Source organism: Chiloscyllium plagiosum, unplaced genomic scaffold (assembly GCF_037043375.1).
Source record: "Chiloscyllium plagiosum isolate Xiang-an unplaced genomic scaffold, Cpla_swu_hap1 HiC_scaffold_1, whole genome shotgun sequence".
Classification (NCBI taxonomy): domain Eukaryota; kingdom Metazoa; phylum Chordata; class Chondrichthyes; order Orectolobiformes; family Hemiscylliidae; genus Chiloscyllium; species Chiloscyllium plagiosum.
In genome coordinates, this window is record NW_028270139.1 from 167,599,231 (window position 1) to 167,743,409 (window position 144,179).

Sequence of the window (144,179 nt, forward strand, 5' to 3'; positions counted from 1 at the left end):
CCACTGCGGCGAACAGCTGGAACTGACAACTGGAAGCGACAGATTCAAACCACTACAAATGCCGGAGGAAACATTACAGAAGCGCTTCACAGGAGGCTCCCAAGCAATGAGGATGTCACCTAGACAGGGGACAAAACGTCTGCAACACAAATTCCAGCTCGGTGAACAGACCACAACAATGAGCACCCGAGCTACAAATCTTCTCATAAGCTTTGTACTTACCCCCTCTACCTCTCTCTGGTCTGGGGTATTTACCCTCTATCTCCTTCTCTCTCTCTCCCTGGGGTATTTACCCCTCTCTCTGTCTGGGGTATTTACCCCCCCATCTCTCTCTGGGGTATTTACACTCTCTCTCCTGGGGTATTTACCCCCTCTCTCTCCCTGAGGTATTTACCCCCCCCTCTCTCTCTCTCTCTTGGGGTATTTACACTCTCTCTCTCTGGGTATTTACTCTCTCTCTCTCTGGGGTATTTACCCCCCTCTCTCTGGGGTATATACCCCCTCTATCTCTCTGGGGTATTTACCCCCTCTCTCTGGGGTATATATCCCCTCTCTCTCTCTCTCTCTGGATATATACCCCCTCTATCTCTCTGGGGTATTTACCCCTCTCTCTGGGGTATATATCCCCTCTCTCTCTCTTCTCTGGGGGGAGTGTGGGAGAGGGGGGAGTGTGGGGAGTGGGGGGAGTGGGGGGAGTGGGGGGAGTGGGGGAGGATGGGAGATGGGGAGGTGGGGAGTGGGGAGTGGGGAGTGGGGAGTGGGGAGAGGGGAGTGGGGAGTGGGGAGTGGGGAGAGGGGAGAGGGGAGTGGGGAGTGGGGATAGGGGAGTGGGAGTGGGAGAGGGGAGAGGGGAGAGGGAGTGGGGGAGTGGGGAGAGGGGAGTGGGGAGAGGGGAGTGGGGAGTGGGGAGAGGGGAGAGGGGGAGAGGGGAGAGGGGAGAGGGGAGTGGGGAGTGGGGAGAGGGGAGTGGGGAGAGGGGAGTGGGGAGAGGGGGAGAGGGGTGTGGGGAGTGGGGAGGAGGAGGGGGAGGGAGGAGTAGTGTGAGTGAGTGAGTGAGTGAGTGAGTGAGTGAGTGAGTGAGTGAGTGAGTGAGTGAGTGAGTGACCGACCCTCGCCGGAAAACCTCAGACGCTGGAGAGAAATCAGAATTAAACGTTTTTGGGTGGAGCGACCCTTCCTCAGACCCCCCGCGGGAGCAACTTCAGTTTGTCTCTGATTTACAGCATCCACAGCCCTTTCTGTCTTTCTGAGATAGACCCACCCCCACCCAGACACAGGGAGAGAGACTGACCCCTTTCTAGAGAGAGAGACCGACTCACACTCACCCCCATCCCACCCCCTGACACAGAGTGAGAGACAGAGACTGACCCCCTTCTAGAGAGAGAGAGAGAGAGAGAGAGGCAGACCCACCCCACCCCCACCCCACCCAGACACAGGGGAGAGAGACTGACCCTTTCTAGAGAGAGAGAGCCTTTCTAGAGAGAGAGAGAGACCGTCTCACACTCACCCCCATCCCACCCCCTGACACAGAGTGAGAGACAGAGACTGACCCCCTTCTAGAGAGAGAGAGAGAGAGAGAGGCAGACCCACCCCCACCCCCCCAGACACAGGGAGAGAGAGACAGAGAGACTGACCCCATTTAGAGACAGAGAGAGAGAGAGACTGATTCCCCCCCCCCACTCCCCCAGACACAGAGAGAGTGAGAAAGAGAGAGAGAGAGACTGACCCCCATCCCAGAGAGAGAGACTGATTTCCTCCCCAGAGACAATAAAGAGAGAGATTGATTCCCCCCAGAGAGAGAGAGACTGACCCCCTCCCAGAGAGAGAGAGAGAGACTGACCCCCTCCCAGAGAGAGAGAGAGAGACCAACCCCCTCCCAGAGAGAGAGAGAGAGACTGACCCCCTCCCAGAGAGGGAGAGAGACTGAACCCCCCCCCAGAGAGAGAGAGAGACTGACCCCCCTCCCAGAGGGAGAGACTGATTTCCTCCCCAGAGACAATAAAGAGAGAGATTGATTCCCCCGAGAGAGAGAGAGAGACTGACCCCCTCCCAGAGAGAGAGAGAGAGACTGACCCCCTCCCAGAGAGAGAGAGAGAGAGACCGACCCCCTCCCAGAGAGAGAGAGAGAGACTGACCCCCTCCCAGAGAGGGAGAGAGACTGAACCCCCCCCAGAGAGAGAGAGAGACTGAACCCCCCCCAGAGAGAGAGAGAGACTGAACCCCCGAGAGACAGAGAGAGCTTGACATCCTCCCAGAGAGAGAGAGAGAGAGACAGACAGACAGACAGAGAGACTGACCCCCTCCCAGAGAGAGAGACTGACCCCCCGAGAGACAGAGAGAGACACTGACACTCACCTAGAATGTGTGTGAGAGAGAGAGAGAGAGACTGACACCCATCCCAGAGAGAGAGACTGATTTCCTCCCCAGAGACAATAAAGAGAGAGATTGATTCCCCCCAGAGAGAGAGAGACTGACCCCCTCCCAGAGAGAGAGAGAGAGAGAGAGAGAGACTGACCCCCATCCCAGAGAGAGAGACTGATTTCCTCCCCAGAGACAATAAAGAGAGAGATTGATTCCCCCCAGAGAGAGAGAGAGAGAGACTGACCCCCTCCCAGAGAGAGAGAGAGAGAGAGACTGACCCCCTCCCAGAGAGAGAGAGAGACTGACCCCCTGCCAGAGAGAGAGAGAGAGACTGAACCCCCGAGAGACAGAGAGAGCTTGACATCCTCCCAGAGAGACTGACCCCCTGAGAGACAGAGAGAGACATTGACACTCACCTAGAATGTGTGAGAAAGAGAGAGAGAGAGCGAGGGAGAGACTGACCCCCCTCCTGGAGAGAGCGAGGGAGAGACTGACCCTCCTCCCAGAGTCGGGGGGAGAGAGAGAGAGAGAGAGAGACTGGAGAAGTCCAGAACTAGGTGTCACAGTCTAAGAATAAGGGTGTAAGCCATCCAGGACTGAGATGAGGAAGAATTTCTTTACTCAGAGTTGTGAACCTGTGGAATTCTCTCCCACAGAAAGGTGTTGGGGCCAGTTCTTTAGATATATTTAAGCTGGATGTGGTTCTTTCGGCAAAAGGGGTCAAGGAATGTGAAGAGAAAGCAGGAATGGGATATTGAGATTGCATGATCATATTGAATGGTGGTGCAGTCTTGAAGGGCCCAAATTGCCTACTCCTGTGCCAATTTTCTCTGTCTATGCCTAACTGAAAATCAGAACTTCTCCACTCAGTTTGGACTGAGTCTATGTATTTGTTTGTTAAGGAAGTATCTAAATCTTTAATTTGTAGGAACCTGATTTAGCCTGAACAAAAATAACTAAAGAACTGCAGATGCTGGTAATCAGAAACAAAAATAGAATTGCTGGAGAAACTCAGCAGGTCTGTCAGTATCTGTGGAGAGAAGTAGAGTTAATGTTTTGGTCCAGTGACCAGTCTTCGGAACTGATTCCTATTCCTAATTCAGTTCACGTTTGGCATTGAAGTGAAATCCAAAGTTTAGATTCTGTAGCTGCAAGATTTGAGCAGGTTTATGGAGAAAGAGAAAAGGCAGGAGCAGGAGTAGCCATTTGACCACCCGAGCCTGCTCCACCATTCCGTACGATCATGGCTGATTATTGCGTTTAATGCACTAATTCCCCCCCCCCCTCACCCCCGATATCCTACGATCCCTTTCACTACAAGAACTATATGAGCACTAATGGATACAAGGAGATGGGAACTGATGGGATTATGCATGTTATACATAGCTCTGTGTTTAGGGTTTATTTAAAAGGGGCTCTGTGTTGCGGTTTAATTACGGGGGCTCTTGGGGTTTAATTACAGGGGGCTCTATCGGCATTTAATTACAGGGGGGCTGCTCTGTGTCGGGATTTAATTAAGGGGTGCTCTATCAGGATTTAATTATGCCGGGGAGGGACTCTGTGTCGGGGTTCAATTACAGGGATCTCTTTGTTTTTGGGTTTATTTATAGAGGGGGCCTGTATTGTGTTGAAAAGTGTGGCACAGTGGGATAGTGATTAGCACTGCTGCCTCTCAGCATCAGGGATTCTGGTTCATTTCCAGCATTGGGTGACTAACTGTGTGGAGTTTACACAGTCCCATTGTGTCTGCACAGGTTTCCACTGGGTGCTCCCATTTCGTCCCTTTATGTTGAATGCAGCAAGCAGTCACTAACTGTGTGTGACTTAGCACCTGATACTGTAAGTAGGATAGAATCCTGGAGGTTGGCATTTCAAGGGATTCAGTAGAAGGAGGAGAGAGGTTACTTTTGCCTAAATAAAGCAGCTGGTTTGTGAGTGTGACTGGTAACTATTTCTAGTTATAGTCATTTAGTCATAGAGATGTACAGCACAGAAACAGACCCTTCGGTCCCACGTGTCCATACCGACCAGATACCCAACCCAAACTAGTCCCACCTGCCAGCACCCAGCCCATATCCCTCCAAACCCTTCCTATTCATGTACCCATCCAGATGCCTTTTAAATGTTGCAATTGTACCAGCCTCCACCACATCCTCTGGCAGCTCATTCCACACACACACCACCCTCTGCGTGAAAAAGTTGCCCCATTGGTCTCTTTTATACCTTTCTCCTCTCCCCCTAAACCTATGCCCTCTAGTTTTGGTTTGCCCGAAACATCGATTTTCCTGCTCCTCGGATGCTGCCTGTCCTGCTGTGCTTTTCCAGCACCACTCTAATCTTGACTCTACTTCTACTCCTCTACTTTGTGCTCTTAGTGTAATCTTGTATGGCAAGACAGTTTTGAGGGGTGGAAGGGTTTACTGATGTTTTGATGAAAGAATAAACTAAAAGGTTTCCTGTTCATCTTGAATTCTTTGAAATTATATTATCCTAAGGAAGATTTTATCGATTGTTATTGCAGGATGTACAAGAGGGAGAAGAGCATTCAGATTAAGAGCAGTGCTTCTGCTCTCTACAACAATCTCAGTATTCTGCCTATCACTGCTAAGAACCTCACTTACTTTGCGGTCATCCATGGCAGTGTGGTGAACATGGTTAGTGCTTCCACTGATGGTCTGAACCTCTCGCACAGGCAGTTGCAGTCAAAGGAGGGAGGCATGGTACATGGTACTTCCTTAATCATACAGGTATGGACAGACTGCTTACATCACTTGAATTCCTTTCAATTTCCAAAATTAGGTACAGCTGAAGGCGCTCGGTCTGCACAGAAGCCACTGGATGACCTGAGCTTGTTCCTTTCACGTGTCCCAGCCCATGATGTGCAATTTTGCACGTCACCTTTAGTCTTGACACTTCATATCAGCATGCCAGAGCTCGTAGTATTATACCTTCAGGTTATAAAATGACAGATTGTCAGTGGTTTTTACTATATGCAAGAAGAACACCAGATCCAACAGGTTTATTTGGAAGTACAAGCTTTCGGAGAGCTGCTCTTTCATCAGGTAGCTAGTGGAGCAGGTTCATAGGACACAGAATTTATAGCAAAAGATCATAGTGTCGGACAACTGATGTGATATAGAGTCATAGAGATGTACAGCTTGGAAACAGACTCTTCGGTCCAACCCGTCCATGCAACCAGATATCCCAACCCAATCTAGTCTCACTGGCCAGCACCCGGCCCATATCCTTCCAAACCCTTCCTATTCATATACCCATCCAGGTGCCTTTTAAATGCTGTAATTGTAACAGCCTCCACCACTTCCTCTGGCAGCTCATTCCATACACGCACCCCCCTCTGTGTGAAAACGTTGCCCCTTGGGTCTCTTTCATATCTTTCCCCCCCCCCCCTCACCCTAAATCTATGCCCTGTAGTTCTGAACTCCTCCACCCCAGGGAAAAGACTTTGTCTATTTATTCTACTGAACAAACCTAGATTGCTGTTAAGCCTTTCACCTTTTAGAATAGGTTACATGTTTCAATTCATTAAATGTAATTCCCATAACTTCTTTCAAATCACATTCCCGAGATAAGGTTTTATGAAAAAGGGCGACATCTTAGCTCAGACAATGCATTAAAGGTGTGAGGTTAGAGTCTCTATTCCGTCCAAAAGATGAAAGACTTAACAGCAATTTAGGTTTGTTCAATATATCGTTTCAGTTGTTTGACACTATGATCTTTTGCTATAAATTCTGTGTCCTATGACCCTGCTCCACTAGCTACCTGACGAAAGAGCAGCACTCTGAAAGCTTGTACTTCCAAATAAACCTGTTGGACTATAACCTGGTTTGAGATTTTTAACTTTGTCCACCCCAGCCCACCACCGGCACCTCCACATCATATATGTTAAAAAGCCATTTAGTGAACGATAGGACTTAAACCATCATTACATGCTTGCATGAACATTCATTTACAGAGGTACACACTATGTAGCATACAGGAGTATTGGGATGTGGTGGATAAAAGATATTGAAGTGTTGAATGGCAGAGCAGGCTGTATTGGCAGGATGGCCTTCCCCTGTTCCTATGTTCCAATAAGCAACCACCACTTAATCAATATTCTTTCCAATATGCAAAGCTGCTCTGAGGGACCTTGCATGGTGATTAGCCTGCTAGCCCTGTTTGCAACTTTCACTACTGATTCCCAGGGGTCTGCACAAAAGCCGCTTCTAACCCAGCAACCATGTTTTCACTCTGTTTGCAATGGTTGCATGGTGAATCCCTGGCTAGTGAAACACAACTAAGTTGTTCAGATCAAGACTGCAGACCTACACAGCTCAACTGCAGGGTCATAACTGCAGATTCTTTTCCCCTCAACAATGGAGTGAAAAAAACAAAAAGGGAACTGATTTTGATTAGGTCTTTGGACAGGAGGCAATGTTTTGGAAGCTGATGGACTTGGTTTTGGTTTTGCTCTCTCTAGTTATTCACAAGTTATTAACTTATTCAAAGTCCTGAGAAAAGGAAAAGTCTCAGTCTATAATAAGTAAGGAAAAGTCTCTGGAGGTCCACAGAAGCTGTTTACGTTGACAGGTGACTTTGGAATTCATGCAAGATGTGTACAATCCAAATACTTGTAATACAGTCCATTAGTATTCAATGTTGAAACAGTTATCAAACTGGCAATTTACCTGGATTTGAATCTCACCCTGGCAGATGGTGGAATTTGAATTCAATGAAAAGAATCTGGAATTAAGAATCTACTGACGACAATGAAACCATTTTTGATTGTCGGAAAAACTCATCATCAATACCCACTAATGATCCACAATCTGAGCTACAAATCTTCTCCAAAATCTCAAATCCACTAATGTTCTTCAGGGAAGGAAATCTGCCATCCTCACCTGGCGTGGTCTACATGTGACTCCAAACCCGTAGCAGTTGACTCTCGATTGCCCTCTGAAATAGCCTAGCTATCACTACAAGATCTCAAAGAACTGAAACCAGGTAGATCACCTGGCATTGACCTTGGCACCAGCCCTGCTGAGCTAGCAAACTCTTCCTTACAGATATCTGGGGGCTAGTGCCAAAATTGGGAGAGCTGTCTCACAGACTTGTCAAGTAACAGCCTGACATAGTCACACTCATGGAGAAAGTGAGGACTGCAGATGCTGGAGATCAGAGCTGAAAATGTGTTGCTGGAAAAGCGCAGCAGGAGAAGGGCTCATGCCCGAAACGTCGATTCTCCTGTTCCTTGGATGCTGCCTGACCTGCTGCGCTTTTCCAGCAACACATTTTCAGCATAGTCACACTCATGGAATCATACCTTAGATGCAATGTTCCAGACACCACCTCCATTTAGGGATGTTTAAGCGACTCTTGGATAGGCACATGGATAGTAGTAAAATGTAGGGTATGTAGGTTAGTTTGATCTTGTTAGTTTGAAAGGTCAGCACACTATCAAAGCTGAAGGGCCTGTACTGTTCTGTCACCATCCCTAGATATGCCCTGTCCCACTGGCAGGACAGACCCAGCAGAGGTAGGTTGGAGTTGCTGTGGGAGTCCTCAACATTGACTCCAGATCCCATGAAGCCTCATAGGCATAATCGTGGGCAAGGAAACCACCTGCTGATTGCTACATACTGTCCTCCCTCTGCTGATGTTTCAGTATTCCTTCATGTTGAACAGCTCTTGGGGGAAGCACTGAGTGACATGGGCACAAAATGTATTCTGGGTGGGGGATTTCATTATTCACGACCAAGGATGGCTTGACAGCAGCACTGCTGATTAAGTTGATCAGGTTCTAAAGGACATTGCTACTAAACTTGAGTCTGCAACAGGTTGTGAGGGAACCAACAGGAGGCAAGAACATGTTTGACGTCATCCTTACCAATCTCCAAATTACTACCCGAGCAAATTAGCATAGGGATAAGAAAATTAAGGAAGTAAACACATGGCTAAAGGAGTGGTGTGGGAAAGAGGGGTTCCATTTCATAAGGCATTGGCATCACTTTTGGAACAGGAGGGATCTGTATCGATGGGACAGTCTCCACCTGAACTTATCTGGAACCAGTGTTCTTGCAAAAAGGACAAATAGATTAGTCACGAGTGAATTGGGGGGAAAGGAAAGGGAAAAAAAATGACAGCAAGTGTAAAGGTAAATAGAAAGGAAAGCAGCAGGTTAGGATGTGTGCAGGAGAGTTTAACTGCATGGCAGACGTATGAAATAAAGTGGAGCCGCAGGTACATAGGATAGTGGTGCAATTCTGGTCTCCTTCCTATGGGAAGGATGCTGTGAAACTTATCCTAGGAAACTTGAAAGGATTCAGAAAAGAACCTTTATTGGCCAGAGCATTGTGTGTAGGAGTTGGGATGCCATGTTGCAGCTGTCCAGGGCATTAGTGAGGCCACGTTTGGAATGTTGTATGCAATTCTGGTCTCCCTTCTCTAGGTAGGGTATTATGAAATTTGAAAGGGTTTGAGCTATAGGGAGAGGCTGAATAGGCTGGGGCTGTTTTTCCTGGATTGTCAGAGCCTGATGGGTGACCTTGGTGGGCGGCACGGTGGCACAGTGGTTAGCACTGCTGCCTCACAGCGCCAGAGACCCGGGTTCAATTCCCGCCTCAGGCGACTGACTGTGTGGAGTTTGCACATTCTCCCCGTGTCTGCGTGGGTTTCCTCCGGGTGCTCCGGTTTCCTCCCACAGTCCAAAGATGTGCAGGTCAGGTGAATTGGCCATGCTAAATTGTCCGTAGTGTTAGGTAAGGGGTAAATGTAGGGGTATGGGTAGTTTGCGCTTCGGCGGGTCGGTGTGGACTTGTTGGGCCGAAGGACCTGTTTCCACACTGTAAAGTAATCTAATCTAAAGTAATATAATCTCATCTAATCTAATCTTACAAAGGTTTATAAAATCATGAGGTCTTTTCCCTGGGGTGGGAGAGTCCAGAACTAGATGGCATAGGTTTAGAGTGAGAGGGGTAAGATTTAAAAAGGACTTAAGCGGCAACTTTTTCACATGGAAGGTGGTGCATGTATGGAATGGGCTGCCGGGGGGAGTGGTGGAGGCTGTTACAATTACAACATTTAAAAGGCATCTGGATGGGTCCATGAATAGGAGGGGTTTAGAGGGATACGAGCCGAATGCTGGCAAATGGGCCTAGATTAATTTAGGATATCTGGTCAGCATGGATGAGTTAGAGTGAAGAGTCTGTTTCTATGCTGTACATCTCTATGACTCTAAGATTAAAAGGAAAAATAACTCAGGAGATATTATTAATCGAGATGTTAGAATGCAAAAGAGGGTACAAATGCTAACATGAAGGCACTTTACCTGAATGCTTGTAGCATTTGAAACCAGCTAGGTGAGTTCACAGTGCAAATGAGTATGACTTAGTAGCCAATACAGAGACATGGTTGCAGGATGGTCATGACTAGGAGTTAAATATCCAGAGGTATCAGACTATTTGGAAGGACAGACAGGAGGATAGGGAGTTGGTATATCTCTGATATTTAAGGTTGGCATCAGCGCGGTGGTGAGAGATGATATAGGTTCGATGGAGAAAAAGGTTGAATCCATTTGGATAGAAATTAGAAATTCTAAGAAGAAAATGTCACTGATAAGCGTAGTCTATAGGCTGCCAAATAATAACATCATATTGGGGCAGGCAATGAATAAAGAAATAACTAAAGGAAAATAACTGCAGATGCTGGAATCCAAAGTAGACAAGCAGGAGGCTGGAAGAACACAGCAAGCCAGGCTGCTCGTCTGAGCCGTCTGTTGATTTTGGAGTCTAGAGAGAGACTGTCCGTGATGGTAGAGCCAAGGTATGAAAGCTTGTGGACCACCTCCAGCTCTTAGTTCGTTGATGGTAATGGCAGGGGGGTGCTCAATGCCTTGACCCAGCACATTGGTTGACTTCAGGTTGATGGTCAAGCCGAAGTCCTGGCAGGCTCTTGAGAAGCTGTCCATGAGGCAATGCAGATGTGTGTTACCAGTGCCGCGTTGTCTGCAAACAACATGCCCTTGACGAGTACTTCACGAACCTTGGTTTTCGTCCTCAGCCGGGACAGACTGAACATCCTCACATCCGATCTGGTGTGGAGGTAGACACTATCAGTTGATGTTCCAAAGACCTGCCTCAGAATGACTGCAAAGAAGATGCCGAACAGGGTGGGGGCAAGCACACAGCCGTGCTCCACATGCTGTGAATGTTGAAGGCCTCCAAAGAAGAGCGATCAAACTGAACAATGCCCTTCATGCCTGTGTGGAATGACTGAGCTATCCTGAGGAGCCTTGGGGGACAACCCATCCTGGCGAGAATTTTGAACAGGCTGTCTCTGCTCAGAAGGCCTTTGTCGAGTGGTTGTCTTTGCTCTTTGCATTTCTCTTAGAGTCATAGCGATGTACAGCGTGGAATCAGACCCTTCTGTTCAACTCGTCCATGCCGACCAAATATCCCAACCGATCCCACCTGCCAGTAGCCGGCCCATATCCCTCTCAACCCTTCCTGTTCATATACCCATCTATACACCTTTTAAATGTTCAATTGTACTAGCCTCCACCACTTCCTCTGGCAGCCCATTCTGTACATGCACCACCCTCTGCTTGAAAAAGTTGCCCCTTAGGTCTCTTTTACATCTTTCCCCTCTCACCTGAGCCTATGCCCTCTAGTTCTGGTCTCCCCCAACCCAGGGAAAAAAACCTTGTATCTTTACCCTATCCATGCCACTCATAATTTTGTAAACCTCTATAAGGTCACCCCTCAGCCTCCGACACTCCAGGGAAAACAGCCCTAGCCTATTCAACCTTTCCCTATAACTCAAATCCTCCAACAATGGCAACATCCTTGTAAATCTTTCCTGAATCCTTTCAAGTTTCACAGCATCCTTCCCATAGGGAGGAGACCAGAATTGCACGTAATATTCCAACAGTGGCTGAACCAAATCCTGTACAGCCGCAACATGACCTCCCAAATCCTGTACTCAGTAATCTGACCAATAAAGGAAAGCATACCAAATGCCTTCTGCACTGCCCTATCTCCCATTAAGTGTATAAGTCCTGCTAAGATTTGCTTTCCCAAAATGCAGTACCTCATATTTATCTAAATTAAACTCAATTTGCCACTTCTGATTTCATTGGTCCATCTGATCAAGATCCCTTTGTACTCTGAGGTACCCTTCTTCACTGTCCACTGCACCTCCAATTTTGATGTCATCTGCAAACTTATTAATTATACCACTTATGCTCACATCCAAATCATTTATATAAATGGCGAAAAGTAGTGGACCTAGCACCGATCCTTGTGGCACTCCGTTGGTCACAGATCTCCAGTCTGAAAAACAACCCTCCACCGCCACCCTCTGTCTTGTTCAAGAAGGAAAATAGGGACAATCCAGGAAAATATAGACCAGTGAGCCTCACGTCGGTGGTTGGGAAGCTATTGGAAAGAATTCTTAGGGATAAGGCTTATACACATTTGGAAAAGCATGGCTTAATTTGGGACAGTCAGCACACCTCCTCCCTCACCTCCATCCAAGGCCCTAAAGGAGCCTTCCACATCCATCAAAGTTTTACCTGCACATCCACTAATATCATCTATTGTATCCGTTGCTCCCGATGCGGTCTCCTCTACATTGGGGAGACTGGGCGCCTCCTAGCAGAGCGCTTTAGGGAACATCTCCGAGACACCCGCACCAATCAACCAAATCGCCCCGTGGCTCAACATTTCAACTCCCCCTCCCACTCTGCCGAGGATATGGAGGTGCTGGGCCTCCTCCACCGCCGCTCCCTCACCACCAGACGCCTGGAGGAAGAACGCCTCATTTTCCGCCTCGGAACACTTCAACCCCAGGGCATCAATGTGGATTTCAACAGTTTCCTCATTTCCCCTTCCCCCACCTCACCCTAGTTTCTAACCTCCAGCAACTCGATCCCCTGACTTGTCCGGACTTGTCCGACCTGCCCAGCTCCTTTTCCACCTATCCACTCCACCCTCTCCTCCCTGACCTATCACCTTCATCTCCTTCCCCACTGACCTATTGTACTCTATGCTACTCTCTCCCCACCCCCACCCTCCTCCAGCTTATCTCTCCATGCTTGAGGCTCTCTGCCTTTATTCCTGATGAAGGGCTTTTGCCCGAAACGTCGACTTTGCCTGTCCTTGGATGCTGCCTGAATTGCTGTGCCCTTCCAGCACCACTGATCCAGAATCTGGTTTCCAGCATCTGCAGTCATTGTTTTTACCTCATGACTTTCTGCAGGGCAAATCATATCTTACTAACGATTGTATTTTTCGAGGAGGTGACAAAGTTTCTCAATAAAGATGGAGCAATGGATGTTGTTTACATGGATTCTTTAATTAAGGCTTTCAACAAGGTCCCTCATGGTAGGCTCATGCAGAAGATTAAGATGCTTGAGATCCATGGTGACATATCCATGTGAATTCAGAATTGGTTTGCCCATAATTGGGAGAGGGTAATGGTGGAAGGGTATTTTTCTGGCTGGAAGTCCGTGACTAGTGATGTTCTGCTGACTTGGATGAAAATGTTGATAGTAAGTTTGCAGACAATAAAAGATCAGTGGAGTTGTGGCTAGTGTAAAACTTTGTCAAAGGACACAGCGGGATATCGATCAGTTGCATGTCTGGGTGGAGAAATGGCAGATGGAGATTAATCCGGGTAAGCGGGAGGTGCTGCACCTTGGGAGATCAAATGTTAAAGAAAATTATACAGTTAATGGCAGGACTCTGAATAGCATTGATGTTCAGAGGGGTTCAAGTCCATAGCTCCCTGAAAATGACCACTCAAGTAGATATGGCGGAAAAAAAGATATATGGTATGCATGCCTCTATTGGTCTGGGAATTGACTACAAGAGTCAGGATGCCATATTGCAGCTTTATAAGGTTTTGGTTAGGACACACTTAGAGTATTGCATTCAATTCTGTCGCCACATTACAAGAAGGATGTGGAGGCTTTGGAGAGGGTGCAGCGGAGTTTTACCAGAATGCTGACGGGATTAGACGGTTCGAGCTTTAAGGAGAAGCTAGACAAACTCTGGTTGTTTTCCATGAAGTGGCACAGGAAGGGAAACTTGATAGAATATAAAATTATGAGATGCATCGATAGGGTTGATGGACAGAATCTCTCTTTCTAGTTGAAATGTCTTAAGTCTTGGGGCATGCATTTACAGTGGGAGGGGAGGAAGTTATCAGGAGATGTGAGGGGCAAGTCTATTTTTACGCTGTGAGTGGTCGGAGTCTGGAACAAGTTGCCAGGGGTGGTGGTGGGGACAAATATAATAGGGGTGTTTAAGCAGCTTTTAGATAAGAACACGAAGATGCAAGGAATGCAGGGATATGGATCAAGGGTAGCCAGAAGGGATTGGTTTAATTGTCCATAGGGGATGGCTGAAGAGCCTGTCCCTGTGCTGCACGGTTCTACGCTCTGTGCTGTAATGTCCTGTACGACTGCAACATGACATCCCAACTCCTGTACTGAATACACTGACCATTGAAGGCAAGCACATCAAACGCCTCTTCACCACCTGCCTACCTATGACACCACCTTCAAAGAATTATCTGAACCCCTAGGTCTCTCTGCTTGACAGAACATCCCAATGCACTCCTGCTCGGATTTGCCTTTCCAAAATGCAACACCTCACATTTATCTAGAATCATAGAGCTCTACAGCATGGAAACAGATCCTTCCGTCCAACTCGTCCATGCCGACCAGATATCCTAAATTAATCTATTATTTGGAAACACCAGTGTTGAACTGGGGTGGACAAAGTTAAAAGTTTGTGAGAAGATTTGTAGCTCGGGTGCTCGTTGTTGTGGTTCTGTTCGCCGAGCTGGGAATTTGTGTTGCAGACGTTTCGTCCCCTGTCTAGGTGACATCCTGGGTGCTTGGGAGCCTCCTGTGAAGCGTTTCTATGATGTTTCCTCCGGCATTTGTAGTGGTTTGAATCTGCCGCTTCCGGTTGTCAGTTCCAGCTGTCTGTTGCAGTGGTTGGAGAGAACAGAGAACAGCGTAGAGGCATGGCACTCATCCACAGATTCAGTCAATAAGCACATCGACCTGGACCCAATATACCGACCACTGCAACGGATAGCTGGAACTGACAACCGGAAGCGGCAGAGACAAACCACTATAAATGCCGGAGGAAACATCACAGAAGTGCTTCACAGGAGGCTCCCAAGCACTGAGGATGCCACCTAGACAGGGGACGAAACGTCTGCAACACAAGTTCCCAGCTGGATAAAGTTAAAAATCACACAAAACCAGGTTATAGTCCAACAGGTTTATTTGGAAGCACTAGCTTTTTGAGCACAGCTCCTTTATCAGGTGATTGTGGAGAATAAGATTGTAAGACACAGAATTTATAGCAAAAGTTTACAGTGTGATGTCACTGAAATTATATATTTAAAAAGGATTACTGCAAGGAAGTGTACCAAGAACTGAACAACCAGGAACACTACAGGCAACTACCGGCCGATCCAATCAAACAGCACACTCGTGAACCAAACACATTGATCAGGACTTTGGACCCAGTTCCCCACATGCACTCATCCCACATACTTCTCGTGTAGGCAACTTCTACTGCCTTCCAACAATACACAAAGCCAATACACCAGGATGTCCCATCGTATCAGGCAATGGGACTCTGTGTGACAATCTCTCTGGCTATGTCAAAGGCATTTTGAATCCCGTTGTACAGGGGATCCAGCTTCTGTCCCGACAGTACAGATTTCTTACAGAATCTCAGCACCAACGGACCAGTCGAATCCAGAACATTCCTCGTCACAATGGAAGTTTCAGCACTCTACACCAGCATCTCCCACAATGACGGCATCACGGCAACACCCTCAGTACTCAACACCAACAACTGCCAATCTCCAAACACCATCCTACAATTCATCCGTTTTATCCTCGATCATAATGTCTACCAGTTCTTCATTCAGACACATGGAACAGCCATTGGGACCAAATTTGCATCCCAATATGCCAACATTTTCATGCACAGATTTGAACAAGACTTCTTCTCCACACAGGACCTCCAACCAACACTATACACCAGGTACATTGACAACATTTTCTTCCTCTAGACCTATGGCGAGGAGTCACTGATAAAACTACACAGTGATATCAACAAGTTTCAACCCACCATCAAACTCTCCATGGACTACTCTCTACTATCTGTCTCATTCTTGGACACATGCATCTCCGTCAAGGATGGACACCTCAGCACCACACTCTACCACAAACTCACGGATAACTTCACAGTGCTACACTTCTCCAGCTTCCACCTGAAACATATTAAAATAGCCATCCCCTATGGACAAGCCCTACGCATACACTGGATCTGTTCGCATGAGGAGGAACGTGATGGGCACTTGGAAGTACTCAGAGATGCCCTCATAAGAACGGAGTGTGATGCTTAACTCATCGACTGCCAGTTCCAATGTGCCACAGTGAGGAACCATAATTACCTCCTCAGGAGACAGACACGAGCTGCAACTGACAGGGTACCCTTCGTTATCCAGTACTTCCCAGGAGCCGAAAAATTACGCCATGTTCTTCGCAGCCTGCAACACGTTATCAATGAGGATGAGCACTTCGCCAAGACCTTCCCCACATCTCCACATCTTGCCTTTGAACAGCCATCAAACCTTAAACAGATCATTGTTCACAGCAAACTGCCCGTCTTTTAGGACAATACCATACAACCTTGTCATGGTAAACGCTGCAAGACCTGTCTGAATGTCGACACAGATACCACCATTACGCGTGGGGACACTTCCCACCATGTACGTGGCAGGTACTCATGCGACTCAGCCAATGTTGTCTATCTAATACGCTGCAGGCAAAGATGTCCTGAGGCATGGTACATTGGCGAGACCAAACAGAGGCTATGGCAACAGATGAATGGACACCGCAGAACAATTGACAGACAGGAGTTTTCTTCCCAGTCGGAGAACACTTCAGCGGTCCGGGACATTCGACCTCGGACCTTCAGGTGACCGTCCTCCAAGGTGGACTTCGGGACAGGCAACAACAAAAAGTGGCTGAGCAGAAGCTGATAGCCAAGTTCATTACCCATGAGGATGGCCTCAACCAGGACCTTGGGTTCATGTCACACTACAGGTGACCCCATTGCAATAGACATACACACACACACTTCCAGAATTACATTTTACTTTGCTCAAAAACTGCATGAATCCATGTAAAATTCTGTCAATCCATTTTTTAGATTAGAATCAGTCTGACCATTGTGGCACAGACAGCCTCACGGGGTTAATACCTTTCAATACCTTATGTGGGCCAACATGACACCAGTTGTTAAAGTGCACTTGAGGATGTAACTTTTAAAAAAGATTTTGCGATTTACAAATGGAAGAACTGAAACCAACATGGTCATTCTAAAAGATGAGAGACTTAACAAACGATCTGGGTCTTTTTCAATATATAATTTCAGTTACATCTCAGTGTAAACTTTTGCTATAAATTCTGTGTCTTACTATCTTATTCTCCACAGTCACTTGATGAAGGAGCAGCACTCTGAAAGCTAGTGCTTCCAAATAAGCCTGTTGGACTATAACATGGTGTTGTGTGATTTTTAAGTAAATTAATCTAGTCCTATTTGCCAGCATTTGGCCCATATCCCTCTGAACCCTTCTTATTCATGTACCCATCCAGATGCCTTTTAAGTGCTGCAATTGTACCAGCCTCCACCACTTCCTCTGCCAGCACATTCCATACATGCACCACCCTCTGCACCTAAACATTGTCCCTTAGGTCCCTTTTATATCTTACCCCTCTCATCCGAAACCTATGCACTCTAGTTCTGGACTCCCACATCCCAGGGAAAAGACTTGTCTATTTATCCTATTCATGCCCCTCATGATTTTATAAACCTCTATAGGGTCACCCCTCAGCTTCTGACACTCCAGGGAAAACAGCCCCAACCTACTCAACCTCTCCCAATAGTTCAAACCCTCCAAACTTGGCAACATCTTTGTAAATATTTTCTGAATCCTTTCAAGTTTCACAACATCTTTCCAATAGGAAGCAGACCAGAATTGCACGCAGTATTCCAAAAGTGGCCTCACCAGTGTCCGCAACATGACCTTCCAACCCCTGTACTCCATACTAAATTAATCTCCATCTACCGTTCCTCAGCCCAAGATTCTGTATGTCTCAGCTCATCATGAAATTACCATTAGTTGTTATTAAAAGCTATCTAGTTCAGTTCTATGGCTCCAGATCTGTAACATGTGGTTAAGTCTTAATTGCCATCTGAAATTGTTGAGCAAATCATTCAATTTGAGGGCAGTTAAGGATGGACAGCAAATGCTGATCTTGCCAGTGACACACGCAAACTGTGAAAGATTAAAAGCCATCACTGTTGTGGCTGCAACAACCTGTCACACCGCAAATTCTAAAAGACACAAGTCAGCAGTATAATGGGTACTCTGCAGTTGCTTCGATGAGTGCAGGGCTAACAACAAGGAGAAAGTGAGGACTGCAGTTGCTGGAGATCAGAGTCGAAAAGTGTGGTGCTGGAAATGCACAGCCAGTCAGGCAGCGTCCGAGGAGCAAGAGAGTCAACGTTTCAAGCCTGATAAAGAGCTTATGCTTGAAACATTGATTCTCCTGGTCCTTGGATGCTGCCTAACCGCCTGTGCTTTTCCAGCACCACACTTTTCGATGCAGGGCTAACAACACTCAAGAGGCTCAACATCATCCTGCCCACTTGATTAGCATCCATCCACAACCTTTGATTTTCTCTTCCTTCACCACAATGCCAGCAGTGAAACTATTAATTCAGTACCCAGGTAAAGTTCTGGGGATCCAAGTTCAAGTCCTGACAGGACAGAGAGTGGAATTTGAATTCGGAATTAAGAGTCTAATGATGACCATGAAACCATTGTCAATTGTGGGAAAAGCAGATTTATTGATGTCCTTTAGGGAAGGAAATCTGCCATCCTTCCCACGTCTGACTGCAGACCCACAGCAATGTGGTTGACTCTTCACCACTCTCTGGGCAATTAGGACTGGACAATAAGTGCTGGCAATGTTAATAATGCCACATTAAATAAAACTACAACGCACCACAGCAACACAGCCAGGCTCCTTCAACACCAAATTCCAAACCAGTGACTTCTACATCTAGAAGGACAAGGGCAGGAAACACGAGGATAAACCATCATCTGCAAGTTCCACTCCAACCTGCACACCATCCTGACTTGGATATATATCACCATTCCTTCATTGGTCTTGAGTCAAAATCATGAGTCCCTCCCTTTATATCACTGTACCATATGAACTGCAGCAGTTCACCACTACCCTCACCAGGGTACCTAAGAATGGGGAATAAACACTGGCCCAACCAGCAACACCCACATTTATGAATGAATAAACAGAAATATTAACCCTTAGCTTACAATGATTTCTTCCACATTGTCAGAATATAAAAGTAGATGCATTGTTGCTGAACATTTATCCTCTGTCTTTTTCCAGGCTTCATGGTGTGTGTTACCTTCCCGCATTCTCCTCGTACTGGCGTCACAGAAAGGCATTCAGGTAGGGGAGAGTCTATAAATTCATTCAATATGAATTTATACATCTGCAGTTTAATCTCATTTGATGATTCAAATCTTTTTGTAATCTCTTCCATTCCCATGATGATGTACATAGTTATTGTTCTGATCTCAATTTAAGAGTTTGTGCATCCCTAATTTTAATTGTTCTACCAGTAGTGGCTGTGCCTTCAACTGCCTTCAGTTCCACATTTGGAATTCCCTCCTGCACCTCTCTACCTTGCTGTCTTTGTTTTAGACACTCTTTAAAACCTACCCCTTTGCCCAGTTTTGGATCATCTAATCTAATAAATCTTTGGAGCTCCCTGTTTTTTTTATTATGTTTCTGTGAAGTGCTTCGAGCTGTTTGCTGTATAAATAGTTGTTGTTGTAATCACCTCATGAGGTGCTAGCAAATGAAGCCATCAGTCAAAGTGAATGAAATTTCTTTGTTTTCGGAGTTGGAATTGTGGAGTGAAACTGTGATGTATGTGAATTAATATTGATATTCTTCAACAGTTAACTATTCATCTCTTCTCCAACCATTTGACAGAAGGTGGTGAGTATTAAGTGGGACAAGATTAGATGAGGAAATTGAGGGATTGTAATGTGAATTGTGGGACAGTGAGATAGGGTGTGATCAGGAGAGTGATTTGATGAGGAGGGACTGAGTAACCTTTTCAAACATAGAAAATAGGAGCAGGAGTAGTCCACCTAAGCCTGCTGATCCATTCAGTTTTAGCTATGCTGTACGCCTGGGATGTTCTCTGTTGAACAGAGAAGACTGAGATAGGACCTGATTGAGGGACATGGACGGGGTGGATAAAAAGCAGCTGTTCCTTTTATTTGAAAGATCAATAACAGAAGGCATGATTTTAAGGTGAAGGTCAAGAGGTTTAGAGGGGATTTGAGAATTCAAATTTTCACTGAGGGTGTTGAGTGCCTAGGGTGTTGGGAGGGTAATTGAGGTGGGAGACCTCACATTATTTGAATAGTACTTGGATGAGCATTGCAAATGTCATAATGATTTAGTGACTTGAGCCAAGTGCTGGAAAGTGGGACTAGTGTAGATTTACAGTAGTTTTGTCAGTGCAAACTTGTTGGGCTGAAGGGCCTTTCCTGTATGGTATGATTCTATAATAAGCTCGTGGCTGATTATTGTACGTAGTATCCTCTTCTGGCTTTCTGTCTATACCCTTTGATCCCTTTAGCCCTAAGAATTATATCTAATTCTTCATTTGAAACTTTCAATATTTTTGACATCAGCTGCTTTCTGTCGTAGAGAATTTTATAGGTTGTTTTGGTTACCAAGCTTCTTGTACATTAAATTTAGCTTTGAAACTTTTGTTCTCTCTTTCTTGTCAATGTGTCTCTCTGACTGCCATCCCATATAACAGGCTTCATGATTCTGATCATTGCTATTGTGTGATTGTGCAGTTTTTATGTGTTGGATTGATCCATTGCAATGTAATATTTAATGCAATGGATGTGTAAATGTTTCCAGCAAACTCACTGCACATATCTTTACAGATGTATGAGTCAGATGGCTCCATCATGGTGTATTGGCATGCAGTGGATACCCCAGAAGCACCAACAGGTACCAGTAAAAGCTTTATGCTGTTGTGGACTAGGCCAGACTCCCGCAAAACATTTTAAGAAGGTAGTCCAGACCTTAACCTTTTTTGTTCTTTTAGGCAGATGTAAGGTGGATATTCCAGGAATGATGCAGATGATCAAACTACTTGGCTTGAAGCAAAACAATTTATTTAAACACTACAGATGAAACACAAACAAAAGTAAACCGAATTTAGAATAACAACTTAGTTGAAAACCCAAACGACACTATCGCAACTTAACAAAGCTGTTCCAAACTTTGCAACATCCCATAAACACACCTCTTGGCAAAAGGTAAATTCAAACATAGTTCTTACAGACAGTAAGATTTCAGAGAAAAGTCAGTCAGGGATCATTTTGCTGAAGCATAGAACCTCTTTTCACAGTAGCTGCTTCACTAGGTCCCCAGATAATACTAAACCAAACTAGAAGAAAATCTGAACTGGGAGAACTGGCCACAACCCTGCCACTGTTTTCAAGTAGGTATTTCCAGACATATTGGAACCTCTGTCTTTACAACCCCTCTTGAAACAAAAACCAAGGACAACATCCTTGTTAAAGGGGCAGCATCATCACAATGCCGAGCACTATGCAAGGTTTTATTGACAATATTTTCAGTTGTTGGATACATTTCTCACGGAAGGGCTGAATGAAGCTCTTGGCTACAGCACTTATTATATTGGAACAGTTGAGCATTGGTTCCAAGTTCTGCAGCATTCGGGCATAAGCTTCTTCTGTTTTTCTGAATTGCCCGAGTCGTCTTCAAATAATCCCCTGGAATCTTTTATGTGCTGTTGACAGACTCCACCTTCAAGAGTGCAGTATTGCCTCAAAAGCAGTAGTGTGACCTAGCTACAAGATGTACTGCAGCAATTCACCAAAGATCTTTAAACAGTACCTTCCATCTAGGGCGACAAGGACAGTAAGTACATTGGAATGCCACCATCTGCATCTCCCTGCCCCCAGCCATTCCCCATCCTGACTTGGAAATATGTCTCCATTCTTCCACTGTTGCTGGGTCAAATTCCTAGAATTCCCTCCCTAAGGACATTGCAGGTCAACCTACAACATGTGGAGTGCAGCAGTTCAAGGGCAAATAGATTTGTGAATAACACACAATGCTTGCTCTGCCAGTCTAACCTACATCCCCTAAATGACATTTTAAAAAAAAATACTGTCTCTCAACCAGAGCAATGTTTCCTCGGTACTCCCCTCTGAAATGTCACTTCTCCATCGTACAACGTGGGATGTTTTGAGGTAATGTACGATACTACAACAATACAATTGAATCTTCCTTTCTTATCACAGATTCCCTACAGTGTTGAAGCAAGCCATTCAGCCCAAAAAATCAACACTGATTCTCCGAAGAGCATCCCACCCAGACTTACAACCCCCCCCCCTTACCATATCTCTGTAACCCTGCATTTTCCATGGCTAATCCGCCTAACCTACACATTCCTGGATACTATTGGGCAATTTAGCATGGCCAATCCACCTAATCTGTACATTTTTAGACTGTGTGAGGAAACCAGAGCACCCAGAGGAAACCAATGCAAATATGAGGAGAATGTACAAACTCCACAGACACTCACCTGAGGCTATAATTGAACTTAGATCCCTGGCACTGTGAGGCAACAGTGCTCACCACTGAGCTATCATGCCACCTCTGGTTTTACTAGTTCCTAGTATCCTAATGATTGGATATAAAAGGTTTTGAACTAACGGAAGGATTGACAGTCACTGGATGGATTTGAAATGTAATGTAATGTACTGCAATTGTTTGCAGTAGGTCGTTCCTGTCCCAAGAAACTGTGATGGAGGAAAATTCAATTTTTTGCCTTTTTCCTTTTCCCAGCAGAGGCTGTGTTTGCACGAGGAATTGCAGCTACAAGGAGCAACTATATCTGTGTGGGTGAGTACTGAGCTGGAATCGCAAGTAAGGTATGACAGAGGGATCCGCTCCTATGGTTCAGTTAGTGAGTGTTGTTTGCGATGAATGTTCATGTTATGCTATTAATATTTGATAACTTGGGTACCTTAGTGAAGTGATGTGTGGCTTCAACTTTGATTTATTTTTATATTGTTATGAAAGGAAGGTCTTAGATTTAGTATAATATTTGAGTTTTGAGACGGTATAGGGTTGTCTGAAGTTTTGTTAATGTGCATTCAGAATATGTCTTTAAAATCTTTAGACATGAACAGCTTGGTATATTTGAAACAAGAATAAAGGAGGAACAGAGCTCCTTTTTGCCTAGCAATCTGTGTTTCAGGAGGCGGTCAGACCCTACAAACTTGATTGAGTTTTTGGAAGAAGTAACAAGAAGATTGACGAGGGCAGAGCAGCAGATGTGATCTATATGAACTTCAGTAAGGCATTCGACAAGGTTCCCCATGGGAGACTGATTAGCAAGGTTAGATCTCACGGAATACAGGGAGAACTAGCCATTTGGATACAGAACTGGCTCAAAGATAGAAGACAGAGGGTGGTAGTGGAGGGTGGTTTTTCAGATTGGAGGCCTGTGACCAGTGGAGTGCTACAATAATCAGTGCTGGACCCTCTACTTTTTGTCATTTACATAAATGATTTGGATGCAAGCATAAGAGCTACAGTTAGTAAGTTTGCAGATGATACCAAAATTGGAGGTGTAGTGGTCAGCGAAGAGGGATACCTCAGATTACAACAGGATCTGGACCAGATGGGCCAATGGGCTGAGAAGTGGCAGATGGAGTTTAATTCAGATAAATGCGAGGTGCTGCATTTTGGGAACGCAAATTTTAGCAGGACTTGTATGCTTAATGGTAAGGTTCTAGGGAGTGTTGCTGAACAAAGTGACCTTGGAGTACAGGTTCATAGCTCCTTGAAAGTGGAGTCGCAGGTAGATAGGATAGTGAAGAAGGCGTTTCCTTTATTGGTCAGAGTATTGAGTGTAGGAATTAGTAGGTCATGTTGCGGCTGTACAGGACATTGGTTAGGCGTGCAATTCTGGTCTCCTTCCTATTGGAAAGATGTTATGAAACTTGAAAGGGTTCAGAAAAGATTTACAAAGATGTTGCCAGGGTTGGAGGATCTGAGCTACAGGGAGAGGCTGAACAGGCTGGGGCTGTTTTCCCTGGAGCATCGGAAGCCGAGCAGCGACCTTATAGAGGTTTACAAAATTAGGTGGGGCATGGATAGGGTAAATAGGCAAAGTCTTTTCCCTGGAATCGGGGAGTCCAGAACTAGAGGGCATAGGTTTAGGGTGAGAGGGGAAAGATATAAAAGAGACCTAAGGGGCAACTTTTTCACGCAGAGGGTAGTACGTGTATGGAATGAGCTGCCAGAGGATGTGGTGGAGGCTGGTACAATTGCAACATTTAAGAAGCATTTGGATGGGTATATGAATAGGAAGGGTTTGGAGGGATATGGGCCAGGTGCTGGCTAGTGGGACTAGATTGGGTTGCGATATCTGGTCAGCAAGGACGGGTTGGACTGAAGGGTCTGTTTCTATGCTGTACATCTCTATGACTCTAAGTCCTTCAAATTTGACTAGTGTTCTGGGACAGGAGTGTGTGACTACACATCAGGTAGGTAAAGGGATCCTGAACTTAGCATTAGAGGAGCCTCAGTGTCAGATATGTGGTATTTGCTGCCTGTGACGATGAGAAAAATGACTATAAGGAGAATAGGCAAACTGACCACTGCACATGGTACGGAATGATCACAATTGAGAGCGGGGAGCAAACAAAGAAGTGGTAGTAATGGGAGACTCTATAATTAGGGATGTAGATAGCATCCTTTGTAAGCAGGATCAGAAATGTTGTCTGCTTAGTACCGAAGCAGAATCCCTTGTTAAATGGAAGAGGGCGGCCTATGTAAAGATGAGGTGTGAAGGTTCAATTGGGGCGATTGAGAGTTATAAGGTAGCCAGGAAGGACCTGAAGAGAGAGCTAAGAGCAGCAAGGAGGGGACATGAAAGGTCCTTCGTTGGTAGGATTAGGGAAAACCCTAAGGCTTTCTATAGGTATGTCAGGAATAAAAGAATGACTAGGGTAGGAATAGGTCCAGTCAAGGATAGTAGTGGGAAGTTGCGTGTGGAGGCTGAAGAGATTGGGGAGAGATTGAATGAATACTTTTCGTCAGTATTCAATCAGTAACAGGACATTGTTGTCAATGTGAGTACTGAGTCACAATTAAGTAGAATGGATGGCTTTGAGGTATGTAGCGAAGAGGTGTTGGAAATTCTGGAAAGGGTGAAAATAGATAAGTCCCCTGGGCTGATGGCATTTATCCTAGGATTCTCTGGGAAGCAAGGGAGGAGATTGCAGAGCCATTGGCCTTGATTTTTATGTCCTCGTTGTCTATAGGAGTAGTGCCAGAAGATTGGAGGCTAGCAAATGTGGTTCCCTTGTTCAAGAGGGGGAGTAGGGATAACCCTAGTAACTATAGGCCGGTGAGTCTCACTTCTGTTGTGGGCAAAATCTTAGAGAGAATTGTAAGGGATAGGATTTATGAACATCTGGATAGGAATAATGTGATCAAGGATAGTCAGCATGGTTTTGTGAAGGGCAGGTCGTGCCTCACAAACCTTATTGAATTCTTTGAGAAGGTGACTAAGGAGGTGGACGAGGGGAAAGCGGTAGATGTGGTGTATATGGATTTTAGTAAGGCGTTTGATAAGGTTCCCCATGGTAGACTACTGCAAAAAATACGGAGGTATGGCATTGAGGGTGAGTTGGAGGTTTGGATTAGGAGTTGGCTGGCTGGAAGAAAACAGAGGGTAGTAGTTGATGGCAAAGGTTCATCTTGGAGTGCCGTCACTAGCGGTGTTCCGCAAGGATCTGTTTTGGGACCATTGCTGTTTGTCATTTTTATAAATGACCTGGAGGAGGGGTTAGAAGGTTGGGTGAGCAAGTTTGCGGATGATACGAAAGTCGGAGGAGTTGTAGACAGTGAGAAAGGATGTGGCAGGTTACAGCGGGATATAGATAAGCTGCAGAACTGGGCAGAAAGGTGGCAAATGGAGTTCAATGTAGCTAAGTGTGAGGTGATTCACTTTGGTAAGAGTAACAAAAAGATGGGGTACTGGGCTAATGGACGGATACTTGGTAGTGTGGATGAGCAGAGGGATCTTGGTGTCCATGTACACAGATCTTTGAAAGTTGCCACCCAGGTAAATAGTGCGGTGAAGAAGGCATATGGCGTCCTGGCTTTTATTGGTAGAGGAATTGAGTTCCGGAGTACTGAGGTCATGTTGCAGTTGTATAAGACTCTGGTGCGGCCGCATCTGGAGTATTGTGTGCAGTTTCGGTCGCCATACTATAGGAAGGATGTGGAGGCACTGGAACGGGTGCAGAGGAGGTTTACCAGGATGTTGCCTGGTATGGTAGAAAGATCGTATGAGGAAAGGCTGAGGCACTTGGGGTTGTTTTCATTGGAGAAAAGAAGGTTTAGGGGTGACTTGATCGAGGTGTACAAGATGATTAGGGGTTTAGATATGGTCGACAGTGAGAATCTTTTTCCACGTATGGAGTCAGCTATTACGAGGGGGCATAGCTTTAAATTAAGGGGGGGTAGGTATAGGACAGATGTTAGGGGTAGGTTCTTTACTCAGCGAGTCGTGAGTTCATGGAATGCCCTGCCAGTAGCGGTGGTGGACTCTCCCTCATTATGGGCATTTAAGCAGGCATTGGATAGGCATATGGAGGATAGTGGGCTAGTGTAGGTTAGGTGGGCTTGGATCGGCACAACATCGAGGGCCGAAGGGCCTGTACTGCGCTGTATTCTTCTATGTTCTATGTTCTATGAAGTAAGGGGCATCGGGAATAGGCTTGAAAGGATTATTGGAGCAAGGGTGTGGATCCAGCTGTTGTAGTCCATGTTGAGACCAAGTAAGCAAGAGAACAAAACGAAAGAACAGGACATCAAGGTTTATCATTTCTGGATCAGAATCACATTCAAATTGGCATAGAGATAAGATAATTAAGGAAGTAAACACATGACTAAAGGAATGGTGCAGGAAAGATAGGTTCCATTTTGTGGGATACTGATGTCAGTATTGGGACAGGGAGAACTAAAATGTTGGGAATGGCTCCACCTGAACTGACCTGGGTCAAGGATCCTAGTGGAAAGGCTAAATGGGGTGGTCACCAAGGACCTTAAATTAGTTAAAGGCTGGAAGGCTCAGGAGAGGTTATGAAAGTTTCCAGAACAAATAATAATGATGAACATATGGAAAGGGTCAGGAATCTAATTTCAGGGATAGCTATGAGAAGGGGTGGCGAGTGTTGTACTTAAATGAGCGCAGTTGATGGAACAAGGTACATAAACTTGTAGCGCAGATTGAAATTAGTAGGTAAAAAATGTTATGGGCATCAAAGAGATGTGGCGACAAGGGGATCAAAGCTGAAAATTAAATATCCAAGGATACGGGGGCACAGTTCGCTTGTCAGTAAGAAACTAAATTAAATCAATGGCAAAAAGGAATTTAGGGTCAGAAAGTATAGAAACTGTGTGGGTACAGTTGAGGAACTGCAAAGACAAAAAGACCCTAATAGGAGTTAGGTACAAGCCTCCAAACAGTAGTCAGGATATGGGGCAGAAAATAAATGAGGAGATAGAAAAGAAAGGCACTGTTACAATAATCATAGGGGACTTCAGTTTGCAGGTGGACAGGGAAAATCAGAGTGGTCGCAGATCCTGAAAAAAGGAAACGTCTACGAGCTGATATTTGTGGAGCAGCTTGTGGTACAACCCATGAGGGAACAGGCAATTCTGGATGTAGTGATTTATAATCAAGCAGACTTGATTAGGGAATTTAAGGTGAAAGAATCCCTCGGTGGCAGTGACTACAATAGGGTTCACCTTGCAGTTTGAGAGGGAGAAGTTGAAATCGGATATAACGGTATTAGAATAGAGTGAAGGTAACTGCAAAGAAATAAGGGAGGAACTGGCCAGAGTTGATTGGAAGAGGATCCTAACACGGAAAATGGTGGAGCAGCAATGGCAGGAGTTTCTGGAGCAATTTGGGAGGCACAGCAGAAAAGGAAGATGAAACATACTAAGGGGAGGGCAAGGTAATCATGGCTGACAAGGGAGGTCAGGGACAGTAAAATCAAAAGTAAAATAATGTGGTGAAGATTAACGGGAAGCTTTTAAAAACCAGCAGAGGACAACTGAAAAAGCAACAAGGGGGAGAAGATGAATTATGACAGTAAGCTAGCTAGTCATAGTGTCATGGGATCATACAGCACGGAAACAGACCCTTCAGTCCAACCAGTCCATGCCTAACAATCCCAAATTAAACTAATCCTACCTGCTTGCTCCTGGCCCATATCCCTCCAAATCTTTCCTCTTCATATACTTATCCAAATATCTTTTAAATATTGTAATTGTACCCATATACACCACTTCCTCAGGAAGTTCATTCCATACGTGAATGACCCTCTGTGTAAAACAAGTTGCCCCTCATGTCTTTTTTAAATCTCTCTCCTCTCACCTTAAAAATGTGTCCCCTACTCTTGAAATCCCCATTCTCTTAAAAAGACAACTACTATTAACTCTATCTATACCCCTCATTGTTTTATAAACTTCTATTAGGTCGCTTCTCAACCTCCTACACTCTAGTGAAAAAATTCCCAGCCTATTCAGCCTTTCTTTATAACTCAAACCTGTCATACCTGGCAACATTCTGGTAAATCTCTTCTGAACCCTCTCCAGCTTAATATCCACCCTATAACTGGATGACCAGAACTGGACACAGAGGAGGGTTCACAAAGAAGATTCCAAAAGTTTCTTTAGATATCTAAAAGGTAAGAGAGAAGCAAATGTAAACACTGGACTGCTCGAAAGTGAGACTGGACAACTAGTAAAGTGGAGCAAGGAAATACTAAAGGAACTTTGCATCGTTTTTCATGATGGAAGACACCAGTAACAGCAGAACTTCAAGAGAGTAGGGGCAGAAGTGAGTGTAGTGGCCATCACGAAGGAAGTGCTGGGGATGTTGTAAGGTCAGAAGGTGGATAAATCACATGCACTAGATGGACTGCATTCCAGAGTTCTGAAGGAGATGGTAGAGCATTGGTGGTGATCTTTCAGGAATTGCTGGAGTCAGGAAGGGTCCCAGAGGACTGGAAAATGGCAAATGTCACACTCTCCACCCAGACGAGAGGGAGGCAGAAGACAGGGAAATTATACTCTGATTAGCCTGACCTCGGTAATTGGTAAGATTTTAGAGTCCAGTATTAAAGAGGAGATTGTGGAATATTTGCAAATGGACAGTAAAATGGGGCTGAGTCATCATGGTTTCATCAAGGAGAGGTCAGATCTGATAAATTTCTTAGAGAAGGTAATAAGCAAGTTAGACAAATGAGAGCCAGTGGTCATGATTTAATTGGATTTCTAAAAGGCCTTTAACAAGGTGCAGTGTTGGAGGCTGTTGAATAAGATGAGGGGCAAGGAACTGGCATGGATAGAAGATCGGTTGATTGGCAGAAGGCATAGAATGATGACGAATGGATGTTTTTCAGGATGGGAGCCGGTCACCAGTGGATTTCTGCAATGGTCAATATTGGGACCACAGCTGTACATTATACATGATACATTAGCGATCTGAAAGAAGGAACTGAGGACGTTATTGCTAAGTTTGCAGATGACACAAAGATAGATGGAGGGACAGGTAATGATGAGGAAGTAGGGAGGCTGCAGAAGGACTTGGGCAGTAGAGTGGGAAAAGAAATGGCAACTGGAATCTTCTTCTGGTTCCCAAACTGCTCTTGATGATGGATTTTGAAGTTCCTCACCCAAAGTACATTGTGTGCCCATGCCACCCTCCGTATTTCTTCTGAGTTGTTCCACGTACTATGTTCCACTCAATAATATGATGGAAAGATAATGTTGGGAATATATAGCAGATCAGACAACATTTATCAACAGCAAAGAAGTGAATACTTTGAATTAGTTAATGTCTCTTCAGATACTGTGTTAACTGCAGGCATTCCCCTTATTCTTCAATGTTGGCTCAATTTGCAACCTGCGGCATTTTACACTTTGTTCTCTAATTACTGCATTCCTGAGACATCCTGAGTGTGTGTTCCTGTCATTACAGGCACCTCAACGGGATCAGTCCTGGTCTTCAATATTCCCCCAAAAGGAACGAACATCACTGTGTCTGAAGTACTTGAGCAGCACAGAGACCCCATCACTGACATCGCATGTGATTGCTCTGAAAATAAGGTGACAGCGCAGTCATAGATGTGAAACGTTTAGGAATGATTTGATGCTGTGTAAAGTAAGGGCAACATACATCGTACATTACACACATTGCAATTTACATTAATAAATTGGAGGATGTGAATGTAGCCAGATTTGCAGATGACACAAAAATAGATGGCAAGGCAGATTGTGAGAGGAATGCAAACAGTTCGGAGATTTGGATGGGCTGGTGTTGGATTGGGGTTAACAAGTTAAAAATCCCACAAAACCAGTTTATAATCCAACAGGTTTATTTGGAAGCACTAACTTTGGAAGCGCTGCTTCTTCTTCAGGTGGTTGTGGAACAGGACCACAAGACACAGAATTTATAGCAAAAGGTTACAGTGTTATGCGACTGAAATACATTAAACAAACTTAGATGAAGTCTTTCATCTTTTAGAATGGTTTTGCTAGTTTTGGTTCATTAATATGTAAATCCCAGACCTCCTCTTAAGTCACATTCTCAAGGTAACTTCAGGTTTTCCAACAAAATGTGTCATCTCAGCTCAGACAATGTATTAAAAGTGTGAGGTTAAAGTCTGTCGATGTACCAATCTTGAGTCAGAGTGGTTCTATTTCTAAAGTGGGATTTAGAGAGTCATACATGGATTGACAGTAGGTTATGCATTTTTTGAGCAAATTAAAATATAATTCTGCAAATACAGATTCACCCCATAAACATGTGTGTACAGGAGAGACAGTGAGTATGTATGAGTGTGTGCGCGTGTACAAAATAAGGAGTTTCGGGATTTGAGGTGATTTAGCGGTCTGCATCAGAAATTGGCGAGGTGAAAGAAGACAGAGGGAGGTGGTTGATAGGAAATATTCATCCTGGAGCTCAGTTACCAGTGATGTGCTGCAAGGATCTGTTTTGAGGCCACTGCTGTTTGTCGTTTTTATAAATGACCTGGAGGTGGGCATAGAAGGATGGGTTAGTAAATTTGCATATGACACTAAGGTAGGCAGAGTTGTGGACAGTGCCAAAGGATGTTGTGGTTACAGAGGGGCATAGGTAAGATGCAGAGCTGGACTGAAAAGTGGCCAACAGAGTTTAATGCGGAAAAGTGTGATGTAATTCATTTTGGAAGAAGTAACAGGAATGCAAAGTACTGGGCTAATGGTAAAATTCTTGGCAGTGTAGATGAATAGAGAGATCTTGGTGTCCAGGTCCTGACAGTTGCCACCCAGGTTAATAGCTGGAAATGTGTTGCTGGAAAAGCGCAGCAGGTCAGGCAGCATCCAGGGAACAGGAGAATCGACGTTTCGGGCATAAGCCCTTCTTCAGGAATAAGCCCTTCTCCAGCATCTGCAGACCTCACTTCCACCCAGGTTAATAGGGTTATTAAGAAGATATATGGTGTGTTGGCATTTATTGGTATGGGGATTGCATTTCAGAGCCACGAGGTCATGTTTCAGCTGCACAAGACACTGGTAAAACCACTCCTGGAGTATTGTGTGCAGTTCTGGTCATCGCATTATAGGAAGGATGTGGAAGCTTTGGAAAGGATTCAGAGGAGATTTAGTAGGATGTTGCCTGGTGTGGAAGGAAGATCTCCCAAGGAAAGGCTGAGGGAACTAGGGCTGTTTTCGTTAGAGAGAAGGTTGAGAGGTGGCTTAATCGAGACATATAAGATAATCAGAGGGTGAGATAGAGTGGACAGTGAGAGCTGTTTTCCTTGGATGGTGAAGTAACATGAGGGGACAGCTTTAAATTGAGGAGTGATAGATTTAGAACAGATATTAGGAGTAGTTTCTTTACTTGGAGAATAGTAGGGGTGAGGAATGGCCTGCCTGCAACAGTAGTAGACTTGCCAATGTTAAGGGCATTCAAATTGGACAAACATATGAATAATAATGGGACAGAGAAGGTTAGATGGGCATCAGATTAATTGCTCAGGTTGGCGCAACATAGAAGGCCGAAGTGCCTGTACTGTACTGTAAAGTCATATGTTCTGGTCGTGTGTGTGTGTGTAAGCTTCACTAAGTATGTATGTGAAGGATGGATTGCACCTAAATTGGAAGGGGACTAATATACTGGCAGGGAAATTTGCTGGAACTGCTTGGGAGGATTTAAACTAGTAAGGTGGGGGGATGGGACCCAGGGAGATAGTGAGGAAAGAGGTCGATCTGAGACGGGTACAGCTGAGAACAGAAGTGAGTCAAACAGTCAGGGCAGGCAGGGACAACGTAGGACTAATAAATTAAACTGCATTTATTTCAATACAAGGGGCCTAACAGGGAAGGCAGATGAACTCAGGGCTTGGCTAGGAACATGGGACTGGGATATCATAGCAATTACGGAAACATGGCTCAGGGATGGGCAGGACTGGCAGCTTAATGTTCCAGGATACAAATGCTACAGGAAGGATAGAAAGGGAGGCAAGAGAGGAGGGAGAATGGCATTTTTGATAAGGCATAGCATTACAGCTGTACTGAGGGAGGATATTTCCGAAATACATCCAGGGAAGTTGTTTGGGTGGAACTGAGAAATAAGAAAGGGATGATCACCTTTTTGGGATTGTATTATAGACCCCCTAATAGTCAGAGGGAAATTGAGAAACAAACTTATAAGGAGATCTCAGCTATCTATAAGAATAATAGGGTAGTTATGGTAGGGGATTTTAACTTTCCAAACATCAACTGGGACTGCCATAGTGTTAAAGGTTTAGATGGAGAGGAATTCCTTAAGTGTGTACAAGACAATTTTCTGATTCAGTATGTGGATGTAGCTAGTAGAGAAGGTATAAAACTTGACCTACTCTTGGGAAATAAGACAGGGCAGGTGACTGAGATGTCAGTGGAGGAGCACTTTGGGGCCAGCAACTATAATTCTATTTGTTTTAAAATAGTGATGGAAAAGGATAGACCAGATCTAAAAGTTGAAGTTCTAAATTGGAGAAAGGCCAATTTTGACGGTATTAGGCAAGAACTTTCGAAAGCTGATTGGAGGCAGATGTTCCCAGGTAAAGGGACGGCTGTAAAATGGGAAGCCTTCAGAAATGAAATAATAAGAATCCAGAGAAAGTATATTCCTGTCAGGGTGAAAGGGAATGCTGGATGACTAAAGAAATTGAGGATTTGGTGAAGAAAAAGAAGGAAACATATGTCAGGTATAGACAGAATAGATCGAGTGAATCCTTAGAAGAGTATAAAGTAGGAGTATACTTAAGAGGGAAATCAGGAGGGCAAAACAGGGACATGGGATAGCTTTGGCAAATAGAATTAAGGAGAATCCAAAGGGTTTTTACAAATACATTAAGGACAAAAGGGTAACTAGGGAGAGAATAGGGCCCCTCAAAGATCAGCAAGGCGGCCTTTGTGTGGAGCCACAGAAAATGTGGGAGGTACAAAATGAATATTTTGCATCAGTATTTCCTGTGGTAAAAGGATATGGAAGATATAGACTGCAGGGAAATAGATGGTGACATCTTGCAAAATGCCCAGATTACAGAGGAGGAAGTTCTGGATGTCTTGAAATGGTTAAAAGTGGATAAGTCCCCAGGACCTGATCAGGTGTACCCGAGAACTCTGTGGGAATCTAGAGAAGTGATTGGTGGGCCTCTTGCTGAGATATTTATATCATCGATAGTCACAGGTGAGGTGCCAGAAGACTGGAGGTTGGCAAACGTGGTGCCACTGTTTAAGAAGGACGGTAAAAACAAGCCAGGGAACTATAGACCAGTGAGCCCGACCTCGGTGGTGGGCAAGTTGTTGGAGAGAATCCTGAGGGACAGGATGTACATATATTTGGAAAGGCAAGGACTGATTAGGGATAGTCAACATGGCGTTGTGTGTGGGAAGTCATGTCTCGCAAACTTGATTGAGTTTTTTGAAGAAGTAACAAAGAAGATTGATGAGGGCAGAGAAGTGGATGTGATCTATATGGACTTCAGTAACGCGTTCGACAAGGTTCCCCATGGGAGACTGATTAGCAAGGTTAGATCTCATGGAATACAGGGAGAACTAGCCATTTGGATACAGAACTGGCTTAAAGGTAGAAGACAGAGGGTGGTGGTGGAGGGTAGTTTTTCAGACTGGAGGCCTGTGACCAGTGGAGTGCCACAAGGATCAGTGCTGGACCCTCTACTTTTGGTCATTTACATAAATGATTTGGATGCAAGCATAAGAGGTACAGTTAGTAAGTTTGCAGATGACACCAAAATTGGAGGTGTAGTGGACAGCAAAGAGGGTTACCTCAGATTACAACAGGATCTGGACCAGATGGGCCAATGGGCTGAGGAGTGGCAGATGGACTTTAATTCAGATAAATGCGAGGTGTTGCATTTTGGGAACGCAAATTTTAGCAGGACTTGTATGCTTAATGGTAAGGTCCTAAGGAATGTTGCTGAACAAAGAGACCTTGGAGTGCAGGTTCATAGCTCCTTTAAAGTGGAGTTGCAGGTAGACAGGATAGTGAAGAAGGCATTTGGTATGCTTTCCTTTATTGGTCAGAGTATTGAGTGTAGGAGTTGGTAGGTCATGTTGCGGCTGTACAGGACATTGGTCAGGCCAATGTTTGAATATTGTGTACAATTCTGGTCTCCTTCCTATCGGAAAGATGTTGTGAAACTTGAAAGGGTTCAGAAAAGACTTACAAGGATGTTGCCAGGATTGGAGGATCTGAGCTACAGGGAGAGGCTGAACAGGCTGGGGCTGTTTTCCCTGGAGCGTCGGAGGCTGAGGGGTGACCTTATAGAGGTTTAGAAAATTATGAGGGGCATGGATAGGATAAAGTCTTTTCCTTGGGGTTGGGGAGTCCAGAATAGAGGGCATAGGTTTAGGGTGAGAGGGGAAAGATATAAAAGAGACCTAAGGGACAACCTTTTCACGCAGAGAGTGGTACGTGCATGGAATGAGCTGCCAGAGGATGTGGTGGAGGCTGGTACAATTGCAACAGTTAAGAAGCATTTGGATGGATATATGAATAGGAAGGATTTGGAGGGATATGGGCCGGGTGTTGGCAGGTGGGACTAGATTGGGTTGGGATATCTGGTCAGCGTGGACGGGTTGGACCGAAGGGTCTGTTTCCATGCTGTACATCTCTATGACTCTATGTGAGTTTGATGGGGCATAAGCCTGTGAGAGGTTGCGTGTGTGTGTGAGTGTGGGATATGTATGTGTGTGCGTTTGAGAGAGAGCTTGTATATGAGAGAGTGTCTGTTAATGTGTGTGTATTTGGGTGAGTGTATAGTGAATTGGGTTCACCTGTAGTGTGACATGAATCCAAGATCACGGTTGAGGCCATCCTCATGGGTACCGAACTTGGCTATCAGCCTCTGCTTGGCTATCAGCCTCTGCTCAGCCACTTAGCGTGGTTGCCAGTCCCGAAGTCCGCCTTGGAGGATGGTCACCTGAAGGTCCAAGGCCGAATGTCCCTAACTGCTGAAATGCTCCCCGACTGGGAGGGGGCGCCCTTGCATGGTGATTGTTGTGCGGTATCCATTTATCCGTTGTCATAGTATCTCCTCAGTCTCGCCAAGAATTAAGAAGACAAAAATGGGTCTTGAAGTATCTTTGGCAAACAGGATTAAGGAAAATCCCAAGGTGTTTTATACATATCTATGGAGCAAGTTAGTAGTTGCAGAAAGGATAGGTCCACTCAAGGTCAAAGGCGGGAATTTATATGCAGAGCTGGATGAAGTAGGTGAGGTCCTTAACGAATATTTTGCTTTGGTGTTCAGAAAGGAGAAGGAATGGTGAGTGATGATTCTTGGGAGGAATATGTTGATATTGTAGGGCATTGTCAATATAAAAAAGGTGTTGGGTGTTTTGAAAACATTTAAAGTAGACAAGTCCCCAGGACTTGCTCAGATCTATCCCAGAATACTGAGAGAGGCAAGCAAGGAAATTGTTGAGGCCCTGTATGAAAGTTTAGTCACAGGAGAGGTCCCAGAGGACTGGAAATTAGCCGATATTGTTCCTTTGTTTAAGAAGAGCAAGAGGAATAATCCAGGAAGTTACAGGCCAGTGAGCCTTGCATCATTGGTAGGGAAATTATTGGAAAAAGTTCTTAAAGATAGGATTTACTCACATTTGCGTAAGTATGGACTTAGTAGCGATAGGCAACATGGCTTTGTCTGGAGAAGGTTATGTCTGACAAACATAATACAGTTTTTTGAGGAAGTGACAAAGATGATTGATGAGGGCAGGGAGGAGATGTTGTCAACATTGACTTTAGTAAGTCTGTTGACCGGGCTGATGCAAAAGCTGAAGTTGTGTGGGATCTGCAGTGAGCTGGTAGAATGGATACAGAACTGGCTTAGTCATAGAAGACAGAGGCAATGGAAGGATGTTTTCAAATTGAAGATCTGGGGCCAGTCATGTTTGACAGGGATCAGTGCTGGGACTCCTGTTATTTGTAATATATATATATATGGAGGAGAATATAAGTGGCCTGGTTAATAGGTTTGCAGATGACACAAAGATTAGGGAGCTGCAGATGGTGAGGAGGGTGACCAGAGGATACAGCACAATGTAGAAAGTCTAGAGACTTGACTGGAGAAATAGCAGAAGGGTTTTAGCCTGGACAAATGTGAAGTAATGCATTTCGGGAGATGTTCACGCAGGACGGAAGTATACAGTCAATGGCAGAATTCTTAGTAGCATCAGTAAATAGAGGGATCTCGACATACAGGTCCACAGTTTCCTGAAAGTGGCAACGCAAATGGATAATATGGTCAAGAGGCATATAGCGTGCTTGACTTCTTCAGTTGTGACATAGATTATAAAAATTAGCAAATCATGTTGCAGCTGTATCAGACTTTAGTTAGGCCACATTTGGAATATTGCGTACAGTTCTGATCATCATACTACCAGAAGGGTGTGGAGGCTTTAGAGAAGGTACAGAAACGGTTTACTAGAATGTTGCCTGGTTTGGATGGTATTAGCTATGAGGAGAGATTGGACAAACTTGGTTTGTTTTCACTTGAACGTCCAAGGATAAGGGTGACTTGATAGAAGTTCACAAAACTATAGGAGGTATGGATAGAATTGAAAAGTTGGAGTCTTTTTTCCCCAGGTTACTTGAACAGCACTATGTTCCTTCAAATTTGGAAGTTGCAGGGGTGATCTAATAGAGATTTAATAGCTTTTTAATACATTCATTCGCAATATCAATTACTGGGGGATGTAGCAACGTTTAAGCAGAAAAACGTTTTTAGTTTAGATAGGCATCATTTGTCAGTGCAGTCTTGGTGGTGAGCTGAAGGACCTGTTCCTGTGCTGTATTGTTCTTTGTTTAGGGAATGTTGGTCCTTATTTCAAGGGAGTTGGACGATGAGACTCGGAAAGACTTACTGTAACTTTACATGATGCTGGTGAGACCTCATCTGGAGTACTATGAACATTTTGGGTCCCCTTATTTAAGGAAATATATAATTTCATTGGAGACAGTTCAGAGAAGGTTTACTAGAATGATCTGTGGTATGGCCTGTCAAACATGACTGGCCCCAGATCTTCAATTTGAAAACATCCTTCCATTGCCTCTGTCTTCTATGACTAAGCCAGTTCTGTATCCATTCTACCAGCTCACTGCAGATCCCACACAACTTCAGCTTTTGCATCAGCCCGGTCAACAGACTTACTAAAGTCAATGTTTGCCTTATGAGCAAACATTAAACAGGTTTCGACTCTGACTGGAGTTTAGAAGAATGAGAGGTAATCTCCTTGAAATGTATAGGATTCTTAGGGGCATTGACAGGGTAAGTGATGAGAGGATGTTCTCCCTCATGGGCGAGTCTGGGACCAGATAAAGGGGCACCATTTAAGACTGAGGTGACAAGGAGTTGCTTCTTTCAGAGAGTTGAGAACTGTAGGGACAGAGTCATTGTGCATTTAAAGGCAGAAATAGGTAGATTCTTGATTAGTCGGGGAATCAAGTGTTTCGGGGAAAAAAGGAGGAAAGTGGACATGAGGAATATTAGATCAGCCATGGTCCTATTTAATGGCAGCAGGCTCAAGAGGCCATCTGGCCTACTCCTGTTCCTATTACTTTTGGCAGAAATTGTGGAGCCACAGGTCATAATCTTCCAGTCCTCTTTGGATACAGAATTGGTGTCATTGGACTCAATAATGCCAAATATTGCACTTTTGATCAAAAGCAGTTGTTAGGGTGAACCCAGAAGCTATAGGCCAGCCAATTTAACCTCAGTAGTAGGGAAATGATAATCCAGGACAAATTAACGGTATAAAACATTTGAATTCTCTCTCTCTCTCTCTCTCTCTCTCTCTCTCTAACAGCACTGTGGATGGACGTTTACCCATTGGACTAAAGTGATTCAAAACAGGGGCTCATCACCACCTTAAGGGCAATTAGGGATGTGTGATAAATTCTCAGTTTACTCCTTATGCCAAAGTTCTGTGAATGAACGTGTTATAAACAAGCTATCAGATCCCTATTAGATCATCCCTAAAGCTTTCTAAATTTGAAGCAACATAGTGCTGTTAAAGTAACCTTTTCTCAAAACTTAACGTTTGGCCCAGTATCATTCTAGCAAATCTGTGCAGTAACCCCCTACAAAGTCAATATATGGTTTCTAAAGTGTGGGACCCTAAACTTAACATAGTCCTCTGGATAGGCTCTGACCAGAATTCTGCATAACTGAGGCATATGTTAGTTCCTCTTTATGTCATCAAGGAGTGGAATACAAGGCCAGCATTCAATTAATCTAGTTATAAGATGAAGAGGTTTAGTGGTAACTGCGTTTGTGTTTTGTGTGCTTGTCATTTGAGTTTGTAACAAGTGTTTTAAAATTGTATTTTCTTATTATCTTTTAAAAACAGAGATTGATATGTTGTTAGTCAGCATGGCTATGTCAGAGTGAGGTCATGCCTAGTAAATTTGTTAGAACATTTTGAAAATGTGATCGAATATATGGATGAGGGAAGTTCAGTCGATATAGTTTATACAGATTTTGGCAAAGGTTTTAACAAGGTCCCACATGGGAGACTGATTGAGAAAGATGAAACACGTGGAATTGAGGGAAACTTCCCGAGATGGATCAGGAACTGGCTTAGTAACAGGTCACAAAGGGTAATGGTGGAAGGCTGTTTGAGTGACTGGAGATTGGTGTACCACAAGGATCAGTACTAAAAGTGTTATTGTTGTTATATTCAAAAATGATATTGATGACAATGTGGGGAGAAAGTTAAGCAAATTTGCATGACGCCAAGATTGATAGGGTAGTTAATAGTGAAGAAGATAGTTGTAGGAAGATATAGATGGGTTCGTAAGATGGGCAGAGCGGTGGCAGATGATATTTAACCCTGATAAGTGTAAGGTGATGCATTTTGGAAGAAGAAACATGATGAAGGAATGTCTAATGAATGACAGGACACTGGCCAGCTTATAGGAACAGAAGGATCTAAGGGTAGTTATTCACTGATGCCTGAAGTCAGCAGAGCACATGAATGGAAGAGTTAAGAAAGCCTATCGGACACTTGCTTTCATCAGTCATGGCATAGAATATATGAGCAAGGAGATAATGTTGAAGTTGTACAGAGTGTTGGTCAGGAGACCTGTGTGCAGTTCTGGTCACCTCATTACAGGAAGGATATGATAGCACAGGGGAGCATACAGAGTAGGTTCTCCAGGATGTGACCTGGAATGGAGAAATTGAGCTATCATGAGAGACGAGATAGGTTTGGATTGTTTTCTCTGGAGGAGAGAAGACTCTGTTCTAAAGGCGGGTATGATTGAGGTGTATAAGATTATATGAGTACGGACAGGGTGAATAGAGGGCAGCTGTTCCTCTTGGTTGAGAGGCATAGTTTTGGGGTAAGGGGCAGGAGACTTAGAGGGCATTTGGGGAAAAATCTTTTTCGTTCAGCAGGTGGTGAGGATCTGGAGTGCAGTGCCTGGAAACTGGAAGCTGGAAACTTTACAACTTTTAATAAATATTTAGATGAGCACTTCAAATATCATAACGTTCAAGGATATGGGACCAGTGCAGAGAATTGGGATGAGCGTACTTGTAGTGGTAGTTATATTGGTGCATACTCAATGGGTTAAAGGGCCTTTTCTGCACTGTATGAATCCATGAAATTACTTCAAATCCAAAGAGATCATAATTAGTTTATGTGAATTTACGAATCTGATATGACAAGGTCACTTGGAGTTCTTTCATTTGGCAATGACAGAAGCCCTTTCACAGGGGCTTGAGTGCAGTTGAATTACCGATGAAAGTGCAGTAATTGGTTACTTCACAATTGAAGTACAGAGTTTCAAAATCAAACTGGGAGAGATTGAGTTTAGAAGCTTCTTTCTCTTCTGGTTTTCTTAGTGGATGGAGGGAATAAGTTTAAAAAGTGCATATCCAAAGAAGCCAGTTTGTCGGAAGTTTGGCACTTCCAAGTTAAGCACTCAGCTAATGTGATTGGAGTTGATGTCCTGGCCAAAACAGTAGTGAAAAGGAAGTCTTAGACAATGTTATGACATGGCAGTGAACCCCTCTGTTAATTAAAATAAACACCCAGAAAAGCTCACCTTGTCTCATAATCTGTTAAAATATATGAGTGACAGACATCTCCCAAATTCTACTGTTTTTTTGAAAATAATATCAATTTATTCTTTAACTCTAAAAGTGAACATTAAAAAAACAACTATTCACATCTCTAAGCCCTCAGCTTTCTCTTCACTGCTTATTATCTGACTCCAACTCTATAACAATATACTGTTCCAATAAAACACTTCTTAAAATTACATCAATTTAATTTCAAAACCACACAGTGACTGTTGTCATCGGTGTCTTTCTTCTTTCGGCTGAAGATCTCCCTGGGTCGTTGTCTTCTATGAGGATGTTTTATATGGCAAAGGTACCTTCGATAGAGAATGTTTCGATGGCAGTTACACTGTCTAACTTTAAAAATGCCTGGTTTTTTATACCGCCAATATCGGATCATCTCATTCGTTCAACGTTGGTACACAATGAATTCAAACTCGATTGGGTTTTAGTATCCTGAAGCATAATGTAAACTGATTGGTTAAATTCGAATTGTCAAAATAGCAACCAACTCGGGTATCCACAGCCAACTGTTACATATTTTCAATTTTCAGTACACTCTGAGATTGCTAGCTAGTCATATGACATGTGCTTGTAAGCTGTCCGTACAAAACAACATTCACTCTCTCTTAAAGGTACACTACGTACCTTCATAACAACGAAAACAAATAATTCATTGTAACCAGGAGTTAGGAGAGTTTATAATGGGGAATAGAGAAATAATAGAAAGCTAAATGATTCATTTGGAGAACATGTAAGGAAATCACCGGAACTGGAGATCAACGTGACGAGGGAAAATGAGGATTTGTAAAAAGTTAGTGATAGTAAGAAGATTGTACTGAAAAAAAAATAACAGAGCTGAAAGTTGATAAGTGCCCTGGACTTGATAGTCAATATCCAGAGTAGGTGGAGATAGTCAATGCATCTGTAATTATCTTGCAAAATTCTAGATTGGGATTGATTCCTGCAGACTTGAAGTTAACAAATGTAACCCCATTATTTAAGAAGGACGTAATAAAGAAAACAGGGCACTACAGACCAGTTAGCCTTACGTCAGAAGTAAGGTTGTAAAAAAAAAGACACTTGTTTATATTCATTCATGAGATGTCAGTATAATTGGTTTCGTCTGAATTTATTCAAATCCCTGATGCCTATTAAGAAAGTGGTGATGAGCTGCATTCTTGAAAATATGCAGTTAATTTGGTGTAAGTAAATCTAGGAGGGGGTTCTAGAATTTTGACCCAGCAACAATGACGGAACAATGATATGTTTTCATGTCAGGATGGTATCTGGCCTCCAGATGGTGGTGCTTCCATATAATTGCTGCTCTTGATCATCTAGATGGTGGTGTTTGTGGATTTGGAAGGTGGTGCTGAAGGATCCCAGGTGATTTTCTGCAGTTTATCTTGTAGATGGTACACACTGCAGCTACTGAACATTAGTAGGGAGGAAATGGATGTTTGTGGATATGGTGCCAATTGAGTGGTTTGCTTTGTCTTGAATGGTGTCAGTCATCTTGCCTGTTGTAGCTGCACTCATCCAGACAATTGGGGAGTATTCTATCACACTCCTGACTTGTGCCTTGTAGTTTTTGGACAGATTAGGAGAGTCAGGAAGTGAATTACTCACTGCAGGATTTGTAGTCTCTGACCAGTTCTTGTAGCAACTGTATTTATATGGCTAGTCCAATTCCATTCTTGGTCAATGGTAACCTGCAGTATGTTGAGATTGGATGTTGATACCATTAAATGTAAAGGGAGAAGGTTTGATTTTCATTTATTGGAGATGATCTTTGCTTGGCACTTGTGTGGAGCATGTCTCCAGTCCTTTTAGCTGGAATGTTGTCAGGCCCTGCAGCCTTTGCAAAATCCAGTGACTCCAACTGTTTCTTGATATCATGCATGTTGAATTAAGTTCACTGAAGTCTGGCATCTGTGATGCAATGGACCACTGGAGAGGGTTGAGCTGGCTCATTCACTTGGCACATTGGCTGAAGATTGTTCTGAATGCTTCAGCCTTGTATTATAGTGGTTCCCCCAGTATTGAGGCTGGGATGTTTACGGAGCTGCCTCCTCCAGCATTGTTCACAACTGGATGTCATGATTTGGAGGTGCCAGTGTGGACTGGGGTGGAAAAAGTTAAAAGTCACATGACATCAGGTTATCGTCCACCAGGTTTGTTTAAAATCACAAGCTTTCAGAGTGCTGACAAAGGAGCAGCTCTCCAAAAGCTTGTATTTGCAAATAAATCTGTTGGACTGTAACCTGGTATTATGTGAGTTTTAATTTGTCCACAACTGGATGTGACATGATTGTGGAGTATAGATCTGATCCATTGGCTGCAGGATCTCTCCGTCCCATCTATTACTTTCTGTTTATGCAAGTAGTCCTGTTTGGTAGCTTTACCACGTTCACATTTCATTTTTAGGTGAACTTAATACTGCTTATTGCATGCCATCCTGGACTCTTGATTGAATCAGGATTGATCCCCAGCTTGCTGGTAATAGTAGAGTTGAGAGTATGCCGGGCCAAGAGGCCAGATTGGGTTGGAGTTTGATTCTGCTGCTGCTGATGGCCCACAGCACCTTGGTGTCTAGATTTGTTCAGTGTCTAGTCTAGTGATAGTTATTGTGTTTATTTCCTCCCTCATCCCCTTTACTATTTAGTATTTTCGGAATGTTTTAACCCTTCACTATTTAGTATTTTCGGAATGCTTTAACCCCCTTCAATATTTAGTATTTTCGAAATGCTTAAACCCTTCACTATTTAGTATTTTCGGAATGCTTTAACCCTTCACTATTTAGTATTTTCGGAATGCTTTAAACCCCTTCACTATTTAGTATTTTCGGAATGTTTTAACCCCTTCACTATTTAGTATTTTCGGAATGCTTTAACCCTTCACTATTTAGTATTTTCGGAATGCTTTAACCCCTTCACTATTTAGTATTTTCGGAATGCTTTAAACCCCTTCACTATTTAGTATTTTCGGAATGCTTTAACCCTTCACTATTTAGTATTTTCGGAATGCTTTAACCCCTTCACTATTTAGTATTTTCGGAATGCTTTAAACCCCTTCACTATTTAGTATTTTCGGAATGCTTTAAACCCCTTCACTATTTAGTATTTTCGGAATGTTTTAACCCCTTCACTACTTAGTATTTTCGGAATGCTTTAACCATTCACTATCTAGTATTTTCGGAATGCTTTAACCATTCACTATTTAGTATTTTCGGAATGCTTTAACCCCCTTCACTATTTATTATTTTCGCAATGTTTTAATCCCCTTCACTATTTAGTATTTTCGGAATGCTTTAACCCCTTCACTATTTAGTATTTTCGGAATGTTTTAATCCCCTTCACTATTTGGTATTTTCGGAATGCTTTAACCCCTTCACTATTTAGTATTTTCGGAATGCTTTAAACCCCTTCACTATTTAGTATTTTCGGAATGCTTTAACCCCTTCAATATTTAGTATTTTCGGAATGTTTTAATCCCCTTCACTATTTAGTATTTTCGGAATGTTTTAATCCCCATCACTATTTAGTATTTTCGGAATGCTTTAACCCCTTCACTATTTAGTATTTTCGGAATGTTTTAAACCCCTTCACTATTTAGTATTTTCGGAACGCTTTAACCCCTTCACTATTTAGTATTTTCGGAATGCTTTAAACCCCTTCACTATTTAGTATTTTCGGAATGTTTTAACCCCTTCACTATTTAGTATTTTCGGAATGCTTTAAACCCATTCACTATTTAGTATTTTCGGAATGTTTTAACCCCTTCACTATTTAGTATTTTCGGAATGTTTTAACCCCTTCACTATTTAGTATTTTCGGAATGCTATAAACCCTTCACTATTTAGTATTTTCGGAATGTTTTAATCCCCTTCACTATTTGGTATTTTCGGAATGCTTTAACCCCTTCACTATTTAGTATTTTCGGAATGCTTTAAACCCCTTCACTATTTAGTATTTTCAGAATGCTTTAACCCCTTCAATATTTAGTATTTTCGGAATGTTTTAATCCCCTTCACTATTTAGTATTTTCGGAATGTTTTAATCCCCTTCACTATTTAGTATTTTCGGAATGCTTTAACCCCTTCACTATTTAGTATTTTCGGAATGTTTTAAACCCCTTCACTATTTAGTATTTTCGGAACGCTTTAACCCCTTCACTATTTAGTATTTTCGGAATGCTTTAAACCCCTTCACTATTTAGTATTTTCGGAATGTTTAAACCCCTTCACTATTTAGTATTTTCGGAATGCTTTAAACCCATTCACTATTTAGTATTTTCGGAATGTTTTAACCCCTTCACTATTTAGTATTTTCGGAATGTTTTAACCCCTTCACTATTTAGTATTTTCGGAATGCTATAAACCCCTTCACTATTTAGTATTTTCGGAATGTTTTAACCCCTTCACTATTTAGTATTTTCGGAATGTTTTAACCCCTTCACTATTTAGTATTTTCGGAATGCTTTAACCACTTCACTATTTTGTATTTTCGGAATGCTTTAACCCCTTCACTATTTAGTATTTTCGGAATGCTTTAAACCCCTTCACTATTTAGTATTTTCGGAATGTTTTAACCACTTCACTATTTAGTATTTTCGGAATGCTTTAACCCCTTCACTATTTAGTATTTTCGGAATGCTTTAACCCCTTCATTATTTAGTATTTTCGGAATGCTTTAAACCCCTTCACTATTTAGTATTTTCGGAATGCTTTAACCCCCTTCACTATTTAGTATTTTCGGAATGCTTTAACCCTTCACTATTTAGTATTTTCGGAATGCTTTAACCCTTCACTATTTAGTATTTTCGGAATGCTTTAACCCCCTTCACTATTTAGTATTTTCGGAATGCTTTAAACCCCTTCACTATTTAGTATTTTCGGAATGCTTTAACCCTTCACTATTTAGTATTTTCGGAATGCTTTAACCCCTTCACTATTTAGTATTTTCGGAATGTTATAACCCCTTCACTATTTAGTATTTTCGGAATGCTTTAACTCTTCACTATTTAGTATTTTCGGAATGCTTTAACCCTTCACTATTTAGTATTTTCGGAATGCTTTAACCCCTTCACTATTTAGTATTTTCGGAATGCTTTAACCCCTTCACTATTTAGTATTTTTGGAATGCTTTAACCCTTCACTATTTAGTATTTTCGGAATGCTTTAATCCTTCACTATTTAGTATTTTCAGAATGCTTTAAACCCCTTCACTATTTAGTATTTTCGGAATGCTTTAACCCTTCACTATTTAGTATTTTCGGAATGCTTTAACCCTTCACTATTTAGTATTTTCGGAATGCTTAAGCCCTTCACTATTTAGTATTTTCGGAATGCTTTAACCCTTCACTATTTAGTATTTTCGGAATGCTTTAACTCTTCACTATTTAGTATTTTCGAAATGCTTTAAACCCTTCACTATTTAGTATTTTCGGAATGCTTTAACCCCATTCACTGTTTAGTATTTTCGGAATGCTTTAACCCCTTCACTATTTAGTATTTTCGGAATGCTTAACCCTTCACTATTTAGTATTTTCGGAATGCTTTAATCCTTCACTATTTAGTATTTTCGGAATGCTTTAAACCCGTTCACTATTTAGTATTTTCGGAATGATTTAACTCTTCACTATTTAGTATTTTCGGAATGCTTTAACCCCTTCACTATTTAGTATTTTCGGAATGCTTTAACCCTTCACTATTTAGTATTTTCGGAATGCTTTAACCCCTTCACTATTTTGTATTTCCGGAATGCTTTAACCCCATTCACTATTTAGTATTTTCGGAATGCTTTAACCCCTTCACTATTTAGTATTTTCGGAATGTTTTAACCCCATTCACTATTTAGTATTTTCGGAATGCTTTAACCCCTTCACTATTTAGTATTTTCGGAATGCTTTAATCCTTCACTATTTGGTATTTTCGGAATGTTTTAACCCCTTCACTATTTAGTATTTTCGGAATGCTTTAATCCTTCACTATTTAGTATTTTCGGAATGCTTTAACCCTTCACTATTTAGTATTTTCTGAATGCTTTAAACCCCTTCACTATTTAGTATTTTCGGAATGCTTTAACCCTTCACTATTTAGTATTTTCGGAATGCTTTAACCCTTCACTATTTAGTATTTTCGGAATGCTTTAACTCCTTCACTATTTAGTATTTTCGGAATGCTTTAAACCCCTTCACTATTTAGTATTTTCGGAATGCTTTAACCCTTCACTATTTAGTATTTTCGGAATGCTTTAACCCTTCACTATTTAGTATTTTCGGAATGCTTTAACCCCTTCACTATTTAGTATTTTCGGAATGCTTTAACCCTTAACTATTTAGTATTTTCGGAATGCTTTAACCCTTCACTATTTAGTATTTTCGGAATGCTTTAACCCCTTCACTATTTAGTATTTTCAGAATGCTTTAAACCCCTTCACTATTTAGTATTTTCGGAATGCTTTAACCCCCTTCACTATTTAGTATTTTCGGAATGCTTTAATCCTTCACTATTTAGTATTTTCGGAATGCTTTAACCCTTCACGATTTAGTATTTTCGGAATGCTTTAACCCCTTCACTATTTAGTATTTTCAGAATGCTTTAAACCCCTTCACTATTTAGTATTTTCGGAATGCTTTAACCCCCTTCACTATTTAGTATTTTCGGAATGCTTTAATCCTTCACTATTTAGTATTTTCGGAATGCTTTAACCCTTCACGATTTAGTAATTTCGGAATGCTTTAACCCCTTCACTATTTAGTATTTTCGGAATGTTTTAAACCCCTTCACTATTTAGTATTTTCGGAATGCTTTAACCCTTCACTATTTAGTATTTTCGGAATGCTTTAACCCCATTCACTATTTAGTATTTTCGGAATGCTTTAACCCTTCACGATGTAGTATTTTCGGAATGCTTTAACCCTTCACTATTTAGTATTTTCGGAATGCTTTAACCCCTTCACTATTTAGTATTTTCGGAATGCTTTAACCCTTCAGTATTTAGTATTTTCGGAATGCTTTAACCCCCTTCACTATTTAGTATTTTCGGAATGCTTTAACCCTTCACTATTTAGTATTTTCGGAATGCTTTAACCCTTCACTATTTAGTATTTTCGGAATGCTTTAACCCCCTTCACTATTTAGTATTTTCGGAATGCTTTAACCCCTTCACTATTTAGTATTTTCGGAATGCTTTAACCCTTCACTATTTTGTATTTTCGGAATGCTTTAACCCCCTTCACTATTTAGTATTTTCGGAATGCTTTAACCCTTCACTATTTAGTATTTTCGGAATGCTTTAACCCCCTTCACTATTTAGTATTTTCGGAATGCTTTAACCCTTCACTATTTAGTATTTTCGGAATGCTTTAACCCCTTCACTATTTAGTATTTTCGGAATGCTTTAACCCTTCACTATTTAGTATTTTCGGAATGCTTTAACCCCCTTCACTATTTAGTATTTTCGGAATGCTTTAACCCCTTCACTATTTAGTATTTTCGGAATGCTTTAACCCTTCACTATTTAGTATTTTCGGAATGCTTTAACCCTCTTCACTATTTAGTATTTTCGGAATGCTTTAACCCCTTCACTATTTAGTATTTTCGGAATGCTTTAACCCTTCACTATTTAGTATTTTCGGAATGCTTTAACCCCCTTCACTATTTAGTATTTTCGGAATGCTTTAACCCCTTCACTATTTAGTATTTTCGGAATGCTTTAACCCTTCACTATTTAGTATTTTCGGAATGCTTTAACCCCCTTCACTATTTAGTATTTTCGGAATGCTTTAACCCTTCACTATTTAGTATTTTCGGAATGCTTTAACCCCTTCACTATTTAGCATTTTCGGAATGCTTTAACCCCTTCACTATTTAGTATTTTCGGAATGCTTTAACCCATCACTATTTAGTATTTTCGGAATGCTTTAACCCTTCACTATTTAGTATTTTCGGAATGCTTTAACCCTTCACTATGTAGTATTTTCGGAATGCTTTAACCCCTTCACTATGTCGTATTTTCGGAATGCTTTAACCCTTCACTATGTAGTATTTTCGGAATGCTTTAACCCTTCACTATTTAGTATTTTCGGAATGCTTTAACCCTTCACTATTTAGTATTTTCGGAATGTTATTAGTATTCTCCACCATGAAGGCTGGTGCAAAGTATTTGTTCGACGGTTCTGCCATTTCCTGGCTCCCCATTATTATTTCACTGGCTTCATTGTCAAAGGGTTTAATTGCTCTCCTCTTGAATTTACATATTCAAATCACCTCTTGGTGTTTAATTGTTACTTTGCTCTCATGGTTTATTTTCTCCTTTAATATTTTCTTGGTCATCTTTTGTTGACTTTTAAAATTTTCCCAATTCTATAATTGTCACTGATCTTTGCCACAAAGTATATTTTTCCTATCAATTTGATAATGGTCTTAATGTCCTTGGTTAGCCATAGTTACTTTATCCCCTTTCTAGAATCCCACTTCCTCACTGGATTATTTCTTTGCTGTGAGACACAACCTATTTTTCTGCCATTGTTCATCATAGAACATAGAACAGTACAGCGCAGAACAGGCCCTTCGGCCCTCGATGTTGCACCAACCTGTGAACTATTCTCGGCCCGTCCCCCTACACTATCCCATCATCATCCATTTGCTTATCCAAGGATTGTTTAAATCTCCCTAATGTGGCTGAGTTACTACATTGGCAGGCAGGGCATTCCACACCTTACCACTCTGAATAAAGAACCTGCCTCTGACATCTGTTTTAAATCTATCACCCCTCAATTTGTAGTTCTGCCCCCTCGTACAAGCTGACGTCATCATCCGAGGAAAAAGACTTTCACTGTCTACCCTATCTAATCTTCTGATCATCTACATTTCTATCAAATCCCCTCTTCACCTTCTTTTTTCGAATGAGAACAGACTCAAGTCTCTCAGCCTTTCCTCATAAGACCTACCCTCTAGACCAGGCAACATCCTGGTAAATCTCCTCTGCACCTTTTGCAATGCTTTCCACATCCTTCCTGTAATGGGGCAACCAGAACTGTACATAATATTCCAAGTGTGGCTGCACTAACGTTTTTTTATAGATGCAGCATGACATTACGGCTCCAGAACTCAATCCTCTACCAATTAAACCTAACACACCATATACTTTCTTAACAGCACTATCACCCTGGGTGGCAACTTTCAGGGATCTCTGCACATGGACTCCAAGATCCCTCTGCACATCCACAATACTTTCTATTGACCCAGTGTTCTGCCTTCCTGTTATTCTTCTCAAAGTGAATCACCTCACATTTAGCTCCATTTGCCACCTCTCAGCCCAATTCTGTAATTTATCCAAGTCCTCCTGCAACCTGCACCATTCTTCCACACTGCACCGACTCCACCGACTTTAGTGTCATCTGCAAACTTATCGTCCCATCCACCTATGCCTGCGAATAAGTCATTTATAAAAATAACAAACAGCAGTGATCCCAAAACATCCTTGTGGCACACCACTAGTAACCTGACTCCAGGCTGAATATTTTCCATCAAATACCACTGGCTGCCTTCTTTCAGAAAGCCAGTTTCTAATCCAAACTGTTCAATCACCGTCAATCCCAAACCTCTGCATTTTCTCCAACATTCTACCATATGGAACCTTATCGAAGGCTTTACTGAAGCCCATGGAAGGGCTTTTGCCCAAAACATTGATTTTACTGCTTCCTGATGAAGGGCTTTTGCCCGAAACATAGATTTTACTGCTCCTCAGTTGCTGCCTGAACTGATGTGCTTTTCCATCACCACTCTAATCTAAATTCTGGTTTCCAGCATCTGCAGTCATTATTTTTACCTCTATGTACACCACGTCAACTGGCCTAACCTCATCCGCATGCTTGGTCACCATCTCAAACAAATTCAGTGAGGTTTGTGAGACATCACCTGCCTTTGACAAAACTATGTTATCTATCAGGGATGACAGTGGAGGAACAATGGCGGATATTTCTGGGTATAATGCAGAAGATGCAGGATCAGTTCATTCCAAAAAGGAAGAAAGATCCTATGAGGAGGCAGCGGTGGCCGTGGCTGACGAGGGAAGTTAAGAAACATATAAAGTTAAAAGAGAAAAAGTATAACGTAGCAAAGATAAGTGGGAAAACGGAGGACTGGGAAGCTTTTAAAGAACAATAGAGGATTACTAAGAAGGAAATACGCAGAGATAAAATGAGGTACGAAGGTAAACTGGCCAAAAATATAAAGGAGGATAGTAAAAGCTTTTTTAGGGATGTAAAGGGGAAAAAATGGTTAAGACTAAAATTGGGCCCTTGAAGACAGAAACAGGGGAATATATTACAGGGAACAAAGAAATGGCAGAAGAGTTGAATTGATACTTCAGATCTGTGTTCACTGGGGAAGACACAAGCAATCTCCCTGAGGTAACTGGCTGAAGGACCTGAACTGAAGGGAATTCATATTTGCCAGGAATTGGTGTTGGAGAGACTCTTAGGTCTGAAGGTTGATAAGTCCCCAGGGCCTGATGGTCTACATCCCAGAGCACTGAAGGAGGTGGCTCGAGAAATTGTGGATGCGTTGGTGATTATTTTCCAGAGTTCAATAGATTCAGGATCAGTTCCTGTGGATTGGAGGGTGGCTAATGTTGTACCACTTTTTAAGAAAGGAGCGAGAGAGAAAGCAGGAAATTATAGACCAGTTAGTCTGACCTCAGTGGTGGGAAAGATGCTGGAGTCAATTATAAAGGATGAAATTACGACACATCTGTAACAGGATAGGTCAGAGTCAGCATGGATTTATGAAGGGGAAATTATGCTTGACTAATCTTCTGGAATTTTTTGAGGATGTAACTCTGAAGATGGACAAGGAAGATCCAGTGGATGGAGTGTAGCTGGACTTTCAGAAAGCCTTTGATAAAGTCCCACATCGGAGGTTAGTGAGCAAAATTAGGGCGCATGGTACTGGGGGCAAAGTACTAACTTGGATTGAAAATTAGTTGGCTGACAGGAAACAAAGAGTAGTGATAAATAGCTCCCTTTCGGAATGGCAGGCGGTGACCAGTGGGGAACCGCAGGGATCAGTGCTGGGACCGCAGCTTTTTACAATATATATTAATGATATAGAAGATAGTATTAATAGTAACATTAGCAAGTTTGCTGATGATACTAAGCTGGGTGGCAGGGTGAAATGTGAGGAGGATGTTAGGAGATTACAGGGTGACCTGGACAGGTTAGGTGAGTGGACAGATGCATAGCAGATGCAGTTTAATGTATGGTTATCCACTTTGGTGGCAAGAACAGGAAGGCAGATTACTACCTAAATGGAATCAAGTTCGGTAAAGGGGCAGTACAAAGAGATCTGGGTATTCTTGTACACCAGTCAATGAAGGCAAGCATGCAGTTACAGCAGGTAGTGAAGAAGGCTAATAACATGTTGGCCTTCAAAACAAGAGGGATTGAGTATAAAAGCAAAGAGGTCCTTCTGTAGCTGTACAGGGCCCTGGTGAGACCACACTTGGAATACTGTGCGCAGTTCTGGTCTCCAAATTTGAGGAAAGACATTCTGGCTATTGAGGGAGTGCAGCGTAGGTTCATGAGGTCAATTCCTGGAATGGCGGGACTATCTTATGTTGAAAGACTGGAGCGACTGGGCTTGTATACCCTTGAGTTTAGAAGACTGAGAGGGGATCTGATTGAGACGTATAAGATTATGAAAGGATTGGACACTCTGGATGCCGATGGGTGAGTCCCGAACCAGAGGACACAGTTTAAAAATAAGGAGTAGGCCATTTAGGACAGAGATGAGGAGAAACTTCTTCACCCTGAGAGTGGTGGCTGTGTGGAATGCTCTGCCCCAGAAGGCAGTGGAGGCCCAGACTCTGGATTTGTTTAAGAAAGAGTTGGATAGAGCTCTCAAGGATAGTGGAATCAAGGGTTATGGAAATAAAGCACGAACATTATACTGATTGAGGATATCAGCCATGATCGTAATGAATGGTGGTGCAGGCTCGAAGGGCAGAATGGCCTACTCCTGCACCTATTGTCTATCTGAAATCAAATTGTTGCGTGCTCGATGATTATAAATCCTGCCTCTTATTATCCTTTCCAAAACTTTTCCTACAACAGATGTAAGGCTGACTGGTCTCTAATTACCTGGGAGAAAGTGACTGCAGATGCTGGAGATCAGAACTGAAAATGTGTTGCTGGAAAAGCACAGCAGGTCAGGCAGCATCCAAGGAGCAGGAGAATCGACGTTTCGGGCATGAGCACTTCTTCAGGAATGAGGAATGTGTGCCAAGCAGGCTAAGATAAAAGATAGGGAGGAGGGACTTGGGGGAGGGGCGTTGGAAATGCAATAGGTGGAAGGAAGTTAAGGTGAGGGTGATAGGCCGGAGTGGGGGTGGGGGCGGAGAGGTCAGGAAGAAGATTGCAGGTTAGGAAGGTGGTGCTGAGTTCGAGGGTTGGGACTGAGACAAGGTGGGGGGAGGGGAAATGAGTAAACTGGAGAAATCTGAGTTCATCCCTTGTGTTTGGAGGGTTCCCAGGCAGAAGATGAGGCGCTCTTCCTCCAGCCGTCGTGTTGATATGGTCTGGCGATGGAGGAGTCCAAGACCTGCATGTCCTTGGTGGAGTGGGAGGGGGAGTTGAAGTGTTGAGCCACGGGGTGGTTAGGTTGGTTGGTCCGGGTGTCCCAGAGGTGTTCTCTGAAACGTTTCGCAAGTAAGCGGCCTGTCTCACCAATATAGAGGAGGCCACATCGGGTGCAGCGGATGCAGTAAATGATGTGTGTGGAAGTGCAGGTGAATTTGTGGCGGATATGGAAGGATCCCTTGGGGCCTTGGAGGGAAGTAAGGGGGGAGGTGTGGGCGCAAGTTTTGCATTTCTTGTGGTTGCAGGGGAAGGTGCCAGGAGTGGAGGTTGGGTTGGTGGGGGGTGTGGACCTGACGAGGGAGTCACGGAGGGAGTGGTCTTTTCGGAACGCTGATAGGGGAGGGGAGGGAAATATATCCCTGGTGGTGGGGTCCGTTTGGAGATGGCGGAAATGACGACCAATGATACGATGTATATGGAGGTTGGTGGGGTGGTAGGTGAGGGCCAGTGGGGTTCTGTCCTGGTGGCGATTGGAGGGGCAGGGCTCAAGAGCGGAGGAACGGGAAGTGGAGGAGATGCGGTGGACAGCAACGTCGATCACGTGTGGGGGGAAATTGCGGTCTTTGAAGAAGGAGGCCATCTGGGTTGTACAGTATTGGAACTGGTCCTTCTGGGAGCAGATGTGGTGGAGACGAAGGAATTGGGAATATGGGATGGCGTTTTTATAGAGGGCAGGGTGGGAGGAGGTGTAGTCTAGGTAGCTGTGGGAGTCGGTAAGTTTATAGTAAATGTCCGTGTTGATTCGGTCGCCCGAGATAGAAATGGAGAGGTCTGTGAAGGGGAGGGAGGAGTCTGAGACGGTCCAGGTAAATTTGAGGTCGGGGTGGAAGGTGTTGGTAAAGTGGATGAACTGTTCAACCTCCTCGTGGGAGCACGAGGCAGCGCCGATACAGTCATCGATGTAGCGGAGGAAAAGGTGGGGTTGGTGCCAGTGTAGCTGCGGAAGATGGACTGTTCCACATATCCTACGAAGAGGCAGGCATAGCTGAGGCCCATGCGGGTGCCCATGGCTACTCCTTTGGCTTGGAGGAAGTGGGAGGATTGGAAAGAGAAGTTGTTCAGGGTGAGGACCAGTTCAGTCAGTCGAAGGAGGGTGTCAGTGGAAGGGTACTGGTTGGTACGGCGGGAAAGGAAGAAGCGGAGGGCTTTGAGTCCTTCGTGATGGGGGATGGAGGTGTACAGGGACTGGATGTCCATGGTGAAGATAAGGCGTTGGGGACCGGGGAAGCGAAAATCATGGAGGAGGTGGAGGGCGTGGGTGGTGTCCCGAACGTAGGTGGGGAGTTCTTGGACTAAGAAGGACAGGACCATGTCGAGGTATGCAGAGATGAGTTCGGTGGGGCAGCAGCAGGCTGAGACAATGGGTCGACCGGAGCAGTCAGGTTTGTGGATTTTGTGCAGGAGGTAGAAACGGGCGGTACGGGGTTGTGGGACTATGAGGTTGGAGGCGGTGGATGGGAGATCCCCTGAGGTGATGAGGTTATGGATGGCCTGGGAGATGATGGTCTTTCCAATCCTCCCACTTCCTCCAAAGCAAAGGAGTAGCCATGGGGACCTGCATGGGCCCCAGCTATGCCTGCCTCTTTGTAGGATATGTGGAACAGCAACACTGGCACCACCCCCCACCTTTTCCTCCGCTACATCGATGACTGTATCGGCGCTGCCTCGTGCTCCCACAAGGAGGTTGAACAGTTCATCCACTTTACCAACACCTTCCACCCCGACCTCAAATTTACCTGGACCGTCTCAGACTCCTCTCTCCCCTTCCTAGACCTCTCCATTTCTACCTCAGGCGACCGAATCAACACGGACATTTACTATAAACTTACCGACTCCCACAGCTACCTAGACTACACCTCCTCCCACCCTGCCCTCTGTAAAAACGCCATCCCATATTCCCAATTCCTTCGTCTCCGCCGCATCTGCTCCCAGAAGGATCAGTTCCAATACCGTACAACTCAGATGGCCTCCTTCTTCAAAGACTGCAAACTCCCCCCAGACGTGATCGACGATGCTCTCCACTGCATCTCCTCCACTTCCCGCTCCTCCGCCCTTGAGCCCTCTCCCTCCAATCGCCACCAGGACAGAACCCCACTGGTCCTCACCTACCACCCCACCAACCTCCATATACATCGTATCATTGGTCGTCATTTCCGCCACCTCCAAACAGACCCCACCACCAGGGATATATTTCCCTCCCCTCCCCCTATCAGCGTTCTGAAAAGACCACTCCCTCTGTGACTCCCTCATCAGGTCACACCAACTCAACCTCCACTCCCGGCACCTTCCCCTGCAACCGCAAGAAATGCAAAACTTGCGCCCACACCTCTCCCCTCACTTCCCTCCAAGGCCCCAAGGGATCCTTCCATATCCGCCACAAATTCACCTGCACCTCCACACACATCATTTACTGCATCCGCTGCACCCAATGTAACCTCCTCTATATTGGGGAGACAGGCCGCCTACTTGCGAAACGTTTCAGAGAACACCTCTGGGACACCCGGACCAACCAACCCAACCACCCCATGGCTGAACACTTCAACTCCCCCTCCCACTCTACCAAGGACATGGGGGACTCCTCCATCGCCAGACCATATCAACACGACGGCTGGAGGAAGAGCGCCTCATCTTCTGCCTAGGAACCCTCCAACCACAAGGGATGAACTCAGATTTCTCCAGTTTACTCATTCCCCTCCCCCCACCTTGTCTCAGTCCCAACCCTCGAACTCAGCACCACCTTCCTAACCTGCAATCTTCTTCCTGACCTCTCTGCCCCCACCCCCACTCCGGCCTATCACCCTCACCTTAACCTCCTTCCACCTATCGCATTTCCACCTATCGCCCCTCCCCCAAGTCCCTCCTGTCTACCTTTTATCTTAGCCTGCTTGGCATACTTTCCTCATTCCTGAAAAAGGGCTCACGTTGATTCTCCTGCTCCTCTAATCACCTGGGTCATCTCTACGACCCTTCTTGAACAAGGGCACAACATTTGCAATCCTCTGGTACTAAACTCATAGACAATGGCGACTTAAAGATCAAAGCCAAAGTTTCAGCCATTTCCTCCCGAGGTTCCCAGAGAATCCTCGGCAAAATCCCATCCAGTCCAGGGGACTTGTCTACTTTCATTCTTTCTAGAATTTATATCACCTCTTCCTTACGAACCTCGATCCTTTCTAGTCTAATATCTCGTATCTCATTCTCCTCCTCTACAAGATTCTCCTTTTCCTGAGTGAAAACCGATGAGAAATATTCATTTAGCACCTCTCCGATGTCCACAGGATCCACACACAACTTCCCACTTCTGTCTTTGACTGGCCCTATTCCTACCCTAGTAATCCTTTTATTCCTCACATACCTATAGAAAGCTTTAGAGTTTTCCTTTATTCTATCTACTAAAGACTGCTCATGTCCTCTCTTTGCTCTTCTTAACTCTCTCTTTAAATCCTTTCTAGCTGATCTGTAACTCTCCATCACCTCATTTGAACCATCTTGTCTCATCATTACATAAGCCTCCTTCTTCTGCTTAACAAGAGATGCAATTTCTATAGTAAACCACGGTTCCCTTACTTTATCACTTTCTCCCTGCCTGTCAGGGACATACCTTTCAAGGACGCGCAATATCTGTTCCTTAAACCAGCTCCGCATTTCAATTGTCCCCATCCCCTGCATTTTGCCCATTCTATGCCTCCAAACACTTGCCTAATCGCATTATAATTACTTTTGCCTCATTGATAACTCTTGCCCTGTGGCATGGAGCTGTCCCCTTCCAGCGCTAAACTAAATGTAACTGAATTATAGTCACTCTCTCCACAGTAGTCACCTACCACTATATCAAAGACCTGGCCTGGTTCATTTCCAAGCACCAGATCTAGTGTGGCCTCCCCTCTTGTCAGCCCTTCGACATACTGTGTTAGGAAACCCTCCTGCACACATTGGACAACAACTGATCCATCCGATGTACTAGAGTTACAGCATTTCCAGTCAATGTTGGGGAATTATGGGGGATGTCGCTCATAATGACCATCCTGTTCCTTTCAGTCCTACTCAGAATTATTTTGCCAATCAATTGACATTTTTTGGTAAACTCCTTTCCCAGTTCACTGCAGCCAACTCTGTCTTCATTCCCATGTACATACCCTTGTTTAAATTTTGAATAGTTGTTTCTGACCCAAATTTCTCACTCTCAAACTGATTGCTAAATTCTACCATACTATGGTCAATATCTCCTCAGGGATCTTTTATTCTGACATTATTTGTTAAACCTGCCTCATTACACATTACCAGATCCACAATAGCTTGATCCCTGGTTGGATCATATTGGTTGAGAACACTGTCCCTTACATTCCTTGAATTCTTCTTTATGGCTACCTCTGCCAATCCACAGAAAGCTTAAAGTCACCAATCAATGTATTGTCTTTTTACACACCCTCATTATAGAATATAGAAAAGTACAGCACAGAACAGGCACTTAGTCCCATGATGTTGTGCTGAGACTTAATCCTAATGTAAAATATAGTAACCTACGCACCCCTCAACACACTGCTATCCATGTGCATGTCCAGCAGTCGCTTAAATGTCCCCAATGACTTCGCTTCTGCCACCTCAGCTGGCTACGCATTCCGTGCACTCCCAACTTTCTGCGTAAAGAACCTACCTCTGATGTCTCCTTTATACCTTCCTCCTAATATCTTCTCATTTATTCTCTGTACCATAGAGTCATAGAGATGTACTGCATGGAAACAGACCCTTCAGTCCAACCTGTCCATGCCGACCAGCTATCCCAACCCAATCTAGTCTCACCTGCTAGCACCCGGCCCATATGCCTCCAAACCCTTCCTATTCATATACCCATCCAAATGCCTCTTAAATGTTGCAATTGTACCAGCCTCCACCACTTCCTCTGGCAGCTCATTCCATATACGTGCCACCCTCTGCGTGAAAAGGTTGTCCCTTAGATCTTTTTTATATCTTTCCCCTCTCATCCTAAACCTATGCCCTCGAGTTCTGGACTCCCCGACCCCAGGGAAAAGACTTTGTCTATTTACCCTAACCATGCCCCTCATAATTTTGTATACCTCTATAAGCCTCCGATGCTCCAGGGAAAACAGCCCCAGCCTCTAACCCTGGCAACATCCTTGTAAATCTTTTCTGAACCCTTTCAAGTTTCACAACATCTTTCCAATAGGAAGGAGACCAGAATTGCACGCAATATTCCAACAGTTGCCTAACCAATGTCCTGTACAGCCACAACATGACCTCCCAACCCCTGTACTCAATACTCTGACCAATATAGGAAAGCATACCAAATGCCTTCTTCACTATCCTATCTATCTGCGACTCCACTTTCAAGGAGCTATGAACTTGCACTCCAAGGTCTCTTTGTTCAGCAACACTCCTTAGGACCATTAAGCATACAAGTCCTGCTAAGATTTGCTTTCCCAAAATGCAGCACCTCACATTTATCTGAATTAAACTCCATCTGCCACTTCTCAGCCCATTGGCCCATCTGGTCCAGATTCTGTTGTAATCTGAAGTAACCCTCTTCGCTGTCCACTACACCTCCAATTTTGGTGTCATCTGCAAACTTACTAACTGTATCTCTTTTGCTCGCATCCAAATCATGGATTTGTAAATGACAAAAAATAGAGTGCCCAGCACCGATTCTTGTGGCACTCCTCTGGTCACAGGCCTCCAGTCTGAAAAACAACGCTCCACCACCACCCTCTATTTTCTACCTTTGAGCCAGTTCTGTATCCAAATGGCTAGTTCTCCCTGTATTCCATGAGATCTAACCTCGCTAATCAGTCTCCCATGGGGAACCTTGTCGAACGCCTTACTGAAGTCCATATAGATCACATCTACTGCTCTGCTCTCATCGATCTTCTTTGTTACTTCTTCAAAAAACTCAATCAAGTTTGTGGACATGATTTCCCACGCACAAAGCCACGTTGACTATCCCTAATCAGCCCTTGCACTGTGTGACTACTATTAGGGAGCCTCTAGATGACTACAACAACGTTCCCTTATTTTTTTCTTACCTCCTCCCATATGGATTCTACATCTTCCGATCCAAGATTATTTCTTGTTATTGTACTAATTCCATCCTGTACTAAGAATGCCATATCACCATTCTTCCCTTCCTGCCAGTTCTTTCAAAAGGTCTCTACCCCTGAATGTTCAGTTCTCAATTTCAACTTCCATATGACCATATCTCTATAATGATTATTACCCATTAATCTCCATTTATGCAGTGAATTAGTTTCTTTTATGCATTCACTCAAGTAAGTAGTACCAGATGACAACAACTGGATCCCTCCTCTCCAGCTTCCTGTCCAGCCTAGATGAGATGTCCTTCACCCAAAATGTGCAGCGTAGTCTTTAATGACAGTAAATGACATTATCTCCAAGAAGAGAAGAATTTACTTTTAATTAGAGTCATAGAGATGTACAGCATGGAAACTGACCCTTCAATCCAACCTGTCCATGCCAACCAGCGATCCCAACCCAGTCTAGTCCCACCTGCCAGTGCCTGGCCCATACCCCTCCAAACCCTTCCTATTCATATACCCATCCAAATGCCTCTTAAATGTTGCAATTGTACCAGCCGCCACCACTTCCTCTGGCAGCACATTCCATACACGTCCCACCCTCTGAAAAAGTTGTCCCTTAGGTCTCTTTTATATCTTTCTCCTCTCACCCTAAACCTATGCCCTCTAGTTCTGCACTCACCGACCCCAAGGAAAAGACTTTGTCTATTTATCCTATCCATGCCCCTCATAATTTTGTAAACCTTTATAAGGTCATCCCTGAAGCCTCCGACACTCCAGGGAAAACAGCCCCAGCCTGTTCAGCCTCTCCCTGTAGCTCAAATCCTCCAACCCTGGCAATATCCTTGTCAATCTTTTCTGAACCCTGTCATGTTTCGCAACATATTTCCGATAGGAAGGAGACCAGAATTGCGCACAATATTCCAACAGTGGCCTAACCAATGTCCTGTACAGCTGTAATATGATCTCCCAACTCCTGCATTCAATACTCTGAATGTTTGTAATTCTTATCATGGAGAGGCTATAGAAGGTTGAATATGGTTAAGGTGGCGATTGATAGATTTCTGATTTCCACTTGTGTACAGGGATGTTGGGTTCGGGGTGTGTAAAAGGAACTGCAGTGTTTGATCAACAATGATCTTATTGAATGGTGGAGCAGTCTTGATGGGCTGAGTGGCTACCTATGTTCCTGCGTCTTTCATTCCTAACCCACTGTATTTTGGGTCAGATAACTGTTGGAGCCGTTAGCAGCAAGGCAAACCAAATTGGGTTTTGATGGTCTCCTTTGTCCTTTTTTATCTACTTTCCTTTGTGTTAACTCAACTGGAATGTTCATACAATGCAAAGAGTAGAGATGCGATAACATTACGAGTTTGCATTTGTTTACTCACATGGTCGTCACTGGCTGGCCAGATTGTTGCACGTCCCTGGTTGCCCTTGCGAAGGTGGTGATGAGCTGCTACCTTGAACCACTGCAGTCCATATGCCGTAGGCTGACTCTCAACGTCATTAAGAGAAGGAGTGTCAGGATGGTGAATAACTTGGAGGGGAACTTGCAAATGGTGGTGTTTCCATGTACTTGTTGCCCTTGTCAAAGAACAAAGAAAGTTACAGCGCAGGAACAGGCCTTTTGGCCCTCCAAGCCTGCGCCGATCCAGTTCCTCGATCTAAACCTGTCACCTATTCTCTAAAGATCTGTATCCCTCTGCTCCCTGCCCATTCACGTATCTGTCCAGATACATCTTAGATGACGCTGTTGTGTGCACCTCTACCACGTCAACGTTTCATGAACCCATCACCCTCTGCGTAAAGAACTTACCATGCATATCTCTCTTAAACTTTTCCCCTCTCACCTTGAACTCATGACTGCTAGTAATTGAGTCCCCCACTCTGGGGGGAAAAGGCTTTTTGCTAACCACCCTCTCTATACCTCTCATGATTTTGTAGACCTCAGTCAGGTCCCCCCTCAACTCTGTCTCTCTAATGAAAATAATTCAGGACATCGCTCCCAGGAAGGACAATGGAAGCTCCTTACTAGTTCAAAGGAGGCATGCTCACCTACCTGCAAAGAGAACTGGAATCTCTTGATCACATTGATACTGTCAGGATGTTGCATTTTATCAACAATCAGGACATTCTGCCAATAACTGTTTTTCAATTATCGTAATTGTAACCGGATTACTGAATTTCCAAATATATTGTATCTTTCCCCATTTTAATTAACCTCATTGTACAAGATTCCTATAAAACCTGGCTTCATCCTCAGCTCGAAGAAGAGAATTCTCGGCTACCTGGACAGATTGTCTGTGCTATTTCAGCTTGGTCAATTTTTCTTCCGCGATATCGCCTTACTAATAAACTATTTGTCAATTTCACTTCGAACTGTGCTTTGTAATCTCTAATTTATTCGGCTAATTTCTCCAACACTTCTTCAGGGTACAATGGACCTGATTTCCATACAGATCTCTGTACAGTGGTTAGCACTGCTGCCTTACAGCACCAGGGACCCAGGTTCGATTCTAGCCATGGGCGACTGTCTGTGTGGCGTTTGCACATTCTCCCTTTGTCTGCGTGGGTTTTCTCCGGGTGGTCCGGTTTCCTCCCACAGTCCAAAGATGTGCAGGTCAGGTGAATTGGCCATTCTAAATTGTCCATAATGTTAGGTGCATTAGTCAGAGGGATATGGGTCTGGGCAGGTTACTCTTCAGAGGGTAGGTGTGGACTTGTTGGACCGAAAGGCCTGTTTCCACACTGTAGGGAATCTAATTTACCACATAGTTCACTCTGAATTGGATCTTCCCAAATGCACCACCTCATATTTGCCCAGATTGAATTCAATCTGCCTTTTCTCCTTCCAACTCTCCAATCGATCTATATTCTGCTGCATTCTCTGACCTATCCCTTCACTATCTGCAATCCACCAATCTTCATGTCATCTGCAAACCTGCTAATCAGACCACCATTACCTTCCTGGAGATTATTTATGTATATCACAAACAACAGTGGTCCCAACACGAAGCCTGTATAACACCACTGGTCACAATTCTCCATTTTGTGAAACTCCTTTCCACTACTACGCTCTGTCTGCTGCTGCCCAGCCAGTTCTCTATCCATCTAACTACTACACCCTTGTGACTTCACTTTCTCCATCAGCCTACCATGGGGTACCTTATCAAACACCTTACTGAAGTGCTTCTAGATCTACATGGTCCTGTATTTGGAAGCTGCAGTCTAAGAATCTTTGGTGAATTTCTGCAGTGCACCTTATAGATAGTACACTCTGCTGCGACTGAACATTGGCAGTGGAAGGAGTTGATGCTTGTGGAGGCAGTGTCAAACAAGCAGGCTGCTTTGTCCTGGATGGTGCCAAGTTTCTTGAGTGTTGCTGGAGCTGCGTCCATCCAGTTAAGTGGGGAGTATTCCATTACACTTGTGACTAGTACTTTGTGGACAGGATTTGGTCCAGGAATTCAAGAGGTGAATTAATAACTGCAGTATTCCTAGCTGTATTTGTAGCCATTGTATTTAACTGGCATTGCCAATTGAGTTTCAGGATGTTGATAGTGGGGGATTCAGTGATGGTAACACCACTAAATGTCAAAGGGCAGTGGTTATTTTGTCTATTAATGGCTATGACCATAGCCTAGTTTTGTCTCGGTATTTCTTGGAAATGGCTGATAGTCATTGTCTCATTTTTAAACATTTCTATCTGTTTCAAAAAATTAATCAAATTATCCAAATGGTAGAAACAAAACACAAACTGATAACCTCATAGATCTTTACAGTTTAACTTAACTTCTTTTTCCAGGCAGATAAAACATGGATAATCAAAAGTGGGGAGAAGAAATCATGGAAACACAGTGCAGTAGAATCAGTCTGAATCTCACGAGTTTGAGTTGTTTCTTTCAGATTGTATTCATTTCTTTTAATTCTTTACTGTTGTCACAAAGTTGTTTGCACATCAATGCACATTTTCTGTCACTAGTTGAGAATGTATCTTTCCAAAATCTTTGAAGTTTCACCAGAGGATTTGCAGAGAAAGGTGAATGGAAGAAAACTAGCTGTTACTGGGGACTTCCTGGTACTTCTGCAAAAGCTAAAGCTCTAGGTCGTTTTTGATGCTTTCTCAAGGTGTTTTCCACTGCACTGGCCACATACAGGCTGTGGTCACCTGGTCAGGAGGCAATCAAAATATTGTTGCTCCTTAGTTCATAACCCATTGGTTCCATGGCATTTGATTATTCTCACTGCCCCAAGAAAAACACCAAATTGTATATGATTCACAAAGTGTTCCAATAACAAGACCTTTTGAAACTGCAGCCACTTTGCACAGCCTCCTTGGTTTATAGCTGCGCCTTCCTTTGTGACATAAAAGAAATTTTAAACATGTGGTCTTTACTATAATATGATTTTGTGTATGTATGTTGCATGTTATTTTCTGGGAAGTGAAGCCATTGCTGAAGGTGTTTGAGAGGTGACACTGAATTGGATCTGAAAGTGAGGACTGCAGATGCTGAAGATCAGAATCGAAAAGTGTGGTGCTGGAAAAGCACAGCAGCAGGTCAGGCAGCATCTGAGGAGTAGGAGAGTCAACGTTTCGGGCAATGAAGGGCTTATGCCCGAAATGTCGACTCTACTGCTCCTTGGCTGCAGCCTGACCTGCTGTACTTTTCCAGCACCACACCTTTTGACTCTGAGTGTGCACTGTTTGAGAGGACTCGTGGGGCACTTTAAGCAAGGTTCACTGCACAGGGGTACTCCAAATACAATCCGAGTTTTTCTCATATCCCATTTTTTTCCCAAGTATCCAATAATAGAATGTTTTACTGGGATTGATTGATGCTGGTTTCATTCTGTAGGAGTATGTTGCAGATCTGGTGACGGCAGATGACTCTGGGGTCCTGTGTATCTGGAAATCAGGGGAAGATTTTAAATTAATGCATAAGTTGGCAGCTTATGGGTAGGTGATGTCTTTGTCTTCTCTCACTCCAATAAGTGTAATGGAGAATCACAAAGTTGATTAATAATCTGACTGGTTTTACTTATTGCCATGTGTATTTTGTTACAAAATACAGTGAAAAATGTTGTATATGTCACCACTCTCTGGTGTCATCTCAAAACATGGAAAAATAAACCAAAACATAGAATACAAAGGAACTGCTTTCCACTGCTTATTGTTAAGCACCCCAGCATGGGCCATGAGGCTGGTAGTGAGGCACAAGTCCCCTTTACCTTACTGTCGCAGCTGGAATGAATGTCGCCACTCTTTGGTGCTGTCAAGCCTCCACCAGTTTGGTTTGAAGAGACTTTGAAACCGAAAAGCCAATGAAACAGCTCCCAACCAGATTCATTCCTCCCATTGACCAACCAGGTTGTGCCCTCTGCCTGTGGTCACCTATTCCTCCTGCCTGATCCGCCCCCACTTTATCTGCAGCTCCCCTTCCACCCAACCCCAGTCCTGAAGAAGTGTTATATCCAAAACATTGACTTCTCCACCTCCTGATGTTGCCTGGCTTCCTGTGGTCTTCCAGCCTTCTGCTTGTCCACCAGTTTACTTACCACTATGCATCCTTGCTGGACCTCACTAATGCAGATGCCACCATTGCTGCTGGGTACTGCACCAGCCCAAACCCGATTCCGCCATCACCAGTCCACTTCAAGCATACCTTGCCAATGCAGCAGCTGCTGATGCTGGTGGGTGTTCTACTGGGCACCAAAGCTGTCTCTGCTTCTATGAATTTGCTTTGGACGCAAACAGTGCCGGGAGCCCAAACTCACCTCTGACACAACAGCCATGAGTTGGTGCTACAACCGCTTCGTTGATGCAGAATGCAGCTCCACTACAGCTATGAGTTCGCACTGGGCGCCTGGATCTGAACTTTCCAGAGTTGACACATTTGATGCGGCACAGTGGCTTGGTGGTAAGCACTGCAGCCTCACAACACCAGGGACCTGGGTTCAATTCCAGCCTGGGGTGACTGTCTGTGTGGAGTTTGGATATTCGACCCATGTCTGCATGGGTTTTCTCCAGATGCTGCAGTTTCCTCCCACAGTCCAAAGATTTGCAGGTTAGCTAAGTTGCCCATATCATCACTGGGCTGTAAAGGTAGGTGGGGCTAACCATGGGAAATGCAGGTTGCAGCGATAAGATCGTGGTGTGAGTGTGGGTGGGATGCTCTTCAGAGAATCGGTACAGACTTGTTGGGCCGAAAGGCCTGTTTTCCACACTGTAGGATTTCTAATTTCTAACTTTAGGAGTGCTCAGTATTTCAAATACTGGACCAGCTACCCGGAGTTAAAATCCCATCGTCCTGGCCTGCATGTACCTTTATTCCCCCACACTGCACTTTTCTTTGATGAACGAGAAAGTCAATGGGTATCAGGCATAGATAGGAAAGGGGATTTAAGATCACACTAACATCAGCTTATTGAGTGGTAGAGCAAGCTCAAGGAGCTGAATGACCTGTTCCAAAGTTGTATGTTTCTATTTTGAAAAAGCTTTTTTTAAATCACTTGTGAGGTGTGGGTCCTGGCTCAACCAGCATTCATTGCTCAGCCTTAATTGCCAGGAAGGTAGTTAAGAATCAATCACATTGCAGTAGATTGAGACTCACTACTGAACCATCAGTGCTAACTAGCCAATTATTGCCTGTTTCCAGAGGCACTTGCTCATCTGTGAAGATGTGGAGTGGGATCATTGCAGCAGGATATGGAAGTGGCCAGATCCTGGTTTATGATGCAGCGACTGGTACAGTGCATGTGGAGGTGAATGCTCACGCACGCTGGATCTGCGCTCTCGACCTCGCATCTGAAAGTGGCAAGGTATCCACAAGCTTCTTTGGAGCTCTGCTGTCCTGCATGACACTGACAGGCTGTGTACTTTCTCTCCCTGCTATGTTGCTCCATGAAGGAGTTGGATTGTTTGCATCACAAAATATGAACTTGCAGACATACTAATTAGGAGTTGACCACTCAACCTTTTGACCCTGCTCTGCAGTTCAATTGGATTAATGCGAATTATTGCACCACTCTCGATAACCTATTACTCCGTTGCCTATCAAGAATTTATCTACCTCTGCCTTAGTGATGCAGACTCTGCTTGTATCATCCTTTGTGAAAGAAGTTCCAAAGATGCTCAACCCTCTATCAACAGTTCTGCTTATCTCTGTTTTAAATGAATGACTATTTACATTTAAATAGTAATTCCCTATTTCTAGATTTCCCCATATGAAGACATCTCCTTTTCACATCCACCCTTTCAAGGCTCCTCAGAATCTTACATTTTTCAATCAAGGTCCGTCTTATTTTTCTCAACTCCAGTGGATATGAGCCTACCTCGAACAACCTTTCCTCATAAGGCAACTTACCCATTCCTGGAGTTGGTCTAGTAAATCTTCTCCAAACTGCTTCCAATGCTGTTGCATCCTTTCTTCAATAAGGAGACTAGTGTTGTCTATGGAATTCCAGATGCAGTTTCACCAGTCCCCTCTATATTTTGTATTCAGTTCATACTTTTGTATTCAATTGTAGTCGTAGTGTCATTTAGCATGGAATTAGACCTCTTTGTCCAATTCGTCTGTGCCGACCAGATATTCTTAAGTAATCTTCCCTGTTTTGAACCTAAGTTCTAAAAAAAATCTGATCCTTTTCATCACACTACTTTACACATTCTGAAATATCATCTTAAATGTCTGCTACTGCATCTTTATTGATATAATCTACAACATAATTTGTGAGATCCCTTTACCATGTGGTAACATCTCAATTTCCAAACAGCTGCTGTCGGGAGCTGAGGATTCTTTTCTCAGGATTTGGAGGATTTATCGGAACTCTGAGTCCAACACCATTGAGGTAAGTTGGGCTTAATGTCCACAAGTGCATCATTAAACAAAATTAAACAATAGATTTATCCAGGTTTAAAATTAGTGTACATGCAGAAGCTCCTCGCCAGCTCACAAACACTGTATTGCAAACGGTCCAACCAGTTTTATCCAACTCGATTAGTTTTCAGGGAAGATCGCTGTCTTCTCCAACTGATATAACGTGTAAAGCACCCCGGACTGTATTTGAGTTCCTTGATCTGCTTGTGACAGGACCACTGGTAGTAGCCTCAGGCTCTTGCCAATATTTGTCCACTCTCCCCTTCCCTCCCCAGCTTATTGATTAGGTCTGTCCATCTGTTCCTTGGGCCTCCTCACTACCGAGACATTTTCAGCACCAATCAGCTTTATGAGAAAATAATATTGAGAATGTGGTTAGTGCTGGAGCGAAGTAAGTAGAAAGAGGAGGACGAAGTGTGGTTCCCACCTCACTGAGAGAAAGAAGTTGTGGGTGTACCATCAATCTAGCAGTTCTGTCCTTTCAACGCATGGTTTTTCCCTGTGACAACTGGTAACAGCCTCGTGCACCTGCCAAAAAGCCACGGTGGTATTTTTGATGGTCATTGTAATCTAGAAATTGAGGTAATCTGTGGGAAACCTGGATTCACGTAACACCACAGCAACTCCTGACCTCATTCGAGCTTTGGTTCAAACATAGACAAAACTGCTTAACATCAAGGCTGCATTTGACCGGGTGTGGCATCTAGGAGCCTGTGCAAAACTGGAATCAGTGGGAGTTGGTGGGGGAAACTCTCTGCACCAACAACACTCCAGAAACTTGACACCATCTTGGACAAAGCAGCCCAATTAATTGTCTCCTCATCCACAAAGACTCAGTCCGTCCTCGATATTGTTTTATTGTCAATGTCAATATCATTTTATTGTCACATGTACTCCATTGCAGGAGGACAGGGAAAGGTTTTTCCAATGTCTGCTGCCTTATGATGACATCTTAGATACAAGTAACTAAGTACAATTCTTGGATACAGCAGAGGGTTAAAAGTAGTTACATTACTTACAGAGTTGACAAAGAAATTGAAAATAGGACATCATTAAAGGGTTGGCATTACAGTAAGATTGGAAATTTGAAATAGACATTACAGTTTAACAGCTTAGCACAGGGCTTCTGCATGTGGTCTGACCACCCACATCAGATCCCAGTCCAACGGCCATTCCTGCTTCCCTCCAAGCCCAAGTCTGCTCCGTATCAGCACTCAGCTGCTCCAAGGTAAGTGCAGGACTGTCTCCTCCTGGGCCTGCTGCCTGCTCCTCCAGGGATGCCCACTAGCAGCAGTGTGTACTATCTACACCATGTTAAGAAGACCAAAAATTAAGAATGGGCGATGACCTGGCACCAGAAACGACAATAACAAACAGCCCTGACAACCATGCAAAATTTTCCTTGCTGACATCTGGGAGCCAGCACAAATACTGAGAAAGCTGTCTCACAGATTCAGCCTGACATAGTCATAACCATGGAATTATATTTCGCAGTCCATGTTCAAAGCATCGCCACCACCTCCCTGGCACTGTTTTTTGTTCACTTGTGAGGTGTAGCTTTCCTTAGTTTCCCTTGAGAAGGTGGGAGTGAACTGCCATCTTGAACCGCTTTAGTCCATGTGCTGTAGGTAGATCCACATTGCCTTTAGGGAGGGAAATCCAGGATTTTGACCCCAGCGACACTGAAAGAACTATGATATATTTCCAAGTCAGTCAGGAGGGGCTTGGAGGGGATCTTGAGTGACATTCTAATATATCTGCTGGCTTTGTCCTCCTGAGTGGAAGTTGGTTTTAGGTTTGGAAGGTGCTGTCAAGAGTCTTTGGCAAATTTCCACAGTGCATCTTGTAGATAGTCCACACTGCTGCTACTGAGCATCAATGATGGAGGGAGTGGATGTTTGTGGATTTGGTGCCAGTCAAGCGGGCTGCTTTGTCCTGAATGGTGTGAAGGTTCTTGAGCTGGGGTCTTTGGAGCAGAACCCATCCAGGCAAGTGGGGAGTATTCCTGACTTATGCCTAGTATGTTCTGTTCCACCAACAAGACAGAACCAGCAGAGATAGCAGCATAATAACTTACAGTCAGGAGGGAGTTGCCATGAGAATCATCTCATTTCATCAGGTCAAACATGGACAAAGAAATCTGCTGCTCACTTCCCCCTCCCAAAAAACCTCAGCAAATGACTCTGTTCCTTCATTTTGAATTTCACTTGGAGGAAGTGCTGACAAGGGTGCAGAATATACACTGGGTGGGAGATTTCAATGTCCTTCATCAAGTGTTGTTTGGCAACATCATCTCTGACCAAACTGGTTGAGTCCTAAAGGGCATTGCTGCTAGACCTGGTCTGCAGCAGGTGGTGAGGGAAAAACATACCTGACCTTATCCTTTCCATTAAGGAGTTATTGAGGGCCATGAGCATTGGTTAAATAGTACGCACATCTAATCTGCAAAGACAGATATTCAGTTCTGGTTTGAGGAAGAGTGGAAGACAGCATGTCCGAGGAATATCTGACCTACGTAATGATGAGGTCAGTCTGACGCTACATCACAGGACTACATGTGTGCTAAACAACAAAAACAGAAAGCAATAGAGCTAAGCACTCTCATAACCATGGGATCTGAGTTCCTGCCACATCCAGTCATAAACTACTCACTGGAGGAAGCTCCATAACATCCTCATTCGCAATGGTAAAGTGCACAATGCATCAGTGCAAAAGATCAATTTAAAGCATTTGCAAGAATGTCAGCCAAACATGCTGGGTGGATGATCCATCTCTGCCTTCGCCAGTGGTCTCCAGCAGCATATATACTAGTCTTCAGCCAATTTTATTCACTCCATGTGATATCCATGTAACAATTGAAAGCACTGAATACTACAAAGGCTAGCCTTGAGATCAAGATTTCATTTTACCAATTGTGGCATTAAAGTAGTCCTGACCAAATGAGTTTTGAATGGAATCAAAGGAACTCTGTCTGCTAAGGGTTGGTACGGTGGCTCAGTGGTTAACACTGCTGCATCACAGCACCAGGGATACGGGTTCAATTCCCACTTTGGGCAACAGTCTATGTGGAGTTCGTACATCCTCCCCGTGTCTGCGTGGGTGTGCTCCGATGTCCTCCCACATTCCAAAGATGTGCAGGTTAGGTGAATTGGCCATGCTAAATTGCCCATAGTGTTAGCATTAGTCAGGGGTAAATGTAGCGGAATGGGTCTGGGTGGGTTGCTCTTCAGAGGGTCGGTGTGGACTTGTTGGGCCGAAGGGCCTGTTTCCACACTGTAGGGAATTTAATCTAATCAAGCACAAAGGAAGATGATTGTGATTTTTGGAGATCATCCAGCTAATTTCCATCTTTGTGGGAGGTCCTTGGGTCATATTATAGATCCAACCATCTTCAGCCGCTTCATCAATGATCTTCCCTCCATCATAAGGTCACAAGAAGGTTGTGCAATAATCAGTGAACAATGTTCAGTGTTATTTATAATTCCTCAGATACAGAAGCAGTCCATGTCCAAAGACAGCAAGGCCTGAACAATATCCAAGCTTAGGCTGACGAGTGGAAAGTAATATTCACCACACAAGTACCAGGAAATGACCATCTCTAACAAACGAAAATGTAACTAATGCCCCTTGACATTTGGTGGCATTGCCATCACTGAATCTCCCACTGTCAACATCCCAGGGGTTGCCATTAACCAGAAACTGAACTGGACTCACCATATAAACGCTGTGGATCACAGTAAATCAGATGCGAGGAATCATGGGCTTAGTGCAGAAAACTGGGACTAGTGTAGGTAGTCGTTTAATTTTGGTGGTAGAGAGTTGAGGAGCCAAAGGGCCTCTTCTGTGTTGTTTGATTCTATGAATCCTACAGTGAATAAGTCAAAAATGGCAAATAAAAACAGAAATTGCTTGAAAGTCTCAACAGGTATGGAAATAGCTGTGGAGAGCAAGCAGAGTTAACGTTTTGAGTCCAGTGACCCTCCTTCAGAACCCTTCTTCAGTGAAGAAGTTACCTCCAGCATCCTGAGACCTATTTCCACTTATAAGGCACAAGTCAGGTGCATAATGGAACACTGCTTGTTTGCCTGAATGTGTGCAGTTGCAACAAAACTGGAGAATCCTGACACTACTGAAGACAAAGCCTGATCTATTGGCAGCACATCCACAAATATTCAGTTCCTCCACGGCCAACATGCAATAGCAGCAGATGTGGTGCAGAAATTCACCAAGGCTCTTTAGACAGCAGCTTCCAACTTCATGGGGCAGTTACATTGAGGAAGGCAAGGACAGCAGATACATGAGAACACCACCATAAGTTCATCCCTTAGCCACTCACCATCCTGACTTGGAAGTATATCGCCATTTGTTCAGTGTCACTGGGTCAAAATCCTGAAACTCTCTCTTTAACTCCATACCTACAGCACATGGACTGCAGTGGTTTAAGAAGGCAGTTCACCACCACCTTTGCAAGGCCAATGAACGGGCAATGAATGCAATTCCAGCCAGTGACACCCAGAGTTCACAATAAAAATACTGTTGTTCCTTTTCACCTACACACTCTCCATCCACTTTTGTTGAATGTGCAAATTTTGATTGACATAGGAAGAATATATAGGATACATCAGGAGTGTAATTGATTGATGTGAGGTCTATATGTACTGACAGCAGCCTCAGCTGTACAGAGAGAGGAAATGGGACAATTCAAGCAGTTCTGGCAGAATCTGTGGAATGAGAAACAGAGTTACATTTCACATCCAACTGTTTTTCTTTGGAACTTTACAACTCCAGAGAAGCGCCATTGTGTTTGAAACTCAATTGCTTCTGTTTCCACAAGAGGCTGCCAGACCTCCTTCAACACTTTATATGCGAGATCTGCAGCATTGTATACAGAGGCCTGTATTGTGATTAGGGTGAGGCCTAGCTGTACATGGAAGCTGGTTTCTGATTGAGGTCTAAGCAAACAGAGAGAGAACTGTGTTGTGATTGATTTGTTGCGTAAATTAAAAAAAACCTGTTGGGCTGTGATTGAGGTCTGGGCTGTGGATGAGATGAAGATTAGTTGCACAGAAAGAGTGAGAACGAAAGGGAGAAATCTGTGTTGTGTTTGGTGAGAGGAGAGGGATGTCTAGTCTGTGACTGAGGGCTAGCTGTAATACTGAGGCCTGGTCTGTAACACTGGGGCCTGGTCTCTTTACTTGAATGTCCCTAATGTCTCTGACTCTACTACCAGCGCTAGCAGTGCATTTCACACACCCACCATGCTCTACGTAAAGAACCTACCTCTGACATCTCCCCTTCCTCCGATCACCTTAAAATTATGATCCCTTTCTGCCCTGGGGAAAAGTCTCTGGCTATCTACTCTATCTATGCCTCTTATTACCTTGTACACCTCTATCAAGTCACCTCTCTTCCTCCTCCTGTCCAATGTGAAAAGCCCTAGCTCCCTCAACCTCTCCTCATAAGACAAGCCCTTCAAACCAGGCAGCAACCTGGTAAATCTCCTCTGCACCCTCTCTAAAGCATTTACATCCTTCCTATAATGAGGCGACCAGAACTGGACTATTCCAAGTGTGGTTTAACCAGGGTTTTATAGAGCTGCAGCAGAACCTTGCATCTCTTAAACTCAATCTCCCTGTTAATGAAAGCTAAAACACCATATGCCTTCTTAATAACCCTATCAGCTTGGGTAACGACTTTGAGGGATCCACGTATGTAGACCCCAAGATCCTCCTGTTCCTCCGCACTGCCAAGAATCCTGTTTTTAACCCTGTATTCAGCATTCAAATTCAACCTTCCAAAATGAATCACTTTGCATATATCTAGGAAGACCTCCATCGGCCACTTCTCAGCCCAGCTCTGCATCCTGTCAGTGTTGTTGCAGCCTGCAACAGCTGTTGACACTGACCTTTGTGTCACTGGCAAATTTACAAACCCACCCTTCCACTTCTTCATTCAAGTCATTCATAAAAACTACAAAGAGCAGAAAACAGATCTTTGCGGGACACCCACTGGTCACTGACCTCCTGGCAGAAAACTTTCCATCTACTACCACTGGCTGTCTTCTTTCAGCCAGCCAATTTTGTATTCAGACAGCCAATTTTCCCAGTATCTAATACCTCCCAATTTTCTGAATGAGCCTACCGTAGGGAACTTTACCAAAAGCCTTGCTGAAATCCACTGCTCGACCTTCATCAACTTGTCTCATCACGTCTTCACAGAACTCAATAAGGCTTGTGAGGCAAGACCTGCCCCTCAAAAAGCCATGCTGACTATCTTTAATCAAACGATGTTTATCTAAATACTCGTAAATCTAATCTCTCAGAATCCTTTCTAGTACTTTGCTTACCACAGACATAGGACTGACTGGTTTGTAATACCCAGGGATTTCCCTATTCCCTTTCTTAAACTGAGGAACAACATTCGCCTCCCTCCAATCATCGGGTACTACTCATGTGGAGAGTGAGGAAGCAAAGCTCATCACCAGAGTTGCAGCAATGTCATTCCTCACTTCCCATAGTAGAGTCAGAGAGTCATAGAGATGTACAGAATAGAAACAGATCTTTCGGTCCAACCCATCCATGCCAACCGGATATCCCAACCCAATCTAGTCCCACCTGCCAGCACCCGGCCCATATCCCTCCAAATCCTTCCTATTCATATTCCCATCCAAATGTCTCTTAAATGTTGCAATTATACCAACCTCCACCACATCCTCTGGCAGCTCATTCCATACACGTACCACCCTCTGTGTGAAATAGTTACCCCTTAGGTCTCTTTTATATCTTTCCCCATTCACCCAAAACCTATACCCTCCCGTTCTTGACTCCCCGACCCCATGGAAAAGACTGCCTATTTACCCTATCCATGCCCCTCATAATTTTGTAAACCTCTATAAGGTCACCTCTCAGCCTCCGACGCTCCAGGGAAAACAGCTCGAGCCTGTTCAACCTCTCCCTATAGCTCAAATCTTCCAACTCTGGCAACATCCTTGTAAATCTTTTTTGAACCCTTTCAAGTTTCACAACATCTTTCCAATAGGAAGGAGACCAGAATTGTACGCAATATTCCAACAGTGGCCTAACCAATGTCCTGTACAGCCGCAACATGACCTCCCAACTCCTGTACTCAACACTCTACCAATAAAGGAAGGCATACCAAATACCTTCTTCACTATCCTATCTACCTGAAACTCCGCTTTCAGGGAGATATGAACCTGAACTCTAAGGTCTCTTTGTTCAGCAACACTCCCCAGGACCTTACCATTAGTAACCTTAAATATATCTGGTCTGGCCCTGGGGGACTTAGTTATCTTGATGCTTCCCAGACATTCCAGCACATCCACTTTCTTAATATCAATCTACTTCTTCCTTTTGATAAGAAGCTCCTTCTCCTTAACATTCATTCCATGTTTCAGTGGGAAAAAAAATACAACACTCTCAAAAAGTGCTCCTTAAACAGCCTCCACATTTCTGTTCTGCCTTTCCTGAGAACAATTGTTCCCAATTTATACTCTACAGGTCCTGTCTAATAGCAGTATAAATTCCCCTCCCCCTTCCTATACTGTCTGTTCCTATCCCTCTCCATGGCTATGGTAAAGGTGAGGCAGTTGTGGTCACTGTCACTGAAATGCTTCCTGACCGAGAGATCTGATACCTGGCCTGGCTCGGCTTGTTGCCTAGCACCAAATCCAATATGACCTCTCCCTTAGGCGGCTTATCTAGATATTGAGTCAGGATTTCTTTCTGGACACACCTGACAAAATCGACTCCATCCAGACCATCTGCACTAAGGTGCTTCCAAACAATAGTTTGGAATTGGAAGGTGAAGTCACCAATAACGACAACTCTGTTATATCTGCACCTTTTCAAGATCTGTCCAAGCTGTTCTTCCCTCTCTCTGCTGTTATCGAGGAGGTTGTATAAGAAACACCCAATAAAGTGACTGCTCCTTTACTGTTACTGACTTCCACCCATACTGACTCAGTAGACAAATCCACCTCAAAAACCTGCTTTTCTGCAGATGTGATTGTCTCTAATTAACAATGCCAGTCCCCCTCCTCTCTTACACTCCTCCCTGTTCGTTTTAAAATATATAAGCCTTGGAACATCCAGCAACCATTCCTGCCCCTGTAAAATCCATGTCTCCGTTATGGCCACAACATCGTAGTTCCAAGTACTGATACATGCTCTAAGTTCAGCACGCTTATTCCTGATACTTCTTGCATTGAAACAGACACACTTTCACCCATCCCTTTGCCCTCTCAACTGTGTATCTTTCCTGACGGACACTCAGCATTCTATTTCTGCAACACTGAGGCCTAAACTGTGACTGAGGGCCATCTATAATACTGAGGCCTAATCTGTGACTGAGGGCCATCAATAACACTGAGGCCTGGCCTGTGATTGAGGGCCATCTGTAACACTGAAGCCTGGTCTGTGACTGAGGGCCATCTGTAACACTGAGGCAAAAGTGAGGACTGCAGATACTAGAAATCAGAGTTTAGATTAGAGTGTTGCTAGAAAAGTACAGCAGGTCAAGCAGCAGCCAAGAGGTGTAAAATCTACATTTCTGGCAAAGGCCCTTCATCAGGAATAAAGAAAGGGAACGGCCAGGGTGGAGAGAAAAATGGGATGGGGTGGGTTTAGTGTGAAGGTGGAAAAGAGAAGCCTAGTGAGGCCTGAGCTTCATCTGTAACACTGAGGCCTACTCTGTAACTGAGGGCCATCTGTAACACTGAGGCCTAGTCTGTGACTGAGGGCCATCTGTAACACTGAGGCCTGGTCTGTGACTGAGGGCCATCTGTAACACTGAGGCCTACTCTGTGACTGAGGGCCATCTATAACACTGAGGCCTGGTCTGTGACTGAGGGCCATCTGTAACACTGAGGCCTGGTCTGTGACTGAGGGCCATCTGTAACACTGAGGCCTACTCTGTGACTGAGGGCAATCTGTAACACTGAGGCCTGGTCTGTGACTGAGGGCCATCTGTAACACTGAGTCCTGGTCTGTGACTGAGGGCCATCTGTAATACTGAGGCCTGATCTGTAACTGAGTGCCATCTGTAACAGAGGGGCCAACTGCATGCAGGCTAGATGTAACAAGGACCTAGCAAGCAGCAAGCTATGAGATTCATCGAGTATGAAGGCAAATTTCTGTTGCTGAGCAAGAAATGTTCTCTCCAGCTTGTGAGCCAAGAATATAACAGGATACTTTTCCTTGTCAAGTGGAACATGAGCACATGGAATGCGTAACTGATGTGCAGATATGTGGAGCCAAGTTCTGTGACCCTGAAGGAAACGCCTTTGCAGTGACAGGATATGACCTGTGTGAGATTATTCGTTATGTCCTGGTGTAATTGCAGATGGATGGGATCGTGCGAAAGACCACGAGCTGGGGACAATGCCTGGAAAGCACAGGCTTTCAGAACCTAGGCAATTTAACAGGGACTAACCATCACAATGTCACGTGATATGCCTCTCATATCTGCCTGTCCAAAAATGTGCAGGTTATTTGGATTGGCCATGCTAAATTGCCCTATACTATCCAGGGATGTACAGGCTAGGTGGATCAGCCATGGGAAAGATGTAAGGTAGGGTGGTGTGGGTCTGGCTGAGATGCTCTTTGGAAGATTGGTGTGGCCTCGATTGGCCAAAAGGCCTGCTTCCACACTGCAGGGATTCTGTGGTTTGATTCCCATAGGCATGGAGTTTTTAAACTACTGCAAAGAAATAATTTCTGTAATTTTCCCCCACTTGAGGCAGAAACTCATTGTGAATGATCACTGATCTTGTTACAAAATAGCTAAACTAGCTATGTCACAAAGTTAGTAATCTCACACTAGAAAGAGAACAGATAATTTTAAGTTGCACCACAGCAGTTTAGAATATTAATTAAAAGCTACTCTCACTATGTAACTTGAAAGAAATTATTTTCTGAATGTCTTTTGGAAAGGACACTTTTGTTCTCCTTCCTTTCTCTGGCTGATATATTCACTGTAAATCCACAACAATATTATTCTTAACTGCCTCTGAAATTATCTAAGGCCCAAACCATTTATCAATAGATCAAATTCTGGTCACTTCCATCTTGGCAACTGTGGAATGGAGGAGTAATACCAGCCTTGTCAGTAGTGACACCCACATCTTGAGAGCTAATTAGGAAGCAAACGGGAAGGATCTGTTAAAAGTGCTCTGTAGTTGAATTGTAAACTGTTTGTTTTTCATATTCGGTTGTAGATATTTCGGTGTTTATTAAAGAAAACATTTGCTCTTCTAGATATGCATAACTCTGGACAATCTTGTATTCAGACTGTTCAGCTGACAATGTGCATATATAAGTTATCTGCTTTTAATAAATGTGACCAATCCTGCCATAAGCATTACCAATCGTATGGATTTTCCAGCTTGTTTTAAAATGTTAAGTTTGTGCTGTGTACTGCACCAGTGGGAGGGTTTATTTATGTCCATCTCGGACACACCCTCTCATTGTAGGGCTTGAAGCAACTGTTTCTGAAAACTATAGTCAAATTAAAATTAGTCATTGAGTCATAACTTCAAAATCTCTTTATTTCTCAGCCTGACGTAAACTTGCATTTTAAAACGAGTGAACTTTCCATTCTTCCTACTAACATGTAATATGACACATCAATCTGTATTGAACTCTATTTGGCACTTATTTGTCCATTCTGCAAATGTGTTAAAGTTCTGTAATCTGTTGCAGACCTTCACAGTATCCTAGACCCCTCTCATGCACAATTTATCATCTTCAGATTTTGAAATTGTGTGTTTAACTCCAAAGTCCAAGCTGTTAATATAAATTGTGAACATCAGTGGTCCAGAACTGATCCTCCTGGAAGACCATCACTTCTCCTCCTACCACGTTAATAAGTACTATTGATTCCCATTCATTACTTTCTGTATTGAAGGCAATTCACGATCCATTCTGCCACTTGTCCTGTGACTCCATCTTTATTGACCTTATTAATTGATGTGTTGGGGGGTTCTTTATTTGAAGTTGTTTGTAAATTCAAATTAATCACATTGACTGCATTACCATTGTCTGCTTTTTCTGTTACGGTAATGCCTATTCATTATTATATTTCTTATTTCTAGGTGTTCTACTATTCTCTCCTTTAGTAGGAGTTGCATTAATTACCTATCACTGGCAGGCAGATATACCAGAAGCAATGGCTCCATGCTATACAGTCAAGAGAGAGTGGCTTTGGGAGTCCTCAACATTGCCTGCATTATCCAATGAAATCTCTTGGTTTCACGCTAAATACGGGTCAGAGAGTTTCTGCCTAATTATCACCTACTGCCATTTCCATTACCATCTATGTTATTTGCAAGAATGCTGAGGTTGGAAAAGGCACTAAATACAGTGTAGATTTAGGGCTTTAAGTTCATCGCTAAAAGTAAATAGAATGAATATTGACTGTGCTAGCCAGGTCCTGAATGATGGATCTTTGTCAAACTAGCAGTGAGAGAACCAAGTCGATGGAAAAATCCACTTTTTCAAATTCATCCATGGGATGTAGGATTCCTAATTTAAGCCAGTATTTATTGCCCATCCCTAACTGCCCTGGAACTGAGTGACTTTGAATCATAGAATCATACGGTACAGAAGAGGCTCCTTGGTCAAGTCTGCACGGCCAAATCTATGTCAGTCCCTGTTTCCAGCACCAGCACCAGCCTAGCCACTGGATCTATCTTGTGAATGAATAACAAATGCAGGGATTTCATGTGGACCTCACATTAGAGCATGATTTAGATGTCTCGGGACTAAGCATACCAGTCACATCTATTTTAGTGTGCCTATGACAAAACTGTATAGCAGGTAAGTAAAAACAATGATGACTGCAGATGCTGGAAACCAGAGTCTAGACTAGAGAGGTGCTGGAAAAGCACAGCAGTTCAGGCAGCATCCAAGGAGCAGTAAAATCAACGTTTCGGGCAAAAGCCCTTCATCAGGAATACAGGCAGAGAGCCTGAAGGGTGGAGAGATAAGTGAGAGAGGGTGGGGGGTGGGGAGAAAGTAGCACAATAGGTGAGTGGGGGAGGGGATGAAGGTGATAGGGAGGAGGGTGGAGTGGATAGGTGGAAAAGGAGATAGGCAGGTAGGACAAGTCATGGGGACAGTGCTGAACTGGAAGTTTGGAACTGGGGTGAGGTGGGGGATGGGGAAATTAGGAAACTTGAAGTCCACATTGATGCCCTGGGGTTGAAGTGTTCCGAGGCGGAAGATGAGGCATTCTTCCTCTAGGTGTCTGGTGGTGAGGGAGCGGCGGTGAAGGAGGTCCAGGACCTCCATGTCCTCGGCAGAGTGGGAGGGGGAGTTGAAATGTTGGGCCAAGGGCGGTGTGGTTGATTGATGCAGGTGACCCAGAGATGTTCCCTAAAGCGCTCTGGAAGGCATCCAGTCTCCCCAGTGTAGAGGAGACCGCATTGGGAGCAAAGGATAACAGTAAATGACATTGGTGGATGTGCAGGTAAAACTTTGATGGGTGTGGAAGGCTACTTCAGGACCTTGGATGGAGGTGAGGGAGGAGGTGTGGGTGCAGGTTTTGCAATTCCTGTGGTGGCAGGGGAAGGTGCCAGGATGGGAGGGTGGCTTGTAGGGGGGCCTGACCAGGTAGTCACGGAGGGAACGGTCTTTGCGGAAGGTGGAAAGGGGTGGGGAGGGAAATATATCCCTAGTGATGGGGTCCGTTTGGAGGTGGCGGAAGTGTCGGCGGATGATTTGGTTTATGCGAAGGTTGGGAGGGTGGAAGGTGAGCACCAGGGGCGTTCTGTCCTTGTTATGTTTGGAGGAGTGGGGTCTGAGGGCAGAGGTGCAAGATGTGGACGAGATGCAGTGGAGGGCATCTTTAACCACGTGGGAAGGGAAATTGCGGTCTCTAAAGAAGGAGGCCATCTGGTGTGTTCTGTGATGGAACTGGCCCTCCTGGGAGCAGATCTGGCGGAGGAATTGGGAATACTGTATAGCATATATGTTGATGTACATGGTGGATAAAGTCATTGTGTTCTATATTAACCAACCCCACTGTTCAGCTTCTCTTGTTACTGTTCTTTTTGGGGAGGTTGATGGAATTGTATCATCTCTAAAGTGCAGCAGAACATCATCTTTAAAATTTTATTTCAAACCTCCTTTATTACCTTGGTTGTAAGTCCTGGAGTGACTTCATGTAAGCTTCTTAGTCTTTGGAAGATGAAATGCTGCATTTTGGAAAGAACAATCAGGGCAAGCTTTAAATACTTAATGATAAGGTCCTGGGGAATGTTGCTGAACAAAGGGACCTTGCAATGCAGGTTCATAGTTTCTTAAAAGTGGAGTCTGAGGTAAACAGGACAATGAAGAAGGCATTTGGTACGCTTGCCTTTATTGGTGAGAGCATTGAGTATAGGAGTTGGGAGGTCATATTGTGGCTGTACAGGACATTGGTTAGGCTACTGTTGGAATGCTGTACGCAATTCTGGTCTCTCTGATATAGGGAGGATGTTGTAAGGATTCAGAAAAGGTTTACAAGGATGTTGCCAGGGATGGAGGGTTTGAGCATGAGGGAGAGGCTGGGGCTGTTTTCCCTGGAGTGTTGGAGGCTGAGGGGTGACTTTATAGAGGCTTATAAAATCATGAGGGACATGTATAGGATGAATAGACAAGGTCTTTTCCCCAGGATGGGGAGTCCAAAACTAGAGGGGATAGGTTTAAGGAGAGAGGGGAAAGATTTAAAAGGGACCTGAGGAGCGAGGTTTTCATGCAGAGGGTATGCATGTATAAAACAAGCTTCCAGAGGAAGTGGTGGAGGCTGGTACAGTTACAACATTTAAAAGGCATCTGGATGGGTACGTAAATAGAGTCAGAGACATGGATTTAGAGGGACATCAATCAAATGCTGGCTAATGGGACTAGATTTATTTAGGATATCTGGTCAGCATGAACAAGTTGGACTGAAGAGTCTGTTTCTGCACTATACAGCTCCGTGACCCCTGTTGTGAGAGTAGTTTCAGGGATGAGACACACTTCAATGACAAGGATTGATTGGGACTGATTTTCTTGGAGAAGAGAAGGCTGAGAGGAACTTTGATTGATGCTTTCAAAATCACTAAGGGTCTGGACAGAGTGGACAGGGAAGAACCTTTTCCACTTTTAAACACATCAAGAACCATGGAGCATGGCTTCAAAGTGATTTGCAAATGGAGCAAATGTAATTCGAGAAAACGCTTTTCTCACACAGTGATTAGTTGGAGTATAGAATGCACTGCCTGAAAGTGTGACAGGGGTAGGTTCAGTTGAGGCATTCAAGAGTCTGTTGAATGATATTTAAATAGAAATAATGTTCAGGATTTGGAGAAACAGCAGCAGATTGGTGACAAGTTAGAATGAGGTCAAAAAGTGTGGTGCTGGAAAAGCACAGCAGGTCAGGCAGTATTCGAGGAGCAGGAGAATCGATGTTTCATTAGGAATGTGGGTGGGGGGAAAGGGAGTTGATGGATAAATAGGAGGGTGGAGTGGGGTGCTGGAAAGGTGATAGGGAGATACAGGTGGGAGGTGATGGTGATAGATCGGAGGGGAGGGTGCAGCAGATAGGTGGGAAGGAAGGGGGATAGGTAGGATGGTTCAAGAGGGCGGTGCTGAGTTGGGAGGTTGGATCTGGGATAAGGTGGGGGGTGTTGGGAAAAAGGGAAACCGGTGAAGTCAACATTGATCCCGGAGGGTGGAGGGCCCCAAGGCGGAATATGAGGCCATCTTCCTTTAGATGTCGAATGGCTTGGATTTGGCGGTGGAGGAGGCCCAGGAGTGGGAGGGGGAAGTTGAAGTGGTCAGCCACAGGGTGTGAGGTTATTTGCTACATGTGTCGCAGAGATGTTCTCAGAGACATTCCGTGAGTTGGCGTCCTGTCTCCCCAACGTAGAGGAGACCACATCGAGAGCTATGGTCGCAGTAGATGAGGTGTTTGGATGTGCAGGGAAATCTCTGTTGACTATGGAAGGATCCTTTGGGGCATTCGACGGAGCTGAGGTGGGAGGTGTGAGCATAGGTTTTACACCCCTTGCTGCAACAAGGGAAGGTGCCGGGAGTGGAGGGTGGGTTGGTGGGGGCGCCTAATGAGGGAATCAAGGAGGAAATGGTTTCTGCAGATGACAAATAGGAGTGGGGAGGGAAATATATCTCTGATGGTGGGGTCTGTTTGTAGATGGCAGAAATGGCGGAGGATATTGTGCTGTATCCAGAGAGTAATGGGTTGGAAGGTGAGGACCAAGGGGGTTCTATCCTTTTTGCAGTTGAAGGCCTGGGGTTTAAGGGCAGGGGTACGGGAAGTGGAGGAGATAACATGGAATACCCAGAGAACCACGTGGACCTAAAAGGCTGAATGGCATCATTTTTCCTGTGATCCTATGAATTGAAACCATCTTCCTTTGTGCTCAGTGTTATTCCAACCAATGGAGAGGCTTTCTCCCATATTACCAATTACTTCAATTTTGCTGGGGTTCCTTCATGCCCCATTCAGTGGAGTGTAGTCACTCTCTCCTCACCCCTTGGAGTTAAGCCCTTTGGTCCATGTTTGAGTCAACGCTGCAATGAAGCTTGGTAGATCCCAGGCTCAGCATTATAATGAGCAGAGGGCAATAGTGAGAAGTGACTGAGGTGAATTCTGGAAGGTGGATCACTCACCCCAACTGCAGAGGAGATCACGGTGGACCCATTGTCAAATAAGAAGAGATTGGACAAACTTTGTTTTTGTTAGAGCCCCAGAGGCTGAGGGACAACCTGATAGAAGTATATAAAATGAGAGGTATTGATAGGATGGATGGTCAAAGTTTTTTTTCCCCAGGATGGTAATATCAAATACTAGAGGGCATAGGTCTAAGTTGAGAGGGGAAAGTTTAAAAGAGATGTGCGAGGCAGGTTTTTTACACAGAGGTTGCTAGGTACCTGGAACATGTTGCTAGGGGAACTGGTAGACACAGATATGATAGCAATATTTAACAGACATTTAGCCAGACACATGAACAGGCAGGGAATAGAGGAAGGAGAAAGTGAGGACTGCAGATGCTGGAGATCAGAGTCAAAGAGTGTGGTGCTGGAAAAGCACAGCTAGTCAGGCAGCATCCGAGGTACAGGAGAATCGATGTTTTGGGCATATCAAGTCAGTAATGGACTGGGGGATATGAGAATGCAAATGGGTTTCAGGATTTTGGGCATTTTTGATAATGACCAATGTTTAAATAAACTGGATCAAGGAATAAGATTCAGCTGCACAGACAATCCTTTGTAAACATAGTGTGGAACTGGGAATTCTTTGCTCAGCTCAGTGAAGGATTTGACAGGACACCATTCATGTACAGCTAAAATCTACTTTATTCAATTACAGCTACTCAAGCAATAACAGTTCACTATGTTAATTTCACATCATATCATGGAAATGCAACTGTAGTTCAGATTAAAGCATCACAGTAATGGCTGAAGGCAAATACACATACCAGAACAGTAAACATTGAGTTCTTGGTGCTTTTGTATTGAGGAGCTGGGCTTCAGTTTATACACCACGGTAACAGGAGAAGGCATTGGATGATTATTTTGATAAATATAACTGCAAAAATATTCTAAAAAGTGGGAGATTGGCAGTGGATAAAGCGCTCAAGGTGTAGATTTGATGGGCTGAATAACCTCCTCCTCTTCTGTAACATAGCAGTGATTCTGAGCTTTCAGTTTTAAATCATTTATTATTGTTGATACAATGACTGTAACCAAGTAAAAGTGTAAGTAGTTAGCCTCTGGTATTACTTCAAGGATCTGGAGTCTAACTTCTGAATCTTAACTATTCTTCTCCCTCCGTCTTTCCATGAATTCAAGGTTACTTTTTGCACCAACTTGCAGTGATACATTATAATGTCTTAAACTTCTACCAACAGTTGTCTGAGTTATACTGTTACTTTGCATTATTCTATTTTATTACAAACCAGCTATGGACTGAACTAACTCAGAATGCTTAACTTTATCAAATTTACTATTTTACTGCAAGCACTGTAACCAATCATTACTTGATGATTTGGAGATGCGGGTGTTGGACTGGGGTGTACAAAGTTAAAAATCCCATAGGACCAGGTTATGGCCCAACAGGTGTATTTGGAAGCACTAGCTTTCGGAGCGCTGGCTGCTCCTTCACAACCACCTGACGAAGGGCAGTGCTCCGAAAACTAGTGCTTCCAATTAAACCTGTTGGACTATAACCTGGTGTTATGTGATTTTTAAAAATAATTGATGATTAACGTTAAAAGTACTATTAATTACTTGAAGGCACCTACACATTTTTAGCCGAATGACTATCTTCACTGTTGTTGAGTTATTGTACTCAGTAATTAGCAGAGGACACAAAGTACACCTAGATTGTCATTAGAACACACAGTTAAAATGACAATTGCAAGCAGCGCTTTTTCATTATTCAAATGACATGTCTCGTTATACGTTCTTCCAATTTCACTGTGAGTGCTGCCATCTCATCAAGGAATCAGCACTTTCCTGGTTCAAATCCCTTGCTCATCAGTTAACCCAATGTTAGTTCTGCTGTTTCTCCTTCTGTATGAAGATGATCCAAAGCTGTAATGGCCCCAGTGGTTTCTTGGGTTGTTTCACACAATTCTACTCAGACAATGGAGACATAAGGAGGAGCAAGTACTGTCAGGTTTCACTTATTATCCTCTTTATCGGACTCTACCTTTGCAGAAATTCCTTTCAGAGATTATTCTGCTGAGACATGACAGTCCAAGGATGTTCAGGCTGGGTGGACTGACCATGCTAATTTCCCCATAGTGCTCAGGGATGTGTACGTTTGGTGCATTAGTCAGGGGTAAATGTACCCCACCCCCCTCTCATTTATCTCTCCACCCTTCAGGCTCTCTGCCTGTATTCCTGATGAAAGGCTTTTGCCCGAAACGTCGATTTTACTGCTCCTCGGATGCTACCTGAACTGCTGTGCTTTTCCAGCACCATTCTAATCTAGTAAATGTAGAGTGACAGGGTCAGGGTGGGATACTGTTTGGAGGGTCTGTGTGAACGTTTTGGGCCAAATGGTCTATTTCCACATTGTAGGGATTCTATGATACTATGATTCTAAGATATGCTTCCCCTTACGAGAGAGTCTACGACCAGAGTCGTAATCTCAGAATGAGGGATTGCAAATGTAAGACAAGGATGTGGAGGCATTTTTTCTTTCAATGGGTCGTGAATCTGTGAAATTCTTTACCATAAAGGACACTCAAGCCTGGGTTATGAAGTATATTCAAAGCTGAGATAGATTTATTTTAATTACGATGGAGAAAAGGAAGGAAAGTGGAGTTGACAATTATCAACTCAACCATAATCCCATTTAATGATGGAGCAGACTCAATGGTCTGAATAGTCTACTTCTGCTCCAAGGTCTTATTGTCTAAGTCAGATACTGTGTGTGGATTTGTAGATTGTAGAGTTTCTGTGGAGGGAGAATTCAGATGGCACGAAGGTGCATTTCCTAGTGAAGTAATTTATCTATGTGTTTGTTCTGTTGCAGTTCCTAAAGGAACTTGTTCCTGTCCCACTGTGACAATTTCCTTGTCTCTAGTTGTCAACAGAAGTAAAACCAACTCTGCCCATTAAGGTCATGCATCCTCTGGTTCTTCAGTTTCAGAGATAGAGGTTACAGGCAGAACTGACATAAATCATTGAATGCTCAGAATTAAAGCACCAAAACTGGCTATTCAGCCCATTCTGTACTAGAAATGGTTTCTAATCTGAAACTATCTACTCAGATTCCTGCCTCACATTGTACCTGCAGATGCCTGTTACTGCTTCAGTTTGAATATTTGTGAATCTTTTCAAATTCACTTATAAAAAATATGAATAATGTGGCTTTGCAGAGCCTGCAACATATTAACAATATTTAAGTATATAATTACATTGTGTAAGCTTTTCTTGGTAGAGATTCATAAGCAACTATCATTTCCCTACACTTTAGACTGATGCATTCAGAGCTATTTAATACATAACTGAGAAGAAACTGACCTGGAAGCTGATTGTGTGTCTGATATAGTGCTCTATTCTTAAGAAAGAGAATCAGGAATTGGCAGTGAGATTAAACCTTTCTTACAAATGTTGACGTGGCCAATCCACAATTTTAACATATTTCTCACCCTGTCCCTCAGTTACTCAGTCCATGTCACTCAATACCTTCTCCATGTCCCTCGGTCTCTCTCACCCTATCCCTCAACACTTTCTCTCTACATCTTTCAATCCCTCTTCGTCATATCCCAAATTCCTGTTAGAAATATATCTGGCTGTTTCTTGACCTAATTTCTAATGTCCTCTCCAGTTCCTTTCCCTAATAACATTCCATAACTTAATTATACTTAATAAAACGTGAGTGAAAACATTTCTCCTAAGTTTTAATTTAGCATTGTGGCATTTGAAATTTTACAGTAATGCATTTCTTGACATTTCCATATATACTCTCTAATTTCTGATTGATTTAAGGTGTTTGCATTGCTAAGATATTGAAAAGGCTCCTACAGGGATTCGATATTTGTGTTATATGTTTTGATCAGCTGCTTCTTTATTTCATCCCATCCAATGTCCCAGGATTTGCTAATTTCTGCACATTTTGCTCCATATCTCTCAGCAAATTTCTCATTGTAAGTATAAAAAACTTTTTTCCAGTAGGAAGTTGCCTCTGCAGTGAGTTCCTTTTGAATAGTCCAGGATTTATAGTAATCATTGACTGTTTGGTAGTCCTTGTAGGGTACGTACTTACCATTTGTGTCACCATTGCAGAATTGTGCATTGGTTGCTACTGAAGTTGTACAAACATCCACCACAAGACGCTGGCTGTCTGTCCATTGACAACTAGTTAATCCTTCAGGCCTGTGCTGTTTACTGAAATGCTGCTGGTGCTCAGGGCTCTCTGCATCACAGAAAACGCCACAGAAAGGGCATTTCTTTGTGCAACTGAATAAGCCTTTAAAGAGTTCCTTATTTGGTTTTACAGATAATTCTTTCACCTTTGCTTCAACATTCCAGCCTGTCACCTCATGGAGGAGGAGCATCTCTGCCTCTGCAATAGACAGTAGAACTGCTTCTGCAAATTTCTTGGCATTGCTGTCAGTCTGGAATAAAACAAATTTCAACTCCTCTTTGGGCATCGCAATTTTTGTTTTGAACTTATTAACAAACAGATCAAGGAAGCCCTGAACATTTCCAGAAATGTTCTGCTGTGATACATCTCTGACAAATTCAATGGCCTGTTGAGTGATTTCTTTGACAATTTCCTTAGCTAGATGTATAAATTTCATTTCTCCTTTAAATTGCATTTTGCAGTGTGCAATAACCTGCTTGTGAAGCCAGTTGGATGCAAAATTCTCAAGGTTATTAATATACTGGTAATATTCTTCGAAGCTGTTAGTTTGTTTTAAATAGATCAGAAGTGCGACAATGAAGTTATTGCGGAGTGTGTACTTCCCCTCAGGATCATTTTTTTTCATATCGTCCACTATTTTCAGGCTGAGGCTGTTGAGTGTGGCATCTCTGACAGCTGGCATAAAGCAGCATTTTACAAATCGTTCTGCTTGTTGCTGATTCTGATCCTGCTCCTTGTAAATCGCCATGAATAGTTCAAAGTATTGATCTTTTTTGCTTTCCAGCCGCTTCTGTGGATCATGTTTGTTGATAAATTTGGATTGCATTTCCATGAATCTTGGTGCAGCGTAGCCACACATGTGAAGTTTAAACTCTGCCCTGAAAATCTCACTCATTCTAAACTTTGAATCTGAATCATTATCGTTGATTTTTTTGTTTATGTTGTCCAAAAGTTCAATACAATATTTGATATCATAATCTATGTCCATTTTTGCAATGTTATTGATCTGTTCCCTACATTCGGTCTCAAGTGTATTTGATATCAGTCCTGCTTGTTCTAAATCTGATGGATTAATTGTACCAAGGTTTTTAATCAACCTCCACTTCGACACATTAATGTGTTTCTCCAGAATCTTAAAGGTTTGCTTCCCGTGCTTTGACAGGCATTTCTCTTTCAGACTTGCATTTATCACTCTTCCTTGTGTTTCCATGTCATCTCTCAGAAGATTTTCAATCTCGGCCTCAATGTTTTTTTTACTGCAGGGCTGATAGTTCAATTTAGAGAGCGTATCATGCCACATTCTTTCAAAGGCAGCTTTTAGTTCTTCATCATGTAACACTTGCTGAATTTCTTTACAATTTTGTAAAAGTTTCTTGACTTGTTCTTCAATCTTGTTGTTGAATTCTTCCCAGATAGCATCCACTTTCGATAATCCCACTTGCCTGGTGATAGTATCTTTACATTTCTGTAGTAAATTATCCTGGAGTTGTCTACATAACATGGAAATGCTTTGTTTGAATTGCTCCCTGTATTTCTCCATCAGCTGCACATTATCAGCACCACTTTCAAAATGTCTTTTTAGATTATTGAGTGTGTCCTGCTTTTTGTCATCAATCGTATTCCTGATCTCCAGTTCCAATTTTGGGAGCAGTTGGGTGAGATCACCATCTTCATTCTTTATTGTATTTTCAGTTTCACATGTGTAGGAATGTGCAAACTTGCGGAGATTCCATTCCCACTCTTTGTACTTCATGGAGAGCTGATTGTAAGCTTCAGCAACCAGACTATTCTGAAAACTGAAAATGAAGTTCTCATTTTTCACCTGCTCCCAAAGCCCAGGCATCCACTTGATAAAGTCTGGAATTGTTAAAGCTCTTTCAGATTTGCTACGTTTTACTAAACATTGAATGATGTGCTTCTTCAGCTCAAAGACTTGCTCACTGTAACCAGTATTAACTGCAGCCATTGGAGGAGTGCCATGCCACAGGCTTGGGATGTACCAGTTGCTCTGATCAGCATCATACTCCATCACATCTGAGAATTTCATTTTGTCCACCTTCTCCAGTTTAGCTGCAGCCTCTACCATTTGATCCAGTTGTTCCAGCAGTTTTTGACGACTCCTCAGGTTCTGATCATATGCACACACATCTCCAACATTCTGGTGGATAAATTGGCAGCTTGGCCGCTTTCCAGTTAGTTTCATGCGGATTAAGGAATGCACAACAATCTGCAAAACATCTTTCATCTCGGTGGGGTTTTCCATCCCTATATTTACTAAAGTTAAATTGCTTAATCCAATGACAAATGTTGCTAGTTCATTATCATGCTCATAACTGTCTGTAAGGGTTGCGAGTTCTGGAGCTTTCAGACCCTCAGTGTCAATCACCAGCATGAAATCGCAGCCAAGATCTTTTTTCAGTTGCCCTGTGACCTTGAGAAACTGCATGAAGGCTCCTCGTGTACATCTGCCACTACTCACAGCAAACTGCAAACTGAACATTGTATTTAGGAGTGTGGACTTCCCTGTACTCTGGACACCAAGCACTGTCACCACAAACACACGGGAAGCAGTGCCCACCTTCTTAGCTACTTCCTTCAGTACAGCAGTGACCCACTGAACCGGTATGTTGGAAACATCTCCATCAATGAGCTCCAGCGGGAACCCTTCCAGCAACAGTTCAGCTGCAACTATTGGTAACTCCAATATATTCCTGTTCATTTTTCTCTCGGAGCCAATATTACTTGCTGTCACTGAAATCTCATAAACCTGACCCAGTTCCCTCATGAAATGCTCAAGTCCAAGAGAACTATCAGACATTTTCTGATCCAAATCTTTCAGCTCACTTGTCTTCTGCTTTGAGTCTTTCAAAAACGTTTTATAAGCGCTGCATAAGTTTGACATTATTTCCCTTGATTTACTGTCCAGATTGAACTTCAGCCATTGTAGGAAAAGCGCTCTCTCTTCTGCACAAGTTGAAAACAGTTCTGTAATGAATTGTTGCATCTCTTTCGACAAGTTCTGCTTGATCAGATCTCCTTGGATTTTTTTCTGCTTTTGCTCCAGCTCATACTTGTATACCTCTGTAGTCTTGTTCTTACGGAGTTTCATGCGAGACTTCTCTTTCTCAGCTTTAGACCAATCTTGCCAGGGCTTCCCATGGAAGGGTAACACCCTCTGTTTGTATTCAATAATGGCTTCAGGGTTAAGCCCTTCCAGTATTTTGGAGGCCAATTGTTTAGCATTTTGTATTTTGGGATGATGTTCATCGATTTGAATCCCACTTTCTCGTGCAATTTCAGCCATTTGCTCCAGGTTTAGAAAGGTCTTCTCTTTCTGAGTTAGAATCATTTGTTCAATTCTCGAACAAAGGTTTTCCACAAGCTTTGCATCATTTAAATTTGTCCGAACAATGCATTGTTGAGGTTTTAACTGTAGATCTTTGAACAGTTCCTTTGTTTGCTGTTGGGTTATCTTTTGCTGATTGCTGTGTGAGTTGATTATGAGAAAGAATTTGGCTGGTGACTGTGCAAGAGAAGTAAGGAATTTTCTTTCCTTTTCCCCAATGATATCAATGAATATAAAGAGAGCAGCAGAGACTTTAGCAAGAAACCGAGTGTTTCTCTGATAAATTTCAGCATCTCCTCGGAGGTTAATGAATGCTGCAGCCTCGGGGAATACGTCCAAATTCTTTTTGCCAGATGGAAGGTACCAGCTGATCTCGGCTAGTCCATCAGATATGTCACGTGGAACATGGCCACAGTCCATCCCCGAGTGCAGGAAGATATTCTGTTGTTGCTGCTTCTGGCTCAAGGTGAAATTGAGAATTTTGGATTTGGAGATACTGCATCTTCCAATCCTGATGAAGGAAATGGTTGGCATGGCTGCAGTTACAATTGGCTCTTGCACAAAGCTGTTACTTGATATATGGGATTGTGGGCACCATTTTTTAACAATAGATCGCATTGCCCACAGGAGAAGGGTGCCACCAGGTTCATCTGTGGAATCCCTCTTCTTTTCTGTAGAATAATTATCCCTATATGGCTGCAGAAAGGGTAATGCAAACTGGCATAGAGACATCTTCAGCATTAGCTCCTGTTGTAGAAAGTAATCTGCACAAAGGAAGATAGTAGTAATGATATCTTGAGGATTAATCTCAGAAATCTCAGTTTCATTTCCTTCAAAGAAACCATTGAAATCTTCATCAGCATCGATCTCACTTTCTGATTGTTGAGCAAGTGGCCATTCAAGGTTCCTTGCAACAGAATTGGCAGAGAGGATCTTTTGGAGGAAACGCAAAGGGACATCTTTTAACTCAGTCAGCTTACTGTCACTCAGTTTATCCCAGCTCATCTCCCGAGTGAAATTTAGGGATAGCTTATGAGGATAGTAATTTTGTAATCCCAAGTCATTCACAATTTGAGGTGGTGTCTCATTGTGGGATATGCCTGATTGCTCAGTCCACTCACAGAAAGAATCTGGGAGCTTGTTGATGTTCTTTTCTCTGTCATCACTGAATGTGAATCTTTCCAATGTTTCACTATATTCTGATGGTGTGTTTTCTTCCAGTCCATCTTTGTTGGCTGATAAATGTAGTAATGTTTCTTTTAGAAGTTCCATGTCAGATAAAAAGGTTCCATTCTGAGTCATCACTGCCTCACGGACTTGAAGCGATACTTCTTTGTCCATTTTTGCAAACATTGTTTCGAGTACTATTCTGGGATCTTTATATTCTGACTCAGTGACTCTGGCAGTCAGTGCTTTGAGGAGCAGGAAGGCTTGGCATTGTGCCTTCTGCATTGTCTCCATTTCATGCCTGAAGGTTTCGATTTGATCTAACTGAGAGATCAGGTATTTACAGCCATCCTCTGTTAGAGGCTGAATCAGTATTCCACTAGGTTGGTGGAATAGTGGGTGCAGAAGTGCAGTCAAGAGCAAAGATGTCTCTTGATCTTTACTTTGTTGTAGTTGAAACAATGATTTTCCCAGCTCACTGCAAACTTTACTTTGAAATTTGTTCCCAACATCTGGCCCCTGGAATATTTTCTCCAGTTTCTTAATGTATTCCTTTGCTTCCTCAAAACTGGAGAAGATTAATTCTTTCTCATCACTGATATTGTCAGTCAGTTGTTGCAAGATTGATGAGATGTTTGGAAAATCCAAGCTGTTTATTATTTCTTGAGGCTGCAGCAGATGTGCCAGTTGAACCTTTAGATAGATTTTATCCACACCCACAATTCTATTCTCTGCAATGCATTTTAAAACTTTACTGAAGAATTCCTGAACGGGGCTTTTACAAATAAATTCACAATACCACAGTCTGTCTGTGTCTATCGGGAAGTGTTTTCCCAAAGAGGCTTTAATGTGTGCACACTGGGAAATGTTCCTAATACAGTCTGCAACAAACTCTGATTCTGAGATGCAGTTCCATTTGCTTACTTCCTGCACCAGATCTTGAATACTGGTATTAACCTCCGTCACTTTTCCAGTTTCTGTATCTTCAGCCTGTAATCCAGTTTTCCTTTCCCAGCATCTCTGCAAGCTTTCAGTTAGTAATTGATAATTGTCAAAGTCTGTCCTGTGGTTCTGTTGAATTACTTTCCAGACAGGAACTAGGCTGTGTACAGAGCCACGATCAATGACTCGCCAAGTGCTATCCTGTTCCTGTAAGCCTTTCTTCCAGTCTAGAAGCGATGATGCTTCAACAGGGCCACCGATCTTAGTAATGCGGACACTTATTTTATCCAATAGAGTCTTTTTGCAGGTAGAGTTAACGTTAGATTTAAAGTGAGACGCAGACGCTGAAACACTGGCACTGACGAAGCCTAACGCGCTAGTTTGTAAATCTGTGTTGACCAATGTTTTCATGACTTCTTCAGCATCTTCTTTCTCTTGGGTTTTCAATTTATCACTTTCTGTTTCTATCAAGTAATTTCCCCCAAAGTGAATATTGCTGCTGTTTACATGTGACCCAAATCGTTCCAGGAATTGCTCGCACAAAATATCTTTCACATGATCTGACTCCTGATAGCGCAGATTCATTTCAACATCTTTCAGAGAGTTGACAGCAGTTTCTGACAGTTTCAGATCCTTGCAGTTTAACTCAACACTGGCCATAGGTACAATGATCATCTTATAAAAAGAGACATATGTATTTTTTGTGCTGTTAGAACTGCTGCTGGAAGTGTTATGCTCTCCCTTAACATCCAGTTCAAAGCTCCAGAATTTAGTCTCAACACTGCTTCTGATACCAAGACCCAACTGTTCTACACACTTCTTAGAATTTTCGGCATGAGTGTGAGACGTGAAACTCTCAGTGTGTTCAGTAGGATTCATGGATGGACCCAATAGACAGCATGTCTTTGGGACTTCCAGCAGTCTTTCCCGCGTCTTTAACAGATCATTCACATTCTTACTGACAAAAATTCCTTTGAGTGCCAGTCCACCAGATGCCTTTTCAAGCAGCTGAGTTGCAGACCAGTTACCACATTCTGAAGTCTCTCCCATTTCCTTTTAAATAAATTTCCTTTTGATCAGAGGTGAAATTCGATTTCCAGAGATTCAGGATCCTGTCCTGTGCTTTATCACTGGTCTGACTTCCTGTCCTGTAATTTATTGTGAAATTGACCTGCTGCTCAACATTGCTTCCATGTCTGAGGTTTCTCTTTGGTGCACTTTGTAGGTTGCTCCTTTCCTCTTACCACACGTTCAGAACAATGAGTCTTCAAGTGCTTGGGAATAGCTGTGGACATGTAACAATGGAACAATCAAAAATAACAGGCTGGACTGAATTGTCATTGAGAAGATCAGAAATACGTTAATATTTCATTGTTAGACGTGTGAGGCTGCTTCTTGTTTATCCAGTCAAATGTAATATTTTCTGAATTGCTTCTAGTTAAAAAGATCCATAGGTGACCATTTAAGTGTTACCCCTAAGGTATCATTCGAAACCCCGTTTCTCTATTCTCTCCCATTCAGATATCGTATAAATTTCCACATTGTTATGACACGGGAACAGCAAGCCAAACCAAATCAACCTCCCCCTCATTGGATTCACAACACAGTGAAATTCAAACATTCAAAGACACTCAAAATTATTCAATTGTTAGAGTTGACAAATTACACATTTTGGACAACAATTAAAAACTTAAACAAAAATTAACAAATTGTTACTAAGATCTCAACTTCAACAGGACACAGACAAACTATAAAGAATCTAATTTTATCGATATTTAACCCAATCTTCTTTGACAACTCTTACACCTATAGTCAGACACAGTTAAGAGTTGAATTAGAAAAGAAAATAATTCTTATTTGCCAGTTCTGAAACCATTTCAATGATGAGTACTAGGTGTGCATGAAACCCTTGGAAGAGGGATTGAATTACAGGTAATGTGCATGGGATTGTATCTATTGCATGAATTCTGAAGTCACTAGTCAACGTATAGAGCTTTCACAGGACATGGGAGCTTTTATTTCTTACAGAATGGGATTCTTTTATCCAACAGGACCATAATAAATAGGGAAAGGAGGCTATTTCCCCCCCACCATGCCCCCCCCCCCCTCCCACAAAACTGCCTGCTCTGTCATTCAATAGGATCACAACTGACCCAATATTCTTCACGGAGAAAGTGAGGTCTGCAGATGCTGGAGATCAAAGTTGAAACTTTATTGCTGGAACAGCACAGCAGGTCAGGCAGCATCCAGGGAACAGGAGATTCGACGTTTTGGGCACAGGCCCTTCTTCAGGAATCAATATTCTTCACATCCACTTTCCTGTAACCTTTGAGTCCCCAACTGGTCAAGAATCTATTGCAGCCTTAAATATACACAAGGATTCTGCCCCCCACAGCTCTCTGAGGCAAACAGTTCTAAAGACAGTCAACCCTCTGAGAGAAGAAATCCCTCCTCATCTCAGTTCTAAATAGGCACCACTTTATTCTGAGACTGTGCTCCCTGGTCTTGGACTCTCCAATGAGGGGAAACGTCCTCTCGGCATTGACACTGTCAAGCCCCTTAAGAATCCTGTGTGTTTCAATGAGATCATTTCTCATTCCTCTAAACTCCAATGAGTAGAGACCCAACTGTTTAGCCTTTGCTAATAAAACAATCCCTCCAAACCAGGATTATCCAAGAGAACATCCTTTGAAATGCCTCCAGTGAAACATTACCTTTCCCTAAAAAGGGGGACCTACTATTCCCGATCTGGTCTGACTAACAACTTGTACAGTTGCAGTCAGTCTTCCTCACTCTTATACCGCCTTGAAATAAGGACCAACATGCCAGTGGCCTTCCTGATTACCTCCTGCACCTTCATGTTTGCTTTCTGTGTTTTGTGCGCGAGTACCCCCAAAAACACTGTTGCAAATTTCTGTATTCTTCTCCATTTAAGTATTCTTTTGTTCTCCCTTTCAAAATGAACAACTTCACATTTTCTCACATTATATTCCATTTGCCAACCTTTTGCCCACTGACTTTTAACAATCAACATTTCTCTGTAAACTGTTTTCATTCCTTTTGCAACTTGCATTTCCACATATTTTTGTGTTGCCTGCCAATGTGACGACAGTACGTTCACATGCTCCAAGTCAATGGATGGAGATTGTAAACAACTGCACTCACAATGCAGGTCCCTGTGCAGCTCCACCAGCCACAGGTCACCAATGTGAAAAACAGCCCCTTATCCCCACTCATTGTTTCCTGCTCATTGACCAATTCATTATTCAGGTGGGTTTACTATCTGCAACATCATTGGCTCTTATGGTTTAACATGTTGTGAGGTACTTTGGTTGAATGCCTTGCGGAAGACCAAATACAACATATTTATTGGTTACCCTCAATCCATTTTGGTTGAGACTTCACCAAAATTTAATTAGTCAAGACACTATTTCCCATTCCATTCTGACTTTGCTGGATTAGATTTTGATTTTCCAAATGTTCGGATTTATTTCCTTAATATTTAAAGTCATAGACATATACAGCACAGAAACAGATCCTTTTGTCCAATCTGTCCATGCCGACCAGATATCCTAAATTAATCTAGTCCCATTAGCCAGCATTTAGCCATATCTCTAAACACTTCCTATTCATATATCCATCCAGATGCCTTTTAACTACTGTAATTGTACCAGCCTCCATCACTTCCTCTGGGAGCTCATTCTATGCACGCACCACCCTCTGTAAGGAAAAGTTGATGCTTTTAAATCTTTCCTCTCTCACCCTAAAGGGTGGTAATTAGCCGGGCTGGATTTGTCCTGTTTTTTGTGTACAGGACATACCTGGGCAAATTTTCCACATTCTCGGGTAGATACCAGTGTTGTAACTGTACTGGAAGAGATTGACTTGGGGAGCAGCAGGTTCTGGAGCACACATCTTCAATACTGTTGCCAGAAGGCCGGAAGCCTTTGCAGTATCTGTGATGCTGGGGACCACCAGAGAAGGCTGAGATGGATATGACTGAAGATTGTTACAAATGCATCAGTCTTATCTTTGCACTGATGTGCTGGGCTCCTCCATCATTAAGGATAGGGATATTTGTGGAACTGCCTCTTCCAGTGAGTTGTTTAATTGTCCACCACCATTCACAACTGGATGTGGAAGGACTGCAGAGCTTAGATCTGATCCGTTAGTTGTTGGGTTGCTCAGATCTATCATTTACTCTTTATGCTGTTTGGCACCAGGTAGATATCTCACCTTCAGGTATGCCCTCCTGCACTCTCCATTGAACCAGGGTTAATCCCCTGACTTGATGGTAATGGTTAAGTGGGGGACATGCTGGGCCATGAGATTGCAGATTGTGCTGGAGTACAATTCTGCTGCTGTTGATGACCCACAGCACTTATGGATGCCTAGTCTTGGGCTGCTGGATTTGTTCAAACTCTGTCCCATTTAGCACAATGATAGTGCCACCCAACACGAGGGAGGTTATTCTCAATGTGAAGGTGGGACTTCATCTACACAAGGACAGTGCGGTGGTCACGTTTACCAATACTGTCATAGTCAGATGGTTCTGCAGCTGGCAGATTAGTAAGGATGAGGTCAAGTATGTTTTTTCCTCTTGCAGGTTCCTTCACCACCACCTGCAGACCCAGTCTCGCAGTTATATCCTTTTGGACCTGACCAGCTCGATCTGTAGTGCTATTGCCAAGCCACTCTTGGTGGTGGACATTGAAAACCCCCACCCAGAGAATATTGTGCACCCTTGCCACCCTCAGTGTTTCCTCCAAGTGTTGTTCAACATGGAGGAGTACTGACTCATCAGCTGAGCCAGTAAGAGGTTTCCTTGCCCACCTTTAACCTAAAGCCATGAGGCTTCATCGGGTCTGGAGTCAAGGACCCCCAGGGCAACTCCCTCCTGACTGTATCCCCCTGTGCTGTCACCTCTGCTAGGTCTGTCCTGCCAGTGGCACAGGACATATCCAGGGATGGTAATGACAGCGTCTGGGGTGTTATCCATAAGGTATGAATCTGTAAGAATGATTATGTCAGGCTGTTGCTTGACTAGTCTGTGAGCAATGGTGGGCTTAAGATAATAAAAATAGAAAGGACAGATTGGGACAATTTTCATTGGAGTGTAGGAGGTTGACGGGTGACCTTATTCAGGTTTATTAAATCATAAGGGTCATAGAAAAGGTGAATAACAAGCGTCTTTTCTCTAAGGTGGGGCGTTCACAACTGGGGGCTTATTTTTAAGGTGAAATTTAAAAGGCACACGCAGGGCAATGTTTCTGCACAGAGAGTGGTTCGTGTGTGGAGTGAACTGCCAGAGAAACTAATGGATGCAGGAACAGTTACAATGTCTAAAAGATGTTTGGCCATGCTTCTGAATAGGAAAGGTTTGGAGGGATATGGGTCAAACACAGGAATGTGGGGCTAGTTTAGTTTGGGAACATGATTGGCATGGGCTGGTTGGACCAAAGAGTCTGTTTCTGTGCTGTCTGATTATGACCTTCTCTGCGGCTGTAATACTGAAGTCTGCACTCTGTTCTGCTAACGTGATGCACTTGGTATGGTATGATCTGCCTGTAGAGCATGCAAAACAGCACCTTTCACCGTATCGACATACATGTGAGAATAATAAATCAAATTAAGTATATCTTCCACCTTAAGGACTGATTCAAAGCATCTGTTTAACTCCTCTGCCATCTCCATGTCCCTGAAAATTGTCTCACCAGCTTCATTTTCTAAAAGGACTATGTTTACTTTGACCTCTCTCTTCGTTTTTGTCAACATAAAGAAGCTCTTGTTGACAATTTTTATTCTCCTCACTGGTTTGCTCTTGTAGTTTACTCTCTATTATCTTTTTAGTCCTCCTTTCCTGGATTCTGAATTTATCCTCACTGTCATTCCTGTTAATCTATCCAACCAGTTCACTTTCGCTAACTCTATCCTCCTTTCATTGTAATTCCATTCATTTAACTTTAGTTTCTTATGCTCAAACAGAGGATTAAATTATATCATTACTTCTGAGGGGACCTTTCACTCTGAAACATGGTTCATTCCTCATTACTAGATCATAGATAGCCTGCTCCCTACTTGGCTCCCTTGCATATTGCTCGAGGAAGCTATCCCTGATTCACTATGAAGTTCTTGTCATTGATCCCCTTTCCAACTTGATTGGCCCAGGCAACTTGACGATTGGTGGCTCAGTGGGTAGCACTGCTGCCTCATAACACCAGGGATTTGGGTTTGATTCCAACCTCGGGCAACTGTCCGTGTGGAGTTTGCACATTCTCCCTGTGTCTGTGTGGGTTTCCTCCTGGTGCACCAGTTTCCTCCCACAGTCCAAAGATATATATGTTGGGTGAATTGGCCATTTTAAATTGCATGTGGTATTAAAGGATGTGTAGATTCGGTGTATTAGTTAGTGGAAACGTAGAGTAATAGTGTAGGGGAATGGGTCTGGGTGGGTTACTCTTCCGAGGGTTAGTGTAGACCTTTTAAAAAATCATTCATGGAATGAGGGCATCACTGACTAGGCCAGCATTTATTACCCATCCCTAATTACCCTGAGGGCAGGTAAGAGTCAACCACATCATTGTGGGTCTGGAGTCACATGTAGGCCAGACCAGGCAAAGATGGCAGTTTCCTTCCCGAAAGGGCATTAGTGAAACAGATGGGGTTTTTCCCCAACAATCAACAACGGAATCCTGGTCATCATAAACTTTTAACTCCAGATATTTATTGAATTCAAATTCCACCATCTGCAGTGGTGGGATGTGAATCCAGGTTCACAGAATATTACCTGAGCCTGTGCGTTAAGCGTCCAGTGATAATACCGCTAGGCCATTGCCTCCCCTGTTGGGCCAAATGGCCTGTTTCCACACTGTAGGGATTCTGTGATGAAAGTCATCCATAATTAGTGCTCTATTCTTTTCACATGCGTCTATTATTTATTTATTTATTGCCTTTTCCTACAAAGTGGCTACTGTTTGGGGTCTGTCCATTACTCCCACCAAAATGCTCTTTCCCTTTCTGTTTCTTACTTCCCCCCCAAATACACTCTCGATCATCCGAGCCAAGGTCATCTTTCACAATTGTTCTCATTTCATCTCTTATTTACAGTGCTGCCCCATCAACTTTTCCACCTCTTCTGTCTTTCAAAAAATCAAAATTATTGAATGTTAACTTCTTAGTTCTGATCACATACAACATAGAACGATACAGTGCAGGACTGGGCCTTTGGCCATGATGTTGTGCCAAACTAAATGCCAAAAGAATTATATTTAAATTTCATCATCTGTTGCAGCAACATTTGATGCAGGTATATTTGATGTGTCTTTGGATGAATAGTCTAGTGATAATACCATGAGGCTATTGCTTCTCTGGCTATCATATACTTTGATATATATGTTTGAAATGGGAACAGAGAGAGACCATTATCCATACTGACCACAACTTGTTATATATTTTCAACTGGACAAGACTCACTGCAGATGTTCACCGAAGATCCTTAGACAGCACCTTCCCCAAACCCTCGACCACTTCAATCTAGAAGGACATGGGCAGCAGATACATGGGAACACTACACCCTGTAAGTTTCCCTCCAAGCCATTCACCATGCTGACTTGGAAATATATCGCTTTTCCTTCATTGTCGCTGGGTCAAAATCCTGGAATTCCCTGTCACAATCATCTATCTTCTTCACCTCCTGCTGCATCTGCATGCTTACTTTCAGCAACCTGTGTCTCATTGCACCAATCCTTTCCCAATCAATAGTACATCCTGTGAAGAGCTGGAGTTGAAGCACTGTGCCCTGTGGTACCCCACTAGTTACTGCCTGTCACTCAGAAAAAAGGTCTGTTTTTCCAAATTCTTTTTTCTCCTGTCTGCCAATAAGTTCTCTATCCATGTCAGCACACTGCATCCCAATCCCATGCCCTTTAACTGCATGCTCACCTCTTATATGAGACCTTATCTTTTTTGAAAGTCCAAATAAACCACATTCATTGGTCCCTTCATCCATTCTTCTAGTTGGATCGTCAAAAAATTCCAGGAAATTTTCAAGCACAACTTCCCTTTTGTAAATTCATGCTGACTCTGTCCAATCCTGTCACTTCTAATAGATTCCAACATTCCCCTGCTGTTAATGAAAGTCCAACAGATCAGTCAATCCCTGTTCCCTCTCTCCCACCCTCATAAATGATGGGGTGACATTAATGCTTCCTTTGGACCTGCAGTAACTATTCAGGAATCTTTACTCATCATCTCCCAGAATTCTAATGTGTTTTCTAACTCTGTGGAAGCCATTTTCTTGGTCATGGCTTCCCTCCCAGTTAAGGAATCATTTTGTTGAAGTGCCCCTCATCCAGAAGAACTATAGTGCTTGGCATGTAGCTGTGGAAGTCGAGAGTGTGGTGTTTATGCCTGAAACATGCATTCTCCTGCTCCTCGGATGCTGCCTGACCTGCTGTGCTTTTCCAGCACCACACTCTCGACTCTGATCTCCAGCATCTGCAATCCTCACTTTCTCCATGTAGCAGTGGGGGTGCTGTTTTGCAGCCTCCTGCACATAGCTAAGTTCCTTTCTCACTAGGAGGTAATGGTAAAGTGTAGCTTATCTGTTCAAGGTGCCTCTGTTTGCCTGCTCAGTGTTTCCCAACTGTGAGCATTTTTTTTAGATTAGATTACTTACATGTGGAAACAGGCCCTTCGGCCCAACAAGTCCACCCCGACCCTCTGAAGAGCAACCCACCCAGACCCATTCCCCTACACTTACCCCTTCACCTAACACTACGGGCAATTTAGCATGGCCAGTTCACCCAACCTGCACATCTTTGGACTGTGGGAGGAAACCAGAGCACCCAGAGGAAACCCAAGCAGACACAGGGAGAATGTGCAATCTCCACACAGAAGTTACCCGAGGCAGGAATTGAACCCGGGTCTCTGGCACAGTGAGGCAGCAGTGTGCCACATTTTTTGAGCACGTAGCTTCGTTGCTCAAGCGTGCATAGCCCCATGAATTAGTTTATGATATATTGCCAAGGTGTGTGGCTCCTCTAATAAAGGACATCTGTCCTACATTTGTTTTAGATCTGCACTGACCCTCTGAAGAATATCCTATCCCTGTAACACCATCCTGTTAGGTCAATTTAGCATGGACAATCCACCTAACCTGCACATCTTTGAACTGTGTGAGGAAACCCATGCAGACACGGAGGACATGCAAACTCCATACAGGCATCACCCGAGGGTGGAATTGAACCTGGGTTCCTGAGGGTGTAAGGCAGCAGTGCTAGCCTCTGTGGCACTCCATCAATTCAGTCACCATTTATTCATTCCCCATTATAACATTTCCTGTTTCTGCACATGATGGATCCACATTCATCTTAGAAAATATTTTCCTGTTACCCAAAGACTCTTATGCAGTTTTTTTAATATTGTCTCATTTAGATTTCCCCATTTATATTCAAATTTTGATTGATCAGTTTACTGGGCCTTCTTTGCTGAATTCAATATACATCATAATTATCAGCTTTAATACTAAATCCAGCAACTTAATATGTATTCATTTAATCTGATCTCATCCATAGCTTCCTTTGATAGCCGCCTCCTCCTCTCCCCTTTATTTCTCTCCCCCTCAATCCTCTCCTCTCTCCCTCTGTTGATCTATCTCTTCTCTCCCCATTCCCCATCTCCTCTCAGCTCTCCAGCCCCTTAAATGCTCTCCCCCATACCTTCCTCTCCCCTCCCTTCCTTCCTTTCTCTCTGTCCTCTGGCTTCCCTCTCTACGTGGGATGGAATGGGCAGAAAATTAAGGGGAACACACAGGCATGGAGGTTGGGAAGTGGAGTGACACAGAGGCCAGGAACACCAGCCCCCTCCCGTCTCCCATTCCCATTCCCCATCCCCGGCACTCTCCCCATCTCCCCCTTCTTCACCCTGCTCTCCTCTTTGTTTTCTCCTCTCTGTCCCTATCCCTGTCCCTCCTCTCTCTCCTCCTCTCCCTCTTGCCCCTTCTCTCCCCTGCACACTGCCTCCTCCTTTCTGTCCCCCTTTTCCCCACCTCTCTTCCAGCTGCCCCTAATCTCAGTCCTTCCTCTCTCCACACACCCTCTAGCCCTCTGCTCCCAAAGGCTAAGTCGAATGCAGAAAGACCGAGACAGGGAAGAGGAGATCAGAAAAAGACCCTCAGACACAGTTGAGCACACACAGAAAGAGCAAGAGGAAGCAGCAGGAGAGATGAGACAGAGGGTGGATTGGAAATACAGAAATTGACAACAGAAAATGGTAAAGAACAAGATGCAGAATTACCCAATGATATCTGAACCGGATGATTCTTGATGTCGGAATGACCTTTTCATTGAGATGCATTTGGCTTTATATAAACAGGAGGACTTTCACTTTCTGTTTCTCCATGTCCAATCAGTAATGCCAGTGTATGAATAGATTAGAACTGAGTTATATTCACAGAAATCATGTGATTAGTAAGAAGTCAATTGAATTACTTGGAATCCCTGCAGTGTGGAAAGAGGCCATTTGGTCCAACAAGTCCATACCAACCCTCTGAAGAACAACACACCCAGACTCATTCTCCCATTACTCTACATTTACCCCTGACTAATGTACCTATTCTAAACATCTGTGGACACTCGGGGCAATTTTAGCATGGTCGATTCACCAGACCTGCACATCTTTGGATTGTGGGAGGAAGCGGGAGCACCCAGAGGAAACCTCCACACACACAGGGAGAATGTGCAAACACCACACAGACAGTTACCTGAGGCTGAAATTGAACCCAGTCTCTGGCACCGTGAGGCAGCAGTGCTAACCACTGTGCCACTGTGTTCCCCTTTCATTTCAGTGATATAATCTACATGCACAGGGTAGGGCTGAGTGTATGGCGTACACAGATCGGGGCAGAACAGATTCATCCTGGAGTCTACAGTTGTCCTCATCACCATCAACCACACGGTTCTGTGTTGCCTGCAAATGTCATGATCATACCCTCTGGGTTTAAGGCCAATTGTTAATCCATTCCACAGGAGTGAGTCCTGAAGAAATCCACTAGAAATAGTCGTCCTGTTGCTAAAACAATCAACAACACCCTTTGCATTCTGCCATGAAACCAACTTGCCAACTTTATTTCCAGCTTGCTACATTCCCCTGGATCCCATGGGGGATTTTAAAGTGTTTTTTTTAAACTAGTCTGCCATGTGGGTCATGATCAGAAACCTTGTTGAAATCCATAGAGAACACATCAACTGTATCACCCTTATCAATACTCATCGTGACCTCGTCATACAGTTCGATCAAGTTAGTTCGATCAATATCAAACACCATCTTCGAACATATCCATGCGGCTTGATATTGATTTATTCCTTGCCTTTCTGATTGGCAGCTTTGCATGATCTCTCGAATTAGATTCCAATAATATGCTCCCAATGGAGGTTAGGCTGAGTTGTCTTGGGATTGTATGTTTGATTTCTTACCATCTTACCTCCCCCACTTCTCTTGCTCCCTTCACTCTCCCTGCTTCACTCTCCTCTCCCCATCTCCATTCACCCTCTCTCCTCACCCCATCCCTGCCCCCTCCCCAATTAGTGTCAAGCACACAAAGGCAGAGATAGGTAAAGGTGAGGAAAAGACCCTCTGTCACTGTCGAGCACAGACAGAGTCACAGAGTCATCGAGATGTAAAGCATGGAAACAGACCCTTTGGTCCAACCCGTCCATGCCGACCAGATATCCCAACCCAATCTAGTCCCACCTGCCAGCATCCGGCCCATATCCCTCCAAACCAAACCTATTCATATGCCCATCCAAATGCCTCTTAAATGTTGCAATTGTACCAGCCTCCACCACATCTTCTAGCAGCTCATTCCATACACGTACCGCCCTCTGTGTGAAAAAGTTGCCCCTTCGGTCCCTTTTATATCTTTCCCCTCTCACCTTAAACCTGTGCCCTCTAGTTCTGGACTCCCCGACCCCAGGGAAAAGACTTTGTCTATTTACTGTATCCATGCCCCTCATAATTTTGTAAACCTCTATAAGGTCACCCCTCAGCCTCCGACGCTCCAGGGAAAACAGCCCCAGCCTGTTCAGCCTCTCCCTGTAGCTCAGATCCTCCAACCCTGAGCTTTGTAAACGATGCTTTGATGAAGGTTTGCAGTTAGCTTATCTCTGTTTGAATTCTGTAAGCATTCAACTCGACCTATGATAGTCGAACTCAGCGAAAGCTGAAGAACTGTTATGTCTAGGCCTAGAGATGAGGGGATAACAACTTGAGTTTCCCCAGTCTCTGCCCTTGAGAGTGTGATAAGGAACGCTATAAGGCAGGCATCTGTGTAATTTTTTGGTACTCATTGCATTGAGGCATCTGACTTAGTGTAATGAGTCAATCTTGCAAGATTTTTAATAAAGACCCTTGCTTTGCTCTTGCTAATTATTGAGTCAAGTCGATTTAATTTCCACGACAGAAAACCTGGGGGCTCGGTCGGGAACCCCGCGACTGGGTGAGATTCTGAAGATTCCCAGGAGGCGCATGTGCCAGCGCCTTGAAGGTCTTTCACTTCATCTTGAGCACTGAATTGGCCCTTTTGTGTGAGAGGACTGGGAATCTGTGGATCGCCCTAGCGCCGGGGTTTCGAATCAAATAAGGTCGGGGTAAGAATCGTGGGTTAATTAATCCTGCATAGAGACTCATTCTAAGAGAATAAATACAGCAGGAAAAGGGTTCAGTGAACTCTCGCATGGTATTAGAGTAAAACCCCAAGGGAAGGGGCTTGCCCTCTCAAGAGTGTTTAGGAGACAGCAAGGTTAAGTGTGGTTTTAGACTTCGAACCACCACTGGCTGAGTTAGACTCGCCTAAGATGTCCCAGGTACGTGGTCTCTTGGTTTACGAAAACCAAGGCATTGAGGCGGACACACCCAATGTGAAAGGGGACCTCCAGCGGTAAAAGCAAGTCAAAGGGAAAAGGTAACGGTACCACGAGAGCGAGAGAGAGAGAGAGAGAGAGAGAGCTGAACACTTTTCCAGTTACATTAAAAATGGGCTCTGGCAAGAGCAAACAAAGGGAGAGTCCACACAGGACTTGGAATGGCCAATCAAAACTACAATACATGCTCAATAATTACGGCCCAGAGTCTGTGAAGCAGTTAGAATTGTGGATTAAGGAATGTGATTTTCTGGAGGGAGGAAGTTTTAGGAAAAGACAGCTGGAAATATTGAGGTCGAGGTTGGAGGAGAGAGAGAAGGAGAAAAGGAAGGGAAAAATAGAACCTGTGAATTGGAGTGCTGACAATATTGGCAAGGCTGAGGCTGATATCAGAGAAAGGAAATCTCAAGTAAACGATAAATCAAATACACGTGCAAACACCAGCACACATGCAGACGTGCGTGGTAAACACCCTAACGAAGCTGTACAGTGTCTTAAGTCTGTTTCAGACCCTGACCTTGATGACTGCCCTCCGAGACCTGCAGCCTCCCTACGCGATCCGCCTGGCGAAGGTTCCAAGTCAGCGGCCGCTGCCTCAGGGTCTGCTGAATCACCGGTAGCATCTCGTACCCACAACAGATCATAGCAAGAAGGCCAAGAGGAGTATAACTGGCCAGCCATAAGTGTCCATGCCAGAGTAGCCAACCCGCAAGCAGAAGAGAACGGAGACATTAATGCTTTTGTTGCAGCGCTGGCAACCGCCTGTAGGAGACATTCCCAGTGCGAATGGACATGACCAAAATAGCAATGTGCAAACAACGGGAAGGTGAGACAGTGTCCCAGTACCTTATGCGTCTCACTGAAATCCATAATGTCCATAGTGGACTGAGACCACTGAAGACATAATGGCAGCAGAAATCACGCCGTAAAAAGCACACCAGAGGAACAGCTTCATCAATGGAATGAAGGATGGAATAGCTAAAAAGATGGTCACCCAGCTGTTGGAGGAAGCTGCTGCAGAAAAAGAGCTCGAGGAAGAGGCACTGGCAGAGGTAGATCTGGCAGGTATTTTGTTTGCGGAGCAATGGCCCACTGGGCGAGGCAGTGCCCGCACGGACAGTCCCAATTGGCCCTGGAGGCTGAGTGACAGGGGGACTGACAGGGGAAGGCTGAGATGGAGATGGGTAGCCCACAAGGTACAGGTAAGCCTTTTTTCTTTATGCTTGGCAAGGGAGACTCGCTTATGCTAATCTCTTCTACTAACCTTATGGGCACTGAGACATGTCACACCTCTGTGTTGAGCGCTGAGATTGCAAAGTGTGGACAGTATGTCCAATATCACAATGATGCGTATAAGTCAATGCCCACCTCTATGTTATATGTGGAAGGTACACCAGTTACCTTTTTGGTAGATACAGGGGCAACATATTCAGTCCTTACATTAGGCCAGTTTAGACAATCGACACAAATAAAGATGAGTGAAAGGTTCCTGAACACAATAGGTGCATCAGGAGTCATGGTGCGGGAGAGATTTTCCGCACGGATGAATTGCATCTCAGGATGGTATTGGAGGTAAGGCAGGAAACTGCAGGGGCTTTGTCACAAATGTTTAATTCCTCTCTAGCCCCAGGGGAAGTGCCAGAGGACTGGAGAATGGCAAATGTGGTTCCACCTTTTAAGAGGGGTGGTAGAGAGGCACCAGGAAATTACAGACTAGTGAGTCTCACATCAGTGATCGGGAAACTCTCGGAGAAAGTTCTGAAGGAATGAATTAATACCCGCTTGGAAAGGCATGGGTAAATTAGAGTTAGTCAGCATGGCTATGTCAGAGTGAGGTCATGCCTAGCAAATTTGTTAGAACATTTTGAAAATGTGATCAAATATGTGGATGAGGGAAGCTCAGTCGATATAGTTTATACAGATTTTGGCTAAGGTTTTAATGAGGTCCCACATGGGAGACTGATTGAGAAAGATTGAGAAAGAGAATTGAGGGAAACTTCCTGAGATGGATTAGGAACTGGCTTAGTAACAGGTCACAAAGGGCAATGGTGGAAGGCTGTTTGAGTGACTGGAGATTGGTGTACCACAAGGATCAGTACTAAAAGTTATATTCAAAAATGATATTGATGACAATGTGGGGAGAAAGTTAAGCAAATTTGCATGACACCAAGATTGATAGGGTTGTTTATAGTGAAAAAGATAGTTGTAGGAAGATATTCAAAGTTTGTGTGAAGGTGTGAGGCTCGGGTGCTCATTGTTGTGGTTCTGTTCGCCAAGCTGGGAATTTGTGTTGCGGACGTTTCGTCCCCTGTCTAGGTGACATCCTCAGTGCTTGGGAGCATCCTCCTCTCCCCTTTATTTCTGTGAAGCGCTTCTGTGATCTTTCCTCTGGCATACCTGCACTATGTTGAGAATGGATGTTGATACCATTAAATGTAAAGAGGGAAGGTTTGATTTTCATTTATTGGAGATGATCTTTGCTTGGCACTTGTGTGAAGAATGTCTCCAGTCCTTTTAGCTGGAATGTTGTCAGGCCCTGCAGCCTTTGCAAAATCCAGTGTCTCCAACTGTTTCTTGATATCATGCATGTTGAAGTAAGTTCACTGAAGTCTGGCATCTGTGATGCAATGGACCACTGGAGAGGGTTGAGCTGGCTCATTCACTTGGCACGTTGGCTGAAGATTGTTCTGAATGCTTCAGCCTTGTATTATGCTAGTTCCCCCAGTATTGAGGCTGGGATGTTTACGGAGCTGCCTCCTCCAGCATTGTTCACAACTGGATGTCATGATTTGGAGGTGCCAGCATGGACTGGGGTGGAAAAAGTTAAAAGTCACATGACATCAGGTTATAGTCCACCAGGTTTGTTTGAAATCACAAGCTTTTAGAGTGCTGACAAAGGAGCAGCTCTCCAAAAGCTTGTATTTGCAAATAAATCTGTTGGACTGTAACCTGGTATTATGTGAGTTTTAATTTGTCCACAACTGGATGTGACAGGATTGTGGAGTATAGATCTGATCCATTGGCTGCAGGATCTCTCCGTCCCATCTATTACTTTCTGTTTATGCAAGTAGTCCTGTTTGGTAGCTTTACCACGTTCACATTTCATTTTTAGGTGAACTTAATACTGCTTATTGCATGCCATCCTGGACTCTTGATTGAATCAGGATTGATCCCCAGCTTGCTGGTAATAGTAGAGTTGAGAGTATGCCAGGCCAAGAGGCCAGATTGGGTTGGAGTTTGATTCTGCTGCTGCTGATGGCCCACAGCACCTTGGTGTCAAGATTTGTTCAGTGTCTAGTCTAGTGATAGTTATTGTGTTTATTTCTTCCCTCATCCCCTTCACTATTTAGTATTTTCAGAATGTTTTAACCCTTCACTATTTACTATTTTCGGAATGCTTTAACCCCTTCACTATTTAGTATTTTCGGAATGCTTTAACCCCTTCACTATTTAGTATTTTCGGAATGTTTTTAACCCCTTCACTATTTAGTATTTTCGGAATGCTTTAACCCCTTCACTCTTTAGTATTTTCGGAATGCTTTAATCTTTCACTATTTGGTATTTTCGGAATGTTTTTAACCCCTTCACTATTTAGTATTTTCGGAATGCTTTAACCCCTTCACTATTTAGTATTTTCGGAATGCTTTAACCCTTCACTATTTAGTATTTTCGGAATGCTTTAACCCCTTCACTATTTAGTATTTTCGGAATGCTTTAACCCCTTCACTCTTTAGTATTTTCGGAATGCTTTAACCCTTCACTATTTAGTATTTTCGGAATGCTTTAATCCTTCACTATTTGGTATTTTCGGAATGCTTTAATCCTTCACTATTTGGTATTTTCGGAATGCTTTAACCCCTTCACTATTTAGTATTTTCGGAATGCTTTAACCCCCTTCACTATTTAGTATTTTCGGAATGCTTTAACCCTTCACTATTTAGTATTTTCGGAATGCTTTAACCCCCTTCACTATTTGGTATTTTCGGAATGCTTTAACCCTTCACTATTTAGTATTTTCGGAATGCTTTAACCCCTTCACTATGTAGTATTTTCGGAATGCTTTAACCCTTCACTATTTAGTATTTTCGGAATGCTTTAATCCCTTCACTATTTGGTATTTTCGGAATGCTTTAATCCTTCACTATTTAGTATTTTTGGAATGTTTTAACCCTTCACTATTTAGTATTTTCGGAATGCTTTAACCCCTTCACTATTTAGTATTTTCGAAATGCTTTAATCCTTCACTATTTAGTATTTTCGGAATGCTTTAATCCCTTCACTATTTGGTATTTTCGGAATGCTTTAACCCTTCACTATTTAGTATTTTCGGAATGCTTTAATCCTTCACTATTTAGTATTTTTGGAATGTTTTAACCCTTCACTATTTAGTATTTTCGGAATGCTTTAACCCTTCACTATTTAGTATTTTTGGAATGTTTTAACCCTTCACTATTTAGTATTTTCGGAATGCTTTAACCCCTTCACTATTTAGTATTTTCGGAATGTTTTATCCCTTCACTATTTTTGTATGTTCGGAATGCTTTATCCCTTCACTATTTGGTATTTTCGGAATGCTTTAATCCTTCACTATTTAGTATTTTCGGAATGCTTTAACCCCTCCACTATTTAGTATTTTCGGAATGCTTTAATCCTTCACTATTTAGTATTTTCGGAATATTTTTAACCCCCTTCACTATTTAGTATTTTCGGAATGCTTTAACCCTTCACTATTTAGTATTTTCGGAATGCTTTAAACCCTTCACTATTTAGTATTTTCGGAATGTTTTAACCCCTTCACTATTTAGTATTTTCGGAATGCTTTAACCCTTCACTATTTAGTATTTTCGGAATGCTTTAAACCCTTCACTATTTAGTATTTTCGGAATGTTTTAACCCCTTCACTATTTAGTATTTTCGGAATGCTTTAACCCTTCACTATTTAGTATTTTCGGAATGCTTTAACCCGTTCACTATTTAGTATTTTCAGAATGCTTTAACCCTTCACTATTTAGTATTTTCGGAATGCTTTAACCCTTCACTATTTAGTATGTTCGGAATGCTTTAAACCCCTTCACTATTTAGTATTTTCGGAATGCTTTAACCCTTCACTATTTAGTATTTTCGGAATGCTTTAACCCTTCACTATTTAGTATTTTCAGAATGCTTAAACCCTTCACTATTTAGTATTTTCGGAATGATTTAATCCTTCACTATTTTGTATTTTCGGAATGCTTTAACCCTTCACTATTTAGTATTTTCGGAATGATTTAATCCTTCACTATTTTGTATTTTCGGAATGCTTTAACCCTTCACTATGTAGTATTTTCGGAATGCTTTAACCCTTCTCTATTTAGTATTTTTGGAATGCTTTAACCCTTCACTATGTAGTATTTTCGGAATGCTTTAACCCCTTCACTATTTAGTATTTTCAGAATGTTTTAACCCTTTCACTATTTAGTATTTTCGGAATGCTTTAACCCTTCACTATGTAGTATTTTCGGAATGCTTTAACCCCTTCACTATTTAGTATTTTCGGAATGTTTTAACCCTACACTATTTAGTATTTTCGGAATGCTTAACCCTTCAGTATTTAGTATTTTCGGAATGCTTTAATCCTTCACTATTTAGTATTTTCGGAATGCTTTAACCCCTTCACTATTGAGTATTTTCGGAATGCTTTAACCGTTCACTATTTAGTATTTTCGGAATGCTTTAACTCTTCACTATCTAGTATTTTCGGAATGCTTTAACCCTTCACTATTTAGTATTTTCGGAATGCTTTAACCCCATTCACTATTTAGTATTTTCGGAATGCTTAACCCTTCACTATTTAGTATTTTCGGAATGCTTTAACCCCTTCACTATTTAGTATTTTCGGAATGTTTTAACCCTTCACTATTTAGTATTTTCGGAATGCTTTAACCCCTTCACTATTTAGTATTTTCGGAATGGTTAACCCTTCACTATTTAGTATTTTCGGAATGCTTTAACCCCTTCACTATTTAGTATTTTCGGAATGTTTTAACCCTACACTATTTAGTATTTTCAGAATGTTTTAACCCTTCACTATTTAGTATTTTCGGAATGCTTTAACCCTTCACTATTTAGTATTTTTGGAATGTTTTAATCCTTCACTATTTAGTATTTTTGGAATGTTTTAACCCTTCACTATTTAGTATTTTCGGAATGTTTTAACCCCTTCACTATTTAGTATTTTCGGAATGCTTTAACCCTTCACTATTTAGTATTTTCGGAATGCTTTAACCCTTCACTATTTAGTATTTTCGGAATGCTTTAAACCCTTCACTATTTAGTATTTTCGGAATGTTTTAACCCCTTCACTATTTAGTATTTTCGGAATGCTTTAACCCCATTCACTATTTAGTATTTTCGGAATGCTTTAACCCCTTCACTATTTGGTATTTTCGGAATGCATTAACCCTTCACTATTTAGTATTTTCGGAATGCTTTAACCCTTCACTATTTAGTATTTTCGGAATGCTTTAAACCCCTTCACTATTTAGTATTTTCGGAATGCTTTAACCCTTCACTATTTAGTATTTTCGGAATTCTTCAACCCCCTTCACTATTTAGTATTTTCGGAATGCTTTAACCCTTCACTATTTAGTATTTTCGGAATTCTTCAACCCCCTTCACTATTTAGTATTATCGGAATGCTTAAACCCTTCACTATTTAGTATTTTCGGAATGCTTTAACCCCTTCACTATTTAGTATTTTCGGAATGTTTTAACCCTACACTAATTAGTATTTTCGGAATGCTTAACCCTTCACTATTTAGTATTTTCGGAATGCTTTAACCCTTCACTATTTAGTATTTTCAGAATGTTTTAACCCTTCACTATTTAGTATTTTCGGAATGCTTTAACCCCTTCACTATTTAGTATTTTCGGAATGCTTTAATCCTTCACTATTTAGTATTTTCGGAATGCTTTAATCCCTTCACTATTTGGTATTTTCGGAATGCTTTAACCCTTCACTATTTAGTATTTTCGGAATGCTTTAATCCTTCACTATTTAGTATTTTTGGAATGTTTTAACCCTTCACTATTTAGTATTTTCGGAATGCTTTAACCCTTCACTATTTAGTATTTTTGGAATGTTTTAACCCTTCACTATTTAGTATTTTCGGAATGCTTTAACCCCTTCACTATTTAGTATTTTCGGAATGTTTTATCCCTTCACTATTTAGTATTTTCGGAATGCTTAATCCCTTCACTATTTGGTATTTTCGGAATGCTTTAATCCTTCACTATTTAGTATTTTCGGAATGCTTTAACCCCTCCACTATTTAGTATTTTCGGAATGCTTTAATCCTTCACTATTTAGTATTTTCGGAATATTTTTAACCCCCTTCACTATTTAGTATTTTCGGAATGCTTTAACCCTTCACTATTTAGTATTTTCGGAATGTTTTAAACCCTTCACTATTTAGTATTTTCGGAATGTTTTAACCCCTTCACTATTTAGTATTTTCGGAATGCTTTAACCCCTTCACTATTTAGTATTTTCGGAATGCTTTAACCCTTCACTATTTAGTATTTTCGGAATGCTTTAAACCCTTCACTATTTAGTATTTTCGGAATGTTTTAACCCCTTCACTATTTAGTATTTTCGGAATGCTTTAACCCTTCACTATTTAGTATTTTCGGAATGCTTTAACCCCTTCACTATTTAGTATTTTCGGAATGCTTTAACCCTTCACTATTTAGTATTTTCGGAATGCTTTAACCCTTCACTATTTAGTATTTTCGGAATGCTTTAAACCCCTTCACTATTTAGTATTTTCGGAATGCTTTAAACCTTCACTATTTAGTATTTTCGGAATGCTTTAATCCTTCACTATTTAGTATTTTCGGAATGCTTTAACCCTTCACTATTTAGTATTTTCGGAATGCTTAAACCCTTCACTATTTAGTATTTTCGGAATGATTTAATCCTTCACTATTTTGTATTTTCGGAATGCTTTAACCCTTCACTATGTAGTATTTTCGGAATGATTTAATCCTTCACTATTTTGTATTTTCGGAATGCTTTAACCCTTCACTATTTAGTATTTTCGGAATGCTTTAACCCTTCACTATGTAGTATTTTCGGAATGCTTTAACCCCTTCACTATTTAGTATTTTCGGAATGTTTTAACCCTTTCACTATTTAGTATTTTCGGAATGCTTTAACCCTTCACTATGTAGTATTTTCGGAATGCTTTAACCCCTTCACTATTTAGTATTTTCGGAATGTTTTAACCCTACACTATTTAGTATTTTCGGAATGCTTAACCCTTCACTATTTAGTATTTTCGGAATGCTTAACCCTTCACTATTTAGTATTTTCGGAATGCTTTAACCCCTTCACTATTTAGTATTTTCGGAATGCTTTAACCGTTCACTATTTAGTATTTTCGGAATGCTTTAACCCTTCACTATCTAGTATTTTCGGAATGCTTTAACCCTTCACTATTTAGTATTTTCGGAATGCTTTTACACCATTCACTATTTAGTATTTTCGGAATGCTTTAACCCCATTCACTATTTAGTATTTTCGGAATGTTTTAACCCTTCACTATTTAGTATTTTCGGAATGCTTTAACCCCTTCACTATTTAGTATTTTCGGAATGCTTAACCCTTCACTATTTAGTATTTTCGGAATGCTTTAACCCCTTCACTATTTAGTATTTTCGGAATGTTTTAACCCTACACTATTTAGTATTTTCGGAATGCTTAACCCTTCACTATTTAGTATTTTCGGAATGCTTTAATCCTTCACTATTTAGTATTTTTGGAATGTTTTAACCCTTCACTATTTAGTATTTTCGGAATGCTTTAACCCTTCACTATTTAGTATTTTTGGAATGTTTTAATCCCTTCACTATTTAGTATTTTTGGAATGTTTTAACCCTTCACTATTTAGTATTTTCGGAATGTTTTAACCCCTTCACTATTTAGTATTTTCGGAATGCTTTAACCCTTCACTATTTAGTATTTTCGGAATACTTTAAACCCTTCACTATTTAGTATTTTCGGAATGTTTTAACCCCTTCACTATTTAGTATTTTCGGAATGCTTTAACCCCATTCACTATTTAGTATTTTCGGAATGCTTTAACCCCTTCACTATTTGGTATTTTCGGAATGCATTAACCCTTCACTATCTAGTATTTTCGGAATGCTTTAACCCTTCACTCTTTCGTATTTTCGAAATGCTTTAACCCCATTCACTATTTAGTATTTTCGGAATGCTTAACCCTTCACTATTTAATATTTTCGGAATGCTTTAACCCCATTCACTATTTAGTATTTTCGGAATGTTTTAACCCTTCACTATTTAGTATTTTCGGAATGCTTTAACCCCTTCACTATTTCGTATTTTTGGAATGCTTTAATCCCTTCACTATTTGGTATTTTCGGAATGCTTTAATCCTTCACTATTTAGTATTTTCGGAATGCTTTAAACCCCTTCACTATTTAATATTTTCAGAATGTTATAACCCCTTCACTATTTAGTATTTTCGGAATGCTTTAACCCTTCACTATTTAGTATTTTTGGAATGCTTTAATCCCTTCACTATTTGGTATTTTCGGAATGCTTTAACCCTTCACTATTTAGTATTTTCGGAATGCTTTAATCCTTCACTATTTAGTATTTTTGGAATGTTTTAACCCTTCACTATTTAGTATTTTCGGAATGCTTTAACCCTTCACTATTTAGTATTTTTGGAATGTTTTAACCCTTCACTATTTAGTATTTTCGGAATGCTTTAACCCCTTCACTATTTAGTATTTTCGGAATGTTTTATCCCTTCACTATTTTTGTATTTTCGGAATGCTTTATCCCTTCACTATTTGGTATTTTCGGAATGCTTTAATCCTTCACTATTTAGTATTTTCGGAATGCTTTAACCCCTCCACTATTTAGTATTTTCGGAATGCTTTAATCCTTCACTATTTAGTATTTTCGGAATATTTTTAACCCCCTTCACTATTTAGTATTTTCGGAATGCTTTAACCCTTCACTATTTAGTATTTTCGGAATGCTTTAAACCCTTCACTATTTAGTATTTTCGGAATGTTTTAACCCCTTCACTCTTTAGTATTTTCGGAATGCTTTAACCCTTCACTATTTAGTATTTTCGGAATGCTTTAAACCCTTCACTATTTAGTATTTTCGGAATGTTTTAACCCCTTCACTATTTAGTATTTTCGGAATGCTTTAACCCTTCACTATTTAGTATTTTCGGAATGCTTTAACCCCTTCACTATTTAGTATTTTCGGAATGCTTTAAACCTTCACTATGTAGTATTTTCGGAATGCTTTAACCCTTCACTATTTAGTATTTTCGGAACGCTTTAAACCCCTTCACTATTTAGTATTTTCGGAATGCTTTAACCCCCTTCACTATTTAGTATTTTCGGAATGGTTTAACCCTTCACTATTTAGTATTTTCGGAATGATTTAATCCTTCACTATTTTGTATTTTCGGAATGCTTTAACCCTTCACTATTTAGTATTTTCGGAATGATTTAATCCTTCACTATTTAGTATTTTCGGAATGCTTTAATCCTTCACTATTTAGTATTTTTGGAATGTTTTAACCCTTCACTATTTAGTATTTTCGGAATGCTTTAACCCTTCACTATTTAGTATTTTTGGAATGTTTTAATCCTTCACTATTTAGTATTTTTGGAATGTTTTAACCCTTCACTATTTAGTATTTTCGGAATGTTTTAACCCCTTCACTATTTAGTATTTTCGGAATGCTTTAACCCTTCACTATTTAGTATTTTCGGAATGCTTTAAACCCTTCACTATTTAGTATTTTAGGAATGTTTTAACCCCTTCACTATTTAGTATTTTCGGAATGCTTTAACCCCATTCACTATTTAGTATTTTCGGAATGCTTTAACCCCTTCACTATTTGGTATTTTCGGAATGCATTAACCCTTCACTATTTAGTATTTTCGGAATGCTTTAACCCTTCACTATTTAGTATTTTCGGAATGCTTTAAACCCCTTCACTATTTAGTATTTTCGGAATGCTTTAACCCTTCACTATTTAGTATTTTCGGAATTCTTTAACCCCCTTCACTATTTAGTATTTTCGGAATGGTTTAACCCTTCACTATTTAGTATTATCGGAATGCTTAAACCCTTCACTATTTAGTATTTTCGGAATGTTTAAACCCCTTCACTATTTAGTATTTTCGGAATGTTTTATCCCTTCACTATTTAGTATTTTCGGAATGCTTTATCCCTTCACTATTTGGTATTTTCGGAATGCTTTAATCCTTCACTATTTAGTATTTTCGGAATGCTTTAACCCTTCACTATTTAGTATTATCGGAATGCTTAAACCCTTCACTATTTAGTATTTTCGGAATGCTTTAACCCCTCCACTATTTAGTATTTTCGGAATGCTTTAATCCTTCACTATTTAGTATTTTCGGAATATTTTTAACCCCCTTCACTATTTAGTATTTTCGGAATGCTTTAACCCTTCACTATTTAGTATTTTCGGAATGCTTTAAACCCTTCACTATTTAGTATTTTCGGAATGTTTTAACCCCTTCACTATTTAGTATTTTCGGAATGCTTTAACCCCCTTCACTATTTAGTATTTTCGGAATGTTTTAACCCCTTCACTATTTAGTATTTTCGGAATGCTTTAACCCTTCACTATTTAGTATTTTCGGAATGCTTTAAACCCTTCACTATTTAGTATTTTCGGAATGTTTTAACCCCTTCACTATTTAGTATTTTCGGAATGCTTTAACCCTTCACTATTTAGTATTTTCGGAATGCTTTAACCCCTTCACTATTTAGTATTTTCGGAATGCTTTAAACCTTCACTATGTAGTATTTTCGGAATGCTTTAACCCTTCACTATTTAGTATTTTCGGAATGCTTTAAACCCCTTCACTATTTAGTATTTTCGGAATGCTTTAACCCTTCACTATTTAGTATTTTCGGAATGCTTTAATCCTTCACTATTTAGTATTTTCGGAATGCTTTAACCCTTCACTATTTAGTATTTTCGGAATGCTTAAACCCTTCACTATTTAGTATTTTCGGAATGATTTAATCCTTCACTATTTTGTATTTTCGGAATGCTTTAACCCTTCACTATTTAGTATTTTCGGAATGATTTAATCCTTCACTATTTAGTATTTTCGGAATGCTTTAATCCTTCACTATTTAGTATTTTTGGAATGTTTTAACCCTTCACTATTTAGTATTTTCGGAATGCTTTAACCCTTCACTATTTAGTATTTTTGGAATGTTTTAATCCTTCACTATTTAGTATTTTTGGAATGTTTTAACCCTTCACTATTTAGTATTTTCGGAATGTTTTAACCCCTTCACTATTTAGTATTTTCGGAATGCTTTAACCCTTCACTATTTAGTATTTTCGGAATATTTTTAACCCCCTTCACTATTTAGTATTTTCGGAATGCTTTAACCCTTCACTATTTAGTATTTTCGGAATGCTTTAAACCCTTCACTATTTAGTATTTTCGGAATGTTTTAACCCCTTCACTATTTAGTATTTTCGGAATGCTTTAACCCTTCACTATTTAGTATTTTCGGAATGCTTTAACCCTTCACTATTTAGTATTTTCGGAATGCTTTAAACCCTTCACTATTTAGTATTTTCGGAATGCTTTAACCCTTCACTATTTAGTATTTTCGGAATGCTTTAATCCTTCACTATTTAGTATTTTCGGAATGCTTTAACCCTTCACTATTTAGTATTTTCGGAATGCTTTAACCCTTCACTATTTAGTATTTTTGGAATGTTTTAATCCTTCACTATTTAGTATTTTCGGAATGTTTTAACCCTTCACTATTTAGTATTTTCGGAATGTTTTAACCCCTTCACTATTTAGTATTTTCGGAATGCTTTAACCCTTCACTATTTAGTATTTTCGGAATGCTTTAACCCTTCACTATTTAGTATTTTCGGAATGCTTTAAACCCTTCACTATTTAGTATTTTCGGAATGTTTTAACCCCTTCACTATTTAGTATTTTCGGAATGCTTTAACCCCATTCACTATTTAGTATTTTCGGAATGCTTTAACCCCTTCACTATTTGGTATTTTCGGAATGCATTAACCCTTCACTATTTAGTATTTTCGGAATGCTTTAACCCTTCACTATTTAGTATTTTCGGAATGCTTTAAACCCCTTCACTATTTAGTATTTTCGGAATGGTCGCCATACTATAGGAAGGATGTGGAGGCATTGGAACGGGTGCAGAGGAGGTTTACCAGGATGTTGCCTGGTATGGAAGGAAAATCGTATGAGGAAAGACTGAGGCACTTGGGGCTGTTTTCACTAGAGAAAAGAAGGTTTAGGGGTGACTTGATTGAGGTGTACAAGATGATTAGGGGGTTAGATAGGGTCGACAGTATGAACCTTTTCCCGCGTATTGAGTCGGGTATTACAAGGGGGCATAGCTTTAAATTAAGGGGGGGTAGATATAGGACTGATGTTAGGGGTAGGTTCTTCACTCAGCGAGTTGTTAGTTCATGGAATGCCCTGCCAGTAACAGTGGTGGACTCTCCCTCTTTATGGGCATTTAAGAGGGCATTGGATAGGTATATGGAGGATAGTGGGTTAATGTAGTTTAGGTGGGCTTGGATCGGCGCAACATCGAGGGCCCAAGGGCCTGTACTGCGCTGTATTCTTCTATGTTCTATGTTCTATGTTCTATGTATTTAGTATTTTCGGAATGTTTTAACCCCTTCACTATTTAGTATTTTCGGAATGCTTTAACCCTTCACTATTTAGTATTTTCGGAATGCTTTAACCCCTTCACTATTTAGTATTTTCGGAATGCTTTAAACCTTCACTATGTAGTATTTTCGGAATGCTTTAACCCTTCACTATTTAGTATTTTCGGAATGCTTTAAACCCCTTCACTATTTAGTATTTTCGGAATGCTTTAACCCTTCACTATTTAGTATTTTCGGAATGCTTTAATCCTTCACTATTTAGTATTTTCGGAATGCTTTAACCCTTCACTATTTAGTATTTTCGGAATGCTTAAACCCTTCACTATTTAGTATTTTCGGAATGATTTAATCCTTCACTATTTTGTATTTTCGGAATGCTTTAACCCTTCACTATTTAGTATTTTCGGAATGATTTAATCCTTCACTATTTAGTATTTTCGGAATGCTTTAATCCTTCACTATTTAGTATTTTTGGAATGTTTTAACCCTTCACTATTTAGTATTTTCGAAATGCTTTAACCCTTCACTATTTAGTATTTTTGGAATGTTTTAATCCTTCACTATTTAGTATTTTTGGAATGTTTTAACCCTTCACTATTTAGTATTTTCGGAATGTTTTAACCCCTTCACTATTTAGTATTTTCGGAATGCTTTAACCCTTCACTATTTAGTATTTTCGGAATGCTTTAAACCCCTTCACTATTTAGTATTTTCGGAATGCTTTAAACCCTTCACTATTTAGTATTTTCGGAATGTTTTAACCCCTTCACTATTTAGTATTTTCGGAATGCTTTAACCCCATTCACTATTTAGTATTTTCGGAATGCTTTAACCCCTTCACTATTTGGTATTTTCGGAATGCATTAACCCTTCACTATTTAGTATTTTCGGAATGCTTTAACCCTTCACTATTTAGTATTTTCGGAATGCTTTAAACCCTTCACTATTTAGTATTTTCGGAATGTTTTAACCCCTTCACTATTTAGTATTTTCGGAATGCTTTAACCCCATTCACTATTTAGTATTTTCGGAATGCTTTAACCCCTTCACTATTTGGTATTTTCGGAATGCATTAACCCTTCACTATTTTGTATTTTCGGAATGCTTTAACCCTTCACTATTTAGTATTTTCGGAATGCTTTAAACCCCTTCACTATTTAGTATTTTCGGAATGCTTTAACCCTTCACTATTTAGTATTTTCGGAATTTTTTAACCCCCTTCACTATTTAGTATTTTCGGAATATTTTTAACCCCCTTCACTATTTAGTATTTTCGGAATGCTTTAACCCTTCACTATTTAGTATTTTGGGAATGCTTTAACCCTTCACTATTTAGTATTTTCGGAATGCTTTAAACCCTTCACTATTTAGTATTTTCGGAATGTTTTAACCCCTTCACTATTTAGTATTTTCGGAATGCTTTAACCCCTTCACTATTTAGTATTTTCGGAATGCTTTAACCCTTCACTATTTAGTATTTTCGGAATGCTTTAAACCCTTCACTATTTAGTATTTTCGGAATGTTTTAACCCCTTCACTATTTAGTATTTTCGGAATGCTTTAACCCTTCACTATTTAGTATTTTCGGAATGCTTTAACCCTTCACTATTTAGTATTTTCGGAATGCTTTAAACCCCTTCACTATTTAGTATTTTCGGAATGCTTTAAACCTTCACTATTTAGTATTTTCGGAATGCTTTAATCCTTCACTATTTAGTATTTTCGGAATGCTTTAAACCCCTTCACTATTTAGTATTTTCGGAATGCTTTAACCCTTCACTATTTAGTATTTTCGGAATTCTTTAACCCCCTTCACTATTTAGTATTTTCGGAATGCTTTAACCCTTCACTATTTAGTATTATCGGAATGCTTAAACCCTTCACTATTTAGTATTTTCGGAATGCTTTAACCCCTTCACTATTTAGTATTTTCGGAATGTTTTAACCCTACACTATTTAGTATTTTCGGAATGCTTAACCCTTCACTATTTAGTATTTTCGGAATGCTTTAACCCTTCACTATTTAGTATTTTCAGAATGCTTTAACTCTTCACTATTTAGTATTTTCGGAATGCTTTAACCCCTTCACTATTTAATATTTTCGGAATGCTTTAATCCCTTCACTATTTAGTATTTTCGGAATGCTTTAACCCCTTCACTATTTAGTATTTTTGGAATGCTTTAATCCCTTCACTATTTGGTATTTTCGGAATGCTTTAATCCTTCACTATTTAGTATTTTTGGAATGTTTTAACCCTTCACTATTTAGTATTTTCGGAATGCTTTAACCCCTTCACTATTTAGTATTTTCGGAATGCTTTAATCCTTCACTATTTGGTATTTTCGGAATGCTTTAACCCTTCACTATTTAGTATTTTCGGAATGCTTTAATCCTTCACTATTTAGTATTTTTGGAATGTTTTAACCCTTCACTATTTAATATTTTCGGAATGCTTTAACCCTTCACTATTTAGTATTTTTGGAATGTTTTAACCCTTCACTATTTAGTATTTTCGGAATGCTTTAACCCCTTCACTATTTAGTATTTTCGGAATGTTTTATCCCTTCACTATTTAGTATTTTCGGAATGCTTTATCCCTTCACTATTTGGTATTTTCGGAATGCTTTAATCCTTCACTATTTAGTATTTTCGGAATGCTTTAAACCCCTCCACTATTTAGTATTTTCGGAATGCTTTAATCCTTCACTATTTAGTATTTTCGGAATATTTTTAACCCCCTTCACTATTTAGTATTTTCGGAATGCTTTAACCCTTCACTATTTAGTATTTTCGGAATGCTTTAACCCTTCACTATTTAGTATTTTCGGAATGCTTTAAACCCTTCACTATTTAGTATTTTCGGAATATTTTAACCCCTTCACTATTTAGTATTTTCGGAATGCTTTAACCCCTTCACTATTTAGTATTTTCGGAATGCTTTAACCCTTCATTATTTAGTATTTTCGGAATGCTTTAAACCCTTCACTATTTAGTATTTTCGGAATGTTTTAACCCCTTCACTATTTAGTATTTTCGGAATGCTTTAACCCTTCACTATTTAGTATTTTCGGAATGCTTTAACCCCTTCACTATTTAGTATTTTCGGAATGCTTTAACCCTTCACTATTTAGTATTTTCGGAATGCTTTAACCCTTCACTATTTAGTATTTTCGGAATGCTTTAAACCCCTTCACTATTTAGTATTTTCGGAATGCTTTAATCCTTCACTATTTAGTATTTTCGGAATGCTTTAACCCTTCACTATTTAGTATTTTCGGAATGCTTAAACCCTTCACTATTTAGTATTTTCGGAATGATTTAATCCTTCACTATTTTGTATTTTCGGAATGCTTTAACCCTTCACTATGTAGTATTTTCGGAATGCTTTAACCCTTCACTATGTAGTATTTTCGGAATGCTTTAACCCCTTCACTATTTAGTATTTTCGGAATGCTTAAACCCTTCACTATTTAGTATTTTCGGAATGATTTAATCCTTCACTATTTTGTATTTTCGGAATGCTTTAACCCTTCACTATTTAGTATTTTCGGAATGATTTAATCCTTCACTATTTAGTATTTTCGGAATGCTTTAATCCTTCACTATTTAGTATTTTTGGAATGTTTTAACCCTTCACTATTTAGTATTTTCGGAATGCTTTAACCCTTCACTATTTAGTATTTTTGGAATGTTTTAATCCTTCACTATTTAGTATTTTTGGAATGTTTTAACCCTTCACTATTTAGTATTTTCGGAATGTTTTAACCCCTTCACTATTTAGTATTTTCGGAATGCTTTAACCCTTCACTATTTAGTATTTTCGGAATGCTTTAACCCTTCACTATTTAGTATTTTCGGAATGCTTTAAACCCTTCACTATTTAGTATTTTCGGAATGTTTTAACCCCTTCACTATTTAGTATTTTCGGAATGCTTTAACCCCATTCACTATTTAGTATTTTCGGAATGCTTTAACCCCTTCACTATTTGGTATTTTCGGAATGCATTAACCCTTCACTATTTAGTATTTTCGGAATGCTTTAACCCTTCACTATTTAGTATTTTCGGAATGCTTTAAACCTCTTCACTATTTAGTATTTTCGGAATGGTCGCCATACTATAGGAAGGATGTGGAGGCATTGGAACGGGTGCAGAGGAGGTTTACCAGGATGTTGCCTGGTATGGAAGGAAAATCGTATGAGGAAAGACTGAGGCACTTGGGGCTGTTTTCACTAGAGAAAAGAAGGTTTAGGGGTGACTTGATTGAGGTGTACAAGATGATTAGGGGGTTAGATAGGGTCGACAGTATGAACCTTTTCCCGCGTATTGAGTCGGGTATTACAAGAGGGCATAGCTTTAAATTAAGGGGGGGTAGATATAGGACTGATGTTAGGGGTAGGTTCTTCACTCAGCGAGTTGTTAGTTCATGGAATGCCCTGCCAGTAACAGTGGTGGACTCTCCCTCTTTATGGGCATTTAAGAGGGCATTGGATAGGTATATGGAGGATAGTGGGTTAGTGTAGTTTAGGTGGGCTGGGATCGGCGCAACATCGAGGGCCCAAGGGCCTGTACTGCGCTGTATTCTTCTATGTTCTATGTTCTATGTTCTATGTATTTAGTATTTTCGGAATGTTTTAACCCCTTCACTATTTAGTATTTTCGGAATGCTTTAACCCTTCACTATTTAGTATTTTCGGAATGCTTTAACCCCTTCACTATTTAGTATTTTCGGAATGCTTTAAACCTTCACTATGTAGTATTTTCGGAATGCTTTAACCCTTCACTATTTAGTATTTTCGGAATGCTTTAAACCCCTTCACTATTTAGTATTTTCGGAATGCTTTAACCCTTCACTATTTAGTATTTTCGGAATGCTTTAATCCTTCACTATTTAGTATTTTCGGAATGCTTTAACCCTTCACTATTTAGTATTTTCGGAATGCTTAAACCCTTCACTATTTAGTATTTTCGGAATGATTTAATCCTTCACTATTTTGTATTTTCGGAATGCTTTAACCCTTCACTATTTAGTATTTTCGGAATGATTTAATCCTTCACTATTTAGTATTTTCGGAATGCTTTAATCCTTCACTATTTAGTATTTTTGGAATGTTTTAACCCTTCACTATTTAGTATTTTCGGAATGCTTTAACCCTTCACTATTTAGTATTTTTGGAATGTTTTAATCCTTCACTATTTAGTATTTTTGGAATGTTTTAACCCTTCACTATTTAGTATTTTCGGAATGTTTTAACCCCTTCACTATTTAGTATTTTCGGAATGCTTTAACCCTTCACTATTTAGTATTTTCGGAATGCTTTAACCCTTCACTATTTAGTATTTTCGGAATGCTTTAAACCCTTCACTATTTAGTATTTTCGGAATGTTTTAACCCCTTCACTATTTAGTATTTTCGGAATGCTTTAACCCCATTCACTATTTAGTATTTTCGGAATGCTTTAACCCCTTCACTATTTGGTATTTTCGGAATGCATTAACCCTTCACTATTTAGTATTTTCGGAATGCTTTAACCCTTCACTATTTAGTATTTTCGGAATGCTTTAAACCCCTTCACTATTTAGCATTTTCGGAATGCTTTAACCCTTCACTATTTAGTATTTTCGGAATTCTTTAACCCCCTTCACTATTTAGTATTTTCGGAATATTTTTAACCCCCTTCACTATTTAGTATTTTCGGAATGCTTTAACCCTTCACTATTTAGTATTTTGGGAATGCTTTAACCCTTCACTATTTAGTATTTTCGGAATGCTTTAAACCCTTCACTATTTAGTATTTTCGGAATGTTTTAACCCCTTCACTATTTAGTATTTTCGGAATGCTTTAACCCCTTCACTATTTAGTATTTTCGGAATGCTTTAACCCTTCACTATTTAGTATTTTCGGAATGCTTTAAACCCTTCACTATTTAGTATTTTCGGAATGTTTTAAACCCTTCACTATTTAGTATTTTCGGAATGCTTTAACCCTTCACTATTTAGTATTTTCGGAATGCTTTAACCCTTCACTATTTAGTATTTTCGGAATGCTTTAAACCCCTTCACTATTTAGTATTTTCGGAATGCTTTAAACCTTCACTATTTAGTATTTTCGGAATGCTTTAATCCTTCACTATTTAGTATTTTCGGAATGCTTTAACCCTTCACTATTTAGTATTTTCGGAATGCTTTAAACCCCTTCACTATTTAGTATTTTCGGAATGCTTTAACCCTTCACTATTTAGTATTTTCGGAATTCTTTAACCCCCTTCACTATTTAGTATTTTCGGAATGCTTTAACCCTTCACTATTTAGTATTATCGGAATGCTTAAACCCTTCACTATTTAGTATTTTCGGAATGCTTTAACCCCTTCACTATTTAGTATTTTCGGAATGTTTTAACCCTACACTATTTAGTATTTTCGGAATGCTTAACCCTTCACTATTTAGTATTTTCGGAATGCTTTAACCCTTCACTATTTAGTATTTTCAGAATGCTTTAACTCTTCACTATTTAGTATTTTCGGAATGCTTTAACCCCTTCACTATTTAATATTTTCGGAATGCTTTAATCCCTTCACTATTTAGTATTTTCGGAATGCTTTAACCCCTTCACTATTTAGTATTTTTGGAATGCTTTAATCCCTTCACTATTTGGTATTTTCGGAATGCTTTAATCCTTCACTATTTAGTATTTTTGGAATGTTTTAACCCTTCACTATTTAGTATTTTCGGAATGCTTTAACCCCTTCACTATTTAGTATTTTCGGAATGCTTTAATCCTTCACTATTTAGTATTTTCGGAATGCTTTAATCCCTTCACTATTTGGTATTTTCGGAATGCTTTAACCCTTCACTATTTAGTATTTTCGGAATGCTTTAATCCTTCACTATTTAGTATTTTCGGAATGTTTTAACCCTTCACTATTTAGTATTTTCGGAATGCTTTAACCCTTCACTATTTAGTATTTTTGGAATGTTTTAACCCTTCACTATTTAGTATTTTCGGAATGCTTTAACCCCTTCACTATTTAGTATTTTCGGAATGTTTTATCCCTTCACTATTTAGTATTTTCGGAATGCTTTATCCCTTCACTATTTGGTATTTTCGGAATGCTTTAATCCTTCACTATTTAGTATTTTCGGAATGCTTTAACCCCTCCACTATTTAGTATTTTCGGAATGCTTTAATCCTTCACTATTTAGTATTTTCGGAATATTTTTAACCCACTTCACTATTTAGTATTTTCGGAATGCTTTAACCCTTCACTATTTAGTATTTTCGGAATGCTTTAAACCCTTCACTATTTAGTATTTTCGGAATGTTTTAACCCCTTCACTATTTAGTATTTTCGGAATGCTTTAACCCCTTCACTATTTAGTATTTTCGGAATGCTTTAACCCTTCATTATTTAGTATTTTCGGAATGCTTTAAACCCTTCACTATTTAGTATTTTCGGAATGTTTTAACCCCTTCACTATTTAGTATTTTCGGAATGCTTTAACCCTTCACTATTTATTATTTTCGGAATGCTTTAACCCCTTCACTATTTAGTATTTTCGGAATGCTTTAACCCTTCACTATTTAGTATTTTCGGAATGCTTTAACCCTTCACTATTTAGTATTTTCGGAATGCTTTAAACCCCTTCACTATTTAGTATTTTCGGAATGCTTTAACCCTTCACTATTTAGTATTTTCGGAATGCTTTAATCCTTCACTATTTAGTATTTTCGGAATGCTTTAACCCTTCACTATTTAGTATTTTCGGAATGCTTAAACCCTTCACTATTTAGTATTTTCGGAATGATTTAATCCTTCACTATTTTGTATTTTCGGAATGCTTTAACCCTTCACTATGTAGTATTTTCGGAATGCTTTAACCCTTCACTATGTAGTATTTTCGGAATGCTTTAACCCCTTCACTATTTAGTATTTTCGGAATGTTTTAACCCTACACTATTTAGTATTTTCGGAATGCTTAACCCTTCACTATTTAGTATTTTCGGAATGCTTTAACCGTTCACTATTTAGTATTTTCGGAATGCTTTAACCCTTCACTATCTAGTATTTTCGGAATGCTTTAACCCTTCACTATTTAGTATTTTCGGAATGCTTTAACCCCATTCACTATTTAGTATTTTCGGAATGCTTAACCCTTCACTATTTAGTATTTTCGGAATGCTTTAACCCCATTCACTATTTAGTATTTTCGGAATGTTTTAACCCTTCACTATTTAGTATTTTCGGAATGCTTTAACCCCTTCACTATTTAGTATTTTCGGAATGCTTAACCCTTCACTATTTAGTATTTTCGGAATGCTTTAACCCCTTCACTATTTAGTATTTTCGGAATGTTTTAACCCTACACTATTTAGTATTTTCGGAATGCTTAACCCTTCACTATTTAGTATTTTCGGAATGCTTTAATCCTTCACTATTTAGTATTTTTGGAATGTTTTAACCCTTCACTATTTAGTATTTTCGGAATGCTTTAACGCTTCACTATTTAGTATTTTTGGAATGTTTTAATCCCTTCACTATTTAGTATTTTTGGAATGTTTTAACCCTTCACTATTTAGTATTTTCGGAATGTTTTAACCCCTTCACTATTTAGTATTTTCGGAATGCTTTAACCCTTCACTATTTAGTATTTACGGAATGCATTAACCCTTCACTATTTAGTATTTTCGGAATGCTTTAAACCCTTCACTATTTAGTATTTTCGGAATGTTTTAACCCCTTCACTATTTAGTATTTTCGGAATGCTTTAACCCCATTCACTATGTAGTATTTTCGGAATGCTTTAACCCCTTCACTATTTGGTATTTTCGGAATGCATTAACCCTTCACTATCTAGTATTTTCGGAATGCTTTAACCCTTCACTATTTAGTATTTTCGGAATGCTTTAACCCTTCACTATTTAGTATTTTCGGAATGCTTTAAACCCTTCACTATTTAGTATTTTCGGAATGTTTTAAACCCTTCACTATTTAGTATTTTCGGAATGCTTTAACCCTTCACTATTTAGTATTTTCGGAATGCTTTAACCCTTCACTATTTAGTATTTTCGGAATGCTTTAAACCCCTTCACTATTTAGTATTTTCGGAATGCTTTAAACCTTCACTATTTAGTATTTTCGGAATGCTTTAATCCTTCACTATTTAGTATTTTCGGAATGCTTTAACCCTTCACTATTTAGTATTTTCGGAATGCTTTAAACCCCTTCACTATTTAGTATTTTCGGAATGCTTTAACCCTTCACTATTTAGTATTTTCGGAATTCTTTAACCCCCTTCACTATTTAGTATTTTCGGAATGCTTTAACCCTTCACTATTTAGTATTATCGGAATGCTTAAACCCTTCACTATTTAGTATTTTCGGAATGCTTTAACCCCTTCACTATTTAGTATTTTCGGAATGTTTTAACCCTACACTATTTAGTATTTTCGGAATGCTTAACCCTTCACTATTTAGTATTTTCGGAATGCTTTAACCCTTCACTATTTAGTATTTTCAGAATGCTTTAACTCTTCACTATTTAGTATTTTCGGAATGCTTTAACCCCTTCACTATTTAATATTTTCGGAATGCTTTAATCCCTTCACTATTTAGTATTTTCGGAATGCTTTAACCCCTTCACTATTTAGTATTTTTGGAATGCTTTAATCCCTTCACTATTTGGTATTTTCGGAATGCTTTAATCCTTCACTATTTAGTATTTTTGGAATGTTTTAACCCTTCACTATTTAGTATTTTCGGAATGCTTTAACCCCTTCACTATTTAGTATTTTCGGAATGCTTTAATCCTTCACTATTTAGTATTTTCGGAATGCTTTAATCCCTTCACTATTTGGTATTTTCGGAATGCTTTAACCCTTCACTATTTAGTATTTTCGGAATGCTTTAATCCTTCACTATTTAGTATTTTCGGAATGTTTTAACCCTTCACTATTTAGTATTTTCGGAATGCTTTAACCCTTCACTATTTAGTATTTTTGGAATGTTTTAACCCTTCACTATTTAGTATTTTCGGAATGCTTTAACCCCTTCACTATTTAGTATTTTCGGAATGTTTTATCCCTTCACTATTTAGTATTTTCGGAATGCTTTATCCCTTCACTATTTGGTATTTTCGGAATGCTTTAATCCTTCACTATTTAGTATTTTCGGAATGCTTTAACCCCTCCACTATTTAGTATTTTCGGAATGCTTTAATCCTTCACTATTTAGTATTTTCGGAATATTTTTAACCCACTTCACTATTTAGTATTTTCGGAATGCTTTAACCCTTCACTATTTAGTATTTTCGGAATGCTTTAACCCTTCACTATTTAGTATTTTCGGAATGCTTTAAACCCTTCACTATTTAGTATTTTCGGAATGTTTTAACCCCTTCACTATTTAGTATTTTCGGAATGCTTTAACCCCTTCACTATTTAGTATTTTCGGAATGCTTTAACCCTTCATTATTTAGTATTTTCGGAATGCTTTAAACCCTTCACTATTTAGTATTTTCGGAATGTTTTAACCCCTTCACTATTTAGTATTTTCGGAATGCTTTAACCCTTCACTATTTATTATTTTCGGAATGCTTTAACCCCTTCACTATTTAGTATTTTCGGAATGCTTTAACCCTTCACTATTTAGTATTTTCGGAATGCTTTAACCCTTCACTATTTAGTATTTTCGGAATGCTTTAAACCCCTTCACTATTTAGTATTTTCGGAATGCTTTAACCCTTCACTATTTAGTATTTTCGGAATGCTTTAATCCTTCACTATTTAGTATTTTCGGAATGCTTTAACCCTTCACTATTTAGTATTTTCGGAATGCTTAAACCCTTCACTATTTAGTATTTTCGGAATGATTTAATCCTTCACTATTTTGTATTTTCGGAATGCTTTAACCCTTCACTATGTAGTATTTTCGGAATGCTTTAACCCTTCACTATGTAGTATTTTCGGAATGCTTTAACCCCTTCACTATTTAGTATTTTCGGAATGTTTTAACCCTACACTATTTAGTATTTTCGGAATGCTTAACCCTTCACTATTTAGTATTTTCGGAATGCTTTAACCGTTCACTATTTAGTATTTTCGGAATGCTTTAACCCTTCACTATCTAGTATTTTCGGAATGCTTTAACCCTTCACTATTTAGTATTTTCGGAATGCTTTAACCCCATTCACTATTTAGTATTTTCGGAATGCTTAACCCTTCACTATTTAGTATTTTCGGAATGCTTTAACCCCATTCACTATTTAGTATTTTCGGAATGTTTTAACCCTTCACTATTTAGTATTTTCGGAATGCTTTAACCCCTTCACTATTTAGTATTTTCGGAATGCTTAACCCTTCACTATTTAGTATTTTCGGAATGCTTTAACCCCTTCACTATTTAGTATTTTCGGAATGTTTTAACCCTACACTATTTAGTATTTTCGGAATGCTTAACCCTTCACTATTTAGTATTTTCGGAATGCTTTAATCCTTCACTATTTAGTATTTTTGGAATGTTTTAACCCTTCACTATTTAGTATTTTCGGAATGCTTTAACGCTTCACTATTTAGTATTTTTGGAATGTTTTAATCCCTTCACTATTTAGTATTTTTGGAATGTTTTAACCCTTCACTATTTAGTATTTTCGGAATGTTTTAACCCCTTCACTATTTAGTATTTTCGGAATGCTTTAACCCTTCACTATTTAGTATTTACGGAATGCATTAACCCTTCACTATTTAGTATTTTCGGAATGCTTTAAACCCTTCACTATTTAGTATTTTCGGAATGTTTTAACCCCTTCACTATTTAGTATTTTCGGAATGCTTTAACCCCATTCACTATGTAGTATTTTCGGAATGCTTTAACCCCTTCACTATTTGGTATTTTCGGAATGCATTAACCCTTCACTATCTAGTATTTTCGGAATGCTTTAACCCTTCACTATTTAGTATTTTCGGAATGCTTTAACCCCATTCACTATTTAGTATTTTCGGAATGCTTAACCCTTCACTATTTAGTATTTTCGGAATGCTTTAACCCCATTCACTATTTGGTATTTTCGGAATGTTTTAACCCTTCACTATTTAGTATTTTCGGAATGCTTTAACCCCTTCACTATTTAGTATTTTTGGAATGCTTTAATCCTTCACTATTTAGTATTTTTGGAATGTTTTAACCCTTCACTATTTAGTATTTTCGGAATGCTTTAACCCTTCACTATTTAGTATTTTCGGAATGCTTTAATCCCTTCACTATTTGGTATTTTCGGAATGCTTTAATCCTTCACTATTTAGTATTTTCGGAATGCTTTAAACCCCTTCACTATTTAGTATTTTCAGAATGTTATAACCCCTTCACTATTTAGTATTTTCGGAATGCTTTAACCCTTCACTATTTAGTATTTTTGGAATGCTTTAATCCCTTCACTATTTGGTATTTTCGGAATGCTTTAACCCTTCACTATTTAGTATTTTCGGAATGCTTTAATCCTTCACTATTTAGTATTTTTGGAATGTTTTAACCCTTCACTATTTAGTATTTTCGGAATGCTTTAACCCTTCACTATTTAGTATTTTTGGAATGTTTTAACCCTTCACTATTTAGTATTTTCGGAATGCTTTAACCCATTCACTATTTAGTATTTTCGGAATGTTTTATCCCTTCACTATTTTTGTATTTTCGGAATGCTTTATCCCTTCACTATTTGGTATTTTCGGAATGCTTTAATCCTTCACTATTTAGTATTTTCGGAATGCTTTAACCCCTCCACTATTTAGTATTTTCGGAATGCTTTAATCCTTCACTATTTAGTATTTTCGTAATATTTTTAACCCCCTTCACTATTTAGTATTTTCGGAATGCTTTAACCCTTCACTATTTAGTATTTTCGGAATGCTTTAAACCCTTCACTATTTAGTATTTTCGGAATGTTTTAACCCCTTCACTATTTATTATTTTCGGAATGCTTTAACCCTTCACTATTTAGTATTTTCGGAATGCTTTAACCCTTCACTATTTAGTATTTTCGGAATGCTTTAAACCCTTCACTATTTAGTATTTTCGGAATGTTTTAACCCCTTCACGATTTAGTATTTTCGGAATGCTTTAACCCTTCACTATTTAGTATTTTCGGAATGCTTTAACCCCTTCACTATTTAGTATTTTCGGAATGCTTTAAACCTTCACTATGTAGTATTTTCGGAATGCTTTAACCCTTCACTATTTAGTATTTTCGGAATGCTTTAAACCCCTTCACTATTTAGTATTTTCGGAATGCTTTAACGCTTCACTATTTAGTATTTTCGGAATGCTTTAATCCTTCACTATTTAGTATTTTCGGAATGCTTTAACCCTTCACTATTTAGGATTTTGGGAATGCTTAAACCCTTCACTATTTAGTATTTTCGGAATGATTTAATCCTTCACTATTTTGTATTTTCGGAATGCTTTAACCCTTCACTATTTAGTATTTTCGGAATGCTTTAACCCCTTCACTATTTAGTATTTTCGGAATGCTTTAAACCTTCACTATGTAGTATTTTCGGAATGCTTTAACCCTTCACTATTTAGTATTTTCGGAATGCTTTCACCCTTCACTATGTAGTATTTTCGGAAAGCTTTAACCCCTTCACTATTTAGTATTTTCGGAATGTTTTAACCCTTTCACTATATAGTATTTTTGGAATGCTTTAACCCTTCACTATGTAGTATTTTCGGAATGCTTTAACCCCTTCACTATTTAGTATTTTCGGAATGTTTTAACCCTACACTATTTAGTATTTTCGGAATGCTTAACCCTTCACTATTTAGTATTTTCGGAATGCTTAACCCTTCACTATTTAGTATTTTCGGAATGCTTTAACCCCTTCACTATTGAGTATTTTCGGAATGCTTTAACCGTTCACTATTTAGTATTTTCGGAATGCTTTAACCCTTCACTATCTAGTATTTTCGGAATGCTTTCACCCTTCACTATTTAGTATTTTCGGAATGCTTTAACCCCATTCACTATTTAGTATTTTCGGAATGCTTAACCCTTCACTATTTAGTATTTTCGGAATGCTTTAACCCCATTCACTATTTAGTATTTTCGGAATGTTTTAACCCTTCACTATTTAGTATTTTCGGAATGCTTTAACCCCTTCACTATTTAGTATTTTCGGAATGCTTAACCCTTCACTATTTAGTATTTTCGGAATGCTTTAACCCCTTCACTATTTAGTATTTTCGGAATGTTTTAACCCTACACTATTTAGTATTTTCGGAATGCTTAACCCTTCACTATTTAGTATTTTCGGAATGCTTTAATCCTTCACTATTTAGTATTTTTGGAATGTTTTAACCCTTCACTCTTTAGTATTTTCGGAATGCTTTAACCCTTCACTATTTAGTATTTTTGGAATGTTTTAATCCTTCACTATTTAGTATTTTTGGAATGTTTTAACCCTTCACTATTTAGTATTTTCGGAATGTTTTAACCCCTTCACTATTTAGTATTTTCGGAATGCTTTAACCCTTCACTATTTAGTATTTTCGGAATGCTTTAACCCTTCATTATTTAGTATTTTCGGAATGCTTTAAACCCTTCACTATTTAGTATTTTCGGAATGTTTTAACCCCTTCACTATTTAGTATTTTCGGAATGCTTTAACCCCATTCACTATTTAGTATTTTCGGAATGCTTTAACCCCTTCACTATTTGGTATTTTCGGAATGCATTAACCCTTCACTATTTAGTATTTTCGGAATGCTTTAACCCTTCACTATTTAGTATTTTCGGAATGCTTTAAACCCCTTCACTATTTAGTATTTTCGGAATGCTTTCACCCTTCACTATTTAGTATTTTCGGAATTCTTTAACCCCCTTCACTATTTAGTATTTTCGGAATGCTTTAACCCTTCACTATTTAGTATTATCGGAATGCTTAAACCCTTCACTATTTAGTATTTTCGGAATGCTTTAACCCCTTCACTATTTAGTATTTTCGGAATGTTTTAACCCTACACTATTTAGTATTTTCGGAATGCTTAACCCTTCACTATTTAGTATTTTCGGAATGCTTTAACCCTTCACTATTTAGTATTTTCAGAATGCTTTAACTCTTCACTATTTAGTATTTTCGGAATGCTTTAACCCCTTCACTATTTAATATTTTCGGAATGCTTTAATCCCTTCACTATTTAGTATTTTCGGAATGCTTTAACCCCTTCACTATTTAGTATTTTTGGAATGCTTTAATCCCTTCACTATTTGGTATTTTCGGAATGCTTTAATCCTTCACTATTTAGTATTTTTGGAATGTTTTAACCCTTCACTATTTAGTATTTTCGGAATGCTTCAACCCCTTCACTATTTAGTATTTTCGGAATGCTTTAATCCTTCACTATTTAGTATTTTCGGAATGCTTTAACCCTACACTATTTAGTATTTTCGGAATGCTTTAACCCTTCACTATTTAGTATTTTCGGAATGCTTTAACCGTTCACTATTTAGTATTTTCGGAATGCTTTAACCCTTCACTATCTAGTATGTTCGGAATGCTTTAACCCATTCACAATTTAGTATTTTCGGAATGTTTTATCCCTTCACTATTTTTGTATTTTCGGAATGCTTTATCCCTTCACTATTTGGTATTTTCGGAATGCTTTAATCCTTCACTATTTAGTATTTTCGGAATGCTTTAACCCCTCCACTATTTAGTATTTTCGGAATGCTTTAATCCTTCACTATTTATTATTTTCGGAATATTTTTAACCCCCTTCACTATTTAGTATTTTCGGAATGCTTTAACCCTTCACTATTTAGTATTTTCGGAATGCTTTAAACCCTTCACTATTTAGTATTTTCGGAATGTTTTAACCCCTTCACTATTTAGTATTTTCGGAATGCTTTAACCCTTCACTATTTAGTATTTTCGGAATGCTTTAACCCCTTCACTATTTAGTATTTTCGGAATGCTTTAAACCTTCACTATGTAGTATTTTCGGAATGCTTTAACCCTTCACTATTTAGTATTTTCGGAATGCTTTAAACCCCTTCACTATTTAGTATTTTCGGAATGCTTTAACGCTTCACTATTTAGTATTTTCGGAATGCTTTAATCCTTCACTATTTAGTATTTTCGGAATGCTTTAACCCTTCACTATTTAGTATTTTCAGAATGCTTAAACCCTTCACTCTTTCGTATTTTCGGAATGATTTAATCCTTCACTATTTTGTATTTTCGGAATGCTTTAACCCCTTCACTATTTAGTATTTTCGGAATGCTTTAACCCCTTCACTATTTAGTATTTTCGGAATGCTTTCACCCTTCACTATGTAGTATTTTCGGAAAGCTTTAACCCCTTCACTATTTAGTATTTTCGGAATGTTTTAACCCTTTCACTATATAGTATTTTTGGAATGCTTTAACCCTTCACTATGTAGTATTTTCGGAATGCTTTAACCCCTTCACTATTTAGTATTTTCGGAATGTTTTAACCCTACACTATTTAGTATTTTCGGAATGCTTAACCCTTCACTATTTAGTATTTTCGGAATGCTTAACCCTTCACTATTTAGTATTTTCGGAATGCTTTAACCCCTTCTCTATTGAGTATTTTCGGAATGCTTTAACCGTTCACTATTTAGTATTTTCGGAATGCTTTAACCCTTCACTATCTATTATTTTCGGAATGCTTTAACCCTTCACTATTTAGTATTTTCGGAATGCTTTAACCCCATTCACTATTTAGTATTTTCGGAATGCTTAACCCTTCACTATTTAGTATTTTCGGAATGCTTTAACCCCATTCACTATTTAGTATTTTCGGAATGTTTTAACCCTTCACTATTTAGTACTTTCGGAATGCTTTAACCCCTTCACTATTTAGTATTTTCGGAATGCTTAACCCTTCACTATTTAGTATTTTCGGAATGCTTTAACCCCTTCACTATTTAGTATTTTCGGAATGTTTTAACCCTACACTATTTAGTATTTTCGGAATGCTTAACCCTTCACTATTTAGTATTTTTGGAATGCTTTAACCCTTCACTATGTAGTATTTTCGGAATGCTTTAACCCCTTCACTATTTAGTATTTTCGGAATGTTTTAACCCCACACTATTTAGTATTTTCGGAATGCTTAACCATTCACTATTTAGTATTTTCGGAATGCTTAACCCTTCACTATTTAGTATTTTCGGAATGCTTTAACCCCTTCACTATTGAGTATTTTCGGAATGCTTTAACCGTTCACTATTTAGTATTTTCGGAATGCTTTAACCCTTCACTATCTAGTATTTTCGGAATGCTTTAACCCTTCACTATTTAGTACTTTCGGAATGCTTTAACCCCATTCACTATTTAGTATTTTCGGAATGCTTAACCCTTCACTATTTAGTATTTTCGGAATGCTTTAACCCCATTCACTATTTAGTATTTTCGGAATGTTTTAACCCTTCACTATTTAGTATTTTCGGAATGCTTTAACCCCTTCACTATTTAGTATTTTCGGAATGCTTTAACCCTTCACTGTTTAGTATTTTCGGAATGCTTTAACCCCTTCACTATTTAGTATTTTCGGAATGTTTTAACCCTACACTATTTAGTATTTTCGAAATGCTTAACCCTTCACTATTTAGTATTTTTGGAATGATTTAATCCTTCACTATTTCGTATTTTTGGAATGTTTTAACCCTTCACTATTTAGTATTTTCGGAATGCTTTAACCCTTCACTATTTAGTATTTTTGGAATGTTTTAATCCTTCACTATTTAGTATTTTCGGAATGCTTTAACCCCTTCACTATTTAGTATTTTCGGAATGTTTTAACCCTACACTATTTAGTATTTTCGGAATGCTTAACCCTTCACTATTTAGTATTTTCGGAATGCTTTAACCCTTCACTATTTAGTATTTTCAGAATGCTTTAACTCTTCACTATTTAGTATTTTCGGAATGCTTTAACCCCTTCACTATTTAATATTTTCGGAATGCTTTAATCCCTTCACTATTTAGTATTTTCGGAATGCTTTAACCCCTTCACTATTTAGTATTTTTGGAATGCTTTAATCCCTTCACTATTTGGTATTTTCGGAATGCTTTAATCCTTCACTATTTAGTATTTTTGGAATGTTTTAACCCTTCACTATTTAGTATTTTCGGAATGCTTCAACCCCTTCACTATTTAGTATTTTCGGAATGCTTTAATCCTTCACTATTTAGTATTTTCGGAATGCTTTAACCCTACACTATTTAGTATTTTCGGAATGCTTAACCCTTCACTATTTAGTATTTTCGGAATGCTTTAACCGTTCACTATTTAGTATTTTCGGAATGCTTTAACCCTTCACTATCTAGTATTTTCGGAATGCTTTAACCCATTCACTATTTAGTATTTTCGGAAGGTTTTATCCCTTCACTATTTTTGTATTTTCGGAATGCTTTATCCCTTCACTATTTGGTATTTTCGGAATGCTTTAATCCTTCACTATTTAGTATTTTCGGAATGCTTTAACCCCTCCACTATTTAGTATTTTCGGAATGCTTTAATCCTTCACTATTTATTATTTTCAGAATATTTTTAACCCCCTTCACTATTTAGTATTTTCGGAATGCTTTAACCCTTCACTATTTAGTATTTTCGGAATGCTTTAAACCCTTCACTATTTAGTATTTTCGGAATGTTTTAACCCCTTCACTATTTAGTATTTTCGGAATGCTTTAACCCTTCACTATTTAGTATTTTCGGAATGCTTTAACCCCTTCACTATTTAGTATTTTCGGAATGCTTTAAACCTTCACTATGTAGTATTTTCGGAATGCTTTAACCCTTCACTATTTAGTATTTTCGGAATGCTTTAAACCCCTTCACTATTTAGTATTTTCGGAATGCTTTAACGCTTCACTATTTAGTATTTTCGGAATGCTTTAATCCTTCACTATTTAGTATTTTCGGAATGCTTTAACCCTTCACTATTTAGTATTTTCGGAATGCTTAAACCCTTCACTATTTAGTATTTTCGGAATGATTTAATCCTTCACTATTTTGTATTTTCGGAATGCTTTAACCCCTTCACTATTTAGTATTTTCGGAATGCTTTAACCCCTTCACTATTTAGTATTTTCGGAATGCTTTCACCCTTCACTATGTAGTATTTTCGGAAAGCTTTAACCCCTTCACTATTTAGTATTTTCGGAATGTTTTAACCCTTTCACTATATAGTATTTTTGGAATGCTTTAACCCTTCACTATGTAGTATTTTCGGAATGCTTTAACCCCTTCACTATTTTGTATTTTCGGAATGTTTTAACCCTACACTATTTAGTATTTTCGGAATGCTTAACCCTTCACTATTTAGTATTTTCGGAATGCTTAACCCTTCACTATTTAGTATTTTCGGAATGCTTTAACCCCTTCTCTATTGAGTATTTTCGGAATGCTTTAACCGTTCACTATTTAGTATTTTCGGAATGCTTTAACCCTTCACTATCTATTATTTTCGGAATGCTTTAACCCTTCACTATTTAGTATTTTCGGAATGCTTTAACCCCATTCACTATTTAGTATTTTCGGAATGCTTAACCCTTCACTATTTAGTATTTTCGGAATGCTTTAACCCCATTCACTATTTAGTATTTTCGGAATGTTTTAACCCTTCACTATTTAGTATTTTCGGAATGCTTTAACCCCTTCACTATTTAGTATTTTCGGAATGCTTAACCCTTCACTATTTAGTATTTTCGGAATGCTTTAACCCCTTCACTATTTAGTATTTTCGGAATGTTTTAACCCTACACTATTTAGTATTTTCGGAATGCTTAACCCTTCACTATTTAGTATTTTTGGAATGCTTTAACCCTTCACTATGTAGTATTTTCGGAATGCTTTAACCCCTTCACTATTTAGTATTTTCGGAATGTTTTAACCCCACACTATTTAGTATTTTCGGAATGCTTAACCATTCACTATTTAGTATTTTCGGAATGCTTAACCCTTCACTATTTAGTATTTTCGGAATGCTTTAACCCCTTCACTATTGAGTATTTTCGGAATGCTTTAACCGTTCACTATTTAGTATTTTCGGAATGCTTTAACCCTTCACTATCTAGTATTTTCGGAATGCTTTAACCCTTCACTATTTAGTACTTTCGGAATGCTTTAACCCCATTCACTATTTAGTATTTTCGGAATGCTTAACCCTTCACTATTTAGTATTTTCGGAATGCTTTAACCCCATTCACTATTTAGTATTTTCGGAATGTTTTAACCCTTCACTATTTAGTATTTTCGGAATGCTTTAACCCCTTCACTATTTAGTATTTTCGGAATGCTTAACCCTTCACTGTTTAGTATTTTCGGAATGCTTTAACCCCTTCACTATTTAGTATTTTCGGAATGTTTTAACCCTACACTATTTAGTATTTTCGAAATGCTTAACCCTTCACTATTTAGTATTTTCGGAATGCTTTAATCCTTCACTATTTCGTATTTTTGGAATGTTTTAACCCTTCACTATTTAGTATTTTCGGAATGCTTTAACCCTTCACTATTTAGTATTTTTGGAATGTTTTAATCCTTCACTATTTAGTATTTTTGGAATGTTTTAACCCTTCACTATTTAGTATTTTCGGAATGTTTTAACCCCTTCACTATTTAGTATTTTCGGAATGCTTTAACCCCATTCACTCTTTAGTATTTTCGGAATGTTTTAACCCTTCATTATTTAGTATTTTCGGAATGCTTTAAACCCTTCACTATTTAGTATTTTCGGAATGTTTTAACCCCTTCACTATTTAGTATTTTCGGAATGCTTTAACCCCATTCACTATTTAGTATTTTCGGAATGCTTTAACCCCTTCACTATTTGGTATTTTCGGAATGCATTAACCCTTCACTATTTAGTATTTTCGGAATGCTTAACCCTTCACTATTTAGTATTTTCGGAATGCTTTAACCCCTTCACTATTGAGTATTTTCGGAATGCTTTAACCGTTCACTATTTAGTATTTTCGGAATGCTTTAACCCTTCACTATCTAGTATTTTCGGAATGCTTTAACCCTTCACTATTTAGTACTTTCGGAATGCTTTAACCCCATTCACTATTTAGTATTTTTGGAATGCTTAACCCTTCACTATTTAGTATTTTCGGAATGCTTTAACCCCATTCACTATTTAGTATTTTCGGAATGTTTTAACCCTTCACTATTTAGTATTTTCGGAATGCTTTAACCCCTTCACTATTTAGTATTTTCGGAATGCTTTAACCCTTCACTGTTTAGTATTTTCGGAATGCTTTAACCCCTTCACTATTTAGTATTTTCGGAATGTTTTAACCCTACACTATTTAGTATTTTCGAAATGCTTAACCCTTCACTATTTAGTATTTTTGGAATGATTTAATCCTTCACTATTTCGTATTTTTGGAATGTTTTAACCCTTCACTATTTAGTATTTTCGGAATGCTTTAACCCTTCACTATTTAGTATTTTTGGAATGTTTTAATCCTTCACTATTTAGTATTTTCGGAATGCTTTAACCCCTTCACTATTTAGTATTTTCGGAATGTTTTAACCCTACACTATTTAGTATTTTCGGAATGCTTAACCCTTCACTATTTAGTATTTTCGGAATGCTTTAACCCTTCACTATTTAGTATTTTCAGAATGCTTTAACTCTTCACTATTTAGTATTTTCGGAATGCTTTAACCCCTTCACTATTTAATATTTTCGGAATGCTTTAATCCCTTCACTATTTAGTATTTTCGGAATGCTTTAACCCCTTCACTATTTAGTATTTTTGGAATGCTTTAATCCCTTCACTATTTGGTATTTTCGGAATGCTTTAATCCTTCACTATTTAGTATTTTTGGAATGTTTTAACCCTTCACTATTTAGTATTTTCGGAATGCTTCAACCCCTTCACTATTTAGTATTTTCGGAATGCTTTAATCCTTCACTATTTAGTATTTTCGGAATGCTTTAACCCTACACTATTTAGTATTTTCGGAATGCTTAACCCTTCACTATTTAGTATTTTCGGAATGCTTTAACCGTTCACTATTTAGTATTTTCGGAATGCTTTAACCCTTCACTATCTAGTATTTTCGGAATGCTTTAACCCATTCACTATTTAGTATTTTCGGAAGGTTTTATCCCTTCACTATTTTTGTATTTTCGGAATGCTTTATCCCTTCACTATTTGGTATTTTCGGAATGCTTTAATCCTTCACTATTTAGTATTTTCGGAATGCTTTAACCCCTCCACTATTTAGTATTTTCGGAATGCTTTAATCCTTCACTATTTATTATTTTCAGAATATTTTTAACCCCCTTCACTATTTAGTATTTTCGGAATGCTTTAACCCTTCACTATTTAGTATTTTCGGAATGCTTTAAACCCTTCACTATTTAGTATTTTCGGAATGTTTTAACCCCTTCACTATTTAGTATTTTCGGAATGCTTTAACCCTTCACTATTTAGTATTTTCGGAATGCTTTAACCCCTTCACTATTTAGTATTTTCGGAATGCTTTAAACCTTCACTATGTAGTATTTTCGGAATGCTTTAACCCTTCACTATTTAGTATTTTCGGAATGCTTTAAACCCCTTCACTATTTAGTATTTTCGGAATGCTTTAACGCTTCACTATTTAGTATTTTCGGAATGCTTTAATCCTTCACTATTTAGTATTTTCGGAATGCTTTAACCCTTCACTATTTAGTATTTTCGGAATGCTTAAACCCTTCACTATTTAGTATTTTCGGAATGATTTAATCCTTCACTATTTTGTATTTTCGGAATGCTTTAACCCCTTCACTATTTAGTATTTTCGGAATGCTTTAACCCCTTCACTATTTAGTATTTTCGGAATGCTTTCACCCTTCACTATGTAGTATTTTCGGAAAGCTTTAACCCCTTCACTATTTAGTATTTTCGGAATGTTTTAACCCTTTCACTATATAGTATTTTTGGAATGCTTTAACCCTTCACTATGTAGTATTTTCGGAATGCTTTAACCCCTTCACTATTTTGTATTTTCGGAATGTTTTAACCCTACACTATTTAGTATTTTCGGAATGCTTAACCCTTCACTATTTAGTATTTTCGGAATGCTTAACCCTTCACTATTTAGTATTTTCGGAATGCTTTAACCCCTTCTCTATTGAGTATTTTCGGAATGCTTTAACCGTTCACTATTTAGTATTTTCGGAATGCTTTAACCCTTCACTATCTATTATTTTCGGAATGCTTTAACCCTTCACTATTTAGTATTTTCGGAATGCTTTAACCCCATTCACTATTTAGTATTTTCGGAATGCTTAACCCTTCACTATTTAGTATTTTCGGAATGCTTTAACCCCATTCACTATTTAGTATTTTCGGAATGTTTTAACCCTTCACTATTTAGTATTTTCGGAATGCTTTAACCCCTTCACTATTTAGTATTTTCGGAATGCTTAACCCTTCACTATTTAGTATTTTCGGAATGCTTTAACCCCTTCACTATTTAGTATTTTCGGAATGTTTTAACCCTACACTATTTAGTATTTTCGGAATGCTTAACCCTTCACTATTTAGTATTTTTGGAATGCTTTAACCCTTCACTATGTAGTATTTTCGGAATGCTTTAACCCCTTCACTATTTAGTATTTTCGGAATGTTTTAACCCCACACTATTTAGTATTTTCGGAATGCTTAACCATTCACTATTTAGTATTTTCGGAATGCTTAACCCTTCACTATTTAGTATTTTCGGAATGCTTTAACCCCTTCACTATTGAGTATTTTCGGAATGCTTTAACCGTTCACTATTTAGTATTTTCGGAATGCTTTAACCCTTCACTATCTAGTATTTTCGGAATGCTTTAACCCTTCACTATTTAGTACTTTCGGAATGCTTTAACCCCATTCACTATTTAGTATTTTCGGAATGCTTAACCCTTCACTATTTAGTATTTTCGGAATGCTTTAACCCCATTCACTATTTAGTATTTTCGGAATGTTTTAACCCTTCACTATTTAGTATTTTCGGAATGCTTTAACCCCTTCACTATTTAGTATTTTCGGAATGCTTAACCCTTCACTGTTTAGTATTTTCGGAATGCTTTAACCCCTTCACTATTTAGTATTTTCGGAATGTTTTAACCCTACACTATTTAGTATTTTCGAAATGCTTAACCCTTCACTATTTAGTATTTTCGGAATGCTTTAATCCTTCACTATTTCGTATTTTTGGAATGTTTTAACCCTTCACTATTTAGTATTTTCGGAATGCTTTAACCCTTCACTATTTAGTATTTTTGGAATGTTTTAATCCTTCACTATTTAGTATTTTTGGAATGTTTTAACCCTTCACTATTTAGTATTTTCGGAATGTTTTAACCCCTTCACTATTTAGTATTTTCGGAATGCTTTAACCCCATTCACTCTTTAGTATTTTCGGAATGTTTTAACCCTTCATTATTTAGTATTTTCGGAATGCTTTAAACCCTTCACTATTTAGTATTTTCGGAATGTTTTAACCCCTTCACTATTTAGTATTTTCGGAATGCTTTAACCCCATTCACTATTTAGTATTTTCGGAATGCTTTAACCCCTTCACTATTTGGTATTTTCGGAATGCATTAACCCTTCACTATTTAGTATTTTCGGAATGCTTTAACCCTTCACTATTTAGTATTTTCGGAATGCTTTAAACCCCTTCACTATTTAGTATTTTCGGAATGCTTTAACCCTTCACTATTTAGTATTTTCGGAATTCTTTAACCCCCTTCACTATTTAGTATTTTCGGAATGCTTTAACCCTTCACTATTTAGTATTATCGGAATGCTTAAACCCTTCACTATTTAGTATTTTCGGAATGCTTTAACCCCTTCACTATTTAGTATTTTCGGAATGTTTTAACCCTACACTATTTAGTATTTTCGGAATGCTTAACCCTTCACTATTTAGTATTTTCGGAATGCTTTAACCCTTCACTATTTAGTATTTTCAGAATGCTTTAACTCTTCACTATTTAGTATTTTCGGAATGCTTTAACCCCTTCACTATTTAATATTTTCGGAATGCTTTAATCCCTTCACTATTTAGTATTTTCGGAATGCTTTAACCCCTTCACTATTTAGTATTTTCGGAATGCTTCAACCCCTTCACTATTTAGTATTTTCGGAATGCTTTAATCCTTCACTATTTAGTATTTTCGGAATGCTTTAATCCCTTCACTATTTGGTATTTTCGGAATGCTTTAACCCTTCACTATTTAGTATTTTCGGAATGCTTTAATCCTTCACTATTTAGTATTTTTGGAATGTTTTAACCCTTC

General features: G+C 40.8%; 2 protein-coding genes across 2 annotated transcripts; one reads left to right on the forward strand and one right to left on the reverse strand.

Moving 5' to 3' along the window:
• Positions 1-4,883: 4,883 nt before the first annotated feature.
• Positions 4,884-77,370, forward strand: wdr54 (WD repeat domain 54). Its single transcript, XM_087992129.1, has 9 exons — positions 4,884-5,108; positions 18,878-18,940; positions 20,467-20,533; positions 22,406-22,462; positions 29,634-29,761; positions 63,830-63,930; positions 65,630-65,792; positions 66,747-66,825; positions 76,074-77,370. The coding sequence occupies exons 1-9, from the start codon at positions 4,884-4,886 to the stop codon at positions 76,202-76,204; spliced, it is 1,014 nt and encodes a 337-aa protein (XP_087848255.1). The 3' UTR covers positions 76,205-77,370.
• A 5,820-nt stretch (positions 77,371-83,190) lies between these two features.
• LOC148152266 (interferon-induced very large GTPase 1-like) lies at positions 83,191-105,732 on the reverse strand. Its single transcript, XM_087992122.1, has 2 exons — positions 105,627-105,732; positions 83,191-93,474 (listed from the first exon to the last, which is right to left on the reverse strand). Exon 2 carries the CDS (start codon positions 93,237-93,239, stop codon positions 86,388-86,390), a length of 6,852 nt encoding a protein of 2,283 aa, XP_087848248.1. The 5' UTR covers positions 93,240-93,474; positions 105,627-105,732; the 3' UTR covers positions 83,191-86,387.
• Between the last annotated feature and the right edge of the window lie 38,447 nt (positions 105,733-144,179).

Bases quoted from the DNA above. Each gene is read 5' to 3' on its own strand.
- wdr54 (XM_087992129.1), top strand. From the start codon at position 4,884: ATGTACAAGAGGGAGAAGAGCATTCAGATTAAGAGCAGTGCTTCTGCT. The intron at 22,463-29,633 runs GTGAGTACTGAG...CTGTCATTACAG, and splicing joins GAGCAACTATATCTGTGTGG to GCACCTCAACGGGATCAGTC. The intron at 29,762-63,829 runs GTGACAGCGCAG...TTCATTCTGTAG, and splicing joins GTGATTGCTCTGAAAATAAG to GAGTATGTTGCAGATCTGGT.
- LOC148152266 (XM_087992122.1), bottom strand. From the start codon at position 93,239: ATGGGAGAGACTTCAGAATGTGGTAACTGGTCTGCAACTCAGCTGCTT.